Source organism: Helianthus annuus, chromosome 15 (genome assembly GCF_002127325.2).
Source record: "Helianthus annuus cultivar XRQ/B chromosome 15, HanXRQr2.0-SUNRISE, whole genome shotgun sequence".
Lineage (NCBI taxonomy): Eukaryota > Viridiplantae > Streptophyta > Magnoliopsida > Asterales > Asteraceae > Helianthus > Helianthus annuus.
In genome coordinates, this window is record NC_035447.2 from 12585344 (window position 1) to 12729522 (window position 144179).

Below are 144179 nucleotides of genomic sequence, written 5' to 3' on the forward strand. Positions count from 1 at the left end.
GATTCGGATTTGGATATTAATTTTAAAACCGAAAATTCGGATATTCGAAAACCGGATAATCCGAATTTTCGGATTCGGATATTAATTTTAAAAATTTCGGATAATCCGATATCCGAAAACTATTTTTTTTATAAATATAAATATAGTATATGAGTATTATATTTAGTTTGAAATATAGTAAATAATCGGATGCAGATGTGGATTTATGAATGTTTTTAGTTTTCAATGTTGGAAATTTGGAAAATTGAATATAAGTTTAGTTTTAATCTATGCACAAAACATTTTTTTTATTTTCTTATAAATTCGGATATCCGTTTGGATATTCGAATCCGTATCCGAAATTTCGGATATCCGTATCCGAAATTTCGGACTATCCGGTTTTCTAGGTTGTTTTCCGACATGAGTAGTTTAATTTGGGGTGTTCAACTGTTCAAGAATATTTCAGTTGTAGTGATGGAAATATCATTATTCATTAAAGTTTATTCGTAATATGATCGTACAACCATTAAAAGTTCAACTTCCTAACACGACTCGCTTAAATGTCCTAGGTAATTGAATTTATGTTTTTTTTCCTTCTTGGTAAGGTTTGCCAAACATGGGTCTTAGCATGAAGAGTTATCAGGTTATAAATCATAAAAAAAAAACTTTTTGACGTTTTAAAACCAAATGAATGGAAACAAGTTTGTAATATTAAACATATCTAAAATAATTCGACAAAAATGAAGTTGTACCAAAATTCGTCATCTATTATAGACATCACCATGACAAGACTAAGGTTTAATAAATCATACGATGTGTATTACTATTAAGCATAACACAAAAGATGAAAATTAGTTAAGCTATTGTACCCAAAAAGACCAACTAACCACGCATTGGCATGCTAACCTACATTTACATAAGTAGGTTTATAATAACAACCCACCTAGGACTATAAAGCCCAACCAAAAAAACTACCACATAGTGTTTATAATAACAACCACATGACCACTTCCCACAGTTCATGTACGCTTCGTCCAAAGCTTTTACCACTTCCCACTTCTTACCAAAACCTCTTCAGCATGTATCTTACACTTGCCTTTACCCTTCACAAAAAAAGTCATAACTATTAATGTGTAAAAGTTTAATAACAAGAATAATAAGTAATTTCGTAAAAATAAAACACATGATGTACTTACCACGTCATCTTTTTTGAAAACGATTTCAGTGCCAGTCTCTGCATCAAAAATAGAAAGTTCAAAGGTTTTCAAATCTAGCATTGTAAAAACCAAGTATGGTTCGTTCTCCAAAGGCACCTCCTCAACCAGTTTACGCCATCCATCTTTGAAACAACAACAATGCGAACATGCTTCCAACTTGACATTCCAAAATCTTTCTCCAATATATACCCTTGCCATTTCACCCTTGTAGTTTTTACCATAAAAGTTCTTCCAAAATGTATGAGGCATAAGCTATAAAATAAATTCAAAAAATCATTAGTAGAGAATTAGAAAATATTGGACAGCTGTTAAAAACGAGTATTGAACTAATATAAAGTCACTTACAGACATTTCTGGTACAGTTTTTTGTTGTGCTGTAAAATAAGAGTTTTGACAGACATATTCTTTGAACCATGAAACATTGAATGTGTATCAATACTCCATCTTTTAATTTCAAAGCATTTTTTCTAACCAACTTAATCCATCCATCAGTAAATATAGGTTCTCCATTTCTGTTTCTGATCCTTACAAACCTCAAACTGCCACCATCTCTTATTTGTACTGTTTTACCATAGGGGACTTTATCTCCCCACAGATTAGTTGCAAAGTCAGATGGTATGGTCTAATAAAGCAATACAAAACATAAAGCAATAGCAAAGATGTGAGATGATAATGTCAAATAACAATATCACATTACCACCGAAAGAAGAAAAACATACAAAAACACAATATCTTCTCCAATAAATTTTAAGAACGAAGGAGGTATCTTCGTTGAATCCATTTCTGCACCCAATTTAAGTAGTTATATTTTCATAATCAAGCAGAGTGAAAATCAGTAAAAAATTGTTTAATTAGACAATTGATCGTCATGACTTGCATATATAATCAGCGGCTAGCCAGACAAGTGTAACACAATAACTTCAAATTTTGTAAAGTTATATATACATATAAACATGAGAACCAAGCCAGGAACATATGATATGAACATTTCCCTTGTTTGTAATCAATCTTTACAAAATGAAAACTTAAAAAAGATTATGTATCTATATTTCTCTAACTTGTAAAGAATTTACCAAATTCTCACATTTAATAATTAAACGCAGTAATAATTCTATACATAATTAGACAAAAAATCAATGATATTATCAATAAAAAGAAGTATTTGTATTTCTGTAACAAAATAGAATGGAAATAAACTACTGGCATTTCATCGAACATCTTATACACATGCCCAAACCAAGCCGAACACACTAAACATTCAATTCAGCGAACATATTCAAGTTGTACAATCTCATTCTCTATTAATAACCATTCAAGTATGCATTATAAGGTTGTTCATAGAAACATTACCATGAAAATTCAACATAAAAACATCACCATTATCAACCATAACCCTAAAAAATATCATTCTAACCAGAAATGTTACATCAAATACCAAACAGTGGCAAAATTCTAAAAAACCAGGGCATTAATCAAGCACAAGCATTCAAAATCTCCGTTTTAGGGTTTCAAATGAATATCAACACAAACAATTGAAGTTCCGGTCATCATTATTTTGTTTTCCGACACTTAGATTCTGATTATTTAACATTATTAAACAAATAAAACTATGAAATCTGTGAAAAAACAAGAAATCGGTTTAAAAAAAGGTTACCGAATGCAGAGATTTCTGATAATTGTTAGTTGATAACCGTTTCTTGAGTGTAATCTTTGTCGCGTCTCAGTATGTTGAAGAAGGTACCGAATCCAGAGATTCTAGGGTTTGAGTTTGGTAGTGGTTAGTGTGTTTTGGGAGAGTTGAAGAAGCGTATGGGGGAAGCGAGTAAGTCTCCTGTGTGTTTTGGGAGTGTTGGGTGGGACTTGGATCATCCAAACAAATAAAAACCCACCCACGGATCCTTTTTTTATCTTCCCCCAACAAAAAAATAATGTTCAATTTATAATAAATCATATAAAAAATTTTATTTTGCAAATTTAAATTTTTAAAAATCAATTCATATCCCATAAAGTTCATTGGTATATAAAAAAAATGAAAAATCATTGTGTGATTTAGTTTATACCTTTTAAATTGAATTTTATTTTCAATTGTCTTTTTTGAGGTTACATATATATAATGTTGTTGGTTCGGTCTATCTGACGACCAAATCGTTTTCATGCTATTTTATCTTAAATATATTTTAAAAGTATATGACATATATGTATATATTTCGCTACCCATATGTCTTCAAGCTATGATCAAAGTTGATTTTTGTTACTCAAGCATAGGTTACATATCTGCCTCCCTGGACACGTCTATATAAAATCATACCAAAAAAGTACTTTTATAAGTATAGATTTTTTTAACACAACCCATAACCTGTGAATAAAAGACACAAATATAAAAAGTTTTACGATAATCGACGCTTTTTACGCTTTTAGCCTTTTTTTACAAACCACTAACCCAAAACCACCTACCTTTAACCCAAGCCTAACCCTTCCCCAAGTCATCTTGATATTTACAAAGGTTTATAGTTAAAAAGGAGGAGGAATGATCGCTTGGCAAGCATATGGTAGAAGTAAGGTCCATGCCGGTCTCGAGTGTTTCACAAAAATACATATTCGGCCGATTGTTGAGTAATCTCCCGTGAGGTATGTGAACTTGTATATAAATGGAATTTTAAAGAGGCATGTTATGCCTAAATAAATAATTTTTCTTAACAAGTGTTCTAAATAATTCATGACGAATAAGATTGTAAATAGTATAAAAATAAAACCAAATAAAGATCTTGGATTCCCGACACTCAAGACAAGCCCAAAACTTCTTTTCTACCCATTCCATTTTGGTGTGTAAGCCACATAATAAAGAGTTTTCCTTGAGGACAAGCAAAGATTCAAGTGTGGGGGTATTTGATTTGTGTAAAATGCAACATATAAATTACATCAAATGAGGCATAAAACTAGCCCTTTTTAGTACTAATGTTGGAAAAAGTGTGCTTTTGTCTTCCTTTTGTATTTTCAGGACCAAATGAGCTTAAACGAACAAAAGGAACAAACACGCAACAAAAACTAACATAAATACAAAGAAAAGGAATAAACGTGGCATGCCCGACCCCTCAACAGCATCATCCAAAGCAAAAACAAGAAGGCAGAAGCTGAACATGGGGTTGTGCCAAGCTGACCATGGGGTTGTGCCCAGGTGACCACGGGGCGTTGTTAGCTCACACGGGGCGTGGTCAGCCTTGACAAGAAGACAAAACCTGTAGAAGCTTCTATTCCCACCACGGGGGCATGCCCAGCTCAGCACGGGGCGTGGTCAACGCTAAGATTCGCAGAATCTTGCAAAATCTTGATAGTACAGATACTCTTCTGCACACGGGGCTGTGCCCAGCGAACACGGGGGCGTGTGGAGCCTAATGCAGAAAAATGCAATTAATGAAGAAAGAGAAAGATGATGGCCACGGGGCCGTGTCTAGCGGACACGGGGCCATGTCCAGCGGACACGGTGCCGTGTCCGGACTTCTGTTCAGGCTATAAATAGGGGTGCTTGTTTCACTTCAAAGGCATCCCTTGGCAAACCATCTCTCTTCCACTTCACCCACACTCCACCACCATTACAACACCCACATCCACCACCATCATCCATCATCCACCTTAGAGTGTGTGTAGTAGTCTCGGGATCCAAGATTGATAGTTAGAGTTCTTGACAATCAAAGGCCATGTTTGCCTAAGTCTCTTACATCACTTGGTGAAGACAAGCATTTAATGTAATACTTTTGATTTTTAATCTTTTCGCACTTTTTATTTGGTTTTGTATTAATGACTTTAATAACTAGTTTCTTATGTTGAAGGTGAAACTTCCTTATCATTTGTCTGTGGTGTCTTGGCGTTATTTTACTGTCTATATAAAATAAAAGATTTATATCATTCATATCTCTACGGTCTATATAGAGATATGTTGGCTACCTGGTCGGGGATTAAGGGAATGGTTTGGTAAGGTTCTTGCCTTGTTCAGTGTATAGATCATGCAAGGACCCGGGTCAAGCTTACTAGGACCTCCTTAATTACCCACTGGTATTGGATGGCGGGGGTGCGAATGGCTTGATCCCCTCATATGTAAACTACTATTAATGCATTAATCCGGCTACTTGGGATTGTATCCCTGCTGACTCAAACCACTTAGCCGAGGGTAACGTCACCTTCAAAAGAGGGGCCTACCACATTACGCATTAATAACTTAACTAATTATCTTTCAATATTCCAACTCTTTAGGATTGTATCCTTGCTGACTCAAACTACTGGGTTGAGGGTAACGTCACCTTCAAAAGAGGGGCTTACTACTATAACTAAGATAATCTCTTAAAAAGTGCAAAAGTGCGGAAATCATCAAAGATTACATTAAAGGCGAGTCGGATCCAAGTGATTCATCTTGTCTATCTGTTTTTATTTTATTTTTATTTTCGGCATTTTTAGTTTTTATTTTCATGTTTAAAACCTTTTCTAAAACTTTTGATTTGATTAGACGTTGAGGATAAACCGGTATTAAAAGCTCTTGTGTCCTTAGACGACCTCGGTAACTTACCAACGCTATACTACGCTCACGATGGGTGCACTTGTCCATATGTGTGTTTAGTGTTAGTAGAATATCGTGTTTTATAAATTTAAAACTTGACTAAAGTGTTAAAAAGGGCTTAAAATATAAACAAAAACATATCACACCTAACGCACATCAGTAAACTTTTAAAAACCGGATAAATTGAACCGAACACCATAAACTGAACCGATGAATACCCCTATTTGCGGGTGAGCAAAAAAGAGCGGATGAAGGCGTGGTGGAATCCCGCTCAAAATCATTCACTTAGTATTAATATTATGCCACGTGGCAATTAGTGCTATAAGTGTCTGTCAAGTGGTCAAAGTTCGTTTTGCTTTATTATAATATATATATATATATATATATATATATATATATATATATATATATATAGGGGACCGCTAAAATGAAAACCACCTCCAGTTGTAAGAACCATGAGAACTACACCGTACGGGGCGAGTTGGACCAAAAATTTTTTTCATAAACGTAGATGCGTGTATTATAAACACATTTGTAAAAAAAATAAAAAAAAAATGTCGTGTGTGTAGTTTTGAGCACCACAAGTTTGTGTTTACGGGTACCGTAAATTTTATTTAAAATTTATTGTACCCGTAAACACAAACTTGTGGTGCTCAAAACTACACACACGACATTTTTTTGAATTTTTTTTACAAATTTGTTTATAATACACGTATCTACGTTTATAAAAAAAAATTGGTCCAACTCGCCCGGATCAAAAAGTTCTCATTGTTCTTACAACTGGAGGTGGTTTTCATTTTAGCGGTCCCCTATATATATATATATATATATATATATATATATATATATATATATATATATATATATATATATATATATATATATATATATATATATATATATATATAAGGGTTCCAGCGTGAACAACCTCCCAAGAGTGAACTGCGTGAACAGATCTGGACCCTTGATTTCCTTTTTAGTTGTTAAGGGTAGGATTGTAATTATATAAAAAATTAAATTTAAGTCATTATTTTAATAATTGAATTAAGTTACATCTTTCCTATTTTAAATTCATTATCCACATTATGTTTTATTTATTAATAAGATAATTATCAAAACAAACAACAAATCATCATATTTCAATTTTAATTTTTATTTCAGATTTCATCATCAGAATTCAAATTTTGATTTTTAAGATCCACGTAACCTTCATATATTTCAACGGTATACACATGTGTACTTTGACATGAATAGAACAGTACGCATGTGTACTCAACATCGTACATATGTGTACAATAATTCACAAGTGTACATCAACAACTTTACACATTCAATACAAAAAAAAATTGAGATATCACAAAAAACAGACGATACACATGTGTACATCGCATTAAAAACAAAGGAAAATCAAAATACACATGTGTACATCGCATTAAAACAGAGAAAAATCAGAATACACATGTGTACATCGCATTAAAAAACAGAGCAAAATCAAAAAATTGAACAAAAAAAACTCAACAACTAATTTCATCGGATCAATGCTGGAGAGACCAAAAAAACTCAGCAACTAATTTTCAGTTCGGATCTGAAAAACGATCTGGCAAAGATCTGAAAACGATCCGAAAAACTCAGCATCAGCGGCGAAGATCTGAAAAACTCAGCAAACAATTCGGATCTGGATTTGTTCTTCAACTTCATCATCGGCGGCGAAGATCTGAAAAACTCAGCAACGATCCGGCATAGATTTGGACCACCGTTGAAGCCTGATTTGTTCGATTCCGGTGATAAAATGGCGAACAACCCCTATTTTTTCTTCAATTCCGGCGGTGAATGTGAGAGAGAAAGTTAGGTTTTTAAAGGTTTCTTGTTTCTTCGATTCGGATCTGAAAACGACCCGGCTGTGAATGTGAGAGAGAAATTCCGGCGTTCGTCATATCGTCGTTTTCACTTTTGTATTGTTGTATATTCTTCTCCCATGTGAGGGTTCTGCAACAATAGATTGCGTGTGATGTATTGATTGAATTTGGGGATCGATTGGTTGGTGAGGATATCTATTTTGAATGGAATATAATTTGGAGGATATCTAATTTAGGGATAGATTTGGATGGTGAGTGGAATCCAGTTGGATCCTCAACGTGGAGTATGAAGAAAAGTGGATTTTGAATTTTTTCCATATGATTGAAGAAAAGTGGATTTTGAATGTTAAAATTGAAATAAATCTTGTCTAGTTAACAAATCGTTCCAATGATTACAGGATTTATGCAATCTATTTATAATGGAAATTACACATATACCCTTTTATATTTAATTAAATGAAAAAAATTAACCACATAATTACCATCATGCCACTCATTTTAATCTCAAGATCATAAAAATCAAGGGTCCAGATCAGTTCACGCAGTTCACTCTTGGGATTTTGTTCACGTTTGAACCTAATCCCATATATATATATATATATATATATATATATATATATATATAGGGGATGGATCATGAGAAAACTAGTTTAAATGAGAAATCCAAAAAACTAACTAAAAAAGTCTAAAAAACATACCAATTTTTTTTTAATTTTAATAAAAAAATCGCTACTTTTTATATATAAAAAAATTTCAAAAAAAAATGTTGTAGTGCACATGTGCACTAATACGGATATAATGCACATGTGTAGTACACATATAATGCACGTGTGCAGTATAACAATTTTTTTTTTGTAATTTTTTTACATATAAAAAGTAGCGATTTTTTATAAAAATTTAAAAAAAATGGTATGTTTTTTAGGTTTTTTTAGTTAGTTTTCTACTTTTCTCATTTAGATGTAGTTTTCTCATGATCCTTTCCCTATATATATATATATATATATATATATATATATATATATATATATATATATATATATATAGTGTGTGAGATTCATTGGGGAACACTAAAAAAGTGGGGAACCGGGGAACAATTTTAAAACTTTAACTTAACATGTTAAAAATCAATTTAAAAAAGAATCGACGCTTCTCCTTATAAATACTTGTAGAAGCATTTTTAATAAAAGAATAAAAAACTAAAAATATAAAAAAACAGTTAAAAAAGGCTAAATTGTTTTTTACAAAAATTATTATTTTTTATTTAGAATAGTTTCTACCCATTTTTATAAGGAAAAGCGCGAAAAAAAATTTAAAAATAGTGACTTTTTACATGTTAAGTTAATTTTATAAGATATATATTTTTAACTGTTTCTATATTTTTAGATTTTGATTTTTTTATTAAAAGTGTTTCTGCGTATATTTATAAGAAAAAGCGCCGAAAAAAATTTAGAAAAAAATAAATTTTAACATGTTAAATATAATTTTTAAGAGTGTTTTCCGGTTCTCCACTTTTTTAGTGTTTCCTATTGGTGTGGCTTTCCTGAGCGTTCTATTCCTAGAGGTCGTTCAAAGCATCCAAACCTTCTTCTTCTTTACATGAACCCTCCCATATATATATATATATATATATATATATATATATATATATATATATATATATATATATATAGAGAGAGAGAGAGAGAGAGAGATATATATATAAAGGGGGGAGGGGGTGGATCACTAATAAACATGTGAACCAATATATTGAATGTGTTTTTGTTTCTCTGCTATATAGATAACAACTAGTATTAAGCCCTCCACGTTACGGTGGGGGCCTTAAACCATGATAAATAGCACTAATGTCACACTACAGCCACCGACCACCAACATTGACGGTGCGGCGTCTTAATGTTGAGAAATTAGATCTACATATAGAACATGGAAAATAATAATTAACTCGATTTAGGACTCGCGCGTTGTGACAAACTTGTTAAACAGGAAAAAAAATAGATGACGTAATGTAACGCCCTGCGTTTTCAAACTTCCTACATTTAGAAACCTTACGTGAAATTCTAACTTTGGAAATCTTGTGTTCTTATAACCATTCTTTCATTGTAATCGTTGTAAAATACGGAACTTGCTTCGTAAATAAAACTTGTACATTACACTTTTTACCTAGTTAAATCATGTTTTATTTCATATTTCACCTTGTTACAAGTTAGGGGAAACATTGTTGCACATTATTACACAACTTAACTAACAAAATTACTCATTATAATGTTTTAAAAAAATAAAAAAATAAAGAAATATGGCAGCCCCAATTCAGCAAAATTCAGCCCATATAGTTGGGTTTTGTGGGCTAGTTTCAAGGTGTAACCCCTTCTAAACACTTCCAAAGCCCAACCCATTGAAACCCTAATCCTTCCCCCTATAAATACCACTTATAACCAGCCTCCCTACCACTTTTGCAACCCTAAAAACTCACAAAACATCCACCAAACCGTAGCTGAAAGCAAGGGTTCGAGTAGATTGACACCCCTTCACGAAAATGAGCATAACTCACTCAATTCTTATCCGATTCACTCGATTCTTTTTCCTACTTGCTTGTATAATCATGGGGTTCGATTCCTAGACTTCTCCTTGGAGAAATCAGACCTGGAAATGCCCCGAAATAGTCCATGAACTTTCTGTTTGTTTTTATGTTCATCAAAAACTTGTTTAAACCTATGCAACTTGTGTCCAACACATCTCATACCTATGTCCTAATGCTTACAACTTATCCCATGGTTGGTTAAGCTTAAAAACAAGGTTGAGACATTTAAAATCAGAGGATTAAACCTCATAAACTTGGTGTTTTGTTTAGGGTTTTTAACCCACAAGTCATGTCAAACTTTGTCTTTGATACATGAGTGATTATGGAACAACTTGGGTTGTCCAAACATACAATCCTCACATGATTTGATGATTTTTCTTAGTTAGTGTGTATATTTCTTATTCTTTATTGTATGTTCATGACCCTCCTTGGTTGTTTTTTTTACATCAAGTGTAGTGGTGAACACATAGAGGTGCCTAAATGGAAGACTTGATCTTCCTACCTCCTACATGACTTCTATGACATTTAGAGGTACCAAAATGAAGATTTTAATCTTCTACCTCATGCTTGAACTATTGGACATATATTATATAACCTAAATATATTATTCGAATAATCGAATCTTTGATGATGAACTAGTGTTCATATGTCGGGGTACTATATTACATCATCCTAGACTATGATAACTTGTCACGATTCTAATGGAACCTTGTTCCATGAAAACATCTAAACTCCTTCGAGTTTCCTAGTGTCAAGAACAAGCATCATATGTACTAAATGATTATTTTCCATGTTATTCTCATATCTTATTTTTACGTTGTTTTAAACACCGAATCTCGACTCTAAACATACTTGATCTTTAACCCTTATACATTCGGACTCTAAATCTCTACTCGTCAACAATTGGATAATCGGAAAACATATGCAAACTTTGTGAGTATACTTGTATTTTTCCCCTTTTTACTTTTACCACTTTTGGGGTGTAACATGTTTACCTATTGAAACTTACACATGAACTTTTGTCTAAACACATGAACATTCCTATAACATGCTTGTATATGTGATGGCTTGATACTTTAAATTTGGGTGATTCTTATGTGTTGAACTTATCATTAACTTCGTACGAGCCAAACCTTGACATATGTAGCGCTATAGGATTAACGACCCGCCTCTACTGAAACTTTGGTTATGTCATGAGCAAGTTGCGTTTTCTTGGTTTGATATGTTAGACACATGCCATATTTAATGTTTATCTTGAATCGCATGCTTGCTATGAGGGATTGTTCACACTTTTATCTTATGTTATGTATGTACCAAACTTGTATACTCGCCTTTGCTTTTGCATTGAATTGTATTTTAAACATGTTACAGGTTGATGATGATGAAATGAAAGAGGTAGCACGATGCCTAGATACACACTTTAGATGTTAGGTTTAATATGTTGTATCGAATTTTGGTTATGTTGATTTGTTATTTTGATTAAACTTGTTGTTATTTGGATCTTGTATTAATGACTACTTGAAGTTTGGAAATGAAATTTGGATTATTAAATTATTGTCACAAATAGCGTTATGATGTCTCGAGCAATCTTCACACTTCGTCTCATCCCGATGTTTCCGCCATTGGTTGGGGTGTGACACGTAAATACACGGAACCACACACGTACGTTGCGCCATGTTAATTCCCAAAATTTAGAACGAAGCGTATAACAAAACGTTAAATCATTGAACCACACACACATATTGTGCCGTGTTAACTCGTAAAATTTAGAACTAAACGTAAAAAGAAAACATTTGCAAAAATATGAAAAATATAAGGGATCAAAGTTGAAAGTAAAAAAGTTAGTTAAGTTAAATTCAGAAAACTAAAAACTTTTGGGTTAAAACTACAAAATCAAGTAGTTTGGGACTAAAATGAAATATCATTTTTTTTTTTGAAAAAGCTCTAAAACATGGGGTTCAACACCTCAAAGCACCAAGTTGTTGCTAATTTATATTATGTAAATTTTGTAATTTTTAAGATGTTGGTAATGTTTTGATTTGGTTGTGTATCAATTGAATTTCATATGAATTGTTTTTTCATATATTTAAATATTATTGTTGTGCATTATCAATTATAAAAAGCATAGTATAGGCAACTAAAAACTACATAACTAAATCCATTAACACTTCATTTTCTTAGTGTTTATCATAATAATAAAAAAATGTAATACTAAACTTTTAATATTAAATATCCCTTTATTTAATTAATATACCTTTATCGTCACGCATCCTACGTTATATAAATATATTTATAGTTGTGTTTAATAAAAAAAAATTAGTTTGTGAAAAGTTACTTACATGTGAACAAACACAATCTCATGCTTTTAATTTTCTTCTAAAAATAAATGCAGCATTAATTTACCGAAATCATTTATTTGCAACCATTAATATCAATAAAATAAGAAAAAAAAAATAGTTTGTGTGAAGTTACTTACATGTTTTTTTTTTTTTTTTTTGGGAACGGCCACTTACATGTGAACAAAAGTTAACTAGTTTAATACCCGTCCGTTGGACGGCTTACGCTAACAGTGTAACAAACAAAGATAATGTATATTGAGGGTGTTCAGCAACGCTTTTCCTTTTCTTCTTTTCCATATCCTTTTTTGAAAAGGTTGCAACCATCTAACTTTTTCTTTTCTTCTTTGCAAACCACTAAACCTCGTTCTCAAAACACATTATCCAAAAACTATAAAAATGACCTATTAACTTTTAAGAGGTCAAAAACTTAAAAGGAGCTCAAAATAAGCAATCTCAAACACCCACATTAAGTGGACACAAATCTAAACAACATTATAAACAAAAGCACCATTTTTAACTTATAAAAGGAAAACGAACGTGAACAGTGTACAACCACACAACAATATAAAATAAAAATGACAGAGTGGCAAAACATGAAATGGTGTCATTTTAATAAGTTTAGTATATTCACTAATTACGATCTTGAAGTCACCAAAAACCAAGATGTGCCTTTCATGTTTTGGCCACTCTTTGTATTCGAAGTTTTCAATTTGGAAACGGCTTAATACAAACATGTTGCCAACCAAATTCATGTCATCGTAAAAGTGAATTAAAGATGCTGGGATGAATGTGGCTACTTTTTGTCTCTGAAAGATGAAGAGATTTTTAGTGATTTAAGTAAGAAATAAATTTTTATTTAAAAAGAAAGAAAAATGACACTTACGGCTTGATCGAGAAAGATAACCAATAATTTGTTTTCACCAGCGATAGACAAAACAAAGTCGACCCAAACGAATGTAACGGTATACCAAACTCCGTATTGTGTGAGAGATGAAAAATAGTCAACAATGGAATGCACATCCATTATCAATTAGACCTACAACTTTAATGTTATATGACAAAAAACAAAAATTGAATGTGTTGTTATAATTGTAGTAGTTGAAGATATTGATTTGAAAATTTATAACTTATACGAATTCAAAATAAGGTTAACATATTATTTTATTATAAAAACATAATTTAATCCCTTTAAGAATATTATATTTATTGTGCCTTTGGGATGCTATACATAATTCAAATTAAGGTCAATTTATTATTGGGTAAGTTGAAAGTCGGGAGTGGTACGGTAAAAATCATTGTTATTGGTCAATTGGTGAAAGTTAAGATTATTTAAATCCAATATCCCTATAATGTATATCAAAATTCTCAGTCAATGTCACATGTTTGTGTAATTTTATTTTATAAGTAGGCCTTCAAAATTATAGGATATTATTAATAGGTCTCTATAACCTTACTAAATTCTAATATATTTGATTTTACCCAACTCGTTTTGTTGGACTCGGTTTTACCCGACATGTACTTAACCCCGGTTTTACCCGACATGTACTTTACTAAATTCTAATATATTTGATTTTACCCAACTCGTTTTGTTGGCACATAAAAAATGGAAATAGAAATAATAATAATTGGGCTCATAATCTCTAACCTAACAAAATGAGTTTGATTTACACTTGGCCCAACCCATTTATTCAACCTAAATATATAACTGAGTGTGTTATAATAAAAACCCTAAAACCATAGAGACACATTCAGCAGCCGACATCATCTTTCAGCCCTCTGGTTTCTCTGTCCGATCATCGGCGACCGGTACCGGTTACGGCCGGCTACCGGCGTCCCGTGCTTGCTCGCATGTCGCCACACAACCCCAAGCTCCGTCTTCATCTTAACTCGCCGCACATACGCTGCCCTTTCCAGAGAGAGAGAGAGAGAGAGACATCGGAGAACGGGAGAGATCGGAGATCGGAGCACATACGCGGCGACTTTAATTCCTTCCGACAAGTTCACCGGTAAAACATGGTGGTGTTCTTGATGAAATAATCCAATCATTGCAACATCAAGTTGAGGTAATTCTTGTTGTTAAGTTACTTGGAAGATCTTTTGTTTTCTCAATACCCTAATATCTAATCAAACGCCTATCACCATGCTAACCCTTGAAAGTTTTTGTTTGTTGATTTTTTGAGAATTTGTAATATATGTATGTGTATATATTCTGTCTGTGTATATATGCATCGTGAAATAGTATGATTTGGGACATGGTCTATAAACATGTATATTAAAATGATACTAATATGATATAAGTTTTGGGTTCATGTACTTCTTGATAATCTGTAGAGTTAGATGGTTAATTCTTATTCAAATTAATTGTTTATCTGTGCTGCTAAAAGTTATAAAGTCTTGTATTTTCTTGATTTAAAGGATCTTGATCTCTGGTAATGTCAAAATGTGATGCATTTGACCTCAAAAGTCAAAGGGTATTTTGTTTTCTCAAAGGAAAGCAGGTTGCTTTTTGAGTTAAATTTAATTTTCACAATTTAAAGACTTTGTGTTGATGTTAAAAGTTTACTGATAATCTTGATCAGGGCCGTCTTCAAAAATCACGAAAGAATTTTTGGCCCTGTGCGTGATAAAAATTTTGGGACCTATTCATTAATCCATTATGTTTGTTTATTGATTTTGCCCAAGTCGTTAATCCATTACACACTAAAACAGTTGGTCTTTTGAATTTGATTGGTAAAAACAGTTGAGCTTTAACGTTTTTGGTTCATAAATATAGGCCCTTTAAGATTTTTCATTTAAAAACATACAAATTTTTTAAAATATGTACATAAAAAAAAACTTAAAATTTTTTTCGGGCCCTAGATCATGTTATTTATCTGTAAGGGCCTATTTTTTTTATAAATCAAACGATACCATCAAAAGATATAAACAAAAAACAAAAGATTGTTATTTTTTCTCATGTTTCCCTTACACTTCTCTCTACATGCAAATTAAGCTTGAACCAATGGTGAATACATGAATTTTGAATAAGGGGCAAGATATGGGTCGGTCAAAATAGGGTGAATATATGCGGACTCAAAGCGCTATTAAGCGTAAACCGAATGAAAAAAAAAGTATTGGGCCCCAAATTTTGGGGGCCCAGAGCGGTGGCACACTCTGCACACCCTCTGGGCCGGCCCTGATCTTGATGACCTCAAAAGTCAAAGGGTAGGTCTATTCGCTCAACATAACCTTGATTGCGTTGAGGGGTGTTCTCTCTACTTTACACCATGATTTAGCACTCTATTGTTTAATGAAGTTACTTTCGTGTTTGCCAGGTTTAATTTGGCCGGTCTGACATCAAAGGTCAAGGGTCTGAATGTTCATGTCTTCTCTCAACATAAACTTTGTGAGTATTCTTTTTCAGTTTTATATCATGTTTTGCACCTGTAGGTTTAGTGTAATTTCCCAATTGCCCTTTATATATTATCCTTACATGAATATAGGCAACAACACCTGAGTACAAGGCGTACCGAGAAAGTCATGAGTAATAGTGCCACATTTGTAGAGGTGCGATATAATTAAACCACATCTAATGTCTGGAAAACTTCGTGTCGATTTATTCAAATTTAAGAACCGTCATAAGAACACATCTTTATTTAGTTTATCAAGTTATTAAGCTATTCATTCAACAATATTCCGGTTTAGGATAAAAATATATTTTACTTATATACTTCATTTTCTCTATTAAAAATACTTATATTTTTTTAAAGGATTAAAAATACTTATATACTTCATGTTCTTTATTAAAAATATATCATCCACCTGTAGTAAATGAGTTGGGGGAAAAAGGTTAAATCATCATAATTAAAATTAGCCTAAATAAATAAGTCAAACTCAATCAATCAAGAATAACAAAAGATCATCTAAAAAGTTATCTAGATTTAAATCTATTAGACCTGGAGTGGAGATCATGGGCTCTAAAAAGTAGGAGATCATGGGCACAAAATGTGGAGCAACCCATCAGGTCAGAAAACTGCAAAGGTTTAACCATTTATCATGTTATGTTGATATTATTAATTTGATGTTAAAACTATTAGTAATAAAAGTTTGATTTAATAGTTTACCTCTATATTAGATAATTTAATATAAATTAGCTTTGTGTACACTTAATATAAATTAGCTTTTATTTGTAATGTTGTTCAAAAGTGGCTGGCTATATTTCAGTTTTATGTTACCTAAAAAATGGCCATATTTCAGCAAATCAGTTTTTTTTTTTCAGTTAGATTAAATTTAAATTCAAAAGTGACTGACTATATTTAAGAATGCTTTGAACTTGATAAGCAAATAAGAATGCTTTGTAGATGAAGAACATGCCATTTTTTGGGTAACATAAAATTGAAAAAAAACTGATTTGCTGTAGATGAAGACACGAGATCTTTTGGACAATTTGGTCCTTTGAAGGGCAGTTACTCGCAGGTGAGTACCTCATAAATGTTGATGTCACTCCTTAATTGCATGATAATAAATAATAATAATAAATATTAATAATAATAAAAAATGTAATAAAATAATAAATAATAATAATAATAATAAATTTTAATATTTTAATAATAATAATAAATAACAATACTAATAATAAAAAATAAAAATAATAATAATAAATAATAATAATAATAATTAAATAATAATAATAATAATACTAATAATAATAATAATAATAATAATAATAATAATAATATTATTATTATTATGATAGTTAGTGTTTTATGATAATAATATAAAACTAATAAGAATAATCATAAACATAAGAGTGAAAAAAAAACTGAATTGCTGAAAAATAGCTTCCACATATTTTGTGACTTTGAAAAACCATCCACATTTATGAGTTGTTTTCTTAAAAAAAAAAATTTACATTCAAGCCTGATTAATAACAATTTTCTTTTAAAAATAAAGTATTTCCAATATTTACTTTTAAAATGTTATATGTAGGGTAAAAAATGAGTTAAGGTGTTTAAAACCGAACTTTTGTATTTTACTCACAAATAATTTGTCTTTACACAGAGAATAGCTACATAGTGCGAGAGGGAGATCCGGTAGATGAGATGCTGTTTATAATGCGCGGAGACTTGCTAACTGTGACTACAAATGGTGGAAGAAGGGGCTTCTTTAACTCTAGTAACCTCAAGGCAGGTGACTTTTGTGGAGATGAGCTACTCACATGGGCTTTGGATCCAAACCTGTCTTCGACTCTCCCCCTCTCAACGACAACTGTGAGAGTGATTACAGATGTCGAAGCGTTTTCACTTAAAGCTAATGACCTCAAGATTGTAGCCTACCAGTTCAGGAGACTACACAGCAAGCGCTTCCAGCATACGTTTCGGTAATCTTTCTTTACTTAACTTATCATATTTATATACAATCTAAGAGAATGTTAAACTTGTCAGGTACTACTCGCAACATTGGAGGACATGGGGAGCTTGTTTTATACAGGCTGCTTGGCGTAGACATCGTGGGAGGCAGAAGTCCAGGATGCAGTAGCACACACTGCCACCGGTACCTCCCCATGTCTTGGTGCAGCCATCTATGCCTCCAGGTTTGCTGCCAATATATTACACAACTTGAGGAGGACCAACCATTCACTTACTCCTAAATTATTGCCACTGCCACTCAAGCCAGTGGATCCCGATTTTAGCAGGTAGTCTTTTTGAGTCTGTACATTCAGCAAGGCCGGTGCTTTTATATTTTGGGTCTGTCAATATAGAAGGACAATTATACGCTATCGATCTATTGGATTTTATTAGTCGTGGCAAAATAATAAAAATAATAATAATAATAATAATAATAATAATATATAATAAATATTAATAATAATAATAAATTTTAATAATAATAATAATAAAAATAATAATAATAAATAATAATAAAAATAATAGTTAAATAATAATAATAATAATAATAATAATAACAATTTTTTTTAATAATAACAATAAAAAATAATAAAAATAATAATAATAAATAATAAAAAAAAGAATTAGTGGTGGCAAAATAATAATAATAATAATAATAATATATAATAAATAATAATAATAAATAATAAATAATAATAATAAATAATAATAATAATAAATTGTAATAATAATAAAAATAATAATAAAAATAGTAATAATAATAAAAAATAATAATAAAAATAGTAATAATAAATAATAATAAAAAATAGTTAAAAATAATAATGATAAATGATAATAATAATAATAATTTTTTTAATAATAATAATAATAATAATAAAATAATAAAAATAATAATAGTAATAATAGGAATAATAATTATAATAAAAGGTATATTGTAATGACTGTTTTGTTAAAACACTTAATGAATGCCACCCTTAACGAATGCCACCCTCAATACGATTCTAAATTAATGAATGCCACCCTCAATACCATTCTAAATTGTAATAATAATAAAAAATAATAATAAAAATAGTAATAATAAATAATAATAAAAAAATAGTTAAAAGTAATAATGATAAATAATAATAATAATAATAATAATAATAAATTTTTTTAATAATAATAATAATAATAATTTTTTTAATAATAATAATAATAAAATAATAATAGTAATAATAGGAAAATAAGAAAGTCTTGGGGTTAAATTGAAAAGTTGGAAAACTTTAGGTTAAAACTAAAAATGTCAAAAGGTTTAAAATGAGAAACATAAAAACCTTTGGGTTAAAACTTAAAAAAAACAACTTTTTTTTTGAAAAACACTCAATACACATCTTACAACCATCAAAGCAACAAAAATTTGGAAATTTATAGTTTGGAAATAGATACCTCATCACAAGCTGCTCCATGTTTTTTTATTGTTTTCTGCTCATCATCCAAATTAGCAAGTCCCATTTCCTGAAATAAGAAATCAATGAAAATTGATGATCATGAACATATCAAGAGTTATAAGTTTATATTAACGGTATTAACCTGATTACATGCAGGTCCATTATGAAACAACGTTTTCTGCTGCTCATCATCCAGAATGGTAAGTTTCATTTCCTAAAATAAAAAATCAATCAAAATTGTTGATGATAGAAATATCTAAGTTTATATTAAGAGTATCAAATAAAAATAAAAACCTGATAACATTCTGGTCCACTTTTTATGAACGGATTCTGATCCGCATCAGTCAAATTCTTGACGGTGATCTCCTAAAACAACAAAATCAATACAAAAGTTTAGTGTATGTATAGTGACAGTAGCAGGTTTGTAAACAAATGGTTTTACTAACCTTTGCTGTAGTGGCCGATAAAGATGGTAAGGGAGATTGATTTTCATTGGTAGAACACTTTTGGTCGCCTAGTTCGAGTTCAGTTATGCTTTGCTTCATTTTTTTTGCTGAAATGCTTGATCGAATATGTTTGAACTTGTTACAGGCAGGTGCATTATATAGCACAAGATCATGGGCCTAAATTTCTGGAGGAAACTTGCAAGAGGAGTGGAGATCATGGGCCTAAATTTCTGGAACAAAACCACCTGCAGAAAACTGCAAATAACCTCCATTAGAGTGGTTATTTTTGGGAGTTTAAAGGGCTGAGATTTAATCTCAGCATGATCCGACGGTCAAGATGGATTTCAAAGTTAACTCCCACTTAATGGGTTCCATATATATATATAATTACATGTGAACAAACACAATCTCATGCTTTTAATTTTCTTCTGAAAAATCAGCATTTACCTAAATTATTTATTTGCAACCATTAATATCATTAAAATAATACTAGTTTTCTTTTGAATTTGTTTTAAGAATAGCAATTCACGTGCTTTTTAATTGTGGTGTTAAACTAAATCTATTTGTTAATTACCGATATTAAACCCAACCAATAAAAAAACAAAGCCTTAACCAACACTAAGGTATCACTAAATCAAAAACCTTTGTAAAATGATTTCTTGATCGTTTGAATAACTTAAAAGGTATAGTGATTCTCATACAAATCGGTTATAAAATAAATCTTACATTATTACTTTAAACGAGAAAAAGGAATAGTGATTCTCATACAAATTGGTTATAAAATAAATCTTACTTTTAACGAGAAACATTAAATTAAAATATGCAAACATAAATGGTAAAACTAGTAAAAGAGAATAACTCAAATTTATGTTGTGTCGTTTAAATTAAATATGCATAATAAACTCGCGAGTCTCGTTACTTTAGTTTATAAAGCTTGAACTCAAGCTCATTTATTAAATTTTGTACTTCAATTTAAACTCGATCTCATTTTAATTCGGCCAGATTCGAGCTTATAGAAAACCAATCTCGGGTATCTTATAAACGTCAACACTAGTTCAACATTTTACTCTACAATTAGTTAGTTATGGCGTTCAAGCTTTGAAAGCACGTAGCAGACACTCTTCGTTTTCTTCAGTTCATCATCTCTGTAGGTATGTACGTACATACAAAATTATTGTCTAAATCTGTTTCTCTATTTGTTTAAATCAATGTATGTATATAACTATATATCTATGTGATTATTTAAAACAGGATTGAAAACTTGAAATGTTATATTTTTTTATTTAAAAATGGATTTTGGTAGCTTAATTTATTTAATAAGATTCAAGTTGCATATTTGTTTTTTTTTTAGTTAGCATTAGGAGCTTTTGTATAAGCCACAAGAAAAGCACCATGCTTGCAAGTAACAAACAATAATTCGATTATCAAGGTTCGAAATCGGGTGTCCAGAATTCAATTCAGATTTGAAAATTCGACTCGATCAAGGTTCGAACTCGGTTTTCAAAAATTTGAATTCGAATCGATTCTATTAAAATTCAAGTTCAGCTATCGAATTTGGAGCGAATACGAATTTATAATTTTAAATTCAACTCGAATTCAAATTATACTTATATAATTTTTTTATATTAACATATACATAAATATGTATACACACCTGGAAAAAACATTCTACATTTTGGTCAAACTCTAAAAAGCAGTAGTTTTAAAAAATAAAAGAAATATATTATATTATTTAGATTGAATTTGAATTAAGTCAAATTTATTCAAATTCGAGTTTCAAATACGAATTGAATCGATTTTCGAATTGAGCATAAAATTCGAATACGAATTCGAATCAAATTCAGGTAAAAAAATCGAAAAACATGAAAATTTGTTATTCGATTCGTCGAACACCATCAGATTGTATACAATCAGTTTGTTATTCTTAGTAATGTTCTAAAGAATCCAACATATTTTACTTTCCATACTTGCAGAGTTTGAGTTCCAAGAGTAAGATTTGGTTTGAAAATTGTTAATTTCAATGGTCATTGATCTAGTCGATCGATAAAACTTCTACTTTTGGTCATGTTTGCTTGTTTTGATGCTCATCGTTCAAATAATTAAGTTTCGATTTTACTTATCTGTAAAAGAGGATTAAAAACTTGAAATTTATTTTTTTTAACGGGTACATTAATTGATTTCAGTTAGCTTTGATTGCTTTTTCAACGGGTACATTCATTGATTTCAGTTAGCTTTTTGATTTTTGGACCATCATGGTTTTTGTGAAGCTAATTATTGTATATTTGCTTAATTAATATTGATATGCTTTTGAGGTAATGGCATTCATACATGTTTATGAATCTTTTTTGTTAGCATTAGTGGCTTCTGTATCAGTCATGTATCAGTCAGAAGAATAACACAATGCTTGCTAACTAACAAACAATGATTTCATATAGTCAAGAGTGATTTTTTACAATCTTTCTGCAAGCAAGCATTATTCTGTTCTTTTTCAGTTAAGTAGTTTCTAAAGTTGGTGATTGTATACATTCAATAGTCTGTTATTATTCTTAGTAATGTTCTAAATGTTTTACTTTCCTTACTTGTAGAGTAAAACTTGGCCTTCAAAGAAGATAATAAAATGACAAGATCAAAATCAAGATTGAAAGTTTTTCATTCTCTCATCCTACTATTCTTCTGCTACGTGCAGTTGTGTTTTTCCGATGACACACCATTATTAATTGCTCTTAGAAACTTGCTTCTCGGAAAAAAAGGCGTTGATTCCACCTGGTTTGGTTCAATGATGCCTCCATGTAACTGGACTGGCATAAGATGTGAGAGTTCTTTAGTTCACCAAATTTCGCTACCGTGTACATCATCATCGCCTCTAAGTCTTCCATTCCCCAAGATTCTAAAAGAATTCAGATCTTTAAAGCATCTTAATCTTAGACATTGTGGCTTTAATGGCCCTATATACTCAGATTTTTGGACTCTGGAACACTTGGAGACACTTGACCTAACTGATAACAGGTTGTTAGGGGTGTTGCCTCTAGAAATTTCAAATCCGAAGAAGCTCAAAGTTCTTGTACTTAACAGCAATAACTTTTCAGGAAATTTACCAGCGACGATCGGGCAGCTCAAGGACCTGAACGAATTCTCAGTTTATTCAAATTCATTTTCGGGCAGTCTTCCATATCAGATTGGGAACCTGGAGAAGCTGCAGTTTCTTGATCTCAGTCTTAATTTATTTTCTGGATCTCTTCCTTCAGAAATTGGGAATTTGAAGATGCTTTTGGCTCTTGATCTCTCTATGAACTCTTTCACGGGTGATATACCGGAAACAATTGGTGCTCTTACGAATGTCCAAGTTCTCAACCTCCAGAATTGCAAGTTTACAGGAAACATCCCTGCTCAGATTACAAAGATGACTAGCTTAAGCACATTGAACATAGCACATAACTCTTTCGATGGTGGATTGCCTTCTAGCTTTGGTGAGCTGGCAAACCTTGCGTTCTTTCAAGCCCATAATGCAAGACTAAGTGGGCCAATCCCATCATCAATGGGAAACTGCAAGAAGTTGAGGATACTAAATCTTTCCTATAACAAATTATCCGGCCCCTTACCTGATAGTCTTGTTAATCTTGAATCAATAAACTCGCTTTTTCTTACTTCAAACCACCTGTCTGGCCCGTTGCCAGAATGGCTTTCCAACTGGAAATGTGTATTATCCATAATGTTGTCAATGAACCTCTTTACCGGACCTCTCCCACCACTCAACATCCCATCCCTGACCTCACTTGATCTTAGTTCCAACAAGCTTTCTGGTGAATTGCCAGCTGGAATTTGTCAAAACAATTCATTAGGGATGTTATATTTATCTAGAAATGAGCTCAATGGTACCTTAGGCGGAAGTTTCAAGAATTGTTCTATTCTCAAAGATCTGGTATTATCTGGAAACAACTTCTATGGTGAAATACCTGGTTACTTAGGAGAACTTCAATTGGTAACATTGGAATTATCAAAGAATCAATTCTCTGGAACAATTCCAACTCAATTGTGGGAGTCTAAAACCCTGTTAGCGATCTCACTCGATGATAACTTGCTTCAAGGTCATATTCCAGATGCAATTGCAAAGGCTTCCACGCTTCAGAGGCTGCATTTGGATAATAATCTCTTTGAAGGACCTATTCCAAGCTCAATTGGTCAACTCAAAAATTTGACCAATTTGTCACTTCATGGTAACAAGTTGACTGGTAACATCCCATTGGAGCTTTTCAGTTGCGTGAAACTGGTCTCTTTGGACCTTGGTTCAAACAAACTTACGGGCCATATACCAAAGTCCATATCGCAACTGGAATTGCTTGACAATCTTGTTTTGTCCAACAATCAACTCTCGGGTCCTATACCAAATGAGTTATGTTTAGGTTTTCAGAACGTTGCACTACCCGATTCTGAATTTTTCCAGCACTACGGCATGCTTGATCTTTCCAACAACAGGCTTTCCGGTCCCATTCCAACCTCAATCAAGAACTGCATCATTGTGACAGAGCTTATACTATCAAGGAACCAACTTGATGGGCCCATTCCTTATGAAATATCTGGATTATCCAACTTAACTTCACTTGATCTGTCTTTTAATCGTCTTACTGGCCCAGTTCCTCCTCAGTTCTTCTCCATGAGAAATCTACAAGGCTTGATAATTTCACATAACCAGATAGGTGGCTCTATCCCTAATAATTTTGGATCAATGATGCCAAGTTTAGTTAAGCTAGACTTATCAAACAACCGTTTCACTGGCTCTTTGCCTTCCACTATGTTTAGCATCAATAATCTAGAATACCTGGATGCTAGCATGAACCATTTTTCTGGTCAACTCATTTTTGACCATATCGGCACCACCTCTCTCTTTTCCCTAAACGCCAGCAATAACCATTTTTCTGGTGCCCTTGATCCCTCTATATCCAAACTGATAGCCCTAACCATTTTGGATATTCACAAAAACATTCTCAATGGTAGTTTACCTTCTCTTTCCTGTTAGAAAAGGAAAAAAATAACTTAGAGAAAATAATGGATCCTCAACATCGTCTCCATTTTTAATTAGTCTTTCCTTTTATTTGTTCTTGTAAGCCTATAAATAAAGGCTCTCGTTTTTCATGTTTTGTATGCAAGATATATTCAATGTAGTCTTTAATTTTCAACATGGTATCAGAGCAGAGTTATGATCCTTGAAAACTCTGTTCTCCAATCTCAAACCAAAACCAAAACCAAAACCAAAATCGTTCAACCAAAATCAACTTCAAATCTTCTTCGCCACGAACCATCCAATCGAAATCAGAAAAAACCAAAATCAAATCAAAACCTAAACCCCGAAATCGAACCTGAAACCCCGCTGAACTTCGCCGCCGCCGCATCCACTGCCGCCGCTGAAAACCCTAGGGTTTCGCCGCAATCTCCGTCAATCGCAACAGGAAAAACAATCAATTGAATCAAAATATTCACCGGAAAACATTCAATCAGAGATGTCGAAGAAGAACAACTTATCTCTTAGAAAAAAGCAGTATGGATTCGAGCTTCGAAGAGAAAAAGAAGAGAGAGATAAGAAGGCGAAGAAGCTGGAAGCTAGCAAGAACAAGAAGAAGGGTAGTGGTGGATTTGCAGTAGGGAAGAAGGTGCGAGCCTCTGAGGTTAAGCAGATTATTCATGATCTTCGTAAATGGAGACGGTTCCATCATGCATTGGAGGTTTCAGAGTGGATGAACAAGAAAGGTATTCGTGCATTTACACCTACAGACCGTGCAGTGCAGTTGGACCTAATTTGCAAAGTCAAAGTAGGCAAAGGCTCCCTTTCTTTTAAATAAAAGAAAATATTAAAAAAAAACAACGTTTCCGTAAAAAAAACAAAGCTCAAAAAAAAATTAGAGCTCAAAAAAAATAAAATCTTAAAAAAATGATAGCTCAAAAAAATCAAAGCTTAAAAATCAAACTCGAAAAACCCAAAAACCCAAACCAATGCCAAGACCCAAATGGCCAAGTTGATTTTTCAACTTGAGGGGAAACCAAAACCCAAAATAGGTTGCCATGTCGAAAGGCGGTAGCTCAAATCAAACCAAAAGTTACCATGTCGAAAGGCCGTAACTTAATAGCTCAAACTACCATGTCTAGGAGACGGTAGCAAATCAAAAACCAAACAAATCAAAACCCAAAAACAAAACCAATCCAAGTTGAATCGTGGCAATCCCACAATTCAACTTGAGGGGGAGTGTTAGAAAAGGAAAAAAATAACTTAGAGAAAATAATGGATCCTCAACATCGTCTCCATTTTTAATTAGTCTTTCCTTTTATTTGTTCTTGTAAGCCTATAAATAAAGGCTCTCGTTTTTCATGTTTTGTATGCAAGATATATTCAATGTAGTCTTTAATTTTCAACATTTCCAACCTTGTTGCTTTGACTTATCTTGACATTTCTAGAAACAATTTTCAGAATTCCTTCCCCTGCAGCATTTGTGAAATACAAGGGTTATCATTTGTTAGTTTCTATGGCAACAAATTCATTGGCCCGGTCCCTGATTCTTGCAGTAAACCAAACTCATGCAACTCACTTCTTCCATATCCTTCCAAACACACCTACACGTCAGCACACAAGTTAACTCATGCTTCTATTTGGGGGATATCACTTGGTGCCGCATTCGTTTTCATGGTCTTGTTCATCGCTCTTATGAGAAGAAAAATGGTGAGAGGGGAAAAGGGAAGATTCAACCGACCGATACAAATTTAAGATATGGGCACTTGACAAAGTATTCTTTAATGACAGTAGTTAGCTCACAATGCCAAAAGGATGAAATAGCCAGTCTAATTAACTAAAAATGTTTTTGAAATGTCAAATGCATTATTTAAATGTGTGCTAAGGTGTTGAATGAGTATTAAGAAGTAATCAAAAGGAGTTTTGTTAGTTTTGATTTTGACATGTCAAATGGGTCAAAATAAGAACCAAAGGGTTCATATTCTTCGGTAAGTATTGGTATGTGATCAAATGAACCCAACATCATAGTAGACGTATTTGGAATTTGTTTAGATGTTTAAATAATAAAATTGACCATATGGTTCTCGGTTATGCAATTGTGTACAAGATACACACTAATGAAAAGTTTGGCTCTAAGGAGTCAACAAAGAGGAAAGAGGAATCTAGAAGTAGGAAAATTAGAACTTATGCAAATCAAGCTGAGTATGAAGATCGTTATGGTAATCAAGATCATCCGAGTTACACGTATGGGCCTCGGGCCAGTTTATGTTTATTTGGTTTTTATGTTTATTTAGTAATGGGTCAAAACAATTGTCTATGTTATGTATATATTTGGGCCGTAGGCCACCTGAACGGGTCAAACGAATATGTTATGTCCAGTCCATTAGTAGGCGGTTATGAACAAGGAAGTTGGGCCATGATTAGCGAACCGGTGTGTCTCCAGGAAAATAACCGAATGGGCGGTTATTCATGAAACGTCATATCTCAATTTGAATCAACGTGACTATTGGAGACATACCCTTTCAACCCTATAAAACCGCTGCCAAACTTCCTTGTCATTCGGTTGGTCAGTTAAGTTTTACGTTTGTAATCAGAACGTGGTTTACATTCAGTTATCATATTCAAAGTTCTAGTTTGTTCAAGTTTCATTCGGTTAGTTTGTTGTTTGCAAAATCAGTTTTCCGTTTCAATTCATAATCATGAACTCGTGTGAATGTTGTGGGTTGTTCGTAAGTGATTGTGTTTGTGGTCACAAGTCCATTCGTTCCGATTGGTCCTGGGTTTCCGATGACGATGATACCAACATTGGTATCAGAGCCAAAGGTTTAACAGGAACCAGAAGGGATTGTGATCAAGAAGAAAACCGAATTCGTGGAAACAAAGGGAAATCGGTTATGACCGATTATGGTGAAGATGTGTTTGTTCGGAATGGAGAGTGCGGCCGGGCGGCGGAAGCGGATGAGTACGCGCAGGGGAAGCCAACCATGCGGACCGGGGTATCACCAATGAAAAAGTTTCCAAAGAAGGTATTCAGAGGGGGTTTCACGAAGAAGAACGGAAAGAAACCTAACGCACCAGTGGGTAGGCCAAGAAAACCGGGGGTTCGGTGTTTTAAAAGCGTCAATTTGCCCTAGTAAGTATATTATATTATCACCATTACTAGTCGAGAATGATTATATTGTAAAGGATACTTGCGGGGGTAAATGGGATTCAATCTGGGTTGTGGATCCCACGTTTAAGACGCACATGACGGGAAACCGTAATTTGTTCAAGTGTTTTAAAAGACACTTCGGGGTTGTAACGAATGAAAGCCAGAAAGATGTTTCGTTTGTTCATGGAATTGGTGAAGTAAGGGTGCCGGTGGACGGCAAGGATAAGACAATCCCGTGTGTTAGTTACGCACCAAAACTTGACAGGAATGTTCTAAGTTTGGAACAACTCCTGTTTCAAGGGATTGAGACGGTTACTATGGGTGAGAAGTGCGTATTGAAGAAGATGTTCGGTTGTCGATCAAAGGGTTTCGACATATACGAAGACAAGTCGGAAACCGACTTGGAACAAGATTATCTTAACGCCTTTTACGATAATCTTGGGGTCGATAATGGGTACAAGAAAGAGAAAGAAGAGTTTCAAGAGTGTCTGGGGGATTATTATGAACGAGATTTCGAGAAGTCGAAAAATAAAAAGAAAGTGTATGACGAACGCCCAAGCGCTAGGAAGGTTGTGTACTCGAAGAAAGCAAAGAAGGCTTTAATGATCTACATCGAAGGCGAGAAGGATAATCCACGCCAATCAAAGCAAATGCTTCGGGAACGGGCAATAACTCTCTCTCAACTCGAGGAGGATGTTGTTGAAAGGGGGTTAATCATGGAAAGCTGCGTTGAACCAGGGGATCTTATCACACTACACGAAGAAATCAAGAAGCACCCAAGATTCTTCGACGCACCGTTTGAAGAAATCTTAGTTTGGTTTATCACGAACTTTCTAGGGATTGTTTGTGAGAAGGCGATGCCGCCGGAGTTAATTGATGGACGTGATGTTAGCCTCATACTACTACACCGCATCGTGAAGCACAACGGTGGGTTTGATGAGATAATGGCGAAAGACAAGTGGGGCGAGATATCGGTGAAGTATGGATATGAAGCGGACGACGCTTACGAGATGAAGGTCGCCTTCATTTATTATCTAGAGTTGGTCGAATGGTATTTTGATTACATCAAGAAGGAGCGTGCAAGAGAGAAAGTTGGCATGGCCGAAAGCTCAAGCAATTGCGGATGGATCGATGATTCAAGCGACGATGACATGGTGGTCAAAATCGAGGTCACCAAAGGTTGCAAGGAGTGATCGTAATCGAAGGGCTCGGATGTTCTTGCTTAAGGGGGAGAATGAAGATCGTTATGGTAATCAAGATCATCCGAGTTACACGTATGGGCCTCGGGCCAGTTTATGTTTATTTGGTTTTTATGTTTATTTAGTAATGGGTCAAAACAATTGTCTATGTTATGTATATATTTGGGCCGTAGGCCACCTGAACGGGTCAAACGAATATGTTATGTCCAGTCCATTAGTAGGCGGTTATGAACAAGGAAGTTGGGCCATGATTAGCGAACCGGTGTGTCTCCAGGAAAATAACCGAATGGGCGGTTATTCATGAAACGTCATCTCTCAATTTGAATCAACGTGACTATTGGAGACATACCCTTTCAACCCTATAAAACCGCTGCCAAACTTCCTTGTCATTCGGTTGGTCAGTTAAGTTTTACGTTTGTAATCAGAACGTGGTTTACATTCAGTTATCATATTCAAAGTTCTAGTTTGTTCAAGTTTCATTCGGTTAGTTTGTTGTTTGCAAAATCAGTTTTCCGTTTCAATTCATAATCATGAACTCGTGTGAATGTTGTGGGTTGTTCGTAAGTGATTGTGTTTGTGGTCACAAGTCCATTCGTTCCGATTGGTCCTGGGTTTCCGATGACGATGATACCAACAGAGTATACAACTTATAACTTTATGATCATAGAAAGTATCCTGATAAAACTGATATGATTATAACAATGTTTGCATATATGCCTTTATGTATAAGGTTAGTAATTGGTGAAAATGTCTTGTTTAAATCATGTGCTTGTATACATACAATAAAAGCATTGTACATAAAAGGAGCAAAAATCTTGAATATACATGGTGGCTAGCTTTTGAAATTATGGATTTCCAAACGGAGTTTGAAGGTATAAAATGGTGAAATAGAATTTACTTGTCATAAGGAGATCATAGAATTTCATAAGGTTTTGATGAGATCATAAAATCCCACAAGGTGTTCTGAGAATGTATGGGTGGTAATAAACGAGTGTTAAACCAAATGAATCTTTTGACCAGTTAATAGTTGCATACAATATTTTAATAGATTGAAAGGTTGTATGACATTACATAGTTTGTATAACTATTGGTTTATAAATTATGATGGTATTGCATGTGTGTATTGTAGTTTGTATAGATACGAACGAGTTAACGTCAACTCACGCGTTGCGACGAGATGTTGAAATCGTTTTCAAACAGAAAAGAAAACAAATTGATGGTCTCATAGCATTGGGTTATTTTAAATGACCTCTGACGTACAAAAACACCATTTCTTTTCTAGCTTCCATCTTATCGACAATTAAACGATTTCTCATAAGGGTGCTAACCGGGCCGTGTCTACGGGTTGGCAGGTCCAACCTGACCCGAACCCAATAAATTCTAGATGACCCGAACCTAAAAATCATATCATACATATGCCGCTGAGAAGTTACTGACTGAGCAATCAATCGGGGTTCGACTTGATTCAAACAAAGTGTTGAAGGTCTAGGTGGCAAACCATGGGTCAATTTTGGGTTCGGTCAAACAGTTTTTACCTAACCCCGCCAACACTTTTTAGTTTTAGGCCCAAGTCGACCTGAACACAACCCATATAGTTGGACGTGTTTATGGGTTCAACTCAAAACTGGCCTGGACCCGTTTAGTTTAAACTCAAGCCCGCGAATTTCAAGTTATGTTAAAAATTCACACCCCTAAATTATTTATTTGTCTTCTTTTGCATTATCCACTTTTATCTTTAGAAATTGTACATTAAAAATGATTTGTTTTTTTTTTTTTCAATTTAGTATTAGAAAACGATTTATATATTTGCAACGGTACTACATACATCTATACTATATAATAAAAGAAACATGTTTTGGGACACTTGTCATTCTCTCATTTAATTGATTAAAATTATTAATAATACTAATAATAATAATAATATTTAATCTAAATTAATACAAATTCTTATTATTAATAATATTTAATCAAATCTAAATTCTACACACCATGTTTTTAACTTATTGTATTTTAAATATTAAAATAAATTTCAAATCGTGTTATCTACGGCTTACTTTAATAATTCAAATAAATAACTTTATTATCTAATCAAATTTAAAGTATATATATATAATATTAAAAGAAACGATTTAGCGCTTTACTTAAAAATATATATATTTGAATAAAAGAACAACCTAAAACATAACATAATATTCTTGGCTGTTTTTTATATATTAACACATGGTTTTTAAAGATATAACTCTTTTTTATATCTATTCAACACGTGTAATATACGGGGTTTTTCAGGATGTAATTTTTTTATTATTTGGTAGATTTATTCAACCCGATTATACACGGGTTTTTCAAAGATACGACGTTTTTAGTATTTAATATACAAAATTACATTTATTTAGGATATACTTTTTTTATTACTTGGTAGATTTTTCAACCCGACTATACACGTGTTTTTTAAAGATACGACATTTTTAGTATTTAATATACAAAATTACATTTATTTAATCTGTGTAATACACTTGAAATTAAAATATATAATTCTTTTTAGATCTATTCAACACGTGTAATATACGGGGTTAAGAATGTAATTTTTTATTATTTGGTAGATTTATTCAACCCGATTATACATGGGTATTTTAAAGATACGACGGTTTTAGTATTTAGTATAGAAAATTACATTTACTTAATCTGTGTAATACATATGGTTTTTAAAGATATAACTTTTTTATTATTTGATATATAAAATGACATTTATTTAACCCGTACAATATATAAGGTTTATAAAGATATAACTTTTTATTATTTAATATATAAAATTATGTTTATTCAACCCGTGTGATACACGGGGTTCTAACTAGTGATCTTATATAGAAAAAGAGGATGTTGGCCAAGTTAGGCCCATTAGGTCGGATCACATTCAGGCCCAAGCCAAAGCTTAACATAATAGATATGATTTAAGTTACTTTTGTAAAAGGTGCGCATACATATTCTGTCATCCCAACTCACAGGGGTCGATCAGTACAGCACATCATCAAAAGGAGATGGTAACTTTTTATTAACCTTTTTCTCTTATCTTTGTATCTTTATTAATAACTTAAAATTTGTGTAGGCCATGAAATTAGAATGTGATCCCACTAATACCGAGCTTTTTAAAAGGATGTGCACCAAAAGGGGCCTCAATAGACGAAGGGGTAATCGTCTGAATTGAACTGCGAATATTCAAAGGCATGTGAAATGATGGTACCGTTTTTTTAATCAAAAGCAATTGTCTAAATACGTTAGAATACTTGTAACACATTTGTGGAAACATTAGATTCACAGTAGCTAAGCTGTTATTTTTTTATAAAATAATATATTTCCTTTTTGCTTTTGTGAACTGCAATAGACGTATGAGCTGTTGCATACCAAAAAAATATATATACCGCCATTGATTTCAGCGCTCGTCCGCTCATTAACCTGTTTAAAAAACATATTATTTTTCCTAACATACATACACACATACAAGTTTAGGTTCCTCTAAAAATGGTGAAGTTTGTGAGAAGTGTGAGAAATATTATGAAGACGACACGTGATATTATTTAATTTTATGGATTAACGGTAATAAGGTAATTAACTTCTAAAATCAATTTAATTATAAAATAGATTGTAACCGCTATAGGAGTTATTTTAGGAGATAATTTTTTTTTACGTATCAATAACTGATCATGGTGTTTTAAGATCTGGAATGTTTTTTTGTTATTTTACAGATATAAAATACCATACAGATTCCAAAACACCACGACTTGAATTATAATACAATCATGGTGTTTTATCATCTGGAATGGTTGTATTGTTATTCAAGTCATGGTGTTTTAACACCATCTGGGGATGATTGTATTACCATTCCAGATGTTAAAACACAATAACTTGAATCACAATACAATGTTTCCTTCAAATGTTTGAACACCCTAACTTGAATCACAATAAAATGTTTCCAGATGTTTAAAACATCACGCCTCAAATTACAATACAATTAAAACACCATTGTATGAACATAGACAAAACACCACGGACTAAAACATCTGATTGAAACGTAACTTTTTTCTCTATATAAGTATAGCAATATGATACTCATATTAAAGATAAAAAACGCTTGTTATTATGGTTTTTTTAAGTTACGTATAAAAAGTTATTGATGTTTAAAAAAGATGGAGAAACTTGCATGTGCATGGAGGTTGATTGTAACAACCCTCAAAATTTTCTTGATGACAAACCGTAATCGAAACCCCAAGTGCGCGTGACGAAACTTGTAATAATAAATCAGAAAACTTAGCAGTTAAGGAAACTTGGCGGTTGATGTACCAACCCTCACAAAAATATCCCGAATAAACTCGTAAATGAAACTCGAACCATTTACGATCAAGAATCGAGCATACGCGATAAGTATCGGCATGAAAAACGAGAATTAAACGCGATTGGGCAAAAAAACGGGGGAGGATACGTGTCATCGCGACCCGACATATGTCAGACCTATGCTAGTGACGTGGTAGGCCTAGGCCAGGTTGATCGCCCTGGCGCCACGCGGGAGATACCCTGTCTCCTCCCGCGACGCGCGAGAGAGATCAACCTGGACTATATAAGGGCCAGGTCTGGGATAGATTCATCTACTCATTTTCGATTTATGAAATCGATCTCTATATCCCTCGTCACTCTGTTTCTCTGTATCCGCGTATATTAAACCCTAATCACTGAAACGATACCCTTCTGGTTGATCTAAAACCCTAGCAACGAAAAGCCGAAGTTCTACCTGAATAAGGTGATACTTTATACGTAGCGGTTTTAGATCTTGTAAATATCTTTGAAGTTTGATTTGATTTCTTACACTAATACGTGTAACATTGTGTGTCTATCTAGAAACCAGGACTTAAACCCAAGAGGCTTAACAACCCTAAAATTCTAAAATATGAATCATTATCTTTTATTAAATGTTTTCAAACCCTAAATGTTTTCTAATTGTTACTTATATTACAATGATTGAGTCTTTGTATTCTTACTTGAAAACTACTGTTAGTAAGTGGGGTTTGTATACATTACTTAATAAGTTTTGCTATTTAGACAATGGGTTTGCCAAATAGTGATATGACCACAGTCACAGGAATTGTCAAGTGACAGATACTATTAAAGTGGCTTCTTTGTTATTGGATAATGTCCACCCCGAATTCTGGTGGGCCCAGAAGGGTAGGGTTTAAGCGTGATGATTAGATAACAGTATTACAATTGTTATACAGTGGAGGTATTGGAGTAAAAATATTTAATTAAATAAAAGGCTTGAACATATATACAATTTTATACAAACGTTTAAGTACATGCCCACAGGCGGGATCAATATAAAAAGAGCTTTAGACATCATAGGCCTTAAGCTAGGAGTTGCAAATTCCAAAGCTTTTATCATAGCCGACCCAGATTCCCAGCCTAGTATCAAGGTTCAGTATATGCGGTTCAGTCTTTTGAAAATACGTTAGCTTTCGCTGGTAAATACAATTAACCGACGTGTTTTGAAAATAGTTTTTCAAAAAGAGTTTTATAGGTAGAGAAAACCCGTAGGTAATCATTTAAAATTTATTGGGATTTTATCTTGTCACCAGTTTTACAATACTTGTCATGTATTCGAGAACCATAAATCATAGCCGATCATTTTTAGTGCTATAATGACTAAGGTACACACCAAAGTTTAATAACGCGTCTTATAGTCAGTAGGCCTACCCCGGCGCGTTATTTAGTATGGCCATGATAGTTTATGAGTCGGGACGTCCGGACACGATACCACTAAACCCCTAATTGTTTCAGTTTTCAAGTAATACGGATTAAACCGAGTTATTATATTTATAAGCAATCACAGCGCTCATTTATATAATACCTGCTCCAAGTGGCATATTTACCAAATCCTAAGTTTTAAAATAAAATAAGTTAAGAGTATTTACCTTTTGCTAGCTTCCAACCGATAGCGGTTTTAGTTTCGCAAAAGCCGCAAGTCTAAGTATTATTGACCCAAGTCCGATTATTTGGGGGGGTTCTGTAGTCCGGAATGAACATAATTAGTTATTCGTTAGAATGTCTACTGGTCATAGGTAAGCTCCTTAGACTTGACCCGTTAACTTAGGAATAGATTCGGTTTCGCTAGATTAAGCGTAAACCGGAATAAATGTTGTTTATGCCTATCCGAGTGCAAGGCTCTTTGGATAAATTCAATTAACCAATCATTTTGTTTTGAAGTATATAGACCCATTGCACCTAATTTCTACGAACTAGGTTCGTATAACTAGTTGTGCGCGTATAAGCGGGTTCAGGAGGTCGGTTGGGTGTATGACAGGTCCGAGGTATCAAAACATTATACATTCTATTTGAAAGTCAGAATGTTAATTAATTTAGCTTAAAACTGTTTATTTAGTCATTATGACGAAAAAGGGCATAGTTGTCATTATATATATATATATATATATATATATATATATATATATATATATAGGGAGCCGCTAGAATGAAAACCACCTCGAGTTATAAGAACCGCGAGAACTACACCCCACGGAGCGCCGTTCGCCATGATTTTTTTTTTACAAGTAGATGTGTATATTATAAACACAGCCGTAAAAAATTATGGCGAACGGCGCTCCGTGGGGTGTAGTTTTTTACACCACAAGTTTGGTGAAAAAAAAAAGAAAAAAGAAAAAAAAATTAAAAACACCAAACTTGTGGTGTAAAAAACTACACCCCACGGAGCGCCGTTCGCCATGATTTTTTACGGCTGTGTTTATAATACACACATCTACTTGTAAAAAAAAATTATGGCGAACGGCGCTCCGTGGGGTGTAGTTCTCGCGGTTCTTACAACTCGGGGTGGTTTTCATTCTAGCAGCCCCCTATATATATATATATATATATATATATATATATATATATATATATATATATATATATATATATATATATATATATATATAGGGGGCCGCTAGAATGAGAACCACCTCGAGTTGTAAGAACCGCGAGAATTACTTGATCCGGGGCGAGGGGGGCCAATTTTTTTTTCAAAAACGTAGATGCATGTATTATAAACACATTCGTAAAAAAATTAAAAAAAATGCCGTGCGTGTAGTTTTTTACACCACAAGTTTGTGGTTTACGAGTTCCGTAAATTTACGGAACTCGTAAACCACAAACTTGTGGTGTAAAAAACTACACGCACGGCATTTTTTTTAATTTTTTTTACGAATGTGTTTATAATACATGCATCTACGTTTTTGAATAAAAAATTTGGTCCACCTCGCCCCGTACGGTGTGGTTCTTGCGGTTCTTACAACTCGAGGTGGTTCTCATTCTAGCGGTCCCCTATATATATATATATATATATATATATATATATATATATATATATATATATATATATATATATATATATATATATATATATATATATATATATATATATATATATATATAAGAGAAGGATCCGTTAGGAACCACCCTTTATTGCGAGAACCGCGAGAACCAATGTGAACACAACCAAAAATACCTAAAAATAGCTAAAAGACACACAATTTTTTTTATATTTTTTAAATTAAAATTGCTATATTTTTTTAATATTTAAAAAAAATATTTTTTTTGGCTACTAAAAGTAGCGATTTTTACATAAAAAATAATAAAAAAAAATTGTATGTTTTTTAGATTTTTAAGATTTTTTTTAGGTTTTTGGGGGGTTTAGTTTTTAGCATTTTAGCTTGGGGGGGGGGGAGGTTTAGTTTTTTTAATGTTTTTTGATGTGTTCACATTGGTTCTCATGTTTCTCACAATAAAGGTGGTTCTTAAATGAACCTTACCCTATATATATGTATATATATATATATACGAGACTTGTCATTTGACCTATCAAATGACATGACCAAGATGTATAACTTCAGAGGGTTATACTATATATTAATATCGTCATAATGTCGGGTTTAAACAGGTTCTAACGTTGACCAAACAGGTCGGAATCAAAAGTCAAAGCAGAAGTCAAACTGCTTGACTTTTGACATATAATGAGGCGCTAAACTGAATTTGACGAGTTGGGCATGCTAAAATAGGTTTATATAAGTTATACATTCTGTTTTAGTGTCAAAAGAAGTGAGCCATAAGCTTAAGAGTTCATTTATACAATTTATGCAATTCGTTGCATCTTTGACTTTTAAAGTAGCATGCTTGACCCGTCAATTCAACTAGTAAACATGATTGTCGGAGGGTATGATGGTAGAGGAATCATACCATCATTATTACGATCACGTAGGAAAGTTCGATTCGAACTTTGACTTGATCATAATGGTCAGAACTGAAAGTCAAACGAAAAGTCAAATTGTTTGACTTTCACTTGAATTCTAACTAATTAAATGAAATTGAAAAAAGGAGAAGACTTACTAGGACTGAGAAACAACAAAGAATACTTAGGAGCAACTCTAAATCTCCAGAGAAGCTCCAAAGAACAGATTTATAGTGAGAGTGATGGTGTGAGTGAAGTGTTCAACATGAACATCTATTTATAGTGCTCAAGAAGTCATCAAATCAAGCCAAGTGTCCACCCAGGTGTTAAGGACATGCTTAGTGTCACCCCAGGTGTTCAAAGGAGAAGAATGGTGGCAAAAATCGTGACTAAGTGGCATGGAATGTAGCTGAGAATGACAGCTGTGAAGAAGCTGTCACTGGGCACCTCTTACGGACCATAAGAGGTGGGTTACAGTCTGTAAGGGGTTTTTAATCCGCCTTACTGGTTTTGAACTCCTTACGATCCGCAAGGGACATCCAGAAGTTGAATTTTGAGATTTTTAATGTTTTAGTCCTTGGACTTGTTTCCTTTCCCATTTTGACGTATTTGGTCCCTCTTCTTCCATATAGTCGGGATTATTTTGGAGATTCGAGACATGTGTCGATTGATATATATTCAGTGTGAGTCAATCTCCTACAACATAGTCGGGATTAGTTGGAGAGTCGAGACACGTGTCGTCACATAGTTGGAGGAAAATTTTCACGGTGTTACAGACAATGGGATAGCCAATAGTAATTTTGTAAGATATAAAAAAATGTAAAAACCCTTAATGTTGTAATTATAAGAAGGTGTCTTTTTATACAATTGAGTGAACTCACCAGTATTTTCTTTTGATCAAATGTTTTTAAAACGTGTTTCAGGTAATTTACAATGAAGGGAAGGAAAAGTGTTACGAGGTACTCAAGCTTAAATAAGTGGCTATGTAACCTGAATAAAACGTGTTTTGTAATTAAGGGTTTATCCCCATGAAAAATCCTTTATCTAAATATGGGTTTTATCCCACAATTTATGAAATGAAAAATTCGGTGTTTGAAACTCTGATATTTTCTTGACACTCTGTTCTGATGAAATCTCCACTGAGATACTTTTAATAAACATTGGTACCACTTGTGCTGTTCACGACTCCCATCCAGGGTAGGGTTAGAAGTCGTGACAAAAGATGGTATCAGACCCACAAATTTAAGCTTGAGATTCCAAGTCTGTTAATGAAAATGTGGTCATAAGTGACAAGCGTATGCCGGAATTCCAGAAGGTTGACCAGATACCTCTAGAAACTGTAGAAGTCAATGTTGAGGAAGGTGAATTCACCGGGGATCTACGCCGCTCGGAATATCTGGTCACGCCGATGGTAGCCGACAGAATACCTACATGTGAGAAGTCTAAGGGTCTGGAGGATGACGTATCGGCTCATCGAGATAATGAGCAGGAATGAAATCAGCCGCCATTGGGTGACACAACATGCATGGGAAACGGTAGGTTTGACACGGATCCCCAGGAGAATAATGTTTTCACTGCCCAAAATGCTTTCAATGCATTAAACTCAAGTGTTGGTGGGTCACAGCCGTTAGTGGGTAAAGATAATATTTTTTTAAATCAGGAGCCTAATAGAAATCCATATAGTGATGGGCCTGGTTCACATCAAAATGGGCTATGCGCCCAACCTAGTAAACGGGCCAGGAGAGAACTGGGTAATGATTTTACCCTTGACTTGAACTCTCCTCCGATTCCAAGGAACCCCCAGATCCCCAACCTCTTTTCTGAAGTTTTGCTTCCCTCAGCCAGTTCCCGATATCCAATTTCGTTCAGTCAACGAGTGGCTAGGCAACACCATAAATCAAGGGCAAATATCAACTCCGAGGTCAATTTCCCTAATTGCTTTATGCCTCGGAACCACGAAGCTGAAAGTTCTGGAATTATAAACCAACAAATCCCACAAGATATTTTGGATAAGGAAGTCCGGGAGACTTTACAGTTGGGGGAATCGGTGGGGATCAATTTTAATGGTTTTGGTAAAGACATGGAAGCCCTAATAGGAGAGGAAAGGGAACAACAGGTTGGTCAATGAAGCTGATTTCATACAACATCAGGGGAATAAGGGAGGACCGGAAAATTTTGGCGTTAGGCGATCTAATCAAGAAATACAAGGCGAATTTCGCAGCAATACAAGAAACAATGGCCAGCGATGGGTCGAAAATTCTGGTTAAGAAAATTTGGGGCCGAGGACCTGTTGAATATGAATGGGTAAATTCAGATGGTAAGTCAGGGGGTTTACTCTGCTTATGGGATCCAGCTTTCTTACAAAAGTCAAACATAATCAGAAATCAAAATTTTTTAGTAATCTCTGGGAATTTAGCAAATGGGGAAGAGATACATTTCATCAATGTGTATGCCCCCCAAAGCTTAACCCAAAAGCGGGAACTGTGGTTGGCGATCTCACAGACATTGGCTGTTTTGAATGGTAAACGGGTCCTAATGGGGGACTTTAACGCAGTAAGGTATCCGGAAGAAAGATATAACACGGAATTTAATCATGGATGTGCCGAGGCGTTTAACACTTTCATTAAAGATAATGGTTTGTTGGAATACCAGATGGGAGGAAGAAAATATACGCGAGTCTCGGGATCAGGTGACAAACTTAGCAAAATTGACCGATTTTTGGTTTGCCAAAATTTTTGGGATAAATGGCCAGAAGCTTCTGTCACTGCTCTTCCACGTTGTGAATCTGATCACAACCCAATCATGCTCGACACTGGGGTTAGTAATTTTGGCCATATACCTTTTCGTTTTTATAACTCTTGGATTAGCAGGGCAGGTTTTGAGTCGACCGTAGTGTCAGCGGCCTCCGTGGAAAATGGTTCTGGCCCGCCTGACATTGTTTTGGCCAGGAAATTAAGAAACATCAAAAGCGCACTAAAAATATGGCTAAGGGTGGAAAGGGATAAGGTCAATACACTTCAAACTGATTTGGAGTCGAAAATTAATGCTTTAGATATCGTAATGGAACAAAGAGCTTTGTCGGAAGAGGAGAAAGCGCGATGGGTAGAATGTAGGAAGCAGGTGGAAGAGATAAAAACTAATAAGGCATGCGAATTAAAACAAAAAGCAAGGGTGAAATGGGCAGCAGAGGGCGATGAAAACTCAGCTTTCTTCCATGGGATTATCAACCAAAATAATGCAGACAAAAGATTGAATGGAATTTTGGTGAACGATGAGTGGGTTACGGACCCCACAAAGATAAAATTGGAGGCAAGAAAGTTCTTTGCATTTAAATTTCGGGAACCCATGAAACCGCGCCCACATTTCGTGTGTCCTAACCTTAAAACACTATCGTCAGAGGAAGCCAGCTCATTGGTAGCTCCGTTCAGCATACAAGAAATAAAAGACGCAGTTTGGGAGTGTGGCAGTGATCGGGCCCCAGGACCGGACAGTTTCAACTTTCGTTTCATCAAACATTTCTGGGAACTTTTTAAGGATGATTTGCAAAATGTCATGAATAAGTTTCATGAGGATGGGGAGATTAGTAGAGGCTGTGGTTCTTCTTTCTTGGCTTTAATTCCTAAGAATCTGGATCTGCTTTATTTCCAAGATTTCCGGCCGATTAGTCTTATTGGGATTATCTCCAAAGTTATCTCAAAAGTGCTCGCCAGTAGAGTAAAGAAGGTGGTCGCATCCGTTGTCTCAGAATTCCAGTCAGGTTTCTTGGCTAACCGGAATATACTTGATGGGCCTTTGATACTTAATGAAACAATCTCTTGGGCAAAAAAGGCTAAACGCCAAGCCTTTTTATTCAAGATTGATATAGAGAAAGCTTATGATTCCATTAGCTGGGTCTTTATTGACTCGGTTTTTCAACAGATGGGCTTTCCTCCTAAATGGAGGACCTGGATACAAGGCATATTAAAATCCTCTAGAACATCGGTATTAGTGATTGGTTCTCCGACACTTGAGTTCCAAAGTTATCGTGGTGTCCGTCAAGGGGATCCTCTATCCCCTTTTATTTTTATCATTGCTATGGAAGCCCTAACGGGTTTTATTTCAAAGGCTAAAGAGTTAGGGAGCTATAATGGGTTGCAATTACCTAATAATGGTCCGAATCTTACTCATCTAATGTACGCTGATGATGTGGTCTTTATTGGGGAATGGGGCGAAAACAACATCCTCAATATCTGTCGCCTTATGAGGTGTTTCCATCTCATATCTGGTTTAAAAATAAATCATAATAAGTCAAGCCTATATGGGATAGGGGTGGATGAGATGTTAGTAGAGAATGCGGCAAACTCAATAAGGTGCTCTGTCGGTAAATTTCCTTGCAGATACCTTGGTCTTTTGGTAGGTGTAAACATGAATCAGTCGAAGCATTGGAAGGGAGTGGTGGATATTTTCAAAACTAGATTGTCCAAATGGAAATCTAAGGTCCTTTCTTTCGGTGGTAGATTGACGCTAATTAAATCTGTTTTAGATAGCCTCCCGTTGTATTTCTTCTCCGTTTTTAAAGCTCCGAAATGCATCCTCGAAACTTTGGAAGCTATTAGGAGGCGGTTTTTCTAGGGGGGGTGATGAGGCAAAGTCAAAAAACGGCATGGATATGTTGGGAAAAAACAATTGGGCCTACCGATAAAGGGGGGCTGGGTTTGGGCTCGTTAAGAGATATGAACATCAGTCTGTTGATGAAATGGTGGTGGAGGTTCAAACATGAGGAAGGCAGTTTGTGGCATAGGGTGATCTCAGCTTTTCATCATAATTCGGTCTCATGGTCATATCTTCCAGTTCGAACCGGTTTAGCAGGCACTTGGAGTGGGATCTGTAAAGTAGAAAAGGAGTTAAATGAGTTAAATATAGCACCAGGGCTTCTGATCAAAGGAAAAGTAAATGACGGCAACTCAATAAGGTTTTAGGTCGATTTTTGGTTTGGGAATTGTGTTTTAAAGGACAAATTCCCAGATTTATTTCGTCTAGAACAGAAGAAAAATGCCTCCGTTGCTTTGCGTTTAACCGGGTGGGAGTGGAAGAGAGTCCCGACTTTAGACTTCAGACTCGGAATTAGATCAGCTACATCAGCTTAATAATCTCATTAGCGGATCAATGACTATGGCAGGTAAGGATAAGTGGACATGGGATCCCGACAAAGAGGGTGTTTTTTCCATCGCATCGTGCCGTAATCTCCTGTCAAGACACTCGGTTCCATACTGTCCGTTCGAGTGGATAAAGTGGGTTCCAAAAATGTAACACCCCAAATTTATTTTAACATAAGAATAGGTAAAATCATGGAAGTGCTTGAATTAAACATTAAACAAGATTAAAGGGGGGCAATATGAAAAATTATAACTTAATAGGGTTTAATTATATTTTAACTAAAGTTAAAACATTCTGTACGTGTGGGATCGATCAAGGGCAGGGGAAAAACAAGGGTTACCTTGTTCTTGCAAAAATTCACCAATTGACAAGGAGAAATCAAGGTTTAATTGCTGCATGTGCTAAAACTTCAAACATCTAAGTATATCTAGTAAAGTGGTAAGCTGAATTTTTGATTTTGGTGATGTTTATAATTAGGGTTTCGACCCAATCATGAAATTGTGATATGATTTGTGTTGTTTAGATGTTAAGGATACTCCCTAGAGTAGAAATCATGCTTGATTTTAGTTAATTGAAAGAAAGCCTCTAAAAACCCACTTTGTGAAATTATGATTATGAATATGGGGATTATAGGAATGATGAACAAATGTAATTTTACATGTAAATCAGCTTGTAGTACCCCAAAGGCTAGTTAAATTGATGTAGATAAAAGAAATTGTAAGAAATAGATTGAGTAATGATGATGTATAGGATGGAATAGCAAGTTATGCTTTAAATGTTGTACACTATGCTTTATTAAGGTAACGCCTACTAGGTGCTCGATGAAATGCTTGAATGAGTAGTTATGTGTAAAATTGGAAAAATGATGGAATGAAGTTTGGGTACTAAATGAATGATTGATCATGTTGATTTAGGTGTAAAGGAAGAAGGCTCGAATTCTAAGAAGCCGGAAGGATCACAAGACCGAGGTATGATCCGTTTCATACGAAAGTTTACTTTTTATTTATTCGTTAGTAATTATATTGAACGACCCTTGTTATGAGAATTATCCTATGTTTTAGTTATTTGCGATGTTAGTAAAAGAATGGTAGATCCCTTGCGGATTCGTTTATGCTAAAGAAGGATTATGCTAAGTTATGCAAACCGACCGGTCCTTACGACTAGGTCGAGTAAGGATATGAGACCATCCGTCTAGAACGGGTGGTCATGTAAGCAAAATCGTATGCAAAAAGGTTCAATCCGTTATATGGATAGAACGAGAGATTTTAAGTTGAAAGCAAATAACCCAATGTTATCGGGTCGAATGCGAAATGCTTAAATTTCATTATGAGATTGTATGCCATACCCACTAGATGGGTAATCGAATGCGTATAAGAAATGGAAGTATATAGATGATTGTAATTACCATGTTGGTATTGTGGACTAAATAAGCGCCTTTACTAACTTTTTAAAGTTTGATGTTTAATGTAGGTAAATCCTCGACTTAGGCGATTGGACGACTTGGAACGTGCACACTTGGTTTACGCCCGCTTCTCGCTTCCGTTGTTAAGCCTTTTTGGAATGGGTTAAGTCTTGGTCTTATGTATTTAAGTCTAGGTAGTATGTTGACATCTTTGTCGTAGGGTAAAATTTGGTAGTTGGAGTCATGTCGTGACCAATGTGGACTTTGTTTGTTTTGGGTTTTTGTCAAAGATGCTTAATGTTTAAGTTTGGTTTGTAAAACAGGTGGTTAATGATGTTAAACGAATAGGCCATGTTGAAATTTTCAAAAATATTTTCCTACTTATTTGTACGTATTTAATAGTAGGATTGGGGCGTAACAAGTTGGTATCAGAGCCTAGGTTTGAGGGATTCGAGCTGGAGTAATAGCGCTTGAACTCAAACCAATGGCTCTCGCGAAGGTGTGCTCGTTCCGAGATCGTCAACGAGGTAAAGTTTTAAATATTTGTTTAGTATGAGTATGTATAATGCGTCACGAATGAGTTTTGAGATTGAGTATGCTAAGAAGTTACAAGATGGGTAAAATAAGAAGCCCCTGGACCCGGGTAGCTGAAAATATACTCGGGAAATGGTCGGAAAAGACTAAAATGAGTCCAGCATCGTTTCAGCAGAGGAGAGGCCGTCGCCGACGGGCCTCTGGCCGTCGCCGACGCCCCCCATGTGCCGACGCCTTACTTACCTGCTTACGGGTGAAGGTGGCCGACGCCACAATCCTGAACCCGTCGCCGACGGGAGGCTAGACCGTCGCCGACGGCTAGCGGAAGTCTGGTTCGCTGAAATTTTTCAATTAATGTCATTTTTCATATTTCGAGTTCCCGAATTATTTGAAAGCCTATTTTTAGTCGGGTAAGGCCCATATAAGACCTAAAAGGATAGATGTAACCACGGATAGAGGTTACAGTCGAATGAAACCATAAAAGCCGAAAGTAATATGTCGAATAATATGGACGAATGGAGGAAACCTTAAAAATGGATAAAGGCTTAAAATGTGAAAGTATAAATGAAATGAACACGGGATTGACGAATTACGATATATGGAAAGCTTATGATTTGTATTAAATGAAATGTAACATTGTGTAAATGGCTGATGCAAGAAACGTCAATGAGGATGATGACGCAACTCGGCAAGAAGCGTTTAACAATAGGGTTACGGAGGTGGCGGAAGGGGTTATGCAAGCCCACCTTCCGCGATTAGCTCAAGAAGTGGAAAGCCGGGTTTTGGGAGTCGTAGATGCTATGATGACCAGTAAGATCGAGGAATTGAAAGAACTAATTGAGGGGTCTAGAAGTAAAGGCAAGGAACGACGATGCACGTATAAAGACTTTATGGCGTGCAATCCGGCAACGTATGATGGTAAAATTGATCCGATCGCATGCCAAAGATGGATTTCAAACATGGAGGCAGTGTTTATACGAAGCCGGTGTGATAGAGAAGATCAAGTGATGTTTGCTACGGGTCAACTCACCCTCCAGGCAAAAGGCAAAAGACTGGTGGGATGCGCATAGCAAGGAAATAGGCGAAGAAAGACTCCAAACGATGACCTGGCAAGAGTTTAAGGATCCCTTTATGAAATATCACTGCCCTCAGTCAGCCATTGATAAGATTCAAGAGGATTTCTTACGTCTCTGACAGAAGAACGAGACGATAAATGAGATATCAAACACTTTCTTGGATAAGATGAAGTTTTGTGGAGAGTTTGTGCAAACTGAAAGGATGAAGATTAACCGCTTTTATGGCGTATTAAAGGCATAATTTAGGGAGTTCATCACTCCCTCGAAGTGTGAAACTCTTGATGAGCTCATCAATCTAGCGCGGGATAGAGAAATCGAGATCAAGAGGCAAGAAGAGCGTGGAGAAAAGAGACCCAATGAAAAAGGTGGAAATTCGACCCCGACCAAAAAGGGGAAGTATCAAGAGCAAGGAAGAAAGGATAAGTCGAAGAGTGGTATCACGCCGTGCAAGACTTGTGGAAAACTTCATACGGGGGAATGTTTGTTAGGCAAGAAAGGGTGTTACAAATGCGGTAAGGAGGGACACTCATCTTATCAATGTCCGAGTAGCCCAAAAACTTGTTTCAACTGTTTCGAAAAGGGGCACATCAAATCTGAGTGCCCGAAACTCCAGCAAGAGTCGAAGAAGGAAGATAAGAAACAAGAAGGTTCTAGTGCCAAGGGTAGAATGTTCCAAATTACATCCGAAGAAGCCAAGTCTCACCCGAATGTGATTTCAGGTATCTTTTTACTAAACTCCATACCGGTTTATGTTCTATTCGATACTGGAGCTACTATGTCATTTATTTCGAATGAAATTATACAACATCCGTCCTTTAAGATCGAACGAATGCCAATGCCTTTAGAAGTAGAAATCGCCGATAGCAAGATGTATATGTTACATGAGGTTTGTAGAAATTGTAAATTCACTATAGAAGATGAAGAATTTGACATCGACCTGATACCCATGGTTTTGGGGGAATTTAAAATGATCGTGGGGATGGATTGGTTGGCGCGACACCATGTGGAGATTAACTGTGAAACTAAAGTGATGGTTATTCAAGCTCCAAGTGGAAAACAATTAAGTATTCAAGGAGAGAGAAACGTGGAAACCAAGTTGTGTACCTTGGTCCAAGCTTATAAGTACGTACTTAACGGGAGTAGAGCATACTTAGCTTATGTAGGAGATGCCCGACAAACCCTCCCGAAGCTTGAAGACGTTGAGGTCGTGAACGAATTTCCGGATGTATTTCCGGAAGAACTGCCGGGACTTCCTCCCGAAAGGGAGATAGAGTTTCGCATCGAATTAAATCCGGGTGCGAAGCCTGTTGCGAAGGCTCCCTATAGACTTGCCCCCACCGAGATGCGAGAATTAATGACACAGTTGCAAGATCTTCTAGATAAGGGTTTCATACGCCCGAGTGTGTCGCCTTGGGGAGCACCCGTCCTTTTTGTTAAAAAGAAAGACGGGTCGATGCGCATGTGCATCGACTATAGAGAATTAAACAAACTGACCATAAAGAACCGCTACCCTTTACCTAGAATTGACGACCTTTTTGATCAATTACAAGGGGCGAGCTGGTTCTCCAAGATAGACCTGCGTTCGGGGTACCATCAAGTTAGAGTACGGGAAGAGGATATTTCAAAGACTGCATTTAGAACCCGTTATGGGCACTATGAATTTCTAGTCATGTCGTTTGGGTTGACGAACGCGCCGGCTGCATTTATGGATCTTATGAACCGGGTGTGCCGACCCATGTTAGACAAATCAGTAATAGTATTCATAGATGATATCTTAGTTTATTCGCGAAGCAAAGCTGAGCACGCAAGGCACTTGCGAGAAGTACTCGAAACTCTCCGCAAGGAGAAACTTTACGCAGAATTTTCAAAATGCGCCTTCTGGCTCAGGGAGGTGCAGTTTCTAGGCCACGTGATCAATGCGGAAGGTGTTTTAGTGGATCCATCAAAGATTGATGTTGTAATGAAATGGGTTTCTCCGAAAAGTCCGACTGAGATAAGGAGTTTCCTAGGCCTCGCGGGATACTATAGGCGGTTCATACAGGATTTCTCGAAGATAGCTCTACCTCTAACCAGACTGACGAGAAAGAAAGAAAAGTTTGTGTGGGGTAAGGAACAGGAAGAGGCTTTTCGTATACTGAAGGAGAAATTGTCGAGTCCTCCGGTCCTGACGTTGCCAGATGGAACTGAAGATTTGGTTGTTTATTCAGATGCTTCCCATCAGGGGTTAGGTTGTGTTTTGATGCAAAGGGGAAAGGTTATTGCTTATGCGTCGCGGCAACTAAAGCCTCACGAGGTGAACTACCCAACACACGATCTGGAATTGGCAGCAGTAGTGTTCGCCTTAAAGATTTGGAGACACTACCTATACGGTGCGAAATGTACAATTTACTCGGATCATAAGAGCCTCAAGTATTTCTTTGAACAGAAAGATTTGAATATGAGGCAACGAAGATGGCTAGAACTTATCAAAGATTATGATTGTGATATCCTCTATCACCCGGGGAAAGCAAATGTGGTAGCCGATGCGTTAAGCCGAAAAGAGTATCCGTCTCCTCTCCGTGTAAAGTCCATGAAGATGGTAGTTACGCCACGATTACTTGAAACGATACGGGAATCTCAAAGAAAGTCTCTTGGAGCAGAAGACTTAAAGAAAGAAAGATTAAAAGGCGTTATTGATAAATTAGAAGAAAATTCGACCGGACTCAAGACGCGATTCGGCCGAATTTGGATACCCCGATTTTGTGAAGTCAAAGCCGCACTACTCGATGAAGCACATAAGTCACGATATTCGGTCCACCCTGGGGCTACAAAGATGTATCGAGATTTAAAAACCAACTATTGGTGGCCGGGCATGAAACGCGATATCGTCAAGTATGTCGCAAAATGCTTAACGTGTTCTCAAGTGAAGGCAGAACACCAAAAGCCTTACGGAGAATCACAACCATTGGGGATACCGTTGTGGAAATGGGAAGAACTAACGATGGATTTAGTAACCAAGCTTCCAAGAACGAAAAAGGGGTATGATACAATATGGGTAATCGTAGATCGACTTACGAAAAGCGCCCACTTTCTACCCATTAAAGAAGCTTATTCTTCCGAGAAAATGGTGGAAATCTACATGAACGAGGTCGTGTCTCGACACGGGGTGCCCGTGTCAATCATCTCGGATCGTGATACTAGATTTACCTCTCGCTACTGGCAAAGATTTCACGAAAGCGTGGGAACGAGATTACACATAAATACCGCCTACCACCCTCAAACTGACGGCCAGTCAGAAAGAACCATTCAAACACTTATTGATATGTTGAGGGCGTGTGCCTTAGATTTTGGGGGAAATTGGGATGACCATTTACCACTAGTGGAATTTTCTTATAATAATAGTTACCACAGTGGCATTCAAATGGCACCATACGAATTATTATATGGGAGGAAGTGTAGAACTCCCGTATGTTGGGGTGAAGTGGGGCAAAGGGAGCTCGCGCCAATTGATTTAATAGCAATGACAAATGAAAAGATTGAATTGATTAGGGCTCGTTTGAAAGCTGCCCAGGATCGACAAAAAGCTTATGGAGACAAGAGAAAGCGTCCTATTGAATTTCAAGTTGGAGATTTCGTTCTGTTGAAGGTGTCGCCATGGAAAGGCATAATCCGTTTTCGTAAACGGGGTAAATTAGGTCCTCGGTATATTGGGTCGTTTAAAATCTTGGCTCGTGTTGGAAGGGTCGCTTATCGATTAGAATTACCGCCTACCCTAGACGGAATTCACAATACCTTCCACGTGTCGCAATTGAGAAAATGTCTTGCGGATGAAACCGCGTTAGTACCTCTCGATGACATTGAGTTGGACGAGGGGTTGAATTATGTCGAAAGACCAATAGCCATTAAAGATGTCAAGGTAAAGAAGCTCCGCAACAAGGCGGTCCGACAAGTGTTGGTACAATGGCAACACCGAAAGGGTTCGGAACTTACATGGGAATCAGAAGATGAAATGCGAAGATACTACCCTTTTCTCTTTGGTATGTCAACATTTAAATTGTTATGTATTCAGGTTTCGGGGACGAAACCTCTTTTAAGGAGGGTAGAATTGTAACACCCCAAATTTATTTTAACATAAGAATAGGTAAAATCATGGAAGTGCTTGAATTAAACATTAAACAAGATTAAAGGGGGGCAATATGAAAAATTATAACTTAATAGGGTTTAATTATGTTTTAACTAAAGTTAAAACATTCTGTACGTGTGGGATCGATCAAGGGCAGGGGAAAAACAAGGGTTACCTTGTTCTTGCAAAAATTCACCAATTGACAAGGAGAAATCAAGGTTTAATTGCTGCATGTGCTAAAACTTCAAACATCTAAGTATATCTAGTAAAGTGGTAAGCTGAATTTTTGATTTTGGTGATGTTTATAATTAGGGTTTCGACCCAATCATGAAATTGTGATATGATTTGTGTTGTTTAGATGTTAAGGATACTCCCTAGAGTAGAAATCATGCTTGATTTTAGTTAATTGAAAGAAAGCCTCTAAAAACCCACTTTGTGAAATTATGATTATGAATATGGGGATTATAGGAATGATGAACAAATGTAATTTTACATGTAAATCAGCTTGTAGTATCCAAAGGCTAGTTAAATTGATGTAGATAAAAGAAATTGTAAGAAATAGATTGAGTAATGATGATGTATAGGATGGAATAGCAAGTTATGCTTTAAATGTTGTACACTATGCTTTATTAAGGTAACGCCTACTAGGTGCTCGATGAAATGCTTGAATGAGTAGTTATGTGTAAAATTGGAAAAATGATGGAATGAAGTTTGGGTACTAAATGAATGATTGATCATGTTGATTTAGGTGTAAAGGAAGAAGGCTCGAATTCTAAGAAGCCGGAAGGATCACAAGACCGAGGTATGATCCGTTTCATACGAAAGTTTACTTTTTATTTATTCGTTAGTAATTATATTGAACGACCCTTGTTATGAGAATTATCCTATGTTTTAGTTATTTGCGATGTTAGTAAAAGAATGGTAGATCCCTTGCGGATTCGTTTATGCTAAAGAAGGATTATGCTAAGTTATGCAAACCGACCGGTCCTTACGACTAGGTCGAGTAAGGATATGAGACCATCCGTCTAGAACGGGTGGTCATGTAAGCAAAATCGTATGCAAAAAGGTTCAATCCGTTATATGGATAGAACGAGAGATTTTAAGTTGAAAGCAAATAACCCGATGTTATCGGGTCGAATGCGAAATGCTTAAATTTCATTATGAGATTGTATGCCATACCCACTAGATGGGTAATCGAATGCGTATAAGAAATGGAAGTATATAGATGATTGTAATTACCATGTTGGTATTGTGGACTAAATAAGCGCCTTTACTAACTTTTTAAAGTTTGATGTTTAATGTAGGTAAATCCTCGACTTAGGCGATTGGACGACTTGGAACGTGCACACTTGGTTTACGCCCGCTTCTCGCTTCCGTTGTTAAGCCTTTTTGGAATGGGTTAAGTCTTGGTCTTATGTATTTAAGTCTAGGTAGTATGTTGACATCTTTGTCGTAGGGTAAAATTTGGTAGTTGGAGTCATGTCGTGACCAATGTGGACTTTGTTTGTTTTGGGTTTTTGTCAAAGATGTTTAATGTTTAAGTTTGGTTTGTAAAACAGGTGGTTAATGATGTTAAACGAATAGGTCATGTCGAAATTTTCAAAAATATTTTCCTACTTATTTGTACGTATTTAATAGTAGGATTGGGGCGTAACAAAAAAAAGTTAACATCTTCGGTTGGCGAGGGTTTCAAGATAGGCTTCCAACTCTTAAAGGTTTGAAGAAACGTAACATATTTCACGGTTCTACATTGTGCAGCTTATGTGGGGAGGCCGAAGAGGATGCGGAACACCTTTTCATCTCTTGTTATGTGGCAGCCGTCCTATGGCAAAAGGTTAGCGTATGGTGTAATATTCCCCAAATCTACGCGTTTAATATGAAAGATTTGTTTCAAACGGGAAGGAACTTGGCTGTATCAAATCATAAGAAGGAGTTGGTCCGGATGATTATTTTGGTAGCATGTTGGGTGATTTGGAAGACGCGAAACGAGCTGGTTTTCTCATGGTGCCGTCCAAATATTGATAAGATATTTGGAGAGTTGCAAGCTATGTCCTTTCTATGGTTAAAGAACCGGGCGAAACAATTCAATTTTGAGTGGAATAATTGGGTAAATTTTTCGGGCTTTGAGTAATGTAAATCAGGTACTATAGGGCATATGTGGGGTTTACATTTTGTGTTTAGAGTCTTGTAAACATTGAATGTAATTTTGCTGGGTATAAAATGTCTTTTGCTGTTAAAAAAAAAAGGTGTTATGATAATACATATATTAAAAGATAGGAAAACCTCATAAGTTCATTTTTAAACCCATTTCAAGTCATGATGATTAATCAAGAAATCTTCGGGTAAATAGTCTCCAATTGCTATATATTTGTTTGCAGTGTTTGTTATACTTGGATTTATTAGATCAAGAGGCTTTCTAATGCCATAAAGAAAATCTATAAATTATTGTATATTGATTTGGATTTATTAGATCAAGAGGCTTTCTAATACCATAAAGAAAATCTATAAATTATTGTATATATTGATTTTACAAGTATCTAATCCACAGAGAGAATAACAAACCCAAGAAGATGTGAAAGAAACAAACGAATATTAATTTTTATATAAGTGAAAGAAAAACAATTAGAAAAAAATGTATTTTGGAAAAATGGAAAATACAAACATAACAAATATTAGGTGTATAAAAAAACAAACTTCCCATTTAAATTTTCACATTAATATCCCGCGCCTCTCATTTCAAATTCAGACAGTCCGCCCCCAATCCATTCTCAAACAAAACCCTCAACACAATTTCAAACACAAACACAAACACAAAACACACAAACACAAGTACACAACACAACAGATGTCTTCTTCTAGATCATCCTCTCGTTACAGCAACCGATCTTCAACCCAATCCGATCCATCCTCTTCAACCGATCTAACCCAAACAAAAACCCGAGGCGATGTGTCGTCGTACGCGCTTGCTAGATCCAAATCAACCAAGAACAACGACCAGAACCTGAGTGCAATGGTCAAGAAGTTCATGGAGAAGAGGTCCACAAAGCCCAAGACACGAGAATTTGTAGTGGCAGCAGATGTTATTGCTGATGATTTCCGGAAGAAGGCGGGTATCCGAGGCGGGACGACGGGGTTTGGTGGGTTGCATAAGAAGCTGTTTGGGAGTAAGGGGAAAAGCGATGAGAAAAAGGCGTTGGCGTCGTTGTCGGATGTGAAGCCGAATGCCAGGACTTTGGCTATGGTGTTGAGGAGTGAGAGGGAGCTGCTAAGTCAGAATAAGGATAAGGAGACGGAGATTATCGAGCTTAAGTTGTTGCTCGAGGAGAAAAACCGAGAGGTAGTTAAACGTTTCACTATGTGGTATTTTATTTAAAGTAACAATAAGATCTGAATTATATGTGTTTTGTTTAAATGAAGATCTGAATTATTTGAAAATTGTCATGGGCCAATTTTTGGGTTGATTAAAAATAGGGTCGGGTTATGTCTAGTGTTTTATGATTGTTTTATTTGGTATTGTGTGGATGAGATTAGATATTGCAGTGATTAGGTTTCGGGTTTATTATAAATAGGAATATTAATGTGTTTTTTGAATAATAAGAGGAGTTGATCAATTGTTGGTGTGTGTTCTTGCTGTCTTTTCGGACTGATTTCCGATACATTTAATTGAATTGTTTGTCTAATTTCTTTGAGATTAACTCTTAACCTATGTAGTTAATATCACGATATACCACTGATATATTGGTTATCGGTCCCCTGGTGAGATATCGGTGCAAAATATCGGTCAGAACTATTATTGGCGATATTGACCGATATTTGACTGATATATCACCGATTTTCCCGATATCAATACCTTTCTTCTTAGTTCTAGCATTCGTCTTTCTTCTTATTGTTGCTATTAGTGTTTAAGTGTTAGTTGTTCATTATTAGTGTTAAATGTTAGTTATTTAAGTCTTAATCAGTTTCTACTTGCTACAATTGTTAGTGTTTTGCAAATTGCAAAAGGTTAATTTGTTAATGGTAGGAGAGTATACCTTGTTAGTGTTAAATTGCTATATATATATAAATTCAACATGATATTAAATTACCGATATCTCAAATATCGGTCTTTCTTAAGCTATACAATGGTATGTTAATGATAAAGCTACAGTAGTATTAAAATTACATGATGTGCAGGTTGATAAGCTGAAGGATCTGTGCTTGAAACAAAGGGAAGAAATAAAAGCGTTGAAGAATGCAATTCTGTTCCCAGATGTTATGCTGCAACCGAAGCAGGAGGCTGACTCTCAAGTAACACTAAAACAGGCAAAACAAATCATCCCGTCTTTACAAAGGCAGGTCACGTCTCTCACCGGTCAACTTCACAGCCTTGCTCAGGATCTAGCAGAGGTCAGTCAGTCAGTCATATCATAGTTGTCGCTATGGTTGCTATAGCGAATAGTGTAGCGTATAGGTCGAAGGTCACTACAGGGTGCACAGCCATAAATAGCAGGATTTCAGTTTTTTTTATATAATTTTTAAAATATAAATAACGATTAAGTATAGCTATAAAATAGCTGGATTTTAGGTTTTTGTTAAATATACATGTAAAATAGCATATGTACCAGGGCATTTTGATATAACATACATATAAGTTTTTAATTTTTTTTTTCTAGTGTATCGCTATTTATAAAATAGCGCCTGCTCTTTATCGCTATACGCTATGTAGCATATAGGTACCTTATCGCTATTTGTTGCTATTCACCATTAACAACTATGATTCATATTCTATTCATCTTCATATATAGTACTTGTGTTTGGTTGCCTTGTCAGTACACAAGTTTTTTATTTAAAATTGTTTATACATGTATAAAATGTTTTATACATGTGCTTATCGTTCTTTCTGTCGAAAGATAATGGGTATTGTTCATATGCTGGCATATATCAATTACAAATAGCATATGCAATAATCTGTTTTTTTTTTCATGAATGTGTTGGTGGTAGGTGAAAGCCGACAAGTATTCGGTCATGGGATGCTACGATAATGATAGCCTTGTGAGCTCTCCAAGAACACCAACACATGAGCAAGAAGAAGCAACCAATTCTCTGGTAAGCATATCGAAATGCTGTATAACATGTTCCCACCGTTGTCAATAGCAGTAATAGCGACCGCTATAGTGTGGGTTGTAGTGGTTTGACATTATGACGCTATTTGATGGTTAGCGAGTAAATAGCGGGGAAAATAGTGGATTTTTAGTGTTTTTTGTTTTAATATAACTGGCGACGTTTTTAAGTTTTTTTATTTCACGTAAACAGACGACGGTTCACGTACTCACGTCTTCGTCTGTGTCTGTGTCGCTAAACACACAACTAATGTTTATTTATTGATTATAATTGCTACTATAGTTGAATATTTAAATGTGAACTATTTCTTAAATTTTCTACTACTTTATCGCTAAATACATGAAATAACAGGCACTTTCTGTCACTATCACTACGTAGCACACAGGTAGCTTGTCGCTATTTACTGCTATTCTATCGACAACTATGCATGTTTCAAATAATTAATGTGTACTACTTGACACTTGTATGTATGTCATGATTCAGGAGTTGAGCTACACAACACCAGGCAGTCCGGATGACATGTTTCTAAACGATTTGAATCCTTGTTTAACACCGTATGCCATATCCAAGTCAAAGTCTAAGGTAAGCAACTTAAACAAGACTTAGCTTTCTTTCTTTGCAATCTCTTCAAGTTTTTGACATTCGAGAATGCAGGAGTTTGAAAACTATTTATCATCGGCATACAATAATAATAACAACACTACAAGGGGTCATGAGATTGGGTTCGAGTCTCATGGTGGTAGAAAGCTATCAAAAAGTTCGACTCGTGAGCAACATGTCAACTCTGCCAAGAACTTAAGTCGCAAATCAGATGAAAATAATAAGTACGCCTATCGTGGATGGTAAGCGGTCTGTCGATGGAACTCCAATCACCTTTCTACTTGTGATTTGTTTCATAAGTTTCTCTACAAAATAAACTTGTTCTTCTGCGTCGTACATTGTTGTCATGAACAATTTTTTTTGTACAATTATAAGTGTTGTGCTTATAAATGATATATTTGTTGTTGTGATATTCACACCCATGGTTAATTTCATCTCAATCCAAATAAAACATCACCACCTCATCTTGTTTACTTGTTTTTATATTATTTCACAATCAAAAGCTATTACAAACTTTGTTATCACACATATGTGACATAACCTAAATTAGTGTCCCAAACCGTCCGAAAAGGGGTGGGTTTGGGGCTACCAAGCTTTGTTTCCTGCGTACAAACGAAAGAGGCTAAATGCGGATATAGCAGAGACAATGATCATGCTTGCACAAGCCAACACCGAACTCGCTATCCCTTCTCCAACTTGGGTGCAGAATTTCCCATACATATCGCATACTTTCATCCATTCGACTTGTGGTTCCCCTAATTTTGCGAATGCTGCTGACTGTGCTGCCGCTCCTATCGCCGCTACGATCATATATGCCATAACCTGCAAGATACATCTTCATCTCAATTAAACAAAATCTTCAAATGAAAATGGTAGATTCTATTCCTAGGATATGTATGTTCCAAACTATATGTGCATATTTCCCCCTATATTAATTAGCAAGTTTACTTTACCTCACAAGTTCACTATTCAATTTTATGCGTTTTCATTGGGCCACCTATAGACTAAATACAAATCTTTATTTTGATGGTTCATGCCCGAACCTTTACATTTATTTACAATCTCAATTTTTTCTAAATCATCTTTGTTGAATGTTTAATCCAAGAAATGATGTCTAATATAAAAATCAATGTAAAAAAAATATAATTGCAGTGTATATATTTTTATAACTTTAAGCTTTTATAATTTTATTATTTCATTTTTTACGTGATTTTGTTACTATGTCGACGAATTTACGTTTCAGTATGAATTTGGCGAGTTAACATGTCACAATGTGTATGCGTGGTTCAACGTTTTTACATCTATTTTTTATTTGATTAAATGTTTCCGCCGCAACGCACGGTCATGAACACTAGTATAAATTTAAATAGTAGGATACGACAACCTAGTAGGATGCACATATGAGTAGTATTTAGTATTTAATATGGGTTGTTCAAAAAAAAAGTATTAAATATGGACCAGAGAAATAAATGACAACAACATAAGAGAGTGGGCACATGGAAAATCAAACATAGAGATAGATTCTAGGCAGGGATAGAATTTATTATTTTCTTTTTGAACAAAAAAAAAATAGAAATAATAAACAGAATAATCAGTAATATTTATTTATTTTTATTTAAAATTCATTTTCACCACTTATAACCTGTTATACTAAATATAAATTACGGATATAACCCATTCAAATTTTTACTCATTTGGTTTTTCTTTTTAATAAAACTGAATACATAGCTGTTTTTTCTCTTAATGTTTCTATATAAATTTTGTTGAAAGCGGTGTTGCGTTTAAAATATAGTCTTTTTTAGCATCATAGGCTATATCGAGTCTTTGTGTCATACCGGTATCAGTACTTGGTTTTCAATCCATGTAAAATATATGTCGATAGACGCTGTACTTTTGGGTATATCACGACTTTATATTTCTTGGTTTTCGCTTTTAACTACCAAACAAAATGCCGATCCTGTAACAAACCGAATCAATACCAACTGAATTCCCGTCACACAACACGGGAACACCTAAGTTTCATATATTATGAAACATTTTCTAATATGTATTTTTAAATATTATTGGAACTCTAAATACACAAAGCACGGACAGCAAGACCATACATCATCCACCACTTGAACCTCCAATAACAACCACTAACTTGTTCTTAAAACAAAATTGATACTTAATAGATTGATAATTACTCAATAAAAACATATTCAATTGATTGATTAATAACACGCTTGGAGGATCTGGAATGCTAGAAATTCGAAAGCTTTTGATGATAAGTTTAATCCGGTTTCTTTAACTGTGGAGCTGTTAAAAAAAGACGCTTATATTTGGATTTTTAATCGATCAAAGCTCAAGTCGCCGACGTGGGGGAAATGGTTAGATTTTGACATTTTGGATTCTATGTAATTGTTTTGTTTCCGTTCGTTTGTTTCCTATTGTTTTTTAGTTTGTCCTCCAGCTTCTTGCTGGGCTCTTTATATATATATATATATATAAAGTGTTTTGCCGTTCAAAAAAAAAATAATAATTTGAGATATGAAATACCTGATCAGCAGAGAAAATAAGCCAAGCCAAAGGCTTATTAAACAACACACTTCCTCTAACCATACCCACCACACACCTAAACGTCTGCACCAGCGAATAAGCTGCAGCAACCCCATTAACCACCACCAACATCACCAACGATTTCATGTCCGTAAACTTGGCTTTTTTCCGGATCGTAAAGATCTCTTTAACCTGCGTATCCGTGGCCACAAGAAGCGCGGCCACAAGTGCGAGACCGCAAACCGCGGTCCGCAATATTAACTCGGCTAGCCTCACCTTTCGATCAATTGCTTTCGAGTCATTTTTAGACCCGGCAGCATACTTCCCTGGGCTTACACCAACACCTAAATAACTCATGGTTATGTGCACAACAAAACCCACTTGTCTTTTCTAAGGTTTTTATACACACAAGCTAGTGGTCTTGTACGCACTAACCCATGCCATCATTTAAATAGCCAACCCACCTAACACCGTTTCCTATTATTGTATATTTATTTTATTTATTGTTTATTGCCTTTTCGTCATTACCTTTTTTTAATTGATATCTCATCAATCTTTTCACATAGATAAAACTTATAAATCAAGTCATAAGTCATAATTATTATATTTTGTCGTGTGTATAAGACTTTGTGTAGTGATTTTACGTAACATGATTTTAAAGATAGACGGAAACACGATAACACCGGTACATAATCGGGATTTTCTAGTCAAGGCCGTTGATGATGATACTGCTTTTAACGAGCTGATAGATAAAGATACACATTGGAGACTAAAACATGATCTTGTGGAGCATATTGGATGACTGGATTTACCCAGCTTGAGGCGACCGACGACGACTAGTAGTTTTCGTTTTAGTTTTTTTTTAATCTTATTTATGTAATTTTTAATTTCAAGATTAAATAAACGTATTTTTTATTGGTTTAAATTAATGCAGCTTTTATTTTTTTAACGTAAATAAACGTAATATATAATTAGAGTTAAATGTCGTTTTAGTTCATGTGGTTTGAGTCATTTTGCCAGTTTAGTCCAAAGGTTTCATTTTTCGCCTATGGGTCCAAAAAGGTTTCACCGTTGTCATTTTAGTCCACTAGGTTAACTTCATCCATTTTTTCTGTTAACGAGAAGGGCTATTCGGTCATTTTATATGGCCGAATTGCCCTTCTAGTTAACAGAATTACATAAAAAATGACTGAATTACCCTTCTCGTTAACAGAAAAAAAATGGATGAAATTAAACTAATGGACTAAAATGGCAACGATGAAATCTTTTTGGACCCACAGGCGTAAAATGAAACTTTTGGACTAAACTGAGAAAATGGCCAAACCACAGTGATTAAAATGAAATTTAACTCTATAATTATTATGCATGATTTTTAGAAATAAAAAAATAAAAAAAATGAAATGGACCACTCCAACGAGTGAAACACCCCTTACATTTGAGTACAAAATGAGGAGTGGAGATGTGATTTGACATGGCAGAATATGATTGGCCAGGTTGAAGAGGGGACTGCTCCACTTAAGTAGAGCGCTCCTTACACCTTTAGTGAAAAAAGTTTACGTCACGTCAATATTACATAGAAAATTGAACATTTATGAGTGTGTAATGATTTAATTAAAAAAGTTAAATAAAGATGAGTGATGTAAATATTTGATTTGCTAAAAAACAAAGTTATATCTCTCTCACGCTTGTTACCGGGGCGAAGCTTCCTTCAATGGTGCCCCTAACTAACTACTGCATAATGGTGTGTGGCGCCCTTAGGCCACGTGTAGTCATAAAGCCTCTTGTGGGGCGTTATGCGAAAGTGGCGAAACGTGTAAGAGATGGGCTTTATATCTAAAGAGGGTGTAGTGGTAAGGGAGTTATATAACCCCTTCAATTATACATACATATGTATGTATATGTATGTGTGTGTGAGTTGGAAAAAATGGTCACGCTGCTATTGTCATCACGACTCCACCCTTTTTCACCCCATAGCGCCGCCTGTAGCGGTGTTCCGTGACGCTATGGGACGCTATGCTGAAATCTCCTGTGATATACCGCCTCGTTACACATCACTTATGTTGATGATGTGGTAGTAGGGTAACGCCCGCTATATAGCCTAATACATATGTATTAGTGACGTGTATCACTTTTCTATATTTGTCCAATGTTCATTTCCATACAATTCAGAATATATTTTTTCCACCAGTTAATTTCATTGCATTTATATTTAACTATTTATATCATTACATTTATTAGATTTATATCACATCAATCCATTACATACATAAACTTATAAATCAATTCATAATTCATACATCTATTTTATTTTCACTCGTGTATAATTGTATTATGTGTTAGGCTAAGGGGTGTGAATCGGGAGAGAAAGGGGGAGGGTGAGGTGGTGAGTCAACGCCGAAACCCCCCTCCCCCCACAATTACTTTTTGGTGCACTCGGGAGATTTCCTTAATCTCCCCGAACACACACCTCTCTCTCTTAAATTATGGAAGGGGAAGAAGGGAATACCATCCTCTTGATGGGGATGGAGGGAAAGGTGGTGATGTAGAGCTGAATAGTTCACGTGGAGAACGGGAGAAGGGGAAACACACCCTACAACCTTAGTAACGTCTCTATATTTGTCCGATATCCATTTTCATACAATTCAGAATAAATCCTTAGACTAGCCATTATAGTGACCAAACTCCATAAACGGTTGCTAGGTGGATGATGAGAAAAAAAACAAGCAATTTTTTAATATAATAATTCATGACATCTTACAACTAGGTTGTGTACACAACCCAAGTTTGCAACCAATTTATATATAATATTTAATTCTTTTGCTCTTTTTTATTATTTAACTTCTATTTATTTATAATTATAAATCATATTTATATAATAAAATATTTGTTTAGGTTGGGTTGTAAATGTGGGTGAAAAATCGGATTGGATTGGGTTGGGTTGTGTAGGTAGAAGAGAGAGAAATTAGTATTCTAATAAAAGATTAGGTTGGGTTGGGTTAGGGGAGGGGGGGTGGTTCACTAGTGATAGAATTTATCACTCACAAGCACCAATCAAGTTCCGTCATGTCATCGACCATTTTTCCATCACTCACAACCTTTTTTAGTGGGGGTGGTCATCACTCACCACCACACCCAACAATTTTCCCCCAACCAACAATTACACTCACAAAAAAAAAAATAATAACGGCGTGATAAAAATAACGAAAATGGAATGCGTGATGCTATAACGCGTTATAGTTTGGACCGACGGTGGGATTTTAGAAAGTTCCACGCGTTATGGGTATTCCCGTTATATTATCACGGGACTACCCCGTGTCCTCTTACGATAGTGGGTAGTCTTATAACCAATACAAGGGATATATTGACCAAATAAAAAGGGATGCACGGTTATTGGCCAAAGAATTAGAACATCGGCGTGGAAAAAGAACGCCTTATGCATTTTTTTTGAAAAAAACGCCCAGAGAGCGGGTGTGCAGCGTTTTGGGTCTTTTTTAGAAAAAACGCCCAAAAACCCTTAGTACGAATAATTTTAAACTACAATTTTACATCATGTTCTAAACTTCTCTCAAAAGTCAAAATCCACTTCACTATATCTTTTAGTTTGATCCAATGAGAATGTCGAACTAATTTAACAACTTTAACACCTTTAAAGTGATCTCTTTTGGTCATTAGCTCTAAAATTCTTTTACAATTTTTAGAAAATTACTAGTTTACACAAAACACAGTGAGCTATTACTAACTCAAATAAACAACAATTTCAAGAATAATAAATTTAGTTATCAAGTCCTTTTCTTTTCTTGAAGATGGTTGTCTCGATTTTAATGGTGAACAACAAAACTCAAAAGTAAAGCCAGGCTTGTCGTAGAGTGGTAAAGGAGAGACTTAGGTTTCCAAGAGACTCAGGTTCAATTCCTGCTTCCCCACATTAGTTTTCGATGGCACCTGGTGATGATGAGAGACTAGGCGAGTAGGCGGCGATCGCTAGTTTGATCCTTGAACTGAATGGGTTTTACCTCACCGCACTGTCGTGCCTTCGGACGAGTGTTCACGGGCTTCTCTCCTAGGTGAGGCCGTGAGGGTTTTTCCTTGTTCGGATGCAGTAGCCCATTTGAAGTATTCGTTGACCGTTAAAAAAAATAATAAACTCAAAAGTAAAAACCAAACATCAAATGAACCTTAATAATCATTTTAGTAAGCCTTAATCTTTTATATAAAATGACCCAAAATTTGAGCGGAACGGACACAACCTTTCCCATAGACGCAAAAGACCCCAAAGTTGCCATCTTTCATATCAAAAAAGGAAGCGTGCGATAAACAGGCAATTAATTTCATCATCACGATCTCTCTCTCATAGACACATGTAATCAGACTGAATAGTAATTTATACTAAGGATGAGTATGGTACCTGTTTGATACCAAACAAATACCGGTACTGAAAATCCCAAAAAGTAGGTATCAGTATCAGTACCGGTACCGAATATACCCGGTACGATTTCATCATCCCTACTTTACACAACTTAAACAGAATATTTTGAGATTTTGGAAAATGAAAAAGGTTTTGATAATTGCGTTCACACTATGTATTTTGCCACAAGTAGAAGGACCTTAATCTTTTTTTTTTTTTTTTTTTACAAATTACAACAATAGCCTTAATTGATATGAATCATTAATCAAACATATCAATGGTTTAATAAAAGTTTAATAAGTTTTCTCGTTTAAATGAGTTTTTTTTTAGAAACTTCACCACACATAGAGATATGTAATAAATAGTAATGCTAAAAATGAAATTTTGTCTAAAAAAGTGTAAAACGAAAATTATAACGATATATTTTAAAAATATACAACAATCAGTCAATGTGGTAGTGATGGATCTGGAAGACAAGTTTAGAGGTATTCCTAAAAGAATTTCTAGACCTAGAGGCATCCTAATATTTTCTCAGGGGTATCCCTGATACATAAAACGGAGTGAAAATATTTTTTTGCACTAATTTTACATTCCGCTGGCAAAGTTAAGAGATAGCCCGGGCTACTCCAAAAATCTATATACCTCTGCGGCTCCGCCCCTACAGTGTGGTTTATGTTCAACGGTTCATCCACATGTGTTTTTCTTGCGACGGTGCGCCAACATGTGTTTGTTCTTAGAATGTCCTCGAACATGTTACATCTCTTGATTACTTTTTGTAAGGGTGCAAACGAGCCGAGCCCGAGCTCGACTAGGCTCGATCGCTCATTTAACTTATGAAAGCTCGAGCTGGCTCGGTCCGAGCTGTGTTTCTAAAGCTCAAGCTCGGCTCTTAGACAATTTTTCAAGCTCAAGCTCGGGTCAGGCATGACTTGGGATTTCTTCATACTTAACTATGAATAGTAATTAATATTAATTATAAATTATATAAATAGTGGCTCGTTTAGGTTCGCTAGTCGGCTCGAGCTCGATTAGTGAAGCCCGGGTTCATTTACTAAGCATGCTTATTTTTAAGCTCGGACTCAAGCTCCTTAAGCTTGGCTTGGTTTGAAGCGTTTTTCAAGTCGAGTTTAAGTGGCTCATGAATAGCTCGACTCGTTTGCATCACTAACTTTTTGTACTGTTTAGGATTTTTTTTTTTTTTTGGTATAATCATCGCTTGTGCATTGGAGTGGCCTTGAATTATTAATTATTAAAATTTAATACGGTTTTTTCTAGAAGGTCCCAATCATTTCCCAACGTCAAAGAAAATGAGATCATTCAGTATATTGGAACCAATATATGAAATTAAATGGTTATTCGTACCTACAAACTTAAAATAAAGAGTATAATCATAAAAATTGTTACTTAACTTGAAGTTTAGTAGGCAGCCCAAATATTAATGGTTTGGCTAGATTAATGGAATTGTAATGGGCCTCTCAAAGTCACATCTAATGGAAATTACTGAACCAGTCTCATCTCACATTCTAACCTGAGTTGTTACGTATAAAGAATGAAAAGAAAGAAAAAAAAAAAAAAAAAAACTAGAGAGAAAGTTACTTAAATAGCTAGGTTATTGTTAGATCATTTAATGGAGTAGAAATGAAAACATATTCTGATGTTAGACCATGGGGTATGGTGGGGTTTGGGTTGAGGTATTTGTTGACACGTGGAATGGAAGGCCCCCCCCCCCCCCCCCCACTGTCTGGTTACGTGTCTGCGGGGTATGGCAGGGCGTGGGTTGGGTGCACCGATGGCAGAATATTAAAAAAAAATTACAAAAAATTTATAAAAAATCACACAACATTTATAAAAAAAAAACCTACAACTTCATTAAAATTTTAAAAATTACATAATCCTAAAAATTACATAATTTCTAAAAATTACAAAATAACAAACCTAGAGCGTTAAATAAATTTCAAAAAGGTCGATCTTGTCGAACGCCTTTCGCTCCTTGCCTCGAAACTCTATGTTCGCCACCGCCACCCGGTCCTCGTGGCTTAACTCGCCGCTCGGAACGGCTTCGTAGTAAGCCTTGAAACGCTCGAGCTTGGGCCGTAGCTCGCGCCATTTATGTTGGCACGCGTTGAGGTTGTGGCGGTCGTTACCGACGTTATGTCGGTAGGCTGCGAATGCTTCCACCCAATATTTCGTGGGATGGGGGGACCAGTGGGTTGGGGGTTACAATATATAAGGGGTTGTTGGGAGACCCGGGTGGCGGTTTGGTTTTCCCCCAAACCGTTTGAATTTAAAATTCAAAATTTAAATACTCCGCTATGACGTGACGGGTGAGCGAATGGGAGGCAGCCAGCTAGCATGTTCATACCGCCCCACGCCCGGCTTGAAAGCCAAGCCCCAAGGGCCACGTCCCAACCCAAGCCCACCCGGGGCGATGGCTTGGGCGTTTTCCCCCAACCCACGCCCCAATCCAAGCCCCATACCCTATGGCCTAATAGGGTGGTTCTTGTGGACCCCATCTTGCATGTAGAAAGCCAATCAATCCGTTAGTATTGTTTCGGTTTCGTCTGGTTTAATATTTCACAGGTTGGTTTTGGTTTTCAGTTATTTAAAACCGTTACGAATGGTTTGGCTTATAATTTAACTGAAAAACCATTAAAATCGGACATCACTAAATAAATCCCAACTTTTATTGTAGTTCTATTCGGGTCAAACTATTTTTTTTTCTTTTAACAACAATTTTTTTACACTTAAATATCACTTAACATTACACTTTTAAGAATTTAAAGTGACACTATTTTCATGGGGTGCCATACCATTAGACGATTAAATCATAATTGTTGATGTGGATTGGCATTAACATTTTATGGAAAATCCCATAACAATCAAAACAATATTAAAAATGTGGACCATTATCTATAAAAAGAAAATACTCTAGAGTCTAAACCTTTATTTCTTCTCGATGACATAGGGAAGGTAATGTGTCAAGTATGGCTAATTCTAATTCCATACAAATTGTAAAATTAGATCTCATACACAGCTCAATACTCATTGGGCATATTTATGATAAATATCTGTCGGATACTAGGCATAAATATCAAATTGTATATCTATGCCTGTTATCATCTAATTTCATACCTGACTTATACCCGGAAAGTATATATTTTAATCCCATACCCATCCCCGTACCCAACCCGAAATTCAAGATTATCACAAAAAATTGCACTACCTCGAGAAAGGGAAATAAAATAAGTCACTTATGTCTTTCGAAATTCATACACATACACATGAATTTTTTTTTGAACGGCCAACGAATCCTGCAAATGGGTTACTGGCGAAATTCACCACATCGGGATACACTCGCCTTCCGAACCGGGGAAAACCCTCACCTAGGGCCGAAGCCCGTGAACACTCGCCCGAAGGCATGACAGTGCGGTGAGGTAAAACCCGCTCAGTTCAAGGATCGAACTAGCGATCGCCGCCTACTCGCCTAGTCTCCCATCATCACCAGGTGCCGCAGAAACTAAATGCTAGGGGCAGGAATTGAACTTGGGTCACTTGGAACACAAGGTCTCTCCCTTACCACTCCACCACTAGCTCATTGGCACATACGCATGAAATTAACAGTGAATGTCATTACCATGAGAAAGGAACAACATAGCTATGTTCTTCATCAATTCAGCCTCAGGTTGACATATGAGGTTTGACTATAAATTCAAGATTTCCTACTTTTTTCTATTTTATGTTCCCAAAACTAATAGCTTACACTAATTCAATCCCAAACACATATACTAGTAACTAACGGTGGTCTTTGATGGAGACACTGGAGAGTGAGTGATGAGTGAGAGAACACCGCCGCAAACACTTGATCATGTGTGCAGACTTGAATCCCATGATGTGTATCGTGTGCGTGATGGATGAATGTGTGTGGAAATATTTTTTTTATAATTCAAAAAATAAAAAAGTGAGTGATGGAATGTGATGAGTGATGACCATATTGCATGTGTGATAGAGTGAAATGTGATGAAGCGAGGTGCCAAATAATGGTTGTGTTAGACATATATTTATTAAATTTATAAGCTAGATATGTTACCTGTTATTAGTAATATTTCCTATTATTATTTAACCCTAAGTTTCGGCAGTTACAGCCGATCCATGTATCTGTATATTGACGGGTGGTCCGTAGGACAACCCTTAAAAGGCTTAAACATAACGCACATTCTACATTTTATCCGGTTATTTGCGTGAATTAGGTAATCACAAGATGCTATTGATGCAGGTGCTAAAGTGTACAAAATGAGGGTTTAAGGAAGCTTGAAGGATGCTAGAGGCTGGCGTGATCAAAATGTGTGAAAACAAAGGAAAATGAAGGAATCGGAAGCAAAAGATCACTCAGAGCCGTAAGCTACGCCACCAGGCCGTAGCTTACGGCCCCTATAACCCACAAGAAATAAGCACCGTAAAACAGGAGCTATGAGGCGTATGGAACAACTGCTCACCGTAAGATACGGCCACCTGCCGTATCTTACGGCGCTGACTTGAGTCCGGGGCAACACTGATCACCGTAAGCTACGGCAGGTGGCCGTAGCTTACGGCGCCGATCGAACCAAAGACGTAACTGACACATTAAAGAGCATTTTGAAGACACTTTATGATGGCTAATCATGCTAGGTCGGTTACCACTTGAGAAAAACGAGAGGGGAACTATTTAAAGGCACTTGGGGAGCTAGGAAACATATCTTTGGCTTAATCTTTTCACTAGAATTTGGGGAAACAATCTTTGCACTATATTCTTGTCTTTGTTGGTGGTACTTGTGAACTTGGTTTTTATTTCTTGTTTGTCATGATGTTAGCTAAAGCCATGAGTGGCTAGACACTTTGATGACTATCTTGTGGTGAAGGTTTGTTAGACTTTTGTGTTCTTATTTGCATTTCTAGAATATCAATCCTTTTTATTTAAATTGATTGTTATGGTGTGTAATCGATTGTTAGTAACAGGTTGAATTTTATTTTAAACTAATTAGAAACCATACGTTCTTGGTGCCGTTGGCAATCGAGATATCATGGGTATAGTTAGGTTTGGGTAAGGTTTGATTGATCATCGGGTGATAACCTCACGTTCTCGGAATCTGAGTACTTCGTCCCCTTTCATCACTTCAATTGTTTATACATGAACTATGTCTATGTAGTTCTTTCTAGTTAAATGATTAACACAAAAGTTGAAGCAAACCGGATACACAAGATAGTTGTTTATTTCTCAATTGTTTACAATCTCAAATTTTCAGTTTGCAAAGTAGTTAATTAATCTTAGTTTTTAAAATCAATCAAAATCCAAACAACTCTTGAATTTTACTTTTTCTTGCAATTAGTTTAATTTAGTTAACTTAGAGAAGCAATTCAAATAGCACATTTTCCACAAACTCCCTGTGTTCGATACCCGCTTACCACTATTTACATAGTTGTTTTTGGGATTAAATTTGCGTGACCACGACATCACGTCAAATTTTGGCGCCGTTGCCGGGGAGTAGTGCGCAACGTGTGTTATTTTTGTTTTTGCTTTAAGTTTGTTATTTTTCTGGTTTACGCGAGGTGTGTTAGTGTGCAGGTATTTACAGGTGCATGCGTACTAGGAGCTCTCACAAGCTATCACCATTGGCGTTTGATCCGGAAATCGAGCGAACTTTGCGAGCAAACAGAATTTTGCTAAGGGAAAATACAATCAATAGTTCACCAACAACACCAGTTACACCAATTCGATACATGGATCCACCACCACCACCACCCACTACGGGTGAATTTACCTCATCATTCATGCCAACATCCACTCAACCTTCACCTAACACTACCATTCCACCAAATACTACCGAACCCACCATACCTCAACAGGTTACACCAACCAACACCACACAGCCCATTACTACCCAAGAAGAACCAACCGTCACCTTTAACCCTTCCACTACTATACCACCATTATCCCATTTTTTCCCGGGTGCGGGTCCATCATATTCGAGCCATACTATGGCACCAATTTCGTCTATTGTCCATGCTACACCGTATCGACCACCAAATCAATCGGGTTTCCAATACTCGACTATTCCATTTGGGCAATCATCGGGAATTCAAGGAGATGGGTATGATGAAGGTTATGAGGAATTTGAAGGTTTTGATGAAGAAGGATACGGTTATGGGGGTGATGGAGAGCAAGGGGAGTACGGTTATACGCAAGGCCAAGTACAAGTGATTCCAAATGTTGGTGGGGTTCAACAACAACTCATACCTCAACATATTAGGCCAAGGCCACAAGGGCCGCAAATGCAACGCCCGGTTCCTTTGCAACAAGTTCGACCACAACAGGTGCAACCGCAAATTCAAAGGCCAATTCAACAACCAATCGTACCACAAGGGCCCATGCAAAGGCCAATGGGTCAAGTTCGTCCAAGAGGTCGATTCGGTGTGCCAAGGAGGCATCTTAGGGAAAATGCAAGGGGAATTGAAGCACATTTTAGACCGGTGATAACGCACAATCCTTCACCGGTGGTTATTCCTCATAACAACCAAGGGAGAACTTTTGAAGTAAGAACCAATTCGTTACAAAGTTTGCCGAAATATAAGGGGCTAGCAACGGAGGAGCCCTATTTCCATTTGGAAGCCTATGACTCAATTTGCAATACTCTTGGGAGTCAAGGTTTTTCGGCCGATGATATCAAGTTGGTACTATTTCAATTTTCTTTGGAGGACAAGGCAAAGAAGTGGTTCTACACTTTGCCTTCGGCATCTATCTATACTTGGGCGGAGATGCAACAAACATTCTTAGACGAATTCTATACCGCCCAAAAGACCAATGATGCGAGAAAAGGATTGAGGAGCTTTCAACAACAACAAGGCGAAATGTTCCATGAAGCATTCGAGCGTTTGAACATGATGATTAAAAATTGTCCACATCATGGGATTGAGCTTTGGGAGTTAATGAACGCTTTTCATGAAGGGTTGTGTGCCGAAGATGCACGAGATTTGATGTCCATCACAAATGGAACTTTTGGCACAAATTATGAGTATGAGGATTGGGAATTTTTGGAACAAATGGCGATCACCTCAAAGAGAAAAGCTCAAGCTTCAAGGAGAGCACGACCGGCCGTTACTCGAACACAAGTGCACGCGGTTGATGACGGTAATATACAAACTTCTAATCAAATTTATGACGTTTGTGCATTGTGTAATGAAATAGGTCATGCGGCGGAAAATTGCCAAGGAATGGTTGAAGGGCAATTTGAAGAAGTTCATGCCATTCAAGGTCAAGGAGGGGGTGGTAGAAATTACAACATGAATTCTAACACTTATCACCCCGGGTTGAGAAATCATCCGAATTTTCGTTATGGGAACCCTTCGAATCAATCAAACCCGAACTTTCAAGGTAGCCAAGGGAATTATGGTTCGCGCCAACCTTACAATAATCAAGGTGGATATAGAGGTGGGAACAACCAAGGATACCAAAGGCAATACCAAGCGGGTCAAGAAAAAGGGGGGTCTTCGGGTGGAAATGAAATGATGGAAATGTTGAAGAGTATGCAAGCGGAGATGCAAAAGAGGAACCAAATGGATGACGCACGCATACAAAAGGATGAGGCGCGAGACAAAGCAATCCAAACTTTGACCACTCAAATGGGTCAACTTGCAACCGAAGTGTCCGAATTGAAGAAGGGTAAAGGTCAATTACCAAGCGACACTAAGGTAAATCCATCTCACGGTACGTCAAGAGGTAACAATGTTAATATTCATCATGTGAGTGTTTTGAGAAGTGGGAAAGAGTATAAAACCAATCCTTCACCGGATTTGGTTGAAGGGGTGGTTGAGGATATAACGGGTCAAGAAAGTGAGGAAGAAAACGAACCACCCATTGTTTCTTCTAAAAAACCCAATTTTGAAAAACCCGAAATTTTTAAAGAAAAAGAAAAAGTAAATGAGGGTGAGGGGTCTAGTGAAGTACCGTTTCCTTCGGCTTTGCTAGATCCGGGTAAAAAGAATTTTATTTCAAAACGGGGTCCTCAAAAAGAGGAAATGTGGGAGGTATTCAAACAGGTTAAAATTAATCTTCCTCTACTTGAAGCTATTAAACAGGTACCCGCTTACGCCAAATTTCTAAAGGAATTGTGTACTCAAAAGAGGCAACAAAAAGTGCCTAAATTGGTAGATTTGACGGAGCGGGTAAGTGCGGTATTGAAAGGAGACCTTCCTCCTAAGTTACAAGATCCGGGAACGCCTTTAATAAATATTCAAGTTGGAAATTTTCAAACTACGAGGGCATTATTGGATCTTGGAGCCGGAGTAAGTATCCTACCGGGGGGGTTATATGACCAATACGATTTTGGTCCATTGAAGCGGGTTGAGACAACGGTTGTATTAGCCGACTTGTCTCATAAACTTCCCCGGGGTATCGTACGGGATGTTATAGTTAAAGTTGATGAATTTTATTATCCCGTTGATTTCCTTGTGCTAGATTACTCATCCGCGGATCCAATTCAACAACAAAATGTTATTTTGGGTCGGCCATTTTTGAACACCGCACATGCTATTATTGATTGTCGTTATGGCACAGTTGACATGACATTCGGTAATAGAAAAATGAGGTTGAATGTTTTTACTAACGGTACTAATGTGTATGGTGATGAGTGTTTCTTGGCAGATTTTATAGATGGCTATGACCCGAAGGTGTTCGAAGAAGAAATTTTGGGTTCTTGTGTTTGTGATATGTCTTTGCAGGTTCATACATGCGAGTTAGAGGTTGAAGAGAAGGAGCAAGAAGCTCTCGCGGTGAAGGAAGGAAGTCCACCATGGACTTACCAAACGGATACTTTACCGGTGGAAATTGATTCGGGCACAAAGCCTTCTTTGGAAAGTCCACCAAGTGTAGAGTTGAAGGAGCTACCAAAGCACCTAAAGTATGCATTCTTGGGGGAGAATGATACCTTACCGGTAATCATTGCTTCCAACTTGGAGGTAGCTCAAGAGGAAGAATTGATGCGGGTGTTGAAGGCTCATAAGGCGGCGATTGGGTGGACGATAGCCGATTTAAAAGGTATTAGTCCATCCATTGTGATGCACAAGATTATTACAAGCGAGGATGCAAAGCCGACCCGTGAAACACAAAGAAGGTTAAATCCGAATTTGAGAGAGGTGGTGAAGAAAGAAGTCATCAAGTGGTTGGATGCGGGGATCATTTACCCCATTTCGGATAGTGCATGGGTAAGTCCGACACAGGTAGTGCCTAAAAAATCCGGCATCCAAGTAGTGAAGGATGAACAAGGTGAGCAAATCGCCACCCGCCCGGTAACCGGGTGGCGAGTGTGTATTGATTATCGCAAACTAAACGCGGCTACCTCAAAAGACCATTTCCCGTTACCCTTCATTGACCAAATAATTGAAAAACTTTCCGGTCAAAAATATTATTGCTTTTTGGATGGGTATTCGGGATATAACCAAATTGCGATTCACCCGGACGACCAACACAAAACCACGTTCACATGTCCATATGGTACATTTGCTTTTCGGCGAATGCCATTTGGACTATGTAACGCCCCCGCCACATTCCAAAGATGTATGATGAGTATATTTTCGGATATGGTCGGGGAGTCTCTTGAAGTGTTTATGGATGATTTTTCCATTTTTGGTCCAAGTTTTGACTCTTGTCTTAATGAATTAGAAAAAGTTTTAAAAAGGTGTGTTGAGACAAACTTGGTACTAAGTTGGGAAAAGAGCCATTTTATGGTTCAAGAGGGTATTGTTTTGGGGCATGTCATTTCGGACCGGGGGATGGAGGTAGACAAAGCAAAGATTCGGGTAATTTCATCTTTACCCCCACCAAAGAATGTAAAGGGGGTGAGATCTTTTTTGGGACATGCGGGGTTTTACCGAAGGTTTATTAAAGGCTTTAGTGTGATTACAAAACCTTTATGTAACTTATTATTAAAAGATGTTCCCTTTGATTTTACTGATGAATGTTTGCAAGCGTTTCATGTGTTGAAGGAACAGTTGGTGAAGGCTCCCATTTTGCAACCACCGGATTGGTCAAAGCCGTTCGAGATTATGTGTGATGCTAGTGATACAACTATTGGAGCGGTTTTGGGGCAAAGGGTAGATAAAAAGCCGGTGGTGATATACTATGCAAGCAAAACATTGTCCGAGGCGCAACTCAACTACACCACAACCGAGAAAGAATTATTAGCGGTGGTGTATGCCTTGGACAAGTTTCGTTCTTATATTTGGGGAAGCAAGGTGATAGTATATTCGGATCATAGCGCGGTCCGATACTTGATGGAGAAAAAAGATGCAAAGCCCCGATTGATTCGTTGGGTGCTTTTACTACAAGAATTCGATCTTGAGATTCGGGACAAAAAAGGGTGTGAAAATGTTGTTGCGGATCATTTGTCCCGAATCCCGTTAGAAGGTGTCGATGACCCAAGTGAAATCAATGAACGGTTCCCCGATGAAGACTTGTTGGCCGTCTCCACTTATGTTGCACCTTGGTATGCCCATTATGTCAATTATTTGGCTAAAGGTGCAATTCCAAGTCATTGGACTAGGAAGAGACGACAACAATTTCTTAGTCAAGTGAAGCAATACATATGGGACGAACCCGACTTGTTCAAAATCGGAGCCGATCAAGTGATACGAAGATGTGTTCCCGAAACGGAAGTTCTAGAGATTTTGATTCATGCTCATTCATCGGCGTGTGGTGGGCATTTTAGTGGGAACAAGACGGGTTATCGGGTGTTATCTAGTGGGTTTTATTGGCCCACGATTTTCAAGGATTCTTGTGAGTATGCCCGGAATTGCATCAATTGTCAAAGAGTGGGAAGTATTTCGAAACGTGATGAAATGCCGTTAAACCCGATTTTGGTAGTAGAAGTATTTGATGTTTGGGGAATTGACTTTATGGGTCCTTTCCCAAACTCAAATGGGTTTTTATACATTTTGGTGGCGGTCGATTACGTGTCGAAATGGATTGAAGCTATTGCCACAAGGACCAATGATCACTCCGTTGTATGTAAGTTTGTGCAATCTAATATTTTTGCTCGTTTTGGTGTGCCTAGGGTGATAATAAGTGATGGCGGGTCGCATTTCAAGAACTTCAATTTTGGGAAGTTGCTCAAGAGATACAATGTGAACCACCGCGTTGCTACACCATACCACCCGCAAACGAGTGGTCAAGTCGAAGTATCTAACCGTCAAATTAAAGAGATTTTAATGAAGACGGTGAGAACGGATCGGAAGGATTGGTCAAGCAAGCTTGACGATGCATTGTGGGCCTATCGAACGGCTTACAAAACTCCACTTGATACCACTCCTTATCGGATGGTTTATGGGAAAGGATGTCATTTGCCCATGGAATTGGCACACCGGGCGTATTGGGCAATTAAAACGGTGAACGCAAACTATGATGAAGCGGGTCGGGCGAGAAAGCTTCAATTGAATGAAATAGAGGAAATAAGAGATCAAGCCTATGAATGTGCATCAGCGTACAAAGACAAACTTAAAAAAGTTCATGATGCGAAGATAAAGAAAAAGAACTTTGAAGTGGGTCAAAAGGTGTGGTTGTATAATTCAAGGCTGAAGTTGTTTGCGGGGAAACTGAAAAGCAAGTGGATGGGTCCTTACGTTGTCCGAAGAGTGGGAAGGTTCGGAGATGTTGATATTCAAGACGAACGAACAAACAAGCAACAAACGGTTAACGGGCATCGCCTCAAACCGTACTTGGAAGGGAATGATATCAACAACCTTGAGCTAGATAAAGTGGGCTACATTTTACGCCCGGTGGATGATGAGGAAACGTGAAAGAGGCCCAGGTTTGGTATTTGTAAATATTTAGTGTAGTTTATTTCGTTTCGAATAAAACTCGTTCAAAACCGGTGTTCGAAACAAGTGTGGGGAAATTTTCACGAATTTCCCGAAAATAGTGTTGAGGACAACACGGGTTTTTAACGGGGGGTAGGGTAAAATTTATGTCTTTTCTTTAAAATTATAAAAACTTATAAAAATTTAAAAACAAAAAAAAAAAAAAAAAAAAAAAAAACACACAAAGTTTTCGGCCCCCCCAATGCCCAGTGCTCGCCGTAAGCTACGGTGGGGGGGCGTAGCTTACGGCGACAAGTCATCATTTGAAGCCATACGGCCCCAAGCCCCTGTTTTACGGTGAAATAAAATCACCCAGTTATCACCGTAAGCTACGGCGATGAGCCGTAGCGTACGGTACCGAGCGGATGCTGGGGTCTGGTTTGGGTCGCTGTTTTGTGTGTTTATAAAAAAAAAAAAAAAAAAAAAACAAAAATCCGGAAATTTACTAATAATAATAATAAAACAATCACATAAACCCCAACCACACATATCTATCAATCCCCAACCACTCATTCTCTTTCCTTTTCTTCTTCTTCTTCTTCTTCACTTCTCATTCTTCATCTAAGAACCCTAACTTTCACACTTTCATAACTTTCTCAAAACAAGTCCGATTTCGGTGATTCTTGGGTCCATTTTGGGTGGAATTTCACAAGGAATTCAGATTTAGTATTGAATCTTGAAGATTCCTTAGTTTTCTGGGTCGAATCTCAAACCCTAGGTGCCGAAAATTTGGGTCTTTTTGTGGGTTTTTGTGTGAACTTCAAGCTTTAGTGATTCTCATCTTCTACAACACCAAGGTATGCAATTTTTGTTCGTTCTTTGAAGTACATTGAGGTTTGTAAGTTTCCATCATGTTTTTACTTACACACTTGCTTGTATGAGATAGATGATAGAATTTGTAAACCATTGATTGTTATTGGTATAAATGTGTTGATGTTTTGTAAAACCTTGTTGGAAAATTCTGATTTTAGGAGACATCATGCCAAAATTTTGTTTGAAGAAATAAAAATTTTGGGTTTTTGCACATTTATATCTATAACATGAAGCAAGTGTGGGGAAGATGGGATAAAAATAACTAACTTGAATTGTTTGCTTGGTTGTGAATGTGTGTAGGTATGGCGTCTAGGAAAGGAAAGGGAATTGCAAGTTCTTCCCAAGGGGATGCGGCACAACAAAAAAGGAGGAAATTGGCTAGGATTGGTGACCCGGATTCGGAGGAGGATGCACCACCAAGGGGGCCAAAGCCGGATTGGACAACCGGTTCATTGTTAGACCAACCCGCGGAATGGAGAGAGGAACTTTTTCACGATCAAATGAACAAGTTAAAACAAAGGGGAGAAGCGTTTATTTGTGAAAAAGAAATCCGGGAGGCGGATTTTGCCCCGTTTGGGATCATCGCCAAGTTTAATGCGTTGGGTTGGGGAGCGGCCACAAAATGCTATGATGGTGAGACGAAGAAAATGTATGACAAGCAAATTCAAGAGTGGGTGGCATCACTCGAATGTCCCCCATTCAAGGCTCCGAACAAGATGCGATTAGTTGGGAAGTGTAATGGTGTAAAAGTGGAAATGTCATATGATTCTTTGCGCCGGGTGGCGAAGTTTGATGATGGGCCGGCCAATGAATATATCTACCCGAGTCTTAGGGATCTTTATCATGAGCCCGCGAAACATGAACAATGGCAAGCCATGCTTGATTACCTCTTTCTTCCGGGCACAACACATGGGAAATTATATAGAAGAAATTTAAGGATGGAAGCAAAGTTGTTATTGACGTTGTGCATGTACAATGTCATGCCTAGGCGGGGTGACAAGATGGAGGTGCGGTTTCAAGAAGTACCAGTTTTGTATATGTTGATGAATGGGTCACCAAAGGTTCCTTTCCGATTTTTGGTACTAAACAACATCTGGTTGAGCAAGATTAGCGGGGAAAGGAAGATTATACCCCATTGCCGGTTGATTACGGCATTACTCAAGAAGTATGGGGCAATCAAAGGAGATGAAAGAGGTTCTTACAAGAGGTTTAGACCATTCGACCTTAAGAACCTTGGGTCGGATTGGACGTACACCGAATCGGATAGGTTTCATAAGTTGAAAACGGATGGTAGAAGGTGGAGAGCGTTAAAAGTAGACGCGAGACCGTTACGACCGGGGGAGGAAGAGGAGCCCGAGTCAACGGATGATGAAGTGAGCGGGGATGATGATTACCGCGAAGACACATTCACGGTAGATGCTCAAGTAAGAGGTGTTGGTCAAGCGGGAGTTCAAGGAGCCGGCATACAATCTGGCTATGTGGGAAGTGCATTAGACTATGCACAACAAGCTTACGACCCGTATTGGGCCCACTCGGGGGATATGGGTCAAATCATTCAGCAAAGGCGGCCACCCACATTCGGCAATTGGAGTGAACCAAACCAAGTGTTATTTGATCATCAAACTTTTTTGGGTGCTAGTGCGGAAAGGGCTATCAAAAGAAGCTATGATAGGAATGAGCAATTGAACCGCGCTCATAGATATGCCCATGAAGAAGAGATGAATAACCGTTACTTGGATGATCGACAAAGGCGCATGCATGATCAATGGCATGCGGGGCAACCGGTTGTGGGAGATCCACCCGTTGTGGACTACACCACACTTCCACCATATGATGGTAGTGTGTCATACCCCACCCCACCATTGCACCACTCTCAATGGGTGGATCCGCATGCTATGAGTTACCAACAAGCAAATCCAAGTAGTGATCAAGGAAGCAGTAGTGGCGGTGGAGCATTTGGTTTTGGTGAATGGACGGATGTGATGACGTCCATCTTTGGGCCTCCACAGCCGAAGTATTACTAGCCAGGTCGTATTCCGCTCCTTTGTACATTTTTGTATATATGTTTATGTGTTTATGTTTATGTTGCGGTTGGGAGGTTGGGTGGTGTTTGCATTAATATGTTGATGGGTTGTGAGAGTCGGTGGAGTTTCTAAAAAAAAAAAAAAAATATATTTGGGTTTGAGAATATAAGCCATTGGGGATGTTTTTGTTGAAAGCGATCTTTCCCTCAAAACCATACATTGGGACAATGTATCCCAAGTGTGGGGATGGGGGAAATTTTTGAGAAAATTCAAAAATTTTTGCAAATCCAAGCGAAAGTGTAAAATTTTGAACACTTGATATTGTTCCATTTGACACACCGACACCCATCTCTAATCCTTTCTTGGTGAGAATTGAGCCACGCATGATTGTTAGTGATATTACCTTGTTTGAGTGGCGTTGTGTGTTGTGTGTTAATAGAACTTGTGTGTGAATACTTGTTAAATCCTAGAGTCAACATGCTTTTGAAGATGATAGGGGACTTCTAGGATGCCTCGTCTAGATGAGTGCGAGTGTGGGATTTGGGGGGTTGGACCTCATTAATTATATATATGAGCATGGTTGCGAGAAGGGTGGGGGTTTGGACATTTAGTTGCCCATTTTGTGCTTAAAGCCTATCATTTGTTACCCCCTAGTTAGTTACCCAAAAATTTACCCGATTTGACACGGTCTTATAGTATTAGTGGTTGTTTAGTAATTTGTGATTTAGTTATTTGAAAAAAAAAAAAAAAAAAGGGTGATGTTTAGTTGTTTGTATATAGTAGTTAAGTTTGATAGTTGTTCGTTTCATGGTGTAATAAAAGACCGGGTTAAATCCTTCGCTACTACATATATATTCCTTTTCCTACCCTTGCACCTAGCCCCATTACAACCCGTAAGTTTCTTTGATTCAAAAGCATGCTAGACATTGATTAGGAGGCAACTTGATTTTCATACAAGCTTATTGTCGCACACACACATATACGCATTGAGTGGTTTAGCATAATTTGCTAATTTTTCTTGTCACCGAGAGTTTTGTGAGGGGTGTGTCTTGTGGTTCGATAAAAAGCTAGTAAAAGGACGGCACGATTGGTTTGGTTTGCATGATTGGTTGCTTATAGTTAAAAACAGTTTTTGAAGTGGTTGCTTGGGACAAGCAACGGGTAAGTGTGGGGATGTGACGGGTGGTCCGTAGGACAACCCTTAAAAGGCTTAAACATAACGCACATTCTACATTTTATCCGGTTATTTGCGTGAATTAGGTAATCACAAGATGCTATTGATGCAGGTGCTAAAGTGTACAAAATGAGGGTTTAAGGAAGCTTGAAGGATGCTAGAGGCTGGCGTGATCAAAATGTGTGAAAACAAAGGAAAATGAAGGAATCGGAAGCAAAAGATCACTCAGAGCCGTAAGCTACGCCACCAGGCCGTAGCTTACGGCCCCTATAACCCACAAGAAATAAGCACCGTAAAACAGGAGCTATGAGGCGTATGGAACAACTGCTCACCGTAAGATACGGCCACCTGCCGTATCTTACGGCGCTGACTTGAGTCCGGGGCAACACTGATCACCGTAAGCTACGGCAGGTGGCCGTAGCTTACGGCGCCGATCGAACCAAAGACGTAACTGACACATTAAAGAGCATTTTGAAGACACTTTATGATGGCTAATCATGCTAGGTCGGTTACCACTTGAGAAAAACGAGAGGGGAACTATTTAAAGGCACTTGGGGAGCTAGGAAACATATCTTTGGCTTAATCTTTTCACTAGAATTTGGGGAAACAATCTTTGCACTATATTCTTGTCTTTGTTGGTGGTACTTGTGAACTTGGTTTTTATTTCTTGTTTGTCATGATGTTAGCTAAAGCCATGAGTGGCTAGACACTTTGATGACTATCTTGTGGTGAAGGTTTGTTAGACTTTTGTGTTCTTATTTGCATTTCTAGAATATCAATCCTTTTTATTTAAATTGATTGTTATGGTGTGTAATCGATTGTTAGTAACAGGTTGAATTTTATTTTAAACTAATTAGAAACCATACGTTCTTGGTGCCGTTGGCAATCGAGATATCATGGGTATAGTTAGGTTTGGGTAAGGTTTGATTGATCATCGGGTGATAACCTCACGTTCTCGGAATCTGAGTACTTCGTCCCCTTTCATCACTTCAATTGTTTATACATGAACTATGTCTATGTAGTTCTTTCTAGTTAAATGATTAACACAAAAGTTGAAGCAAACCGGATACACAAGATAGTTGTTTATTTCTCAATTGTTTACAATCTCAAATTTTCAGTTTGCAAAGTAGTTAATTAATCTTAGTTTTTAAAATCAATCAAAATCCAAACAACTCTTGAATTTTACTTTTTCTTGCAATTAGTTTAATTTAGTTAACTTAGAGAAGCAATTCAAATAGCACATTTTCCACAAACTCCCTGTGTTCGATACCCGCTTACCACTATTTACATAGTTGTTTTTGGGATTAAATTTGCGTGACCACGACATCACGTCATATATATACAATATGTACCGCATATCTTTCAATTCTATCAATTCATATTTTATGAACAAGAAAATTCTGTCAAACCCTAGAACATACAGCGGATATCCAACATAGTGGTATCAGAGCACAGCGTTCGAAAATTTCCATCAACAAAGACAACCGAAATATACATCAGACGTCATGAATCAAACGCAGGGGGTTCAAACTCAAATTCCAAAACTCATCGGACAGAATTATTATCACTGGCATATTCAGATGAAAGTATTACTGGAACAAATCCCTATCAAGAATTGGCAACAAATCCCTATTATTATTATCACAAGAATTATGGGGCATAGTCGAAGACGGTTATCAAGAATTGGCAACAAATCCCTCGGATGAAGCCACTGCAGTCTATCGAGATTCTATCAAGAAAGACAAGCGGGCACTACACATAATATTTCAATCGGTTAACGAGATTGTATTCGAAAGAATTGCCATGGCCAAATCGTCAAAGGAGGCCTGGAGTATTCTGCATAAATCATACAGAGGAGAAAATCGGGTAAGAACTGTAAAACTACAAACTCTTAGATGTGAATTTGATACGTTAAAAATGAGAGAGGAGGAATCTGTTGAAGATTATTTCAATAGAATAACCTTAATAGTTAATCAATTAAGAATGAACGAAGAAAAGATTAGCGAACAGAGAATTGTAGAGAAAATTCTACGTAGCATGACTCGAAATTTCGAGTCTGTAGTAATTACTATCGAAGAAACGAAAAACTTAGAAGATGTAACCACTGAAGAACTGATGGGAATACTACAATCCCATGAATTACGTATGAAACGGTATGATGACACACCAATCGAACATGCATTTCAAATTCAAAGTGGTGGGCAAGATAGGTTTCGACAAAATCGAAACGATATAGGAGTAAGGGGACGTGACAGAAACAAGGGACGATATATGAGTACTATCAGATGCTATAATTGTCAAAAGTTGGGTCACACAGCCAAGTTCTGTAGGAAGAAAGACGATAATGCGAACGGTGATAACGTGTTAATTCATCAAGAGAATGAACCGGAGGAAAAGGAAGATACCATGTTCATGATTTTTAACATGGAAGAAACTGTTAACAAGGATTGTTGGTATTTAGATAGTGGATGCAGTAACCACATGACGGGAAATAAAGATCTGTTCGTTAAAATGGATGAATCTTTAAAGAAGGAAGTAAGAACTGGAGATGACAAAAGATTAGAGGTGTTAGGCAGCGGAGAAGTCATAATCAGAATACGAGGACAAAGCAAAAGAATACCGAATGTGTTCTACGTGAAAGGTTTGAAACATAATCTCTTGAGTGTGGGACAACTTGTGCAGAAAGGTTATAAAGTTAAGTTCGAGAAGGAATACTGCACAATACAAGACGCTAAAGATGAAGTCATGGGCACCATAAGAATGACAAACAACAAGATGTTTCCACTCAACCCTGAAAATGATCTGACATTAGCCTTGAATATGACAACAAGAGAAGTTTCAACACTTTGGCACAAACGATATGGACATGTGAATTTAGACACATTAGTAGAAATGGGAAATAAAGAGTTAGTGTTTGGACTGCCGAAGATATTAAGAGATAACAACATATGTGAAGGATGTGTATCAGGTAAACAAGCAAGGAAAACCTTTCCGAATAAAGCTAAATGGTATGCAACCAAACCTCTCCAACTAATTCACTCGGACATCTGCAGTCCAATGAGAACAGAATCCATCGGTGGGTGCAAATATTTTATTACATTCATTGATGATTTCACAAGAAAAACCTGGGTTTATTTTCTTAAATTCAAGTCCGAAGCCTTGAACTATTTCAAGTTATTCAAAGCATTGACTGAAAAACAATCAGATCATGTAATAAAGACGTTAAGGACAGACCGTGGAGGAGAATATTGTGGAAGATTGTTTCAAGAATACTTGAAAGTGAATGGAATACATCATCAACTCACCAACAGCTACTCGCCCCAACAGAATGGGGTAGCAGAGCGTAAGAATAGAACGTTAATGGAACTAAGTCGAAGTATGATGAACATAAAGAAATTACCCAACAAGTACTGGGCTGAAGCTATAGCATGTGCTACATACATATTAAACCGAACAGTTACTAAGACAAGACCCAATTTAACTCCTTTTGAGGCATGGAATGGACGTAAACCTAATGTAGAACATTTCAGAGTCTTCGGAAGTATAGCCTATGCTCATATACCTAAACAACAGTGGAACAAACTGAATGACAAGGTCGAAAAAATGATCTTTGTTGGATACAGTGAGAACAGCAAAGGGTATAAGTTGTATAATCCATTAAACAATAAAATCACTATAAGCCGAGACGTCACCTTTGATGAGAATAAAAGATGGGCAATGAACTCAAAGCCGTCCGATGCTTCACACATTATTATTGAGGATAAAGAAGAATTTACCAAGTATGATGACATGAACCAGACAACTTCAGATGATCATAACCTGCCGGTGTCTGAACCAAACCAAGATACATCAAGCTCTGCTGGTGAAATGAGATCTGCAGACATGAGTTCAGAAGTTCCATCTGGAACAGATACGAGATCTGCAGACATGAGTTCAGAAGTTCCATCTGGAACAGATATGTCACAACAGCAGATACAACATCAGCTTGATAACGAAGACTCCTCGACCGATTCTGAGAATGAAGAGATTAAAACAAGAAGCATTAATAATATTTATAGAAATACAAGGCCCCTAACTGATAGTGAAGTACTGCAGAAATACAATGAAAGGCAAGTGGTCAACTTCGTACTTTATGCTAATACTGATCCAACCACCTATGAGGAAGCCAGCAAAGATGCCAAATAGATCGAAGCCATGAACAAGGAAATGGAATCCATTTACAAGAATCAAACCTGGGATCTAGTGGACCCTCCAATAAACCAAAAACCTATAGGAGTTAAATGGATATATAAGACTAAGTATGATGAAAAAGGCAATATAGACAAATTTAAGGCAAGGCTGGTAGTGAAAGGATACAAACAAAAGTTTGGGATAGATTATCAAGAGGTATTCACTCCGGTAATCAGATTTTAGACGGTACGTTTAGTGCTGGCTCTAGCGGCTCAAAATGATTGGTATCTTCATCAAATGGATGTGAAAACTGCGTTTTTAAATGGAGAATTAAAGGAACAGGTGTATATAGAACAACCACAAGGATATGTTAAACCGGGGGAAGAAACAAAGGTGTGTCATCTAAAACGAGCATTGTATGGTCTAAAACAGGCACCAAGGGCATGGTATAGTCGGATTGATACATATTTTATACAACACGATTTCAAAAAATGCACATATGAACATACCTTATATACCAAGGACGTTAAAGAAGGAAAGTTGGTGATATACCTATACGTAGATGATTTGATTATAGCCAGTAGTTCCATGAAGCAAATTACTAGCTTCAAGGAGGAAATGAAAAAGGAATTCGAAATGACGGATATGGGTAAACTGCATTATTTTCTTGGTATGGAAGTACTCTATGAGAATGGTAACATAATCTTATCTCAAAGGAAATATATGAGAAACTTACTTGAAAGATATAGAATGACTCAATGCAATACTGTCTCAACTCCAATGGAATATGGTCTCAAGTTATCTAAGGATGATCCAGATGAACCTGTGGACGGAAGTAATTATAGAAGTCTTGTTGGTAGCCTGATGTATTTGACTAACACAAGACCTGATATTATGTTTGCTGTAAGTAAAATAAGTAGATTCATGGAAAATCCAAATAAAAGTCACTGGGAAGCTGCCAAACGTATTCTCAAGTACATCAAAGGAACTCTGGATCAAGGTGTCACTTACTCTAAAGGAGGGAAACAGAAGCTAGTGGGTTATAGTGACAGTGATTATGCGGGAAATCTAGATGATAGTAAAAGTACATCCGGATATATCTTTCATTTAGGTTCAGGACCTATATCATGGCAGTCGAAGAAACAAAAGGTTGTTGCTCTCTCTTCAACAGAAGCCGAATACATGGCACTAACTCTAGCAGGATGTTAAGGAATATGGTTAAAAGGAATTCTGGATGAACTGCAAGAAAAAACCAAATATTCAATACCTATATATTGTGATAACAAATCTACTATCTGTTTGGCTAGAGATCCGGTATACCACGGTAAGAGCAAGCACATTAGAGTTAAATATCACTTCATCAGGGACTTAATAAAGAAGGAAGACGTAACTGTATTGTTATGTGCAACTAAAGACCAGTTGGCTGATATCATGACCAAAGCATTGCAGCCGAAAGACTTTCTTCGCTTAAAGATTTTACTGAACATGATGCTGCACTGATCTAGCTTACCGGAGGGTGTTAGACATATATTTATTAAATTTATAAGCTAGATATGTTACCTGTTATTAGTAATATTTCCTATTATTATTTAACCCTAAGTTTCGGCAGTTACAGCCGATCCATGTATCTGTATATATACAACATGTACCGCATATCTTTCAATTCTATCAATTCATATTTTATGAACAAGAAAATTATGTCAAACCCTAGAACATACAGCGGATATCCAACATAGTGGTATCAGAGCACAGCGTTCGAAAATTTCCATCAACAAAGACAACCGAAATATACATCAGACGTCATGAATCAAACGCAGGGGGTTCAAACTCAAATTACAAAACTCACCGGACAGAATTATTATCACTGGCATATTCAGATGAAAGTATTACCATTCTCATAGAGTACTTCCATACCAAGAAAATAATGCAGTTTACCCATATCCGTCATTTCGAATTCCTTTTTCATTTCCTCCTTGAAGCTAGTAATTTGCTTCATGGAACTACTGGCTATAATCAAATCATCTACGTATAGGCATATCACCAACTTTCCTTCTTTAACGTCCTTGGTATATAAGGTATGTTCATATGTGCATTTTTTGAAATCGTGTTGTATAAAATATGTATCAATCCGACTATACCATGCCCTTGGTGCCTGTTTTAGACCATACAATGCTCGTTTTAGATGACACACCTCTGATACCACTATGTTGGACATCCGAGATATCATCACCATCTGCATATGTGTGATCATTTGCAGCGGAAAAGGCAACATAATTTGCAGACATGATGAACACGAGTATGCAGAACAAGAAAGATTGAAAAACGAATACTTGATGGACACTTTCAGTTTGGAGGGAAAATGTCTTGGTAACCGGCAAATGTTTGCCGGTATTACATAATATACATCACTTATGGCGGTTGGATTTGACGAGTAACTACCATATAATTTAGTTTGAATATAATTACCCGCTTATCCTTAAACCGCTTATCATACTTGTCCTAATATACTAGTTATCAGTTTACATATCATACATATACATAATACTCGAATAATTATACATAACATAACTAAAGTTTAACTAAGTTAGATATGTACGTATTTCCAACAGTCTTTGATGGAGACACTGGAGAGTGAGTGATGAGTGAGAGAACACCGCCGCAAACACTTGATCATGCGTGCAGACTTGAATCCCATGATGTGTATCGTGTGCGTGATGGATGAATGTGTGTGGAAATATTTTTTTTTATAATTCAAAAAATAAAAAAGTGAGTGATGGAATGTGATGAGTGATGACCATATTGCATGTGTGATAGAGTGAAATGTGATGAAGCGAGGTGCCAAATAATGGTTGACTATGGTGTGTGATGCAGTGTAATGAGTGATGACCACTCTATGTAACCTAAAGGTGACCTTTGACACAACACAAATATATTCTCGCGAGATAACATTTTTTTGTTACTATATTTTGTCAAAACTATAATTCCAACCAATTATTTCAAATTTAGTTCATTGTCATGATGTGTTTCCTTACAACAATCATCTAATACATCAACAAGTATTTCACAAGGTCTGATTAGTCCGTTACTTATCAATAAATCAACCATTCAATATAAGTGTCTGTGTCAAATTGGAATGGTCCCCTTGCTCCATATTTGCACCCATATATATATAAGTGTTTCATGTGACCCATGCCAAATTGAGATGGGTCCAATATTTACATTCAATGATTGCAACCAGTTTGCAATTCTACACATATACAAGTAAGCAAGAGACTCTATCCATACCCATTATCCAAGTACACCATGGTCCATACACCTAATCGTATCCCTTGGATACTAAATTTCCTTATAGGTAGAAGAAGTCAATATACCTAACGATTAAGATTGATTTAAACTGATTAGATCAGTATTCTAGAGCTAGCTTAGAATTAAATGAATAAAGACGTAAATTATTCAAATCAAATATTCACACGTCTTTTACAATAAAAAATGAAATAATTTAAAAATGCTATAATTCGGGAAAAACCATCAAGTTCGAAATTAGGGCTCCGGAATATGGAATTCGGGTATGTTAGTTGGGTCAAACCGCCCATGGGCGTTTGTCACATGACGTAGCTGGTTGATACATTTCCATCCAGTACTTATGGGCCTTGTAAACATAGCATAAGTTATGTCCTTGTGTTTTTATCATATTTGTCCCTATAAAATTGATCCATGAGTCCAATACCCGTTGGGTAAGCTTCAACCCCTCCCCGAGCTTTTAGGAGTTTCTAGCTTTAAGCTTTTAAGAAAAAGCTCCTACTCAATAAAAGGTCTTGTTTGGTTGAAGGAGCTTTAAGCTTTTAGGTTAGGAGCTTAAAACTTTTGGTTGAACGCTATTACTAGTAGCGTTTAGAAGGAGCTACAAGCTTTTAGGAAAAAATGACTATTTTAACCACTAAAAATAAGGAACTTTTTAATACACCAACTTTCTAAATTTTTAGTTATGTCCATTTTGGTCATTTTATACATTTTATTAAAAGCTCCAGCTACTCTACCAAACACCAAATATATCTAAAAAGCTACAGCTACTAGCTACAGCTACCAGCTTCCAGCCACCAGCTTCCAGTTTTCAGCTACCATCCACCAGCTACTTTTGCCAAACATACCCTAAAGTAATTAAAATTAAGCTATACATTCGCATACGCATACCATATCGATAAACATGTATCTTCTATTCCCTTGGCTTGTTGTAATCCGTATGTAGGTTCTCCAAAATTATTCATAATCAAATAGTGGAAAGGAAATATATAGGAAACCGAAGGAAAATAATCATAAATATACGTCCTTAACTACTATACTTGATATCAATACTATGTGCTGTAGGACTACTATTACCCCACTCAAGTAATAACCCTTCTTAACTCCATCTAAGTGCCACATTACTTATTTTCCCTATTTCACCTATTTCACTCTATCCCACTCTCAGGAAATGGTTTAATCCTGTTAACTTCATTTAAACCTATTTTGTACTGGTTTTTGGTTAAAAAAAAAAAGAATAATTAATTTAGTCTCTTAAATCCGGTTAACATATAACCTCTTTAATTCCCCTTAACACAAGGATCGAGGGAGTGGTTTGCAGTACCGATTAACATGTCATGTCATCGTTAGCACCCAATATGTTAGTGTACAGTCCATGGCCTTAACATCCGGTTAACATATAACCCATTTAATGCCGCTTAACACAAGGAGGGAGTGGTTTGCAATACCGGTTAACATGCCATGTCATCGTTAACACCCAATATGTTAATGTACACTCCATGAAAGGTCATTCGATCTGGTTGTAAGTTGAAACCGATTGACGTTGTTGATCCAAGACATTTGAAGCTAATACATATATGTATATTGTTTGTTACGATGTTTTTCTTCATCAATATAAATCTAGACGTACACGCCAAGGGGCACATATCACATCTTTTATTATCAATGAATACAACAATAATAACATGGTAGGTTGAAAAATAATCAAGTAGAAAGTACACGTTTAGATCGATTAAAGCATCACAAGTATAAATCTACCACTATTAGCAAGTGGCTAGAAAATAGACAAGACCTCTAATATTATTAATTAATAATTTTTATTGCAATCTACTTGGTTGGATAATTTCGAAATGAATTCAGCATCGATCTTTCTCCATCCAAATATCAAGATGCTACAAGTTGAACACATACCAATGGAGTATGGCGGTGCGACGGGAATTAATTTGAATAATAATAAAAAAACTAAGAAACATAAATTGAATTTAAAAGTTGTGTAAGCAAGCTCCACCAGAAGCTAGCTCATTTAGTAAAGGATTATGTATTTTAAAGATGTTTCAGGGTATATTTTAAAATTATTGATGTAATAGAGTAGAAGCAAATGTTGCCTTTAAAAAAAAAGGAAAATGTCACAGAATAATAAACAAGTTTCAAAAGTGTTCTAATTAGGTCACTCGTATCATTTTTATCCCAATTAAAAAGCTTAACATTCAAATGAAGCCAAAGTTACCCCTTAAAAAATTGTGAAAACATACATAAACATAAATGCAAGCTTTGTTTGTGTGAAAATGAGCATTAAAAATACCAAATTAAATAAAAGTATATTATATGTGATCCGCCTTGATTTTAAATAAAATTTATATTAGAAAAGAGATAAAAATACGCACATGTCAACAGTATACTTAGAATTTAAGATAAGATTATACTGAAAAAAGTAAATATATATTATATATATTTGAGCAAACTCGCTTTTAAATAAAAGCTATAAAAGTTATATTCTAAAACTTATAAAGAAAAAACAAAATATGTCTAAAATTGATTATAAATGTTAAATAACTAGGTTATTACACATGTGATATACGGGTTAAACTAATATCTTTTGTAAATAGATGTTTTAAGTAAAAGTAGAGAGAACATTGAATAAAAAATAAAAGTTGTAGTTAGATTAACACTTATAAAACTAAAAATGTAAAACTACTTCGTAACTCTCTAAATACCTCTGTTGTATACAACAATTGTTGTTTTATTTATCACACTGTCATCTCTATTATATATTAGCAGTTTAACTTCGTTTTAAATGCTAGTTCTTTCACATGCAACGTTAAAACAAAGATCAATGGCCACGATTTTGTCTCTCTAAGATCGTGGGGTACGGTGGGGCTTGGGTTGGGCATTGGTTGACACGTGGAATGGGAAAAAAAACCACGCCCACAGGGTATGGTGGGGCTTGGGTTGGGGGCATGAGTTCACACATGGCCATTGAGAGCCCGCCATGTCACCTTGCTAGCCCGCCCCACGCCCGGCTTCAAACCCACGCCAAAGGGGCCACGCCCAAACCCAAGCCCCAACCCAAGCCCCCGGGGTGGTGGCTTGGGCGTTTTACCCCAACCCAAGCCCCATACCCCATAGCCTAAGGAGTAAGCAAATAGTTAACTAATTGCACAGGCTATAATATAGCCTAGTGTCATTTTTAAGGTGTGATATCGATAAGGTTTAAAGACCATTAGGTCTTGAGTTCAATTTCTTAAAGGGTTTTTTTTTTTACATATTTATTTGGTTTCCTACTGAATTGGTGTATATGCATTATAGCCTAGTGGAGATGGATGTGATCGGGTGATTCTATTGGTGGCACAATGATACTCAAGTGATCCGTCAATGATCCAATTTATCAAATAAATAAATAAATCATTAACTAATTTACACATTCTTCAATTTAAATTGGCTGCTTCGCAAGTACTGAATGGTTAAGTATTGAACTAGCAAGAGCTCTGAATCATTAAATGCTGAATCAGTAAGAGGTCTGAACAATTAATACCCAGTATAATGCTTAACCATTCAGAGACAAATGTCTGACAAATTCACATTATAGGTTTTAACCATTCAGACTTAAGTATAATGTTTAACCATTCAGAGGCAAATGTCTAAACCATTCAGATATCTAGTCGCGAAACAAACAGTCTAAACCATTAAATATTGAATTAGTAACATCTATCAACCATTAAGAACCTCACTACTCTAAATTTGTTTCTTATCTATTGTATGAGTACCAGAACCTTCAACGAGTAGAAAAGAAACACTTTCCCAACACATATTAAAAAATATAATAATTAATATACACGATCAGAATTTATATTTTAATTTCGGATGATAGAACTACTAAATGCGGTCAATAATATACATTGCTTTTAGTTTATTTTATACAGAGATAAGATAAAGAGTTAATGCATGCATGCATGCACACAATCCGACGAAAAACAATCCTATGGCTATCACCACGACTACGACTCTCATAAATTCTTTCAAAGCCACCATCAACGTCAACCATTTCTCAACATAAAGACCATTGAATTGAATCGATTTGCTTACTCCATAATCAAACACGATCGAGATGCTTCCAGAATAATCGTTTCAAATACGGGTCGGCTCAAAACCTAAAAGTGCGACGTATACAAGATATTTTTAGAAATTTCAGTTTCAAAGAATCGCCGGCCAATACCCCAAATTTAGAAATTTAGATGTTATTTCTTTCTCGTTTAATTGTGGCGGATACATGACTTTTTTTTGTATGGAAGGACACAATACGAGTCGGCAAGAGGAGAACATTGGCGGACCTACCCTTTGGCCAAAGTGGGTGGCCGCAACCCTTGAAAAAAGATTAGTGTATATTTTAGGCAAAAAAACCCGACCGCACCCCTTAAAAATATGGTTGAATACCTTATCTGCACCACCAACAAATAATTTTTGGGTCCGCCACTTGATGAAAACCAATATAAATCAATTTATACAAACAAAACAATCATTACACTTATATAAGAGGGTAAAAAATATGTACCTTGTTTTATTTTATGTAAAGACATCAATTTACCAAACGATCAAATCACCAACCCAAATGTACATTAGCAATTAAATCTGTAGTAAAATCAAGTTATCAAGATTTCCAGAGATGAAAAAAAAAATAACTAATTAAAGAGAATTCAAGATTTCAAGACTTACTACCTTAGCCAGTGGTCGAAACTTTGATTAGTGGCTTGGCGTGTGTTTTGTAGGCGGTCGGAGGCAGTAGAGAGACAATTCCGATGGGCTAACGGGCGATGGCCAGAATAGATGAGCGAGAGGCTGCCAGGCACGGGGATTGAATCATGTTCCTGGTTCAAACTTCAAAGTACAAAACAATGTTTTAAAAACCGGGTTTTAAATCATACTGGCGTGGGCTCTGAAATGGTTCAAGCGGGTTGTACCAGGCCGTTCAACCGGGTTACCGGATAACCGTATAATTTCATAAAATACAAATTCATCACAAACCACAATCTATTCTCAATTAGGAAGTTACGTAACTGATAATGGTTTTATCTAAAAAACAACTATTTTGAAACGAAAGCCACTAGGTTAATTACATTGGACGAGGTGAGAAACAATTAACAACGATGCAATATTGAAATGGAAGACACTAGGTTAATTATCGAAAATATGAAATGTTAGTATTATCTTAATATCGTATTTTATGAAAATAAAAAAAAACAAATTTTAAGATAATGCAAACCGGTTCAACGGTTTGAACATGTAAAATCGGATTTTATTGTATTCATATTTTACCGGCCATTATCATAGCGAACCCGTATCCGGTTTAATTGGTTCAAACAAAACAAGTAGATAATTGGGTCTTTCAAGTTTCAACTTGGGCACTTGGGCCTTTACACTTGGCATTTGGACTAAAATTAGTAAACCAAAAAATTGTTATCTACACATGCCCACCATCCAGAGACCAGGCTACAACCAAAGTGGCTTAACCAGTACATTTAGTAATGTATTAATTTATGTCAAAGATTATGTAGCAAGGTGGGTTAACCACTACACTTAGTAATGTATTAATTTATGTCAAAGATTATGTAGACGTGTAATAACGTACTAATAAGTCATATAACCATGGTTGTAAAACAAGGTTTACAAGACCGAGTACTCCTCGAGTAGTCGTTACAAGGTAGGCTGCCGAGGCGACTTTCTCTAAATCCGCCTAATTACTCGGGATCGATCAAACGTGGTCAACCTCGGCCAAAATCGTATCTAGTAGGTCAATTCAGGCCGAGTTTGACTTAAAAAATAAAAACATAATTTATATGACTATCATATTAAATAATGAATATCATTTTCACGTATTTTGTTATAAATATTAGTAAATTTGTGTTACTAGACATATATTTAATTTCCGACAACTAATTTCTTTATAATTTAACATGTCCGAGTACTCTCCGATTACTCTCCGCCTATGCCGAGTACTCTCAACTTCTCGGTCGACCGACTAGGGAGCGCCTAGCGACTTTTACAACCATGCATATAACTGCAATTATTACTTTACTATATATTAATAAATGAATTGAAATAAATAGTGATTTTAATATTATAATAATAGTTATTTTCTTTACTTTCTAACTTTAATCCTTTTTTTAATATTAGGGGTTGGGATAAGCTTGGTGTCAACCGGTATCGAACCAGTACTGGTATCGAAAATACCGGGACGGTCCTGTTCGGTATCAGTACATGAAGGTAAAAACCGGCACTAATAAAGAAAACGTCAAAAGTTGGTGCCGAATTGATATTGGAAATCTTTTGGTTCGGGAAATTCAGTGCTGCTACCCGATACCATTTGCTCATCCCTGATCACGGTTACCGTACGAACAACGGTATCGTACAACTTTTTTTTTGTTGATTTTCTTCAACTTTTAATTTTTTCTTTTTTTAGTTTCAGGGGTAGGGATGAGATCGGTGCCAACCGATACAGAATCAGTACTGATACTGAAAATACCGGTTACAGTACCGGTATATGAAGGTAAAAAGCGGTAGTGAACCGGTACCAGGAGGGCCAAAAGTCGGTACCGAATTGGTACTTAAGATCTTTCGGTTCCGCAAATTTGGTACCGGTACCCAGAACAATTTGCTCATCTTTGACCACGGGTTTCATACGAACAACATCGTTACCATACAACTTTTTTGGTTGATTTTCTTTCGGTTATCTTTTAGTGTTTTTTTCTACATTTTCTTTTTATTTGTCAGCAATTCCGTTCGCAACACGCTTGTAGTGATTTCAAAACACATGTAAACACAAACTAAATAACAAAAGAAATTCGCCGCAACGCGACGAACTTTTTTAAACCTAGTTAATATAACATATATCGTCTTCAGGCTGTATTATATTTTATTTTTTTGGCATACAAAACCAAAATCTTCTATTACAATATATAAATTTATTTGATTCACAAATTTTCTATTACAATATATAAATATTTTTGATTCACAAAACAGGATTCTATGCTATTCGAATAGCAACTTTCTTTAAGAAAAACAAATGTAATGTTGTAACGTATAGTTTCAGATTTTTATATATAGAAAATAAAAAATGAAGAATATATTACAACTACAACTTAAATATACGAGTAAATATCAATTTGCACCCCAGTGGTAAGGAGCAAAAATCAACTTGTATACCTCTAAGGAAATTATGAACACCTGCCTCATTCACGTTGCATTTTCACCAGTTTACACCCTTCTGTCTGTTGACTGTTTCTTTGACCGCTTGGTAATCTTCTCCACACACGGCCGGCCCAAGCCCAAGTATTTTGAGGCTTGGGCTTTGGGCCACCAAATCTATAAGGCCTCCATATTTTAGAAAAAAATATATATATACATATATATGATATGGTAAAAAGTTAGCTGGTGGAGTGGTTTGATAAGCGCTGATAATTCCTTGGAGACTTGGGTTTGAGGCTCACCCTATGCAACTCTTTTTCGTTCAAAAAAAAAAAAGACAGATATATTATGATATGGGCCTACGAAATGGATTTAATATAGGCCTAAGCCCTAGCTAAAATCTGTGTTTAGCCTAAAATGGACTAAAATTCTGCCTAAAATCTATGTTCATTCTGTGATATAATTTCCGAAAATTTGTTTCTTCTTCTTCTTTTTTTTTAAAAAAAAAAAAATGCCACAAGCTTTTACTTCGCCTTAGGCCACCAAAATGGTTAAGCCGGCCTTGTCTCCACAAACCCTAATCTATACCCTTCCCATATGCTAACCATTTCCCCCATTCATCATTTTCAGCTCAATTTTACTCCATAGTTACAGTTACGATTCATGCAGTAGATTTTATGGATTTATAATGGTGGATTACTGTTTCCCATTTTGGCCCTTCGTATTCCGACACATAGATCACCATTATCACGTCTATGAAACACAAAGGAATCACAAACCACAAACTTTTCATAGTTCACAAAATTGCACTAGCCGGTTGTTAACAGATGGCGACACGGGGATTCTCTATAAATATGCCTGAATTTCCAAACTTTGCCATGAACATCCCTGGCTAAGATGGTTTGAAACGGTGGTGACAGTGGTTTTGGTGGATGTAGGTAACAGGTGATCGAAGGTGAGTTGAACATGGTGAAGGGGTGCATTTGTTTGACAATGTTGTTGGGTAGCAGTGTTGGTGTGGTGGTCATTAAGGAGTGGGGTGTTAGGTGGAGGTAGTACGGTGATGGATGGTGACGGCCACGGGTGCTGTTGTTTGACGGTGTTGTTGAGTGGGGTTTTGATGTAGTCGTGGATCTTGCAACAATGGTGGTGATGCATGGTGGTGTTTGGACGGTGGATCTGAGTTAGTAGAGTGTCGTTAATGGTGGTGGTTGTTGTTGGTTGGATTGACGGTGGTGGTTAACGTTGTCGTGGCGGTGACGAGGTTGGTTGTTGTTTGTAGACGGTGTAGATGGTTGTTTTGTATGGTGGTGGAGGATATTGCGGTGAAGATGGACAAAAAAGTCATTTCACCACTTTTCTAACGGTCAAACACACGGAAGGATACAAAGTGTTGAAAATTGCAAACGTTAATGGGTAGGTGTCCACACTTTTCTTAGGGTTGTGCAAGTTGATTTTTGCTCCTTACCACAGGGTGCCAATTGACGTGTAATATATATATATATATATATATATATATAGGGTAGGGCTAGATAGAAAACCCTATATATATATAAAACCCGAGAAAACCCAAGCTCCCGACATTTTTTTTTTTTGAAAAAAATAACACATGTAATATACATGTTTTTAAGACTTTTGAGCCAAAAAAATCAAAAAAGCGCCGAAGGGATATTTTTTTAAAAAAAAAAACAAGTTTCAGCAATTTTCAGCGAAATTATGTCTTTTTTGCTTAACACGTGTTAGGAGCTGAAATTTGTTTATTTTTTTTAAAAAAATCCCTTCGGCGCTTTTTTGTTTTTTTTGGCCCAAAACACTCTAAAACATGTATATTACATGTGTAATTTTTTTCAAAAAAAAAAAAATGTCGGGAGGTTGGGTAAAAATGGCTTCCCATTTGGGTTTCCAGAGTTTTCTAAGAATTTTAGGGTTTTTTATCTAGCATTATCCTATATATATATATATAAAGTAAAAAAATAAAATCAAAATTGTAAGAACAATGTAAATGCTTTATTGTATTGTCCAAACAATTAAAACATATGCAAAGGCTAAAGGCTAGGTAGATGAGTAGACAAATGCTAGTATGTATGATTTGTTGATCAAACGTATAACTTAGCTTTAAGGCAAAGAGGTTAATGAATAAGTTCAATCTCCATTCTTAACGCTCAACACCACACCACACCATAAATGACATATTCAAGAAAGCTTGTGACGACAAATCAAAGTACATCTAACACGACGACACGAACCCAGGGAATCATAAGATATCTGAAGTATCTAAGGTAGCAATGTTGAAAATGCTTTTATTAGGTCTACTTTAAGGCCAAACCCAACCCATACACTATGATAGGTGAAGGGTATGGGTGTGTAGAAAATCAAAAAAATCTATTCGTAACCAAAACAATAAATGTAATGAAATCTATTAAAAAGTTACAGTTTTGTTTTACATTTTCTCTAACTACATGTACAATTTAATTTCAGTTTTAAATTGGTGAAAATTTGAAAAAAAAAAACAAACCGACCAATAATGACGGAGCTGAACCATTCCTTAACCTGTATCACTGAACCTGAACCGAACCATAAAGACTTTAGACTAGACACGAGCCCACGATGGGGGGTGCAAGAATTTAAAGAGGTCATATGTGTTCAAAATTCAAAGTTCAAAGTCAGCAGACATTCATTCCAATAAGGTTCTTTTAACAACAATTCCTAGATTTTCTAGGGTAAATGCATCACAACCTGCAGAATGAAGGATTTGAACTTCCAGCCTTTTTGTTATGGAGCACACCACTTAATTATCAGGATATCCTCTTAGGACTTCCAACAAGGCTTTCGTTTCCCAACTTTGTAATTTGTATTGCTTTCTAGATTAGACTATCTTTAATGTTACGTGTAACACGTCATCTACCACATCATATCCTTAATTACAAATTTTCAAAAGCCCTCATTTCATCTCCAAATATCCTTACTTTTCTTAATGTATACTACCACAACACACAATATTTAAATAAAACTTTTTTTTTTTTACTTTGGATCCCATTTGCAAAACCAATGCCCTTGTGAAATGGCTTGAAGGACAAAATTTCAAAATGGTAAGGGTTGGTAAAGGCCTCCAACAGACGCGTTGGAGGTAGTCTTAGGGTTCCCAACGGCCACCGACATTAATCTACTATATCCATTCATCGACAACAAATGTAAGCAACATTAGGGTATAATCTGCTACTTTCTATCCTCTTCTGTTGTATTATTCTGCCGTTCTACTTCCATACAATGTTAGGGTTCCAAATGTACATACGACAAATATTGGGGTTCATCGTACTCTACTCTACGGTTCATCATCATCTACGGTACCTAAAATTATTTGATTAACATTTGATAGAAGTGAACGTCTTTTAATCCTACATCTATGGTTCATCAACATCTATGATAATTATGTGTGTTTTAACATATTTTCAACATTTTGATGCGTGTTCCTAAAATATTTTCAAGACTTTGATGTGTGTTCCTAACATCTATGATGATTTTGTGCGCATATGTACTAATATTCAAGATCCGGCCCAAATTCAATATTGGCCCAAAAATTTCAAGCTTTATTGGTAAAGTTGCAAAAAACCGAAACCGAACCAAAACGAAAAAAAAACCGGAAATTTCATTTTTGGGTTCGGTACATTTGACCTCAAAACCGACCCAAACATATAGCAACATGTGGCCATTGAGAAAAGATATATAGTGAGACATATATATCGTGTCACTCATTACTCATATATATTATATATTCTTCAATTATAATTAAAAGATGAATGCGAACAATATTGATTATGTAATCTTTGGTGTACGTAGGTGATCACATAAAGTTAATGTCATTCAAAAACAAGTAGTGGCCGGCCGAATTTGGTGGTCGATAATTTTTTAAATTGGAACGGGATTTTAGGGTGAGTGGAGAAGCTCAAAACCAATAATAATTCTAATATTTATGCTTTGTTAATTTTCACACATGGGAGTAGTTTACTAATTTATCATTAGGTGACGTTCATATTACTTGATTTGTTTGCAGAAGTTTTATCCATTGCATGCCCACTACAACAAGGCTTACATTCAATCATTGTTTTCAAGCTTGAAATCCTAGCAGTGAGATTATATTAATCTGACCAAATAAAGCCATGCTCTTATATTCACATGTCTGAACTTTATTGTCATGTATGAACATTCATGTCAAATTAAAATTTTAAAACTATATAGAATCAAGAATTATGTATGTGTCATCAATGTATTTCTAATTAAATTGAGTGTGTTACTCATAGTTTTATTAATAAAAATTTATTTGTAAAATGTAAATGTTCAGAACTAGCTAGCTCCAATAAATAAAGAATAAAGATCAAGAGATGAATAACAAGTAGAACAAGATAACAGGTAATGGAGCATACACTAAACGTCTAAAACCAACACTGACATCCGAATACGAACCCAGGCTGCATACTTTGATTGATGCGCACCTTTGTAACTAAATACACTTGACAGTAAACCCTAAGTAAGGTGCATGGGTTCATGCAAAACCTAATGTGATGATGCCAACCATTTATCAGAGTTACTATGGATATGATCGGGTGGTTCCACTGGTGGCACGAGGATACTCCAGTAGTCTGTCAGTGATCCAAATTTGACGTTCAAAAAAAGGTTAATATCTTAAAAAGAAGGAAAGAAAATCGATCATATATTATGTAAATATTACAAATTTATTTATGTGGTAGCTAGAGATGCAGAGTGGTATCAACATCAGTTTCATTGATATTGTTGATCAAGGATGGGGGAACATGGATGAGCCAAGATGGTAGCTTCTTCTTCTTCTTCTTCATCTTCATGTGTGAATTTTGACACAGGGAGAGGGAAAGTAGTTGATGAGATTGTTTTGGAGTAGGTAACTTCAGAAGCTCTCTTTCTTTGGAGTGAAACAACAAATTATGGGAATTATTATGAGGAGGATGATTGTAATTATATTTGTATGGTAACTTCAGAAGCTCTCTTTCTTCTCTCATCTCTTTCACCTTCTCCAATTGTCTAAACCTCTCTTGCAACATGGCAATGGAGGAACAAATCACCTTTTCACTAACCATTTTTTTGCATTCAGTTGATTTTTGACCAGCTAGAGCTAGACACACAGACAGGTAGAGAAAGTGGGAAGTTAGGTAAACAACCAAGTATCTCAGTGGGAGAGCATGAGAGTTGATACTAACATAACTAGTTTATGTTGCTTCTCTTTATATAGAGTGTGAAGGAATAAAAAGGCTTTAGTTCTTCAAAGTAATAATATAATTTTTAGTTTCTTGTACATTTAACTTATACAAAGAAGGGTATTTTGAACCCACTATGCATCTCTTAAAACTTAAAAGGTTGCATCTATCCAAATAAATAATATTTTTTTTAGTTTCATGTACCCTTTAGAATACCCTACATCAACCTCGTCCGGAGCTGATGTGGAGCAAAGTGGACGAAGATATCGGACAAGTTGTTAATGTATACATGGTCCGACATGTAGTGTTGGATTGAAAGTCCGGGATTATGGACGGGGTAGCAGACGATAGTTTTAGTGGGTGTTTATTGAGGTTTATTGTTGTGTGAAAAATTGGTGTTTTTAAAGAAAGCTTGGAATCTGATGTGACAGCTGAGGCGGAGATTTGTTAATTGCGTGTGCTCTTATATCAAAGTGGTAAATGTTCGCTTAAAACTATTATTTGTGTTAAAATCACAAAGTGGTGAATGTTCGCTTAAAACTATTATTAGTCGTATATTTCTAACTACCACCCAAGCTTATATTTCTGATTTTAGATAACAGTGTATGCGAGTTTGAATGAAAACTGACTTGAACCGTTTAAACTAGACTCAAATCAATTCATGGTGTTTGGTTTGTGTCCCACACCCCTAATACGTGTGTTTGTGTGTGTGTGTGTGTGTGAATGATGCATGCTAGCTACCAAGTGATATTATTCCACTAGAATGATTGAAGAATAGAAAGAAGAGGAATTTGGCAGCTGAGTCACAAGAATCCAAGTATAAAACAACATCAAGGCCAATCTAGGAGTACATGTTAGATCCAGTCTAATTAATATAGTAATGTGAGAATTGAAGGGTAAAAGGGTGGTTTTGCATAAACTCCAAAACAAGAGTTTAGAAGATAGCGAATGGAAGGATGTGTTTGGAAGAATATGAGTATTAATTTATGCATGGAGGGTGGGGCTGGGGTGGAGTCCCACTGTCTCCTCCCTTAAAAAACAAACAAAGACCAAAAAAGATGAAAGCTTAAGCACTCCGGCCTTTAGCTTAAGAATGGCGCCCTCTTTTCAAGGACATTATCATTTCATTCTTACAAATCCAAAATTATAATTATAATATATATACACACACATACACACACTAACTAGAGCGTTGTCTCTACCACAAGAAACACATACACTAATAATTAGGTAACATGTTAATTTTAAAAAAAAAAAAACTATTAAAATATCATACTAAAATTAAAAATAATAAAATGTTCATTTTTATAGAGTAGTTTTTTTTTTAATATTAACGCATGAAAAAAATTATGGACCTTTTGAAATCGAGAGGGGAAGTTGGTTTAAATATTGTAATTACTTAAACTCTCAAAATTATATAAAGAGTTAATTACTGTTTTCGTCCCTGAGGTTTGTTAAAAATAACGGTTTCAGTCCATTAGTTTAAAAATTACGATTTCAGTCCATTAGTTTCATTTTCGTAACCATTTCAGTCCACTAACTTAACTCCATCAATTTATTTTGTTAACTTTGAGTTAACTAACTAATTCAGGGACGGTTTGCGTCAGTTTTAGAAACACAGGGACTTAAGTGTAAACTCTAAAACATTAAAACAAAAAAAATAGTAAATTCCAAAAAATCAAAAAAATTCCAAAAAAAACAAACAAATTCCAAAAAATTCTAAAAAATAATAAAAATTCTAAAAAATCATAAAAATTCTAAAAAATCCAAAAAATCCGTTTCGGCGCGAACTGTTTCAAACCCGAACCGTTTCGAGCTTAACCGTTTCGACGCGAACCGTTTCGACCCGTACCGTTTCGACCCGAACCGTTTCGAGCTGAACCGTCCGTACCGTTTCGACCGGAACCGTTTCGAGCGGAACCGTTTCGACACGAACCGTTTCAACCGTACCGTTTCGAGCCGAACCGTTTCGACCCGTACCGTTTTGAAGCCGAATCGTTTCGAGCTGAACCGTTTCGAACCGAACCGTTTCGAAGCCGAACCGTTTCAAGCCGTACCGTTTCGAACCGAACCGTGCCATTTCGAACCGAACCGTGCCGTTTCGAACCGAACCGTTTCGAGCTGAACCGTTTCGAACCGAACCGTGCCGTATCGAACCGAACCGTTTCAAGCTGTACCGTTTCGACGCGAACCGTGCCGTATCGAACCGAAACGGTTCGGCTTCGAAACGGTACGGCTTCGAAACGGTTCGGGTCGAAACGGTACGGTTCGATACGGTTCAGCTCGAAACGGTTCGGTTCAATACGGCACGGTTCGGTTCTAAACGGTTCAGCTCGAAACGGTTCGGTTCGAAACGGCACGGTTCGGTTCGAAACGGTACGGCTTGAAACGGTTCGGCTTCGAAACGGTACGGGTCGAAACGGTTCGGTTCGAAACGGTTCAGCTCGAAACGGTTCGGCTTCGAAACGGTACGGGTCAAAACGGTACGGGTCGAAACGGTTCGCGTCGAAACGGTTCAGCTCGAAACGGTACGGACGGTTCAGCTCGAAACGGTTCGGGTTCGAAACAGTTTGCGCCGAAACGGATTTTTTGGATTTTTTATATTTTTTTTAGAATTTTTATGATTTTTTAGAGTTTTTATTATTTTTTAGAATTTTTTGGAATTTGTTTGGTTTCTTGGAATTTTTTTGATTTTTTGGAATTTACTATTTTTTTTTTTGTTTTAATGTTTTAGAGTTTACACTTAAGTCCCTGTGTTTCTAAAACTGACGCAAACCGTCCCTGAATTAGTTAGTTAACTCAAAGTTAACAAAATAAATGGATGGAGTTAAGTTAGTGGACTGAAATGGTTACGAAAATGAAACTAATGGACTGAATTCGCAATTTTTAAACTAATGGACTGAAACCGTTATTTTTGACAAACCTCAAGGACGAAAACAGTAATTAACTCTTATATAAAAATACCTTTTTGTCTTACTTATATGTATATACACACCAAGTTAAAATTTTGTGTATATTACATGGGTTGAATGACTAAACTTGATTTTCCTTTTGAAAATTTTGAATCCATGAGACGACGACAACAATAACTACTGACTTTTATTATTTTTTACTTATGGTTAATATCATATATTGACAATATTGTTTATTTTAAAATTTTTACCTTAATATACGCTCTTACTTTAGATATACTTGTTAAGTTAACCAATATATTTTGTTGGCTAGATCTACTAAACCTTCCCACAAAATTCGCTCTTATTAAAATATATCCTTAATTTATAATTTATAATGTTAATAATATTTTTAAATTTATGAAAAAAAAACATTTTTTTTTAATATAATGATCCATTTTGAATTAAATTACCAAATAAATACATATTCTACAAATTTTTTAAATATTACAATAGACCTCATTATCGATATGTTTGAAACAAGTTTTGAGTTACTATGGAGAATAATCAGTTGTAAACCTAAGTATGAGTTTAAATATTTTTCATATTTTAACCATATTATCGAATCAACAGTTTAATTTTTTTATTTGAAAACTTATACATTCATAAATGTAGCCCAACAGTTTATTAATTAAAATAGCCTAACAATTTTTGAAATTATACGTGAGGACAAAAATATATAGCATTACAACTAAGGGTGAATAAAATCACAGGTTATTCAAATATTTGTTTCAATGTTTAATAAATTGTTGTAAAAATAATTAGGGATATCGGATTTAAATAACTCCAACTTTCACCGTTTGATCGATAACACTTTCAATTTACGAATTGTACCACATCACTTCCAACTTACTTTCGTCTAGCACTCCCAAACTAACTAAACCCTAACCCAGTTAGTTAGCTGACGTCAGATGCCATTCACTAAAAAATGCAACATCAGATGTCACACCATCAAAAAAGCCATGTCAGATGCCATATCACTAAACAAGTGCCATGTCAGCAAAAAAAAAATTGATTGAGTTAGGGTTCAGTTAGTTTGGGAGAGCCAGATGAAAATAAGTTAAAAGTTGGGAGTAGTATGGTATAATTCGTAAATTGAGAATGTTATCGGCCAAATAGTAAAAATTGAGGTTATTTAAATCGGATATCTCAAATAGTTAAGAAGCTTTCTAAAGGGTTAATAATTAAGTACTTTAGAAGTGGGTTGGGTATTAACTACTATAAACAAGAGATTGCAAGCTTGTAGAAAGATTATCAGATACACCTACTTGTTTTATTGTGCTCTTGTTGATGCATATTTGTGGATGCGGCTCGACTCGGTTCGACTACGCTACGAAATGAATACCCAGACTCAATATCTTCCATCAAGTCTCGGAGCGATCTTTGTTGTTCTGCATGTTGCAGATCTATCTGTTTGTGGCTGTTTGTTTCAGTCTGCATGTTCTGCATGATTGCTGCAAGCCCACAAAGATTCTCAATGAAAGAAGAACATACATTTGCGAATAACCATAAGGGAAGAAAGATATGCATGCAACGAAGAACCAATTGCCGAAGAACCTTAGGTGAACAACATGCATACTTCGTGGGTTGTTGTATGGTTGGATCAATGTCCACGAAAGACCTGATCTTTCGTGGTTTCTGGTTCTTCATGGGCTCATGGTCAGGCCCAGTTAGTTCTTCGTGTGGATAAGGTTGCTATATAAAGGACATGTTGCAGACTGTTTTAGGAAGAACACAGAGTGAACACAGGAGAGTTTAGTGAGAGTTTTATATTGTATAATCTTGTACCTTGAACTCTTCTGAATATACAAGTGTGCGTTAATCTTTGAATCTTTGTCTTGTATTTCGTGTTATTTGTCTTGGTTACATACCCATTTGGATTCCGCACAACCGGGTGTGTTCGGTAACAAGGATAAGGTTTACTAGATCCTCCTCTAGAGACCTACAGCTCTGCAAACAAACAAAACTTTATTACCCTTTTGTACAATCACAAGAGTTTATGAATAGTGGGATGGTGCTAATTTGAGCCACCTCTATGCTAAAATGAGCCACCTGTTGCTAAGCCCTTCTACTATGCTAAAATGAGCATGTTTCGTTTTTTGTGTTTTAGTCCTCATTTTATTTCCTTTGCGGTTTTTTTAGTGTTTATCCACTACTAGAAAATCTAAAATTTCTTACACCAGTTTTCGTAGGAAATGAGTCATAAAACTGCCTTTTCTACGCATTTATGACAAACAACTGATGTAGGAAAACACCTCGTAGGAAACTCGTTTTCAACGCATTTCCTACGCAACTTCCAACACATTTTCTACGAAACTACTACGTCGCAAATTGCTACGAATCTCCTACAATATATTTAATTATTATCTTTTAGGATTTATTTTTTTAGCTACACATTTCTGACCAAAAAGAAAAACAAAAAAATTAACAAATTTTAGTACAACATTATTTGTGACCCACTTCCGACAAACGAATTAGAAGTGTTGTTACAAATTTTCGAGGAAAATGAGTATTTTTTGTGACCCATTTCCAACAAATAAATAAGAAGTGTTGTTACAAATTTCCTACGAAAACTAAGTATTTTTGTGACACAATTCCAACAAATAAATAAGAATGTGTAGGAAACGATATTATTTCTGACAGATTTGTGATGCAACTGTTAGTTAATTAGGGTTTTCTTATTTTTCGTCACAAATGTGTAGGAAACGATATTATTTTCCCTTATTTATTTGGCTTACATAAATATTTATTCGGTAAAGAATAATAATTAACCTTTTGTAGGTTATTTTTGACAGATCTGTGACGCAACTGTCAATTAATTAGGGTTTTCTTGTTTTTCGTCATGGATGCATCGAAAATTTGTAACAAAATCATGAAAATTTTTTTTTGTAGGAAATTCGTGGTGTTGTAATCTGTGACGAAAAAAAATTGTGTAGAAAATTTCTGTAGGAAATTGTCCCCTTTTCTAGTAGTGATCGTTGTTTGTTTTAATGGTATTTTTAATGTTTTACCATTAATGTTGCGTTTACATAATGACTTTATTTTTTTGGTTTTTTTTGTTTGATGTAGCATGTAATGTGTTGATAACAAATTAATTGAACCGATGCTGTTCGAATTTCCCTCACGTTCCAGTGGCAACACGGGAGTTGAATCATCTAGTTTGTATTTGTTGGTGAGAACTTGAAAAAGATCATACCAACCACTCATTTTTTTAAATTAAAAATTAAAAATTAAGTAAAGAGTAATCATTCAAATAGTTTTGCTCTTGATCAGTTAGTTACTTATCTCTCATCTAATCTATTATTTTTTTCATATCTACACATTGTAAGTATACAATTTAATAGTGGAAATTAGTCGGTACAGTACGTTACCGGCACTTGATATAGCAATCGAAAGAAAGAACCTAATAAAATTTAAAAGTTTATATCTACACATTTCTAATAAAACTTAAATTATGACGTAGATAAAAATAAGCACGTAACAATAGTAATGTCAAAATTTTGTAAAAGATTATATTTTGTTATAGGAATTTGCAACAAAAATAATGATAAATAAATAAAAGTGAGGTAGCTTCAATAACATGTGTGTTTTAATTATATTTTGTGCATTACTATTAACAACTTTGTTTTTAATAAAACTTATATAAAGACGTAAATAAAATAACACGGCATATTTGTGCAGTGCGGGCTGGATACTCTCTTCAGATTGAGCCCAAATTTTTTCTTAATTTAAATGAAATCTTCATTTTTTCAAGAACAAGAAGTTTGGCCCCCCTTTTAATCTAATATAATCTAATAATTTAATTTTTCATTTTTTTCTTCTATTTATTTTGATTTTGGGGACTTATATTGAATGTGAATGTGTAAGAATAATTCAGAGCGCCATTTCGGTTTTGGATCTAGGACAATAGGTTCAAGAGATGAGAGAATTAAGGATACCCACCAGAAAGACTAATCCAATCCATAATGATGTACCTGAAAATACAACATTTTTGTTACTTGACCAACCATCAGGAGAAGCAAATACAACGGGTACGCCAATCAATAAGATTGATGAAGTAGCAATTAATGCAAAAACATCCAATTGGAAGGAAGAGTATGCTTAGAAATTTTATGAAATATCGTATTTAAAAATTATAAGAAAAACACAAAGGATTTTGAAAATAGTTATAGTAATAAAATAATATCTAAAAAACTCAAGATTAATAACACGTGGAAATCTAAGGTTTAGTGACTGGAGAGAGTATTTAGATTTGTAAAATAAACCAAAAATTGATACACATATATAGGTTGTATACCATGCATATATAGAAGTAATTCTTCAATAGTAATAATACGTGAGAACAACCATATTTGCCAATTAATAGATGTATAGTTTTTAGAATTATTTACATATCTACATATATGTAGGTGTATCGTTTAATCATGTTTGCTTGAATTTTTACGTAACTACGACATACATGTAAACATATTTTAATAGTGTGTTATAGTGTTATTACATATCTATGTAGAATAATTAGTCACCTACACATATGTAGGTATGCTTCTTAATAGTGTGTGTTAGATTTTTTATATATCTAGTTACCTACCCATGTGGATCATCAATCACTTCCACATATATTTTCAATCTACATATATGCATTTTCAGGTGACACGTTTTTCGACAACATGTATATATATGTAGGTAACAAAAAACACATAGCATATTTAGATGTGTCGGTAACCAAAATCAGATGTTTAAAATATGCATGTCAGGAAAAAAAATAATGAACGTAACAAATATAAGAAATCAACCCTAAAGAAATAATTCAAATATGCATTTGCACATGTGTGATTGATATCAACACACGTATAATAAAAAAAAATACATATATTTACAAATCTAAATCTATATATAATAAAAGAAACCTGATTTTGGACACGTGTCACTCATTGAAGATGTCTACATTTGTAATTTCCTACCTTTTCATACTTAATATTATTATTTACCAAATTGACATTTTTTATTTAGTTTACCCTTATCTCATATTTTATGAAAAAAAATATCGATTATTCTATCTCTTATTTTCATATTGCATTTTTTTTAAATTTAGTTTGTACTTATCTTTTCCGTTCAAATGGGACAGAAGTAAAATTATTAGGTTTCACATTTGGAATTAGTTTTTTTTTATTAAGATGTTATTGTTCTATTCGCTCATGTTCAAAATGATTAAAAAAAAAAAAACTCAGTTATTTTTGTTTCTAGGAATTCATAATCCTTTTTTTTATTCAATCACTCTAGAAGTTTTAAAACTAAAATATAATCTATCATAATCAAATTCACATTTCAAAACCCTAAAAATTCAACCATTCAATAATCATAATTACTCACACGTATAAGCCCATATATAATCTAACCTACTTTTAATAAAGGATTCCAATTAATTCTACGTGAAATTTATAAAGACTTTTTGTTATACACTTAATTTCATATATAATCTAATCTAACTTTTAATAATGTATATATGTGTGGACACTCGGAGGGCAAAAGAGAAATTGCACTAATTTTAACGTTATTTCACTAAATTTGTGAAAATAACGTTAAAAGCGGCGGACGGTTAATCATGCATCATCATCATGTGGTGGCGTTGATAGCAGAAAGACAAAGGGAACATGCACTAATCGGTCTTTGTCCCGATTGCTAAGTGTTATGTGCCTTATGTCCAAAGCTTGATGCAAAACTACTATCGAGTCGGGGGTCTTACTGAAAGCAGCCTCTACATCTTACTCTCCTCAGACCCTACCTTAGCTTTGATATTTGTGGGATTTACCGAGTATGATGATGATGATAATGATGATGATTTAGTATATATAATTAGATTTATTCAACCCGTATAATACACGGGGTTTATAAAGATATAATTTTTTTTATTATTTAGTTTATAAAGTTACATTTATTCAACCCGTGTAATATACAAGGTTACAAAATTACATTTATTTAACCCGTGTAATACACAGTGTTTTTAAAGATATAACTTTTTTTATTATTTAGTATATATAATTAGATTTATTCAACCCGTACAATACACGGGTTTTATTATTTGGTATATAAAATTACATTTATTCAGTACAATACATGAGGTTCTTAGAGATATAATTTTTTTTATTATTTAATATATAAAATTACATTTGTTCAACCCGTGTAATAAACGAGATTTTTAAAGAATAATTGTTTTAATTTAGTATATAAAATTATATTTATTTAACCCGTGTAATACACGGGTTCTAACCTAGTTATCTTTAATAAAGAAATATATCTCAACATATGCGTATAAGTAGGTGGCCAACCACCTTTTTTTTTCCCTTTTGCCACTCCCAATTGATTGCTTTCTTCCTATTGTCACGTAAAAAATCGATTAAATAGGATCTTGAATCATGAGTAATGTCAATGTTAAATATAGACCACATAACAAACAAATACCAAGCAAATGTTTAACATAAAGTATATAAATTCAAATAACAAAAAAGAAAATAATCAATGGTTTTATTGAAATGCTTGAACTGGAATTCATGTAGTGCATGTCATAAGTGACATTTCGAACTGGTAAAATTCAAAACCTATTTCTTTTACTATGTCACATGTCATCTTGTGTTGTCCATCAGTAACTTCATACAAGATGAGTCAACAACAAATATATAGATGGAAGTCAGAGCATGCCATGATCTTCTAAAGATGAAATATTCCTTTAAAAATACGCAACATTCTCTCTTATCTCTATTCTCAATGCAAAAAAAAAGTTACATTGGTTCTACAACCAATATCCTCCCCTCTCTCTCCTACACACACTTAACCAACTTCTTTGTTTCTCTTCACTCACTCACACACACTCTCTCTCTAGAAAACATATATTTTTAAAGGAGAATTTGTCTTGGGGTTATTGGATGGAAATGGCATGCATGGATGAAAGCTGCATTCGCTAGTGTTGCCCCTAAACACTCTCTCATCAATGATGTGATTTTTTTTTAAATTTATTTTATTTATATTATATAAATCTTACTTTTCTGCGACTGTAAGCTATTTCTTGGGGCTAAAGAATTTGGAAAAGTTGGGGGTAGTTGCATTTCACATATACAAAAGAACCGGCCAATCTACAAGACAAGGCGTGCTTTCTACTGGGATTTCGTTTTTTGTTAATGTATTTATACAGTCTGCTTAAGTACTTAGCAAAACTCTTAATTTACCTTATCATCATCCAAAAAAGCCACTACTTTTGTCTTCATTTTTTTACCAACAAATAAGTTATCGTATAGTACGAGTTGGAACAATGTGTTATAACAAACAACTATAATCATGAATTTTCCAACAAAGGATTAAAAGTTTTGTATTATACACACACATAGGATTAAATACAAAATAGATTTCGCCTAAAAAATGTTAGAAACGGTCATAGTTGAGATTGACATGATCACGATATTATTATAATTAAATGAAGGTTAATAATGTTTGGTAGGGTAAAAGAGAAAACTAGCCCATTTTCTTTTTCTTTTCTCCTTTTTACTTTTTTCATATAATAATACTAGTTCTATAATTGAGTTAAAGTCGAGCATCCTTTATATGCATGTTATATTGCTATTTTTTTAAATAAATGACATTAAAAAAAAGTGCTAATGCAAGTGAATTCACATTTAAATGTCTCAATAACAATTTAACCCGAATGATAAGTTCTAAAAAATCAACTATCTAGCAAAACCATGAAACCCTAATAGTGTAATATATATATGGGGTCAAGATTTAGAGAAAATGGTAAAAAGTGTGAGAACAGTGAGAACGGTTATGGATCGTCTGATCAAAACAATCTATGGACTAGATTGGCGCAGTGGCGTTTTCGTAAATAATACAAATTCTATTAAGTGGACGCGTTTCATTTAGATACGGGTTTCAGCCCTGACTTAATTACTTCGCTCCTAGTTATGGTTGTGCTCTTCGAATATATTCGGGAGTTCCACTGGATTTTGAAATGGAGGCTTTCGATGAGATATGGATGTCACTCCTAGCTCACCAGAAAGTTCTCGTGCTAGAAAAATGCGCTGAGTGAGCAATCCTATCGAGAGTTCTTGGTTTTCACACCTGGTCTCGACTGGATCGCTCTGTTGTGTTATGCGAGTATTTTCGAAAACGCGTGTATTGTGTTGGCCTTAGGAAAGGCTACGTAACATTTCAGCCTTAGGAAAGGCTCTTCGCGTGAAGTTGTAGTATGCGGTGCTCATGCGAAGTTGTAGTGTTTTTAGCGGATTCGAATGAGAGTATCAAGTAGGCCCGTGCAACTCCTACTGGATTCGCACAAGTCAGCCTGTTGGTACTTAGACTATAGACTAGGTCGTTTCTAAGACATCGACCCCGACTAGGTCAAGTCTGGCCTAATTCCCTATAGTTATGGCTCTGATACCAATCTGTCACACCCCAACCGATGGCGGAATCATCGGGGCGCGGCACTAGGCGAATCAGATTGCTCAAGAGAATCCATAACAACTATATTGCGTCAGTATTTAATGCGTTCATTATCCCATACTAATAAACAATACATTCACATAAGCTATCACAGATTTCTTGTCCTCTCGAACAATACAAATCCGGCAACATAGAATTTAGGTGAGTTTCTAGACTTCCTAGCTTGATTCGATGTAGACTGCGACTAAACCTGCAACATACGTTAAAACAACGTCAATACAAAAGTATTGGCGAGTATACAAGTTTTGATAGAGTAGCATAAATAGTTAAAAGTGCTGCGAATTACCAAATACATAAACGGGATACCTCAACATACATGCAAAAAGACAGATACTACCAGCTAAGTCACTCGAGCTGCGATTGCGATTGCTATTCATCCTAACTAGACCCCGTCGGGTACTATAGTACTATACTAGTTAAGGCGGGACCTTGCGAGTATAAGTCCTAACACATATGTAACTAGCATCACGTGTAAATATGCATAACAGTTATTCGCAAGTGATAAACAGTTTAATTGTATAATTCATTTTGATAAGTTCGATTTAATAGGAACGTATGTTACACCCAAAATGCGATAAAAAGGGTTCGAGTATACTCACAGTCGGTGCTCAGCAAGCAAACGCCACTTGGTTGGATTGAAGGGATCGCGTCTGAGGTTAGCCTGATTACAGATTTATAGCGTAAGCGTTGAATAGTGCGTTAAATGGTGTAAAAGTGTCAATGGATCGGACAGTACTCCGATCGGATGGCAATCCGATCGGGTAGCCGGTCGATCGGGTGGCAATCCGATCGGGCGGTTATTCGATCAGGCGGTGATCCGATTGGCGAGACACTTTGGTTGGTGACAAGCTCACAGCAGACTGGTCACTCGGTCGGATGGCAATCCGATCGGGTGACAATCCGTTAAAACTGATGTGCGATGAAGATTTGTGAAATGTCTAAGTGTTGAAGATCCAAACGTCACCCGGTCGGGTGGTCGTTCGATCGGGTGGCAATCCGATCGGACGATGATCCGTTCGTCGTTCAGGTCTTTGAATTTGTTTAAGTCATGACCCCAAGTGCAACTTGATCGGATTGCAGGTCGATCGGGTGGCAATCCGATCGGACGGCAATCCGATCGGAAGGTAACCCGTCCCGCAATCTGATCGTTTTACAACTCGGCTATTTTGTTAAGTTTTTGCGATTTGATCGAGACAGTACGACTACGAGCTAAATAATGGAACTCCACCAAGTCCGAGTCATCGGATCAGATGGGAATCACCCCGTCCGGTCAGTTAACTGTTCTCGATGGTTGTTCGTGTTCAACACGATAAGCCGGTCATCTCGTCGATAGGAACCAGTTCTCAAACCGGCACTTCACTAGAGGAAGAGAAGAAGGCCTGTACGAGCTCTGTTGCTACCGGTTTCGAGTGAAAAGTTGAGAAAGTTTGAAGAAAAGCTTAAAAAACTTAGATTCGACTTAGATTTAGGTGAGATTAGTGTTTATACACCGTTGAATCTATCAGATCTGGACTGTTCTTGAAGAGATGAGGTCACACTTCATTGTTCCTAAGAACTCCATGATGACATCACCTTAGAACAACTCAAATCTGAAGATTTAACGGTGAAAAAGTGAGATTTGATGGTGAAAGAGATGAAAGAGTGCATGTTGATCATAGAAGTACAAGATTTGAGGTAGAAACTTACAAGAATTGCAAGAAATCGAGCAAAAAGTGGCGAAGTGCGTCTGGTCGAATAGGAGCTATCACATCAGTGTGAATGATGTGACAGTAGGGGTATTTATAGGCAATGGAGAAGAGAGGGCGGTGCAGTGGGTCGGATCGGACGGCTGTCCGATCGAGTGACACCACGATCGGGTGGCAATCCGATCGGGCGGCAATCCGATCGGATGGCCATCCGATCGAGCGGTAAGTCGATCGGGGGCATTCGGCGAGTTGTATTTTGGCGTTTCGTTTCGATCGTTAAGCGCTGCGATAGTTTTGGTTACACATTTTCATCCACATTTTCATATATTTATTATAATTAGTCACGTTGGGTCGTATATACATATCCATATTTCAAATCCTGCGATAATCGAGTTACGCGTGCCTGCGAGTGCCTTTTTTAGTATTGAGTTGCACTGTGACACATCACGGCTATCAAGGAGGGTAGAATTGGTCCTCACTTGACATCTTCGTGGTTGTCAGCAAGTACAATGTGATGTGATAGCGATAAAGTATGCGAAATTATGCGAAAACACTGCGATATTGCGATATATGCGATATAGGTACATTATGATCTGAATCTCTGGTGCTAGGCGTAACGAGTAGTAACAACGCACGAACGTGCGGGTTGTTACACCTCTGCACAATCAATTGATCACACCCAAAATGAACGCCATGTTTCCTGGAAACCACTCACTTTAAAAACGCCAAAAAAATAGTTAAAAAAACCACAGATGGGAAACCTCGTTTCTTCTATATTGAGTATTGTTCTGAGTAAAGTTTCACTGAATAGATTCTTCTCTGAGGTGGGTATCTCTATAAGTTTTTGCTGAATGAGATGGACAAATAATCAAGAAAAAGAGACTGATGACACTAATGTGTCATCATGTCACTTTGTTCATGATGGATATATTGATAGCATGAAGGGATCAATACCAGTGTAAAAAATGCTATTTTGGACTCCATTATTATAATAGCATTCGAGCAGGCGTTGATCTTCAACATGTCACCAAACAAGAATATATCAAACCAAAATACAGGCGTTGATCTTCAACATGTCACCAAACAAGAATATTATTAAAATACAGAATATATCATATTTAAACGCTAATAACTTTTTAATACGTGATTATTTTTCTAAAAAAAATACACCATAAAACTCAGCGTTTTTTATCTTTCCAACGAGTATACTATTGATATACTTTTCAAAAAAAAATGAAATGGGTATCTTTCCAACGAGTATACTATTGATATACTTTTCAAAAGAAAAATGAAATGGGTTTTATGGGGTTTTTCTGAACTAGGTGTTTTATGGCGTTTTAGACTAGTTATTTTTATGGCGTTTTTTTAAACTTTGTGTTTTTTGGCGTTCTAACTAGGTATTTTCATGACGTTTTTCTGAACTGAGTGTTTTATGGCGTTTTAAACTGAGTTTTCCATGGCGTTTTTTCTGAACTGAGTGTTTTATGGCGTTTTAACTGGGTATTTTCATGGCGTTTTTCTGAATTTAGTGTTTTTATGGCGTTTTATTTGAACACCCAGTTCATGTGTGTGGGTTTTTTGACAATATTACCCCTTAGTGTAACTTAGCATTAATGCCACATGTCAACTCCAAAATCGTTCTCACCGTTTTCACACTTTTCACTGTTCTCTCTAATATATATATATATATATATATATATATATATATAGTTAGGGGAATGTTTAAATGAGAACGCTAAATATTGTGAGAACCGTGAGAACAAATGAAAAAACCGCGAGAACTTGGTCAAAAACAATTCAAATTCAAAAAAAATTTCTACACTTATCACTATTATTCGAATACAATGTTAGAAATTTAATTTACACGTTTAAATTTACGTGAATTCGTAAATAAAGAAAATTTACACATGTGTAAGTTTGCCATTTACACATGTGTAAATCTATTATATTTACACATGTGTAAAAAATCTAAAAAGAGTGATTTTGAAAGGAGAAATGAATTATTTGATGTTGTAAATTCTTTTTTTGATGTTGTATCTTAATTACAATGAGGTTTGTATTAAAAAATTGGTTTTGATTGGTTTTTTCATTCGTTCTTACGGTTCTCGCAATATTTAGCGTTCTCAAGATAACCCTCCCCTATATAGTTATATGCAAACACGGTATTGTGAGAACACACAGAAAAACGAATCAACTATTATTTTATTTTTTAATGTTTTTATAATATAAGAAAATGATAGAATTGCAATGTTTTATTCATCTGTTCTAGAATTTAAAAGAAATATAAGAATAAACTTTGTTTATGTATATAGCTTACATATGTGTAAATCATATATAGGTTATATTACACTTGAGTGCTCCCGTATAAACATCTAACTTATAATAAAAGACTTCAAATAATGCCACATGTCATTCTCTCATTCAACCTTATAAATTTTATTTATATTTGTTTAATAAATTTCTTTTAATATTAATATTAATTAATAACCAATATATAGATATCACTTATTTTTATCCTTATCTTTATCTAAAATTAATAAATAACTTTAATTTTGCAATTTAGACCCTTTATTTTTTTACTTTTAACCCAAAGTCTTTCATCTTTTGCAATTTAATCCCAACTCTTTTTTATCTTCAATTTTGGTCCACCATACTTTTCATCTTTCCCAAGTTTTTCGCTCCGTTCTAAATTTTGTGAATTAACGCACCGCAACGTGCGTGTGTGGTTCAACATTTTTTCGTATATTTTTTTCTCGTTTGCCTAGCCCATCGCGTCACATCTATTTTTCTACGTTTGACAAATTCGTCCAACACGCGGGTCCTGGATGGACTTAGTTGTTCTTCTATGTTTTACGTTTCGGTTTAATTTCTCAGCAACGAGCGTGCGTGATTCAAAGATTTTACGTCTGTTTTTCGCTCGGCGTTATTTTTTTCCCGTTTTTATTTATTTTGTTTTTACGAGCTTTTCCGGTGTTGGTGGTCGTTGACAATGGTATAGTATTGCGACTACTTAACACAGTTTTATGACAATCGCTGCAACGCAGGGGCTTAATACTAGTATTATAATATAGCACGATTAAATGAAAAGTATAAAAGTTTAGTGAGTCGGTGCCCATTTATACATAGGAGTGTTCAATGAATCAAAACTCCTATATATTCGAATTAATTGAATCGAGTTATTCGATTTTGAAATTTTGAAGCTTGATTCAAATTCGATTCAAAATTCGAATTCGAATTTTAAGTTATTCATGTCTGATTCGAAGATTGAACACCCGTAGTTGACAGACCGCTTTAAACTAGGGACTAAAAATCAAATACAAAACTATAAAGCCGATTACTATGTTATAGATTTAAAATTTTCAAAACATCTAGTGATTTTAGGTAATTGATTATTGGGTTGATCAATAGATTGAATATTAAATGTTGTGTGTGTATATATATATATATATATATAAAATAAAAATAAAATGGCATAATTTGAATTTAAATTCCAAATCAAATCGAATCGAAAATCATAAATTTGTATTTAATTCGAAATTCGATTACTAAATTCAACTCATGTACTTGGGGATCTGCACAAATGCAAACTTCTTTATATAAATCGATTGCAATAATTTGCATGCACATGAAACTAAGGATACGAATTATAAGGAAAATATATAAAACTTAAAGGTAGGTACTTTTTATAGTTTATTCATCCATTTCTTAATCAAACTTGCTTTATTGGTATTACAATCAAAGTTCCATTAAGCTAGTTTGAAGGAAATAAGCTTCTTGTATTGGATCAATGGTTTGTAACAAACCACAGCTTCGTAGGTATGTGATACACCACCATCTGCTGCCTGAATAGTCAACTTGTGAGTGAGGCCCGGAAGGTCGTCACATTGGATCACCTTCTGAAACGTTAGCTGATGTTTGGACACAAGGTTGTGACATGCCACCGCGTACTCCCCCAACTCTTTTAAGTAATATGTCTTCTCAATGCTCCCAGCCCCGCCCCCATAGGTACCGGACACACCGCTCACGAGGATAACACCGAAGAAAGTTATTGTCACAAGGAGACTAAGGGGCTGAGCCATTTTGGTTATGGGCAGATGAATATCATATATCGATTTATATAGAGATTGTATTCATCTATGAGCTATGACAATTGACTACCACATTTAGTGCATTCTCAGCTAAATCCTAGCTATATATGCGGTGAGTAAATGAATGCATACTATATATGTCTCGTATCTACTTACACATGTATACATATAAAGTCAAATATATTACGTGTTCAAAAACATAAATATATTAAAGAATCATATTCACCACCAAATTATTTAATAATTAAAAGTATTTAAGAATATGCATTTTTGTGACTGAATTTAACTTAATTTGGTCATACTCCAAAGTAAAATGTTTGTTATATATATTAAGATAAAAATTAAGTCAAAGATTTCTAATAAAAGGGTGCTAATGACTTATGATTTTACGGGTTTTGTTAGGAAATATATAAAACCATGCACATGTGCTGTTTTTTGTAGTAATTAATGAGCCTTAGATAAATGATATTGGTTGGGAGTAAGGAGTTAGTGTAGTTGAAGATGATATATTCATCAGTTAATTAATCATACGTATGTCTGGGCTTATAGCTCAGTTGTCATGGGAAATGAGGAAAGACTTCTAGTCTTTGGTTTTGAGTTCAATTTCTGATCTCACGTGTTTTACCGGTTCTTCATTGTCGTGCTCTCGGATGGGTGAAGGGTCGGGTTTTTCTCGGAACTGGTGGTTTGATGGGCTAGGGGCTCTATGCGTGCAGGTTGGGCTGCCATCAGGGGCGGACCCACATTGGTGCCACCGGGGTCCCCGGACCCCAATCTTTTTTAAAAAAAATAGTAGATTCGGTATATTAAATTGTATATGGACCTCATAAATACAATTAGGTGGACACCATAAAAATAAAAAGAAAGCTGGTGTAGTGTAGTGGTAAATCTCCCTCTTTTCCACCAAGAGGTCATGGGTTCAATCCTTGATAAGCCCATTTTTCTTATTTTTTTTTAAAATTCTAGTTCAAACCTCACTTTAACTCGACCCGAACAAGGACCGACCCGAAAATGGACCCCATTGAAATAAAATCCTGGGTCCGCCACTGGCTGCCATGGGGCTACCTTTCGGCCAATAAGTGCCGCATACGGAGTACCCGGCGTTGCTTAAGTTAGACGTTCAAAAAAGATTAGTTGATATGTATTATTATATATTGTATTGTATTATTGTTTTTTTTTTTTGTGTTATACACATCTATCTTATTTGGTGGTAAAAAAACAAATGTATAAGACCCTTTTTTAAATATATATTGATGAAAAGTAATTTTTAAAAAAAATGTAAACATAAAATTGATAAGTTAGACTGATATGGAGGGTGGAGGGAGTATCCTAAAGGGTGTGGTGGACATGATTTGTCACGTAGTAACATGAATGGAAGACTACACCACCCTCTTGCATGATCCACCATGGTGTGCATGGATTAAACCATGACAACCATGGTCTTCCTTTCCATTTTTCAAGAAATCAATTCATTTTTCTTTAGACAAAGATAAATTAAAATAAATAAGAGGATAATGGTTTGGGTCATGACCACACCTATAGCCTACTATCCTTAAGCCACGTTAGTGTCATACCGTTTTTTTGTATCCTAACTTTTCGCCTCAGGCTACTCGGTATGGTGCCGGAGAAGAGCACTGTTAGGGCTGGATTTTTGCCATGAATGATCCTTATACGTGATCCTAACCAGTGATCCTTATTTCTTTGGCAGGCAGTGATCCTCAGCCGGACCTCAGGATCAGGATCATGGGACATTGAGGTGATCCTTATACTAACGGTCACTTTCGATTACTACAATATTATTTTGCAGGAACATCTATCAGGATATGCCCTACATATCATGATCCAGGGACGCGCTTTTACAAATATGGCAAGAGCTGAATTGAAGATGAACGTTGTGCCGGATATGGAAACTAGGCTTGATTCATGGGCAACAATTTAGGCTAGATTGTCTTTATTTCTAAAGGGGTAATGAGCTGATTAGTGGTCTATCTACCTAAAATAAGTTACCTACACATGTATAAATACCCATGTTCCTCATTCGGAAGAACACACACAACATACGACACAACTCTCAACACTTAGACATTCAGTGATCCTTGTACTCAGCTCATTATCATCCGAAGTTGTAACTACATTTTTATTATATTGAAGTTGGTGATCGGTAGTTGCCATCACCCGAGGTTTTTTATGCCGGAGATCATACATTGATCAAGGGCTTTTTCCTCGTATAAATCATTGTGTCTTTGTATCTATATCACAGAAGTGATCCTTTACTTTCATAGCTAACCAAGCATCATACCCCGTTTACATAAAGTTTGGTTACATTATCCTTGTGTGATTTTTGACCAAAACAGTTTGGCGCCCACCGTGGGGCAATTGGTGCTTCATTCATAAAGAAAATCTTTTGTTCGAAATCATTTCAAAGAGTTACATGGCTTCATCATTGAAGAACACCTCCACGGCGATGTCTGCAGTCACCTCAGCACAAACCACTCTACCTCCTCCACCGGCAGGATCCCAGAGAAATGCTGAGAAGAGACCAACCCCTTCTTTCTCTAAACCTCCATCTTCTTCTGCTATGAATTCTTCTATTCCCAGTACTAGTGATGTGTTTGCTTTAATTTTGCAGATGAAGGATCGTATGCAGCGGCAGGATGAAACTAATGACAGGATCCTCAGGGAGATTGGAGATCTCAAAAGACAAAAGAAAGCGGCAGAGGATCATTCCCCACTGATGCCAAAATCCTTGAGTTTTGAGACTCCAATGGTCACCTCTCAGCCATCAGGGATCCCAGACGTACAGATCACAGGGGAGACGAGAGGATTACATCTCAAGTCAGCAGCAATGACTCAGACATCGGGCTCGTATTTTCAGCCAGCAGGATCCTATCCTCAGTATATGGGATCCTTCATGAATCCGGGAGCCTATCCGGGGGCACAACAGTTTCGAGGATCCTACTTTATCCCAGGATCATTCCAGGGCCAAGGATCCTCCTTTATTCCAGGATCATCCCAGGTTCAAGGATCCTCCTTCGTTCCAGGATCATCCCAGATACCAGGATCCTTACAGATGCCAGGATCCCTAAAAAGTTTGCAAACAGGGAGTCTAGATGTCCATCAAGGGGACTTCATTCCAATGCAGACCATTGCTTCCACTGGTCCCTCCGTTGTTCCAGAATCCCAGCAATATGGATTCCCTAACTTGAACCCAATGGGAGGTAACACTTTAAATAATTATCCTACTACTAACCTTGGATTCATGCAGGATACAGGTACCAATCATGTTATGGCTAGGGAACTACAGAAACTAAAGGACATGATCTCAAGTGTTCCAGGGGTAGTCAAGCCTATCCCAGAGATTGCAGATGGGAGCCACAAGGTATCTCGCTTTGCACCACCAATCTGTGATGCAGAGGTACCCAAAAGGTTCCATATCCCTACCATGAAGTTGTATGACGGCACAACGGATCCAGAGGAGCATATAGCACAATACAGGGAAAGGATGGAGATCAATCCTATCCCAGAAAAATTGAAGGAAGCATGCCTATGTAAAGGATTTGGATCTACTCTTACTGGATCAGCCCTTAAATGGCTGCTAAGTCTTCCCCCTTACTCTATTACTTCATTTGCTAATTTAGTTAATTTATTCAATAACCAATTCTCTTGTAGTAGAAAATTTGAAAAATTAACCAGTGATTTGTACAGGATAACTCAAAATAATAATGAATCATTAAGGGATTATATAACTAAATTTAGTAAAGAATCCTTGGATATTCCCAACTTGGATATGGCTACGGCTGTTGAAGCCTTCAAAATGGGACTTCTTAAGGATTCATTATTCTATGATGATCTTGTTATGACACCTTGCAGGAATTTAGATGAAGTAAGAACTCGAGCACTCAGGTTTATCCGGCTAGAGGATGACAAGAGGATCCAGGAGAGACAAGTAGGATCCTCAAAACAAGATAAGCAAGGATCCTCCTTCAAAAACAACAAATTCAAATCCTACCATAGAAACGAGAACAAGAATGTGCATGCTGTCGACCAAGAAGAGGATGATGAAGAATATCCTCCAATCTCAGAATATTGTTTTTCCGTTGATAATCATGAACTAATCCTTGCAATGCAGAATCTAGGTGAAAAGGCTAGGTGGCCCAGGAAGAATGATAAACCATCCGGGACTAAAGACAAGTCCAAATGGTGTGCATACCATGAGGATTTCGGGCATCTAACTGAAGATTGCATAGCCTTAAGAAAAGAAATTGGATACCTGCTAAGCAAGGGGCATCTAAAGGAATTGTTGGGAAGAAAAAAGCAAAGGACCCAGGATCCTGAAAGGATCCCTGAAAAGGCTCCAGCACCTCCGGCAAACGCACAAGTGATTAACTTCATATCCGGAGGATCAGACATTTGTGGAACATCCTTCTCAGCGGCCAAAAGACATGCAAAAGAATCAAAAATGGATAATGGAGAAAGGCCTATTAGAACCTCAAGCGTCTCAGAAGGAAAGACGATAACATTTGATGAGGATGATCGCATTAACATCCAGGATCCTCATCATGATAGTTTAGTTATCACTCTCTTTATTTCTAACCATTTTGTCCGCAGGATCCTTATCGATGGAGGGAGCTCAGTGAACATTATCCAGCTTGATGTCTTGAAGAAGATGGGAATCCCAGAATCAGACATCACCCCAAGATCCTCCGTGCTTGTGGGATTCAGTGGAGAAACGAAGAAAACTCTGGGGGACATCAAACTCCCAATCTACGTGGAAGGATTACATAATTACCAAAAATTTTGTGTTATTGACTGTTTATCTTGTTGCAACGTTATCCTTGGCAGGCCTTGGATACATGACATGAAAGCAGTTCCATCTACCTACCATCAATGTGTGAAGCTCCCTAGCCCATGGGGGATAGTCAAGATCGACAGTGACCAGCAAGAAGCTAAGGATTGCTATACCTCATCCATGAAGCCAACCTCGAGGCCAAGGGAGCAATAGCAATTACAGTATCCTCCGAGGAACGTCTTGGAGGCAAGGGAACAAGATGTAGATGAAATCCTCTTGGATCCTAGTGATCCTGAATCGAAAATCTATATCGGATCAGGGATCCTTGGCAAGATGAAAAAAGACATGATATCCTTCCTCAAAAGAAGAAAATCTACCTTTGCTTGGAAACATGAAGATATGACAGGTATATCTAAGGATATTATTACTCACAAACTTGGCATTGACAGGTCTATCAAGCCAATCCATCAAAAAAGGAGGAAGTTTGCACCAGAAAGGAATGCCATTATCCAAGAAGAAGTAGAGAGACTACTTCGAGCAGGTATGATCAGAGAGGTAAAGTATCCTAAATGGTTAGCCAATGTGGTTGTTGTCCAAAAGAAAAACGGAAAGTGGAGGGTATGTGTCGATTTCACTGATTTGAATAAGGCATGTCCCAAGGATCCTTTCCCATTACCCCACATTGACTCCATGGTGGATGCAACAGCGGGGCATGAACTGTTAACTTTTATGGATGCATCATCTGGATTCCAACAAATCCAGATGGAACCATCTGACCAAGAGGATACAGCCTTTATGACCCCAACCGGTTTATATTGTTATATTGCCATGCCTTTTGGACTAAGAAATGCAGGTGCAACATATCAAAGGCTGGTAAATATGATGTTCAAAGATCAAATTGGAAAAACTATGGAGGTGTACATAGATGATATGGTGGTCAAGTCAAAGAAAGCTGAGGATCACCTAAGGGACTTGGAAGAAGCATTCGATATCCTTGATAGTTACAACATGAAACTTAATCCTTCAAAATGCCATTTTGGTGTTAAGGCAGGAAAGTTCTTAGGATACATGGTAACCCAGAGGGGCATTGAAGCAAGCCCGGAACAAATCAAAGCATTAATAAATATCAAATCTCCTGCCAATGCCAAGGATGTTCAAAGACTAACAGGCAGGATAGCAGCTTTGAACAGGTTCATATCGAAATCCTCAGAAAAGTGCAAAGAATTCTACGATATCCTAAGGAAGAATAAGAAGTTTGAATGGACTGAGAAGCATGAGAATGCTTTACAAGCCCTAAAAGAGTATATGTCCTCAGCACCAGCATTAGCAAAACCGGAAAAAGGAGATGTGTTATCCTTATATCTAGCGGTATCCTCAACCGCTGTAAGTGCTGTCCTTGTTAAGGATCATGAAGGTACACAATATCCTATCTACTATGTAAGTAAAAGTTTGCTTGATGCCGAATCCAGGTACTCACACCTCGAAAAACTTATTCTTGCATTGATCATGGCATCCACTAAGTTAAGGCATTATTTTGAAACCCATACTATTATTGTTAAAACTAATTTTCCAATTAAGAATGTCCTCAGGAAACCAGATATGTCAGGGAGAATGGCTAAGTGGGCAGTAAAGCTTAGTGCCCATGATATAAGATACGAACCAAGAACAGCCATTAAATCTCAAGCATTAGCTGACTTTGTGGCTGATTTCAGTAGTGATCTACAAAAGGAGGCAGAATTGGAGGTCCAACAGCTGGATGAGACCAAGGATCCTTGGATCCTACACACTGACGGATCCTCAAATATCAAAGGCACAGGGCTAGGGATCCTACTAAAATCGCCACAGGGGGACATAATACCCCACTCCATAGCCTGTGAGTTCCAAGCAACTAACAATGAGGCTGAATATGAAGCCTTAATTGCTGGCTTACAGATTGCTAAGGATATGGGGGTAAGATATCTCGAAGTATATGTAGATTCATTATTGATCACCAATCACTTTAATGGATCCTATGCTGTTAAAGGTGAAAAACTAACCAAATATTTAGAAATAGTCAAAGAATTGGCACTCTCTTTTGTTTCTTTTAGCTTAACACAGGTACCAAGGGAGGATAACACGGAAGCTGATGCATTGGCCAACCTAGGATCATCCTTAAAAATTCCAGAAGATATAAGTATCCCTATCATCCATATCCTGGCTCCTGCTATTGAAAACCAAGTAGCCATGGAAATAGAAGAGGATACTGCAGTAATCCCTAGTGAAGAAGCTCGATCTTATTCAGGATCATGGATCCCACCAATCATGAAATACTTGCAAAACGGAGAGATCCCAATGGGAGAAAATCCTAGAGCTTTCAGGATCAAGGTATCTCAATTTACAATCCTAAATAATATGCTATATAAACGATCCCTTGCAGGACCATATTTAAGATGTATTGAAGATCCTGAAATCGAAGAAGTATTGAGAGACTTCCATGAAGGAGATTGTGGAAACCACACTGGGGGCAGGGCATTATTCTCAAGGATCCTTAGAACAGGATACTACTGGCCAACCATGAAAAGGGATGCTGTAAAGTATGCTAAGAAATGTGATCCTTGCCAAAGACATAGCAATATCCTTCACCAACCAGCTGAATTACTACACCCCATACCATCCTCTTGGCCATTCATGAGATGGGGAATGGATATAGTTGGCAAGCTCCCTAAAGCACCTGTGTTAGGGCTGGATTTTTACTATGAATGATCCTTATACGTGATCCTAACCAGTGATCCTTATTTCTTTGGCAGGCAGTGATCCTCAGCCGGACCTCAGGATCAGGATCACGGGACATTGAGGTGATCCTTATACTAACGGTCATTTTCGATTACTACAATATTATTTTGCAGGAATATCTAGCAGGATATGCCCTACATATCATGATCCAGGGACGCGCTTTTACAAATATGGCAAGAGCTGAATTGAAGATGAACGTTGTGCCGGATATGGAAACATGGCTTGATCTAAGGGCAGCAATTTAGGCTAGATTATCTTTATTTCTAAAGGGGTAATGAGCTGATTAGTGGTCTATCTACCTAAAATAAGTTACCTACACATGTATAAATACCCATCTTCCTCATTCGGAAGAACACACACAACATACGACACAACTCTCAACACTTAGACACTCAGTGATCCTTGTACTCAGCTCATTATCATCCGAAGTTGTAACTACATTTTTATTATATTGAAGTTGGTGATCGGTAGTTGCCATCACCCGAGGTTTTTTATGCCGGAGATCATACATTGATCAAGGGCTTTTTCCTCGTATAAATCGTTGTGTCTTTGCATATTCATCACAGAAGTGATCCTTTACTTTCATAGCTAACCAAGCATCATACCCCGTTTACATATAGTTTGGTTACATTATCCTTGTGTGATTTTTGACCAAAAACAGTTTGGCGCCCACCGTGGGGCAATTGGTGCTTCATTCATAAAGAAAATCTTTTGTTCGAAATCATTTCAAAGAGTTACATGGCTTCATCATTGAAGAACACCTCCACGGCGATGTCTGCAGTCACCTCAGCACAAACCACTCTACCTCCTCCACCGGCAGGATCCCAGAGAAATGCTGAGAAGAGACCAACCCCTTCTTTCTCTAAACCTCCATCTTCTTCTGCTATGAATTCTTCTATTCCCAGTACTAGTGATGTGTTTGCTTTAATTTTGCAGATGAAGGATCGTATGCAGCGGCAGGATGAAACTAATGACAGGATCCTCAGGGAGATTGGAGATCTCAAAAGACAAAAGAAAGCGGCAGAGGATCATTCCCCACTGATGCCAAAATCTTTGAGTTTTGAGACTCCAATGGTCACCTCTCAACCATCAGGGATCCCAGACGTACAGATCACAGGGGAGACGAGAGGATTACACCTCAAGTCAGCAGCAATGACTCAGACATCGGGCTCGTATTTTCAGCCAGCAGGATCCTATCCTCAGTATATGGGATCCTTCATGAATCCGGGAGCCTATCCGGGGGCACAGCAGTTTCAAGGATCCTACTTTATTCCAGGATCATTCCAGAGCCAAGGATCCTCCTTTGTTCCAGGATCATCCCAGGTTCAAGGATCCTCCTTTGTTCCAGGATCATCCCAGGTTCAAGGATCCTCCTTCGTCCCAGGATCATCCCAGATACCAGGATCCTTAGAGATGCCAGGATCCCTAAAAAGTTTGCAAACAGGGAGTCTAGATGTCCATCAAGGGGACTTCATTCCAATGCAGACTATTGCTTCCACTGGTCCCTCCGTTGTTCCAGAATCCCAGCAATATGGATTCCCTAACCAGAACCCAATGGGAGGTAACACTTTAAATAATTATCCTACTACTAACCTTGGATTCATGCAGGATACAGGTACCAATCATGTTATGGCCAGGGAACTACAGAAACTAAAGGACATGATCTCAAGTGTTCCAGGGGTAGTCAAGCCTATCCCAGAGATTGCAGATGGGAGCCACAAGGTATCTCGCTTTGCACCACCAATCTGTGATGCAGAGGTACCCAAAAGGTTCCATATCCCTACCATGAAGTTGTATGACGGCACAACGGATCCAGAGGAGCATATAGCACAATACAGGGAAAGGATGGAGATCAATCCAATCCCGGAAAAATTGAAGGAAGCATGCCTATGTAAAGGATTTGGATCTACTCTTACTGGATCAGCCCTCAAATGGCTGCTAAGTCTTCCCCCTTACTCTATTACTTCATTTGCTAATTTAGTTAATTTATTCAATAACCAATTTCTTGTAGTAGAAAATTTGAAAAATTAACTAGTGATTTGTACAGGATAACTCAAAATAATAATGAAACATTAAGGGATTATGTAACTAAATTTAGTAAAGAATCCTTGGATATTCCCAACTTGGATATGGCTACAGCTGTTGAAGCCTTCAAAATGGGACTTCTTAAGGATTCATTATTCTATGATGATCTTGTTATGACACCTTGCAGGAATTTAGATGAAGTAAGAACACGAGCACTCAGGTTTATCCGGCTAGAGGATGACAAGAGGATCCAGGAGAGACAAGTGGGATCCTCAAAACCAGATAAGCAAGGATCCTCCTTCAAAAACAACAAGTTCAAATCCTATCATAGAAACGAGAATGTGCATGCTGTCGACCAAGAGGAGGATGATGAAGAATATCCTCCAATCTCAGAATATTGTTTTTCCGTTGATAATCATGAACTAATCCTTGCAATGCAGAATCTAGGTGAAAAGGCTAGGTGGCCCAGGAAGAATGACAAACCATCCGGGACTAAAGACAAGTCCAAATGGTGTGCATACCATGAGGATTTCGGGCATCTAACTGAAGATTGCATAGCCTTAAGAAAGGAAATTGGATACCTGCTAAGCAAGGGACATCTAAAAGAATTGCTGGGGAGAAAAAAGCAAAGGACCCAGGATCCTGAAAGGATCCCCGAAAAAGCCCCAGCACCTCCGGCAAATGCACAAGTGATCAACTTCATATCCGGAGGATCAGACATTTGTGGTACATCCTTTTCAGCGGCCAAAAGACATGCAAAAGAATCAAAAATGGACAATGGAGAAAGGCCTATTAGAACATCAAGTGTTTCAGAAGGGAAAACGATAACCTTTGATGAGGATGATCGCATCAACATCCAGGATCCTCATCATGATAGTTTAGTTATTACTCTCTTTATTTCTAACCATTTTGTCCGCAGGATCCTTATCGATGGAGGGAGCTCAGTGAACATAATCCAGCTTGATGTCTTGAAGAAGATGGGAATCCCAGAATCAGACATCACACCAAGATCCTCCGTGCTTGTAGGATTCAGTGGAGAAACGAAGAAAACTCTGGGGGACATCAAACTCCCAATCTACGTGGAAGGATTACATAATTATCAAAAATTTTGTGTTATTGACTGTTTATCTTGTTGCAACGTTATCCTTGGCAGGCCTTGGATACATGACATGAAAGCAGTTCCATCTACCTACCATCAATGTGTAAAGCTCCCTAGCCCATGGGGGATAATCAAGATCGACAGCGATCAGCAAGAGGCTAAGGATTGCTATACCTCATCCATGAAGCCAACCTCGAAGCCAAGGGAGCAATAGCAATTACAGTATCCTCCGAGGAATGTCTTGGAGGCAAGGGAGCAAGATGTAGATGAAATCCTCTTGGACCCTAGTGATCCTGAATCAAAAATCTATATCGGATCAGGGATCCTTGGCAAGATGAAAGAAGACATGATATCCTTCCTCAAAAGAAGAAAATCTACCTTTGCTTGGAAACATGAAGATATGACAGGTATATCCAAGGATATTATTACTCACAAACTTGGCATTGACAGGTCTATCAAGCCAATCCATCAAAAAAGGAGGAAGTTTGCACCAGAAAGGAATGCCATTATCCAAGAAGAAGTAGAGAGACTACTTCGAGCAGGTATGATCAGAGAGGTAAAGTATCCTAAATGGTTAGCCAATGTGGTTGTTGTCCAAAAGAAAAACGGAAAGTGGAGGGTATGTGTCGATTTCACTGATTTGAATAAGGCATGTCCCAAGGATCCTTTCCCATTACCCCACATTGACTCCATGGTGGATGCAACAGCGGGGCATGAACTGTTAACTTTTATGGATGCATCATCCGGATTCCAACAAATCCAGATGGAACCATCTGACCAAGAGGATACAGCCTTTATGACCCCAACCGGTTTATATTGTTATATTGCCATGCCTTTTGGACTAAGAAATGCAGGTGCAACATATCAAAGGCTGGTAAATATGATGTTCAAAGATCAAATTGGAAAAACTATGGAGGTGTACATAGATGATATGGTGGTCAAGTCAAAGAAAGCTGAGGATCACCTAAGGGACTTGGAAGAAGCATTCGATATCCTTGATAGTTACAACATGAAACTTAATCCTTCAAAATGCCATTTTGGTGTTAAGGCAGGAAAGTTCTTAGGATACATGGTAACCCAGAGGGGCATTGAAGCAAGCCCGGAACAAATCAAAGCATTAATAAATATCAAGTCTCCTGCCAATGCCAAGGATGTTCAAAGACTAACAGGCAGGATAGCAGCTTTGAACAGGTTCATATCGAAATCCTCAGAAAAGTGCAAAGAATTCTACGATATCCTAAGGAAGAATAAGAAGTTCGAATGGACTGAGAAGCATGAAAATGCTTTACAAGCCCTAAAAGAGTATATGTCCTCAGCACCAGCATTAGCAAAACCGGAAAAAGGAGATGTGTTATCCTTATATCTGGCGGTATCCTCAACCGCTGTAAGTGCTGTCCTCGTTAAGGATCACGAAGGTACACAATATCCTATCTACTATGTAAGTAAAAGTCTACTTGATGCCGAATCCAGGTACTCACACCTCGAAAAACTCATCCTTGCATTAATCATGGCATCCACGAAGTTAAGGCATTATTTTGAAACTCATACTATTATTGTTAAAACTAATTTTCCAATTAAGAATGTCCTCAGGAAACCGGATATGTCAGGGAGAATGGCTAAGTGGGCAGTGAAGCTTAGTGCCCATGATATAAGATACGAACCAAGAACAGCCATTAAATCTCAAGCACTAGCTGACTTTGTGGCTGATTTCAGTAGTGATCTACAAAAGGAAGCAGAATTGGAGGTCCAGCAGCTGGATGAGACCAAGGATCCTTGGATACTACACACCGACGGATCCTCAAATATCAAAGGCACAGGGCTAGGGATCCTACTAAAATCGCCACAGGGGGACATAATACCCCACTCCATAGCTTGTGAGTTCCAGGCAACTAACAATGAGGCTGAGTATGAAGCCTTAATTGCTGGCTTACAAATTGCTAAGGATATGGGGGTAAAGTATCTCGAAGTATATGTAGATTCATTATTGATCACCAATCACTTTAATGGATCCTATGCTGTTAAAGGTGAAAAACTAACCAAATATTTAGAGATAGTCAAAAAATTGGCACTTTCTTTTGTTTCTTTTAGCTTAACACAGGTACCAAGGGAGGATAACACGGAAGCTGATGCATTGGCCAACCTAGGATCATCCTTAAAAATTCCAGAAAATATAAGTATCCCTATCATCCACATCCTGGCTCCTGCTATTGAAAACCAAGTAGCCATGGAAATAGAAGAGGATACTGCAGTAATCCCTAGTGAAGAAGCTCGATCTTATTCAGGATCATGGATCCCACCAATCATGAAATACTTGCAAAACGGAGAGATCCCAATGGGAGAAAATCCTAGAGCTTTCAGGATCAAGGTATCTCAATTTACAATCCTAAATAATATGCTATATAAACGATCCCTTGCAGGACCATATTTAAGATGTATTGAAGATCCTGAAATCGAAGAAGTATTGAGAGACTTCCACGAAGGAGATTGTGGAAACCACACTGGGGGCAGGGCATTATTCTCAAGGATCCTTAGAACAGGATACTACTGGCCAACCATGAAAAGGGATGCTGTAGAGTATGCTAAGAAATGTGATCCTTGCCAAAGACATAGCAATATCCTTCACCAACCAGCTGAATTACTACACCCCATACCATCCTCTTGGCCATTCATGAGATGGGGAATGGATATAGTTGGCAAGCTCCCTAAAGCACCTGGTGGAAAAGTATTTATGCTTGCCATGACTGACTATTTTTCCAAGTGGATAGAAGCTGAAGCCTTCGCTCAAGTCAGAGAAAAGGAAGTCATATCCTTCATTAAAAGAAACATTATAACCAGATTTGGCATCCCCTCTGAAATTATATGTGATAATGGTTCTCAATTCATTGGAAGGAGAACCACTAACTTTTGTGACAGTTGGGGAATCAAGATGATAACATCAACACCAGTTCATCCACAAGCCAATGGTCAAGCAGAATCATCCAACAAGATCATCATCAACAATCTGAAGAAGAAGCTAGGATCCAAGAAAGGAAAATGGGCAGAGGAGTTACCTTATGTGCTATGGGCTGATAGGACAACTCCCAAGAATGCCACTGGCCAAACACCTTTCTCTTTAGTATTTGGGGCAGAAGCAGTGATCCCAACAGAGATGGTGATCCCAACTGCTAGAACAAGTGCTCGTGATCCTGAAGAAAATGCTGCAACTCTAGCCCAGGATTTGGATACTATTGAGGAAATCAGGGACCTAGCCAGAATAAGGATGGCAAGCTACCAACAAAGAATGGCTGGTGCCTACAACAAAAATGTCAGGATAAGGAAGTTCCAAGTCGGAGATATGGTATTAAGAAAAGCATTTCAAAATACTATTAATCCTGCTGACGGGAAGCTAGCACCAAAATGGGAAGGTCCCTACTTGATTGAAGCTGAAGCAGGAAAGGGGGCATACAGGTTGCTAACCATGGAAGGAAACTTGTTACCAAGAGCCTGGAATGCTGTTCACTTAAAGAAATATTTCATGTGAACATGATCCTTCCTGCATGTGATCCTTACATTGAAATATCCTTGAAGGATCCTGGAGATATCGGTGATCCTTACTCAGGTAATATGCTTATCCTAAAACTATTGCATTTTCTTACTTTTTGCCTAAGGATAAGGATCATGTATCCTTCATCCTCTACTCACAAACCATTTGAGTTATGATAGTTCAGGTATCTTCAGCATATCATCAAAGATCTTCAAAAGCATCACAGATCCTCGGGTCCAACCCCAGTTATCCTTGGGATTATCCCCAGTTTCCGCCAGCAGCGCACGATGATCCTGATATAGTTCACGTCTTTGGGATCAGTACCCACTTTCGGGGCTGGCGACCTCATCGTACTGGCTATACTTGGGATCCTACGTATAATGGTGGACGCACCATACATCCGTTCCTAAGGTTTCTAACGTTTTCACGTTAGCTAAGGTTTTGACATTTTCATGTCACTAAGTTTGGATAGTTGCCAGAAAGGGCCATACTCCAGTTTACATACGATCCTTTGGGCTTGTCCCCAGTTATCCTTTGGGCTTGTCCCCAGTGATCCTCCGGGATCATCCCCAGTTATCCTTTGGGCTTGTCCCCAGTGATCCTCCGGGATCATTCTCAGTTATCCTTTGGGCTTGTCCCCAGTTACTAACTTATCTTTTATATTGGCTTAGTCCCAAGTTATATTCCATTTTTTCAGGATTTCGAAGTTAAACGATTAAGGATCCTTAATCCTTATTATCCATTAAAGTTTTACCTACGGTTGTTCCAATTAAAGGTTAGGATCCAAACTTGGATCCTCAGGTATGATCCTTAACTACTTTTAATTTCATTATTCATTTGAATAACCTTTAGACCTTGACAACTGAACCTATGATCCTCAAAATAAACTATCTTGGAAACTTTCGATTATAGGATATTTGATCCAGGATCATATCCTAAATTTCTTAAACATAATTTGCTCAAACTTTTCAAACAAACATGTGTCAAAACAATTGAAAATCAAAAAGGATAACAACACAAGATAAGCCAGAAAGATTAAAGTTATATTATTAAACCAAAGGATCATTAACCCTTTCAAAAAAGTTGTCAAAATTGCCAACCCACATTTCTACCAGCAAAACGTGGCCCGTCCACATGGGTTGGCAAAGGGTGTCCATTGTCTATGCGGTCTTAGCATTTTTGCAGGAAAGTAGAAGCGGCAGGATCACAAAGGCTTCATCCCCCAAACAGAGGATCCCTCCACCTTTTGTAATCCTACCTATTGTTCAAAGGATCCAGGATCCTCAACCCTAAACTATTGTTCAAATACAGACCATCATTGTTTTAAAAACATCACAACCACTAAACAAAAAAAATTGGGCTCCGGCTATGTCTAGAAGTTTCCATCATTGCCCAATCTTGCAGCTCAAACCTTCGCTGCACCATTACCACCAGCTCCACTCGCTTCACCCTGATCCTTGCCAGCATCACCACCTTCCAGCATGGGGATCTCCTCAGCCTCATCCTCGTCCTCCAGGTCTGCCAGCCTTGCCTTCCAACCTTCAACATCCCACGAGCCTTTGTCAAAGGTAGGATCCTGAGCTTCCTCGGCCATCTGAAGTTGGATCTTATACATAGCAATTGCCGCGGAGACCTTAGCATCTTGGGTGATCTCCTGCTTCTCGTTATCCATATCAATCAACCTCTGAGCAGCCTCAGCCTTCATGACCCGGAGCTCCTTCTCAAGATCTCCTATTTTGAGATCCTTAAGCACGCCCATTTGTTGAAGATCAGCAATCTGGCTCTCCTGGTCCTCAATATTGCCAAGATAAGTTTCGATCTCAGCAAGTTTCTGCAAACAAGAGAATAAAGACAAGCTCAGACTCAGGTGATCCTCAAGAAAAGCAGGATACATAAAATATGATAGGCGGATAACCTATAGGGGCAGTGATCCTTACCTCATTCACGTAATCAAGAAATTGCTGGCGAAGGAGAGGGAATCCTTGGAGTTCATCAGAAGCTTTCCTCTTTTTTCCTTTGCCCCGAATGGACGCTTTAGGAGCTGAGACTGAAGGGCTAGCAGCGGGAGCTTTCTTCTTTGAGGAAGTGACGTTGGCAAGGTCACTGATCCCAAACTTGGAGGCAGATTTAACAGACCTGGCAGACTTTCCGGCACCTACACAATTCAAAAACAAGATAAGTTCCCTTGTTAAATTAAATACTTTCACATAAAACTTATTTTCTATGAGGATACTTACTTGACATTGTGGCAGATGCAGAGGATATCTCTTGAGAATCTTGGATAATGATTTGGAAGCTTCTGACTTCAGGATTAAGCTTCTTGAAGGCTAACACTCTTTCTTTGGCAGCAGGGGTCAACTTTAAGTGAGCAACAGAGATAGCTGCAAAAAAGAAAAGACATCAGTGATCCTCATCATAAGAGACAGGACTGATAGTGATCCTTCAAGGATCCTCTACCCTACCATGAGTGGCCCATTCCTTGGGCAGATCCTTTCCATCCGGGATGGAATCCCTCTTAACAAAGAAAAACCGACGTTTCCAGTTTTTATCATTCTTGGTAACTTTGAAGATAGGGTGATCCTCCCCAGATTTCCGTTTCAACAAGTACCGGTGAGAACCAAAGGTGGTGAGATCATAGAGCTCAGCTAACTCTGACATCCCCAAATCAATCCCTTCTTGCTCGATGATCCTCTCAAAGGTATATAGAACCCTCCAGATCATCGGCATAGCTTGGATAAATGAGATGCCGGTAAGAGAAAAGAAAGATTGGGTAAATGTCGGAAAAGGATATGAATACCCGATGAGGAAAGGAGTAGCAGGAAAGGCCACCCAAGTGTCCGAAACAAAATCACTCAGAGCAGTAGGATCAAAGGGTTTGAAAACAACATTCGCTGGGAAACAATGGCGAATCTTGTCTATTTGGATATCGGTAAAACAGCACCTCTCCATAGGAGAATCCTTGATAATCCCCTGGCTTTTCAAGGGACTATCCTTCTTAGAGCCTTTGTGCGGTGAATTCCGAAGAAGCATGTTCGAGACAAAAAAAAAACAGAGTAAAAGCAAGAAAGAACAAAAAAAAGAAGAGAAAGAAGAAAATGATACCTGATCAAAGCCTTCGGTGACGATTATAAAGGGAGATACTTCGAATTTAAATACAAAGTGATCCTAACCCTATCTCCTATTTATAATGATGATTCGCAGGGATTGTCACATCAGTGGCGTAAATATCATAACGGCTAGTCCATGTGCAACGGCTAGTAAATCGGAATCGTCCGTTAGAGATAAGCTCAAAACAAAATATAACTCATCCATTTACATTTAACTCCTTATATTTTGGGGGCAATTGTTAGGGCTGGATTTTTACTATGAATGATCCTTATACGTGATCCTAACCAGTGATCCTTATTTCTTTGGCAGGCAGTGATCCTCAGCCGGACCTCAGGATCAGGATCACGGGACATTGAGGTGATCCTTATACTAACGGTCATTTTCGATTACTACAATATTATTTTGCAGGAATATCTAGCAGGATATGCCCTACATATCATGATCCAGGGACGCGCTTTTACAAATATGGCAAGAGCTGAATTGAAGATGAACGTTGTGCCGGATATGGAAACATGGCTTGATCTAAGGGCAGCAATTTAGGCTAGATTATCTTTATTTCTAAAGGGGTAATGAGCTGATTAGTGGTCTATCTACCTAAAATAAGTTACCTACACATGTATAAATACCCATCTTCCTCATTCGGAAGAACACACACAACATACGACACAACTCTCAACACTTAGACACTCAGTGATCCTTGTACTCAGCTCATTATCATCCGAAGTTGTAACTACATTTTTATTATATTGAAGTTGGTGATCGGTAGTTGCCATCACCCGAGGTTTTTTATGCCGGAGATCATACATTGATCAAGGGCTTTTTCCTCGTATAAATCGTTGTGTCTTTGCATATTCATCACAGAAGTGATCCTTTACTTTCATAGCTAACCAAGCATCATACCCCGTTTACATATAGTTTGGTTACATTATCCTTGTGTGATTTTTGACCAAAACAACCTGGTGGAAAAGTATTTATGCTTGCCATGACTAACTATTTTTCCAAGTGGATAGAAGCTGAAGCCTTCGCTCAAGTCAGAGAAAAGGAGGTCATATCCTTCATTAAAAGAAACATTATAACTAGATTTGGCATTCCCTCTGAAATTGTATGTGATAATGGCTCCCAATTCATTGGAAGCAGAACCACTAACTTTTGTGACAGTTGGGGAATCAAGATGATCACATCAACACCAGTTCACCCACAAGCCAATGGTCAAGCAGAATCATCCAACAAGATCATCATCAACAATCTGAAGAAGAAGCTAGGATCCAAGAAAGGGAAATGGGCAGAAGAATTACCTTATGTCCTATGGGCTGATAGGACAACTCCCAAGAATGCCACCGGTCAAACACCCTTCTCTTTAGTATTTGGGGCAGAAGCAGTGCTCCCAACAGAGATGGTGATCCCAACTGCTAGAACAAGTGCTCGTGATCCTGAAGAAAATGCTACAATCCTAGCTCAGGATTTGGATACTATTGAGGAAAACAGGGATCTAGCTAGGATAAGGATGGCAAGCTACCAACAAAGGATGGCTGGTGCCTACAACAAGAATGTCAGGATAAGGAAGTTCCAAGTCGGAGATATGGTGTTGAGAAAAGCATTTCAAAATACCATCAATCCTGCTGACGGGAAGCTAGCACCAAAATGGGAAGGTCCCTACTTGATTGAAGCTGAAGCAGGAAAGGGGGCATACAGGTTGCTAACCATGGAAGGAAACTTGTTACCAAGAGCCTGGAATGCTGTTCACTTAAAGAAATATTTCATGTGAACATGATCCTTCCTGCATGTGATCCTTACATTGAAGTATCCTTGAAGGATCCTGGAGATATCGGTGATCCTTACTCAGGTAATATGCTTATCCTAAAACTATTGCATTTTCTTATTTTTTAAGGATAAGGATCATGTATCCTTCATCCCCTACTCACAAACCATTTGAGTTATGATAAGTTCAGGTATCTTCAGCATATCATCAAAGATCTTCAAAAGCACCACAGATCCTTGGGTCCAACCCCAGTTATCCTTGGGATTATCCCCAGTTTCCGCCAGCAGCGCACGATGATCCTGATATAGTTCACGTCCTTGGGATCAGTACCCACTTTCGGGGCTGGCGACCTCATCGTACTGGCTATACCCAGGATCCTACGTATAATGGTGGACGCACCATACATCCGTTCCTAAGGTTTCTAACGTTTTCACGTTAGCTAAGGTTTTGACATTTTCATGTCACTAAGTTTGGATAGTTTCCAGAAAGGGCCATACTCCAGTTTACATACGATCCTTTGGGCTTGTCCCCAGTTATCCTTCGGGCTTGTCCCCAGTTATCCTATGGGCTTGTCCCCAGTGATCCTCCGGGATCATCCCCAGTTATCTTTTTGGGCTTGTCCCCAGTGATCCTCTGGAATCATCCTCAGTTATACTTTGGGCATGTCCCCAGTTACTCATTTATCTTTTACATTGGCTTAGTCCCAAGTTACATCTCACTTTTCAGGTTTTGGAAGTCTAAACATATAAGGATCTTTAATCCTTATTAATTATCAAAGTCTTATCTATGTTGTCTTGATTGAAGGTTAGGATCCTTACGTGGATCCTCAGGTATGATCCTTGACTATTTTTGACTATACTCTTTATCCTAACCAACCCTTATACTTTGACAACCGAACCTATGATCCTTGAACTAAAACGCTTTAAGAATTTTCAATATAAGGATATTTGATCCAGGATCATATCCTAAGATTATTTAACACTTTGTCAACTCTTGTCATTTTAACAAATATAGCTATTGAGAAATAAGAGGATTATTGAAGGATAACAACACAGGATAAGCGACAAAAGTTTAAGATTTTATTTATTAAACAAAAGGATCTTTAACCCTTTCAAAAAGTTGTCAAAATTACCTACCCAAAGCATCTACCAGCAATACGTGGCCCGTCCGCTGGGGTAGGTAAAGGGTGTCCATGATAATAGGTTCAAAAGTATTGCAGGGAAATTAAAAGGCGGCAGGATCACAACGGCTTCATCCCCCAAACAGAGGATCCCTCCACCATGTGTAATCCTACCTATTGTTCAAAGGATCCAGGATCCTTAACCCTAAAGAAACTATTGTTCAGAGATTACAGACCATAATTGTTCACAAACCATCAACCACAAACCACTACCAAAAAACCTAAAAAATTGGGCTCCGGCCTAGTCAACAATATCCATCATCGCCCAATCATGCAGCTTACTTCTCCGCTGCTCCATCTCCACCAGCATCTTCACCTTGATCCTTGCCAGCATCACCTCCCTCCAGCCTTGGGACATCCTCAGCATCTTCCTCATCATCCAAGTCCGCCAGCCTTGCCTTCCAACCTTCAACGTCCCATGAGCTTTTGTCAAAGGTGGGATCCTGAGCCTCCTCAGCCATTTGAAGTTGGATCTTGTACATAGCAATCGCCGCTGAGACCTTGGCATCTTGGGTGATCTCCTGCTTCTCATTATCCATATCAATCAACCTTTGAGCAGCCTCAGTCTTCATGGCCCGGAGTTCCTTCTCAAGATCTGCTATCTTGAGATCCTTGAGCACGCCCATTTGTTGAAGGTCGGCAATCTGGCTCTCTTGATCCTCAACATGGCCTAGATATGTCTCGATCTCGGCAAGTTTCTGCAAAGAAGGGAATAAGGTAAGTACAGAACCGGATGATCCTCGAAAGAAACAGGACATACAAACAGGATATTCAAAACGGATGACCAACAGGGGCAGTGATCCTTACCTCATTCACATAATCAAGGAATTGCTGACGGAGGAGGGGAAATCCTTGGAGATCTTCAGAGGTTTTCCTCTTTTTTCCCTTGCCCCGGATAGACGCTTTGGGAGCTGAGACTGAAGGGCTGGCAGCAGGAGCCTTCTTCTTCTTAGAAGACGTGACATTGGCAAGGTCACTTATCCCAAACATGGAGGCAGATTTAACAGACCTGGCAGATTTTCCGGCACCTACACAATTCAAAAAACAAGATAAGTTCCCTTGTTAAATTAAATACTTTCACATAAAACTTATTTTTTATGAGGATACTTACTTGACATTGTGGCAGACGCAGAGGATATCTCTTGAGAATCTTGGATAATAATCTGGAAGCTTCGAATTTCAGGATCAAGCTTCTTGAAAGCTAACACTCTCTCTTTGGCAGCAGGGGTCAACCTTAAGTGAGCAACGGAGATAGCTGCATAAAAAGACAAAAAAAGAAAAGACATCAGTGATCCTCATCATATGAGACAGAACTGATAGTGATCCTTCGAAGACCCTCTATCCTACCATGAGTGGCCCATTCCTTGGGCAGATCCTTCCCATCCGGGATGGAATCCCTCTTAACAAAGAAAAATTGACGTTTCCAGTTGGCATCATTCTTGGTCACTTTGAAAATAGGGTGATCCTCCCCAGCTTTCCGTTTCAGCAAATACCGGTGGGAACCAAACGTAGTAAGATCATAGAGCTCGGCCAGCTCTGCCATCCCCAGATCAATCCCTTCTTGCTCGATGATCCTCTCGAAGGTATATAGAACCCTCCAGATCATCGGCATAGCTTGGATATATGAGATGCCGGTAAGAGAAAAGAAAGATTGGGTGAACATCGGAAAAGGATATGAATACCCAATGAGGAAGGGAGTAGCAGGAAAAGCCACCCAGACATCTGAGACAAGATCGCTCAAAGCAGTAGGATCAAAGGGTTTGAAAACAACACTCGCTGGGAAACAATGGCGAATCTTGTCTATGTGGACATCAGTAAAGCAGCATCTCTCCACGGGAGAATCCTTGATAATTCCCTGGCTCTTTAAGGGACTCTCCTTCTTGGGACTCTTGTGCGGAGAATTACGGAGCAGCATATTTTGAACAAAAAACAGAGTAAAAGCACGAAAGAACAGAGCAAAGAAGAGAAAGAAGAAGATGATACCTGATCAAGAGCCTTCGGTGACGATTATAAAGGGAGATACTTCGAATTTAAATACAAAATGATCCTAACCCTATCTCCTATTTATAATGATGATTCGCAGGGATTGTCATATCAGTGACGTAAATATCATAACGGCTAGTCCATGCGCAACGGCTAGTAAATCGGAATCGTCCGTTAGAGATAAGCTCAAAACAAAATATAACTCATCTATTTACATTTAACTCCTTATATTTTGGGGGCAATTGTTAGGGCTGGATTTTTGCCATGAATGATCCTTATACGTGATCCTAACCAGTGATCCTTATTTCTTTGGCAGGCAGTGATCCTCAGCCGGACCTCAGGATCAGGATCATGGGACATTGAGGTGATCCTTATACTAACGGTCACTTTCGATTACTACAATATTATTTTGCAGGAACATCTATCAGGATATGCCCTACATATCATGATCCAGGGACGCGCTTTTACAAATATGGCAAGAGCTGAATTGAAGATGAACGTTGTGCCGGATATGGAAACTAGGCTTGATTCATGGGCAACAATTTAGGCTAGATTGTCTTTATTTCTAAAGGGGTAATGAGCTGATTAGTGGTCTATCTACCTAAAATAAGTTACCTACACATGTATAAATACCCATCTTCCTCATTCGGAAGAACACACACAACATACGACACAACTCTCAACACTTAGACATTCAGTGATCCTTGTACTCAGCTCATTATCATCCGAAGTTGTAACTACATTTTTATTATATTGAAGTTGGTGATCGGTAGTTGCCATCACCCGAGGTTTTTTATGCCGGAGATCATACATTGATCAAGGGCTTTTTCCTCGTATAAATCATTGTGTCTTTGTATCTATATCACAGAAGTGATCCTTTACTTTCATAGCTAACCAAGCATCATACCCCGTTTACATAAAGTTTGGTTACATTATCCTTGTGTGATTTTTGACCAAAACAAGCACGTCGCCGGAGCAAGACCGACGGGGCGGCGTGGGAGGACGGCGTCGCCGAGGGGGAGGCCCACATCTTTGGTCTGTCTCAAACGGCTAAACTCGGACGGCGACGACGGGACGGAGGGGGACGGAGGGGCGGCGGCATGGGAGGATGGTGGTGATGTGGCGTCGCCGAGGGAGGACGGTGATGGCGACGACGCCATACCGTTTAGCCTCAAACCATGGATATCTATTATTTTTATCCCACACGTCCTTAACAGTTAACCCGTTCTTATAAAATAGATACTGAGAAGTAGAGGGAAGTGATCAAATGATGAAAATGGTTGTCCTCATTCGAGATAAAAAACAATACCAATTCAAAAGGGGTGGTGTTCTTTTAGTATCAAAGTACCACATGTATCATCCCCTCCTAATCATAAGTGTTTCGTGTAGCCTTACAGGATATTGAGTTCATCCAATTTTAAACGCATTCAAAAGCGTTATGTTACGTTAGATTTTTACTCATATATCAAACCAGGGGCGGTTCTTAGAAGGTCAATGGCAGGGCCACGGCTCGGGTAAGTTTTTCTGCCATAGTGTTAATTTTTCGCATTTCGAACGAAATTTTTTATATATACTATGTTTGGCCCGGGCTTGCCCGGGTTTTTTTTTAATGCTCGTGTCTTTCGGCCCTGGCACGTTCAACAGGCAAGATCCACCACTATCTCAAACACACTAATTTCTTTTTCAATGTTTTGTGGTGGGATCATGTACTAATAAGTTTTAACGTATGAATAGAGATAAGAGGTAATGATTTGTAGTGTAATAACTACTAGGCTACATTCTAGTGGCTTAACAATTATTATTACCTACAATAGTGTAGCTTAATATTGTTAAACTTATATTTTTTTTTGAACTTATATCTTTTATATTGTTAAACTTAAATAGTGTAAATATTTGTTTAATATGGTAACTAAACTATTGGTTGAGTTATAATACAAAGATTTTAAAAATAAGAAGGGTAAGAAGCCATCAGAGAGTGACAAGTGTTCTAGGAGTAATTAAATGGAAAGAGTAATTTTGTCTACAATAGGAAAGAGAATATGCACATGCAAGTCACATGTTATTTCCCCCTAATTTTTAAACGTCCGTAACTTTTTTATACATCATTTGTTTTTAAAAAAATATATACCATAAAATCGAGCGTTTTTTTATCTTTAATATGAGTACCATATTGTTATATTTTTCAAAAAAAAATTCAAAAACCCAGTTGCATATTACACAATGGACATGATGTAAAATACAATGTAAAGTAGATCAAAAACACAATCAATGACAACAGATAAAGACACAATGGACAACATACTAAAACACAATGACAATAACGTATAACATAATGGCGATAACATATAACACAATAAGTATCAGACTAAATAAAAACACAATTGATGACAACAGATAAAAGACACAACTAATGACAGCAGATAAAAGACACAATGGAGAGCAGATGAAGACACAATGGAAAACAAATTAAAAACACAATACACAACAAACTAAAACACAATGAACAAAGATAATAAAAAAATTGAACAAATTACTAAAACACAATGGACAACATATTAAAACACAATGAATAACATATTAAACACAATAACCTGAACTAATAGCACAATTTATAGAAAACCCAGTTATAACACCATCTTCATTGTGTCATATATTGTGTTATAGGTTCTTATAAAAATGCAATGGATAGAACCTAAATTAACATTGTGTTATATGTTTTGATAATAACACAATGGACATGATGTAAAACACAATGTAAAGTAGATCAAAAACACAATCAATGACAACAGATAAAGACACAATGGACAACATACTAAAACACAATGACCATAACGTATAACACAATGGCGATAACATATAACACAATAAGTATCAGACTAAATAAAAACACAATTAATGACAACAGATAAAAGACACAATTAATGACAACAAATAAAAGACACAATGGAGAGCAGATGAAGACACAATGGAAAACAAACTAAAAACACAATACACAACAAACTAAAACACAATGAACAAAGATAATAAAAAAATTGAACAAATTATTAAAACACAATGGACAACATATTAAAACACAATGAATAACATATTAACCACAATGACCTGAACTAATAACACAATTTATAGAAAACCCAGATATAACACCATCTTCATTGTGTCATTTATTGTGTTATAGGTTCTTATAAAAACGCAATGGATATAACCCAAATTAACATTGTGTTATAGATTTTGATAATAACACAATGTATAGAAACTCTACTGACCAAAACCCAGTTAAAAGACACAATGACCTGAACCTTTAACACAATGCAAAAAAACCCAGTAAAAAAGAAAATTTTTATTTTATGTTTATATGATAATATGGTACTTATATTAAAGATAAAAAAAATGCTCGTTATTATGGTGAATTTTTTTTTAAAAAAAATGTCGTATGAAAAAGTTATGGACGTTTTAAATCGATGGGGGAATTGGCATGTGTCTTGCATGTGGAGAGAGAAAATCCATAAATATAAGATTTCCTTTATGTCCTTCTATTATCTTCTTTTCCCTACAACTAATCTCAACCCTCCAAATCTAAGATCAATAGACTAGAATCCTTCTTACCCTTCTTATTTATTTTATCCTTTGTATTTGATCCTAACCCACTAAACTATTTACAAAAATACCGACACATCATTTTTTTCTTTGTTTCGTATGCTTAGCACATAAAAAAAGTCTTTTTTTATCCGAACACTATATAACTTTGTGGTTCTCTCTCGCACATGTATAATATAAACCCGTGTAGGATGAGGATCATTACAGAACAATAAATATTGCGAGAACAAAAAGAACAACTCTAAATCACTAAATTTTAGGATTTAAGGTTGATATTTTTTTTAAATTTTATGTTTCTTACATTATATGGGTATTACATATACACAAAAAAAAAAAACCCATATATTTTTACCTACACATAGCCTACATACATGTAGGTAATTTAACCTACACATAACTTACCAATGTGTAGGTTATATAAAAACTGAAATTTTTCCATATTTTATTTTGAATTCTAGTGTGAGACACAATAAATGTTACACTTGTAATATTTTCATTTACTTTTGAGGTTTTTAGGATTGAAAAAATGAGTAATTCATTTTGTTCTCCGTGTTCTCGCAATATTTAGTGTTCTGCATAGAATTTTCCCCAACCCATGTATTACATGAAATTAGATGAATGAACTATTAAATAGTTAAGAAAACAGATATTTAATAAATAAAATAATCATCAAGTAAATATTAAAAAAAATATTAAATAGTTGAAAAACAATACACAAAAAAACAATACCAATCGGTTATTTATTTAATTAATAGGTATGGCTTGGGCTCACAGAAAAACAAACAAAAAAATTTTCAAACGGTTACAAGAATCTTGAGCTTACAGAGTTGTGACATGTAGCGCAATCAGTTGCTTACTTATTAGGTATAGCTTAGTGTCAAATATGCATACAAATATATATTATTCAGACTATAATCAATCTACATATATTTCTTTGTATTAAGTTTAAACTTAGGATGACTTTCAATAGATCTGACTTCTCATTATAGACTATTTTATTTAATTTTTAATCATTTGACCCGCTAGAGATAAAAAATCCAAATCGACCCGTTCACAATAAAATCGGTTGAAGTTGCCGTAACGAAAGAACATGTATAAACATATACAAACAGTGGCGAAGCTTGAGATTTCCTACCGGAGGGTTGAAAATGTATATACCAAAAATTTCTATAAAACCAGGGGGTCAAAAACGTATACCCAAAATTTTATATACGAAAACTACATACTCTTCACTATTGAGCGAAAAGTTTGGGGTTCGGTCGCCCCCTCCTGTCCTCACAAAGCTATACAAAGAGCTAAAATAGACCATCATATAAATCGAAATGAGAAGAAAAGAAAATAAATACTTTAATATTTCGGCTACAATAACATAACAAAAAATATCATGTGATTCATCAAGTCATAACAAATATTAGATCTTTAAATATTGAAAATTATCACCGGATGTTTTTTTAATTGGATCTTAAATTGCTATAAAATCATTTTCATAGAATTCATAAAAATAAAAATATGATTGAACACTATAATTGATAAAAAAAATTACAAAATTAAAAATTAAAAAATTGTGAATATAAATTGAAACGACAAATTAATTTGATTGTCTAAAATAATGAAGTTGTTTAAACGTAAAAATGGTATGATGATATATAATAACGGTCCATAATATAAACTTGTTTATTTCTTGAAGATGATAAACATAAGACATTATAACTATCCATAATTAATTTTATATTAGATTTATTAGTTAATAATATAATAACTACCCGTAATTAATTTTCTATTAGAATTATTTAGACTACACGGTATGGGTCCGGCCTAGGGTCGGCAAGGGCCGGCAACAGGCCTGAACACCGCCTCCTAAGACCGGCCCCGTCTTCATCGTTCTCCCCACGCCGTTCATGCCAGGCCTCCATCTTTCAAACATTTGCCGTTTAACGGCTATATTTAAAAAAATGAATTAAATGCCTTTAACGGCTATATTTAAAAAAAATAATTGATTATTTTATCTTTAAATATACATCTTTCATCCTATTTTTTAACCATTCCAACCCAAACTCTCTCTCAACTTTATAAAATTCTTTAAAGATAATAACAGCTGATATCAACTCGTATTCGGAAGAAGACCGTCCAGTTTTGCGTAAAATGAAAGGAAAAATCGCTAAAAAATGGAATTCTTAGGATTTTTTATTTTTATCAATCTAGTATTTTTTTAAGTTATGTTTTTTTAAGTTATGTAATGTTTTTTTTTTTTTTGATATTAGTGATTTTATTTTATAACTTATTAAACATGTTGAATTTAAAAAATAAAATAAAATAATGGGGGAGGCCCATCCTCTATCCCCCTTGTTCCATCCTTGGAGGGGCATCCTTCTTGGATGCTGACGTGAAGGGCATCCTCCAAGGACTTGTCTCCTCCATACCTGATAGTCTTAGTTAATGATATAATAACTCTCCATAATTAAATTTATATCAAATATCCAATACATATATATAGAGGGCGGTTAACATACAATTTATGTTAACGTACGCTAATGTACGAGACTCAATACAAGATGCGGGATTTTGTTCATAACATGCGGCTTGCTTTTTTACCACTATCGCTGTGATTTCAACGATTCATTTTCCCCCGCCACCACCATCGTACCGGCAGTTACATCGCCGTCACCACCATCATTGTGATTTCAACGATTCATAGGCTACATAAAAATTATTTTGTAAAAAACAACATGCGTAATTTTTTTTTTTTTTTGGCCCATGCATTTTTATTTTTCAACATGCGGGATTTCAAATGAGCGTGCGGAATTTTGGTCGCGTACAGTCGTATGTTAAGCCGTAATGTACATTACACTTTCTCTATATATTCTATATATTCTATATATATATATATATATATATATATATATATATATATATATATGGGTAGGGATATGGTAAAAAGTGTCCAAAGTGTAAGAAGTGTAAGAAGTGTTTTAAACCATTGGATCTTTGATCTAATGGTTGAGATCAATAGGGTATTAAAGTGTAATTTATGTTTTAATTAGAAGGGGCTGTTGTAAAATATAAGGGTAATAGTGTCTTTTCCATTCTTTCAAAA

At 36.5% G+C, this 144179-nt stretch overlaps 3 protein-coding genes, 3 long non-coding RNA genes, 1 other non-coding gene and 1 pseudogene across 7 annotated transcripts; 5 read left to right on the plus strand and 3 right to left on the minus strand.

Moving 5' to 3' along the window:
• Window positions 1-17509: 17509 nt before the first annotated feature.
• Window positions 17510-20168, plus strand: LOC110913309 (annotated as a pseudogene).
• Window positions 20169-22392: 2224 nt separating this feature from the next.
• Window positions 22393-24789, plus strand: LOC110913310 (leucine-rich repeat receptor protein kinase MSP1). Its single transcript, XM_022158150.1, has one exon. The coding sequence runs from the start codon at window positions 22393-22395 to the stop codon at window positions 24787-24789; it is 2397 nt and encodes a 798-aa protein (XP_022013842.1).
• An 18036-nt stretch (window positions 24790-42825) lies between these two features.
• Window positions 42826-44239, plus strand: LOC110914797. Its single transcript, XR_002578602.2, has 3 exons — window positions 42826-42955; window positions 43432-43485; window positions 43988-44239. It is a non-coding gene; the product is annotated as an uncharacterized LOC110914797 (long non-coding RNA).
• A 5535-nt stretch (window positions 44240-49774) lies between these two features.
• Window positions 49775-51840, plus strand: LOC110914798. The gene is made up of 3 exons (XR_002578603.2): window positions 49775-49904; window positions 50380-50433; window positions 50936-51840. It is a non-coding gene; the product is annotated as an uncharacterized LOC110914798 (long non-coding RNA).
• Window positions 51841-52356: 516 nt separating this feature from the next.
• Window positions 52357-55763, plus strand: LOC110910746. The gene is made up of 5 exons (XM_022155353.2): window positions 52357-52968; window positions 53805-54017; window positions 54612-54716; window positions 55215-55313; window positions 55386-55763. Exons 1-5 carry the CDS (start codon window positions 52477-52479, stop codon window positions 55575-55577), a joined length of 1101 nt encoding a protein of 366 aa, XP_022011045.1. The 5' UTR covers window positions 52357-52476; the 3' UTR covers window positions 55578-55763.
• LOC110910747 (CASP-like protein 2B1) lies at window positions 55729-58395 on the minus strand. Its single transcript, XM_022155354.2, has 2 exons — window positions 57870-58395; window positions 55729-56153 (listed from the first exon to the last, which is right to left on the minus strand). Exons 1-2 carry the CDS (start codon window positions 58224-58226, stop codon window positions 55917-55919), a joined length of 594 nt encoding a protein of 197 aa, XP_022011046.1. The 5' UTR covers window positions 58227-58395; the 3' UTR covers window positions 55729-55916.
• Window positions 58396-69112: 10717 nt separating this feature from the next.
• On the minus strand, window positions 69113-69218 carry LOC118487780. The gene has a single exon (XR_004882723.1). It is a non-coding gene; the product is annotated as a small nucleolar RNA R71 (small nucleolar RNA).
• Window positions 69219-97176: 27958 nt separating this feature from the next.
• On the minus strand, window positions 97177-98055 carry LOC110910749. Its single transcript, XR_002576433.2, has 2 exons — window positions 97544-98055; window positions 97177-97454 (listed from the first exon to the last, which is right to left on the minus strand). It is a non-coding gene; the product is annotated as an uncharacterized LOC110910749 (long non-coding RNA).
• Window positions 98056-144179: the final 46124 nt, after the last annotated feature.

What these genes read in the sequence shown, in the direction of transcription:
- LOC110913310 (XM_022158150.1), top strand. Translation starts at nt 22,393, where the DNA reads ATGACAAGATCAAAATCAAGATTGAAAGTTTTTCATTCTCTCATCCTA.
- LOC110910746 (XM_022155353.2), top strand. Translation starts at nt 52,477, where the DNA reads ATGTCTTCTTCTAGATCATCCTCTCGTTACAGCAACCGATCTTCAACC. An exon ending in TCGAGGAGAAAAACCGAGAG is followed by an intron (nt 52,969 to 53,804) that starts GTAGTTAAACGT and finishes CATGATGTGCAG; the next exon opens with GTTGATAAGCTGAAGGATCT. An exon ending in TATCCAAGTCAAAGTCTAAG is followed by an intron (nt 55,314 to 55,385) that starts GTAAGCAACTTA and finishes TCGAGAATGCAG; the next exon opens with GAGTTTGAAAACTATTTATC.
- LOC110910747 (XM_022155354.2), bottom strand. Translation starts at nt 58,226, where the DNA reads ATGAGTTATTTAGGTGTTGGTGTAAGCCCAGGGAAGTATGCTGCCGGG. An exon ending in TTATTTTCTCTGCTGATCAG is followed by an intron (nt 56,154 to 57,869) that starts GTATTTCATATC and finishes TGTATCTTGCAG; the next exon opens with GTTATGGCATATATGATCGT.